General features: G+C 40.2%; 4 protein-coding genes across 4 annotated transcripts; 2 read left to right on the plus strand and 2 right to left on the minus strand.

Annotated features, from left to right (window-relative positions):
* The first annotated feature begins 479 nt into the window (after window positions 1–479).
* LOC124256499 lies at window positions 480–30,355 on the plus strand. Its single transcript, XM_046690491.1, is given in 12 exon segments — window positions 480–740; window positions 3,405–3,719; window positions 6,959–7,066; window positions 7,068–7,169; window positions 8,670–8,845; window positions 11,721–11,777; window positions 12,717–12,838; window positions 13,842–13,978; window positions 16,479–16,646; window positions 24,443–24,552; window positions 26,470–26,653; window positions 29,664–30,355. Coding segments are annotated over 11 exon segments (1,551 nt in total). The 5' UTR covers window positions 480–740; window positions 3,405–3,416; the 3' UTR covers window positions 29,748–30,355.
* A 7,684-nt stretch (window positions 30,356–38,039) lies between these two features.
* On the minus strand, window positions 38,040–62,429 carry LOC124256509 (reticulophagy regulator 3-like). Its single transcript, XM_046690501.1, has 9 exons — window positions 62,186–62,429; window positions 61,900–62,006; window positions 60,165–60,195; window positions 58,333–58,459; window positions 55,721–55,741; window positions 52,076–52,160; window positions 50,819–50,947; window positions 49,044–49,211; window positions 38,040–46,940 (listed from the first exon to the last, which is right to left on the minus strand). Exons 1-9 carry the CDS (start codon window positions 62,356–62,358, stop codon window positions 46,381–46,383), a joined length of 1,401 nt encoding a protein of 466 aa, XP_046546457.1. The 5' UTR covers window positions 62,359–62,429; the 3' UTR covers window positions 38,040–46,380.
* Window positions 62,430–65,483: 3,054 nt separating this feature from the next.
* On the plus strand, window positions 65,484–90,047 carry LOC124256519 (tubulin gamma-1 chain-like). The gene is given in 15 exon segments (XM_046690511.1): window positions 65,484–65,576; window positions 70,512–70,562; window positions 73,169–73,230; window positions 76,950–77,117; window positions 78,678–78,746; window positions 79,875–79,954; window positions 80,968–81,094; window positions 84,034–84,120; window positions 85,269–85,418; window positions 87,447–87,605; window positions 88,246–88,324; window positions 88,356–88,429; window positions 89,005–89,095; window positions 89,098–89,195; window positions 90,024–90,047. Coding segments are annotated over 15 exon segments (1,368 nt in total). The 5' UTR covers window positions 65,484–65,527.
* Window positions 90,048–110,405: 20,358 nt separating this feature from the next.
* LOC124256530 (fibrinogen-like protein 1) lies at window positions 110,406–133,612 on the minus strand. The gene is made up of 4 exons (XM_046690519.1): window positions 133,537–133,612; window positions 113,192–113,510; window positions 111,645–111,744; window positions 110,406–111,220 (listed from the first exon to the last, which is right to left on the minus strand). Exons 2-4 carry the CDS (start codon window positions 113,507–113,509, stop codon window positions 110,565–110,567), a joined length of 1,074 nt encoding a protein of 357 aa, XP_046546475.1. The 5' UTR covers window position 113,510; window positions 133,537–133,612; the 3' UTR covers window positions 110,406–110,564.
* Window positions 133,613–144,179: the final 10,567 nt, after the last annotated feature.

A 144,179-nucleotide genomic window follows, 5' to 3' on the forward strand; every position in this document is an offset into this window, starting at 1 on the left:
AATCTGGAGTTATGTTCTGCTAATATTCACATTTAATACGTGAGTAATGAGTGAAAAAAAAAAAAAATACAATCTTAAATTCTCAATAATTTCTGGTTGTACTGTATGTAATACATTGAGAGAATGTTAAGTTATATTCATGTGCACTAAACATTTTGTTCAGGCTCAGAAATCCGTTGCTGTTTACGCATATTGGTTTTATGGGATACATTGATAATTTAAACTATATCGGAGTACAGTTTCAAATCGCTGTGCTGACGAGGTTGGATCTTTTATTTCTGCGTAGCCTCAATTACTGTAAATCTATAACTTGATTTAGTCACAATATGGCTGAAATGCTGCCAATGTCACTTAAAATCTTAGCTCAATCACTCATTTCTGTGTAGCGGTTAACATTGTGTTCTTTTGTCGGTGTGTTATGTCCCCTTGCACGAGAACTTACTTCATTTGTAACTTTGACTTCCAGTCTAATTGATCATATTTGTAAACACGAAAAATATTCAACAGTGTTAAGTATGTTAGTTTAAGTAGCAAATTGTATAAGAAACAAAATATGTTAGACCCAACACCAAACAAACAATTTCAGTGATGCCAGAATATGTCTCCGCATGTTGTAGCAGAATTGTGCCGGCACCATTTGGGCGTGTGCAGACAAGTTCATCTAACATGTGCTGACACGGAAGTCAGCGTTGTAAACAAACCGAATCAGCGAAATTTGGACCTGAGTGGACGGCAGTCATGTAAGTTGGCAGTTTTCAGTTTCGAAAATTAGATCAACTACGTTGCTCGAACACTGTCAGCACCATTTATTTCCTGCATATGAGGTGTCTGTAGGCCATTGTTGGTCAGCAGAGCTGATAAGTTGCCTTAAATAATTAGTGAAATAAGTGGGTCTAACAAATGCATGTCTAGAAAACATTATTTTCATGTCCTTACGTCCGACATTTTATGAAAACATAATGACAACCCACGGATCAATGACTGTCGGTAGTGATGTATTCATCATATTCATTATTCGAACGCCTATACAATGCCGTCCGGTAATTCTGCGCACCTAAGCACATCGATCGCAACACGGCAACTAACATCTCTTATTTTTTGTGGTTTACGTGACTAAGCATGCTGGTATGCATCATATTTACCTAGAAATATAATTTTTATTGACGACTACAAGATTCTAACGTTGCATTATGCCATACGGTTGACCTCACCGGCGTTCTGACCACATCTCTTGCTGTCCGGTAATTCAGCGCTGCAACTGATGCGCCTAATATCCAGCTGGAAATCTGAAGTATGGAAGCTTATTAGGGCCAGATTATTTTCAAAAATCACTTCATCAATGTAAGGAAGAATGTTTCATATTAAATCCAATTATGAATAATGAAGGAAAAGGTTTAAAAGTTTGAAGAAAAGGAATTTTCATAAAACTGTCAATTTATCTGTCAATTACTGTTATTTACTTACCTTTAGTGATTAAAAGCCAGTTCCTTGTAGAAATGTCTCGATTTCAAGCGTAAAGGTGGTAGCAGACGATGCTTACCTTCGATACGGAAGTACGCTATTGCAGCTGCGCAGAATTACCGGACGCGTGGAATTATCGGACTCGATTGTGTATGCGTGTGATGGTTATGAGTTAATTTGAAATAATATCACAAATTAGAAATGAGTGAATAACACATGGATATAGAGCAGACACATGGATATAGAGCAGTCACATGGATATATACAAGTATGTTTATGTCTCTTAAGGATTAGGGCTGCAACGATTCTATTCGAATTATCGAAAATCGAATCTCACACCTTAGTTTCGATTTTCGATAACCATTATCACTAATTCGATTCGATATTTGAGTGCTGTTATGTGTTTAAACATCATATTTTATTTGTTTGAAAAAGGTTACATCATTTTCATTCCTGATTTCTTCGTCAAATCTTGGAAAAAGGTTTTCAGTTTGATATGTTTTGTTTAATAAACTGAGTTAAACGAAATCTGATGTTTTTACTTGCATGAAGAATTTAATCGAAAATGATCAAATTGAGGGTCCAATATCGAAAATCGAATCGAATCGAGGTCTGGGTGACTCTTTGCAGCCCTAGTAAGGATTGGTAGATGTTAGTCGTGGATGGTGTTAACTCTACAATATTAAAGCTATATGTGCTTGCGTGTGGTTTGACGCCGTACTCAGCAATATTCCAGCTATATGGCAGCGGTCTGTAAATAATCGAGTCTGGACCAGACAATCCAGTGTTTGACATCATGAGCATCAATGAGTCAAAGATTTTAGTTATATCAACATCACTTGTACACAATTGGGATCAATCATCAATGAAATAAGCAACCCGAACCTCTCAGTCCTGTTAATCAGCTTGTACTACAAACGTGGGTTACTGCATGAAGATCAATACTGACCCATTGTTAATTGTGTTTATCTGCAGTCTAACCCAGGTCTTCACATGTCTTCACTTTGTTTATAGTCTGTTTGCAGTGAAAACGTACAGATGAATTTCACTTTAAACAAAAAAGTAAATCGATTAAAGTGAAAATAAGATTGCGAATCCTCATAATTTTACCTTGCCAATTGAACATTTAAATCTCAGAATTTTATTCAACTTAGGATAAAAGTTGTTTAAGAAACGATCTTGGTTTCAAACCGCTATTATTGGTTTGTATTACAAGGGGGTATGCACATTAGATGAAACACCTAGAACAAGTATGGTTGGCCTAAGTTAACGCTCATCACGTACCGCACGTGCATTTGTTTCACTGTTCCAACTACTACGCTTACCCCCTTGTAATACAAACCAATAATAGCGATTTGAATCTATGATTATTTGTTAAACAACTTTTATCCTAAGATGAATAAAATTCTGAGATTTATTTGTTCAATTGGCAAGGTAAAATTAAGAGTATTCGCAATCTTAATTTCACTTTATTTGATTTATTTTTTTGTTTAAAGCGAAATTCATCGGTACGTTTTCACTGCAAACAGACTATAGTCCAGGAGCCTCATATTTCCTGTAAGGACTGTTCAAATGAGAAATTGGAGTGAACTCAATCCATAAATTTTGGGGTTACGGTAAAACTTGTTTCTCTTGTTTGTGTAGCGGAAATGATCATCAGAAGGAACTGACATGCCAAATCTAAATGAGGACAACCTTCCACCCCTCATGTTGTCAACTGCTGTCTGTGCCTGTTACATTAAATGTCCTCAGTATGAGCAGTAGAACGGAAAAGGGCAACTGTCATCTATCATGAATAACATCTGTGAGTGGTGTGGATATTACTATTATTATTTCCAATTCTCTTTCACCTATAGGTTTATTGTTTCAAAATCAAATCGAGCTCATCTGTGAAAATAAGAAAAATATTATTTTAAATATTGAATTTTTCGGGGTGATTTCAGTGTCGAGGCAAGATGGCAGATGGACCAAGTGCAGCAAAAAAGGCTAAAAAAGATCTACCAAAATGTCCATATGGATCTCGTTGCTACAGGAAAAATCCCCAGCATTTTCTCGACATGGATCACGCCAAAGATGGAGTGAAGGACACGAAACCAACATTACCAGACTCGACGTCGCTGCCTCCATGTCAGTATGGAGCCAAGTGCTACCGCAAGAACCTGCTTCATTTTGCAGAGTTTTCTCATCCGACGAGTGTTGGTGCAGCTGCTGCTGCTGACAGTGGGAGCGACACGGATGTAATGGACTCTGATGAGGATGTGAGTTGTTGCTGTTTTGTTTCATTGCTGTCACTGTACACACTGTCTAAATCCTTTGTATTATATCTGTATGCTCAGGGGTGGAAATAACTTTAAAATTACTAGTGTACTCCGGAACAGTGGCACATGTGAAATCACTTGCCCTGATAATTTGTCCACTATACCGTCCGTTTTCTTGTTGATTTTTTAAAATAAACAACATAAATAACATTGGAAAGTCAACTGGACATCGGTACAGTGTGATAAACAAATTTGCTTGCCCGACAGAAAAAAACACTGGACTCGGACGTCAGGCAATGGGTTATTTCCACCCCTGATGCTGACATGATACATATCCTGGTAGTTAGTCTCCCAGTTACCAGGGAATAGATACGATGGGGTCAAGAATGTAATCTTAAGTCTTGATTGTTTTGGGCTCCTTATGGAGCTAAATGACATATTTCTTTGTGGGTATATATTTATATATAAGATAACTTCCGGAACTAAATGTCGGCCTCATACCCAATGCTTGTTTCTTGTTTAACGCTGCATGCAGCAATATTCTAGCTACATGGCGACGGTCTGTATATTTCCAAGCCTGAACCAAATGATCCAGTGATCAACGTCATGAGCATAGATCTATACAATTGGGATACGATGACATGAGTTAACCAAGTCAGCGAGCCTGACTACCTGATCCCGTTAGTCGCCTCTTACAAGTATGGATTGCTGAAGACCAATTTTAATTATCCCCCGCAACACGTTTTGCGGGGGTATTATTTTGACTCTGTGAGCAGAACTTAGAACTGTTAAATATTTCTTTACCAAACTTTGCACATAGATATGTCTGGATCGTGAACTGGTGCCTTTTGGTAGTTTTGGATTTCTGAATAAAATATTTTTTGCGTTTCCATGGCAACAAGTTTAACTTCGACTGAAATTAGTGGTAGTGCTCTTTTCGAGAGCAGAACTTTAAAACACTTCTATACTCCACTTTGTGGGTATCCAACAACCTAAGGACATTAATCAACAGTACCATTCTATTCCAGTATGAATCTTACGGAGGTACTCCAAACTATACAAGACTAGCTGAAAATTTTACCATTGATGGGGATATTGATGACTTTTTGTTGGAATCTTCATGGTTGATAATGATTCAGGGGTGGAAATAACTTTAAAATTGCTAGTGTACTCCGGTACAGTGGCACATGTAACATCACTTGCCCTGATCATTTGTCCACTATACCGGCCGTTTTCTTATTGATTTTTTAAATAAACAGCATTATTATCACTGGAAAGTCAACTGGACATCGGTACAGCATGATATACAAATTTGATTGCCTGACAGAAAAAAGCACTGGACTCAGACGTCGGGCAATGGGTTATTTCCACCTCTGTGATTGCTATAATTTATTAACATATCCATGGAAATCAGTATTATCTGAAGTGAATTTGCAAAAAACAAACATAATTGTGTTTAGAAATGGTGGCAAAATCTCGAAAATGAATCCTGGACATTTGAAGATAAACCTTTAAAATGTACGACATATTACAAATATCTTGGAGTTCTGTTTCGAAGAACTGCCCGAGTATCTCCGATCAAGCTGGAAAAGCCGTCATTCCCATCTACAGTCTCTTCAGACAATACTCATCAATATCATTTGAGTCTGCATGTCACATATTTGACAGCAAAATTAAACCAATACTGCTCTATGCATCTGAGATATGGGAATAAAATGTCAAGAAAGTATAGAAAAGACACAAGCTACTTATTTAAAAAGGTTTCGGAACGTTGGAAAATTTGCATCAAATAAAGCAATTCCGAGAGAAACTGGACGATACCCAATATACATATGTACACAACTAAAAGCAGTCAAATACATTATCTGACTACTATGAATGAACGAACGCTGATATCATCACCAATCCCATTTAATGCTGAAAAACTTAGAAGGAAAAAGGAAAAGGAAATTGGACATCGGAAATAAGGAGTCTGCTATTTTCTTGTGGTTTGTTACAGGTATGGTTTTCCCAGGATGTCAGAATTGAAAATAGTTTTATTTATCAACTGAAGCAACGTTTAACTGATATATATGATCAAACATGGCATGATGAAATTTCAAACTCAACATATCTAGCTCATTTCAAGACTTTGACAGGGCTCCAGATAAGGGCCGTATCGACGTATGTACGGATAAAAAATATGCACGATATGATAGGAAATAATTTTGAAAACGTAGCAGATACGCACCACAGCAATGGTGTACGAATCATTCACAGACATATTTATATGAAAAAGAATTGTTTTATTGTTTATTGGCCTGTTTACACAAGAGTAGCAATGTTGTGGTTCATATACCAAACGAAACACAAGAATACTGATTACTAATTTCCATTCAGTACTCTAAATGTACTCTTAAGTTTTTCCAGTACTCCTATATTGAAAAAATAAGGAGTACATACTCCTGATGTTGAAAAATTATCTGGAGCCCTGCTTGGACATGTCCCCTCTACAGCCAAATTCTATGTAAACCATGTTGAAGATAAAAACCTCTGACAAGTACTATGTAAATTTAGAATATCTCTACATGATTTTAAAGTAAATACTGCAAGGCAGAGTAAAAATGTTGAAAATGTTATATTATTTGTACAAATTATAATGATTACTGCTTCGAGGATGAATTTCATGTCTTGTTCGCTTGTTCAAAGTATTCCAATTTATGAATGAAGCTGCCATGTCCGTATCAAATCAAGAATATGTACACAATGACAAACCTGTTAAACTAAAAAAATGTAAATACCCTTAAATCTGTTGCATTATTCCTGAAACATGTTTTTCGTTTTAGATCCGTGACATGATTACATAAATATATACTCTCAGATAACTGTACTCTAGGCCATGTGGCCATACTACTGAATAAATGATTGATTGATTGTGTATATTCAACAGTTGTCATATTGTATGATAAACAAGCAGGGGGGATGTTTTAAGTCTGGTTTGAATGACATAATGATAAAAGTAGCCATCAAGTCAAATTACACTGTTCTTTCATGATAAAAACAAATTAGATATCACCAGTACCAGACTTGCCTTGTATCATGTCTTAAATGCAACAGTGGACGCCACGTAGATTTTGAATGCACATCCATGTCAAACTTGCTACTGTAGAGTGACAAACAGAGATATAGAGAATCCAATATTTCAACAGTAGTTGACAAAAGGTAAAACTCTTAAAGAAATGGTTGTGATGATTTTACAGGACAAAAAGCCTGCACCGAAGAAAGGTGGGAAGGATATATTGAATCGTGGGATGTCCCTGGTGAAGAGCTTCTCCCAGATGACCGAGGATGAGCGAAAGGAGCTCATCAAAAAAGGCATTTGAGGCCAAGCAGCAGCTGCAGAAGGAACTGGAACAGACCAAGAAGAAGGTCGAGGAGAAGGAGAAGGAGGTGAAGAGTCTGCAGGACCAGGTGAGTGGGTGGGGGTGATGTGATAGATGGGGGATGGGGTGATGGAGAGGGAGGGAATAATGTGATGGAGGGAGAGGGTGTGGGGATTTTTCGGAGGGGAAAACTCTGCAGGACCAGGTGAGTGGGTGGGGCCGATGTGTTAGGCGGGGGATGGTGTGATGAAGAGGGGGAGGGAGATGGTGTGATGGAGGGGGAGGGGAGAGGAGTGGGGATTTTGGTGAGGATGAAGACTCTGCAGGACCAGGTGAGTAGGTGGGGATAATGTGATGGGAGCGTGATGGTGAGTATGTGCCTTAGTTGTTTGGTGTATCATGTTGCCAGGTGTGGGGATTTTGGTGAGGGTGAAGATGGTGAGTATGTGCCTTAGTTGTTTGGTGTATCATATGTTGCCAGGTGAGGGTACCTGTCTGACAGATCTGTGTTGTGTTGCCAGGTGAGGGTACCTGTCTGACAGATGTGTGTTGTGTTGCCAGGTGAGCGTACCTGTTTGACAGATGTGTGTTGTGTTGCCAGGTGAGGGTACCTGTCTGACAGATGTGTGTTGTGTTGCCAGGTGAGGGTACCTGTCTGACAGATGTGTGTTGTGTTGCCAGGTGAGGGTACCTGTTTGACAGATGTGTGTTGTGTTGCCAGGTGAGGGTACCTGTTTGACAGATGTGTGTTGTGTTGCCAGGTGAGGGTACCTGTCTGACAGATGTGTGTTGTGTTGCCAGGTGAGGGTACCTGTCAGATGTGTGTTGTGTTGCCAGAGATGTGTGTTGTGTTGCCAGGTGAGGGTACCTGTCTGACAGATCTGTGTTGGCAGTGCCAGGTGAGGTACCTGTCTGACAGATTGTGTTGCCAGGTGAGGGTACCTGTCTGTGTTGCCAGTTGTGTTGCCAGGTGAGGGTACCTGTCTGACAGGTGTGTGTTGTGTTGCCAGGTGAGGGTACCTGTCTGACAGATGTGTTGTGTTGCCAGGTGAGGGTACCTGTCTGACAGATGTGTGTTGTGTTGCCAGGTGAGGGTACCTGTCTGACAGATGTGTGTTGTACCTGTCAGACAGATGTGTGTTTGCCAGGTGAGGGTACCTGTCTGACAGATGTGTGTTGTGTTGCCAGGTGAGGGTACCTGTTGATAGTTGTGTGTTGTGTTGCCAGGTGAGGGTACCTGTCTGACAGATGTGTGTTGTGTTGCCAGGTGAGGGTACCTGTCTGACAGATGTGTGTTGTGTTGCCAGGTTGAAAGTACCTGTCTGACAGATGTGTGTTGTGTTGCCAGGTGAGTGTACCTGTCTGACAGATGTGTGTTGTGTTGCCAGGTGAGGGTACCTGTCTGACAGATGTGTGTTGTGTTGCCAGGTGAGGGTACCTGTCTGACAGATGTGTGTTGTGTTGCCAGGTGAGGGTACCTGTCTGACAGATGTGTGTTGTGTTGCCAGGTGAGGGTACCTGTCTGACAGATGTGTGTTGTGTTGCCAGGTGAGGGTACCTGTCTGACAGATGTGTGTTGTGTTGCCAGGTGAGCACAGGGTTGCTGCTGGTGGACGGGGAGAAGGAAGCTATGAAGGGGGACAAGACGGTGTTCTTCCCCCTGGCTGCTGAGCGTGCATACAAGGAAGGTTCAGCAGCTCAGACCCACTTCCGTCTGGCCGAGTCTCAGTTCTACAGGCTCCTCACATCAACCTACACCACAAAGTAAGGAACCAACTACAGTCAACTAACTCAAACGAACTACTAAACTTGACTCATTATGAGCGTAGTTGGTAGTCACGGCTAAAAAACCCTGTTTGTTATATCTGTCAGTTTGTTATAAACGTAGATTAGATATTCAGTGATGTAGCTTACTGTGCCTGATGATCAGTGCAGGGTTATGCAGAAACGGTGGGTCAAGACGAATGAACAATTGACAAAAATAGTTTACCCAGGGATTTACAGGACGCGAATTCCTGCGTCCTATACGCATAAAAATTGACAATGGACGCAACGAAATTTATTTGTGCATCCACAGGGACAAAGAAAAAGTCCAAATAATTTTGTAAAAAGTTCCAATCAAGTAACAATAAGTTATCACTGAGTTTGCTACTAGCTGGGATATGGTATCATTTGCAATTTCATTACTGTAATAATTAATGTGATGATCATGATACACAATACAATAACAGTATTAATAATAATATTTAAGGGTCTGGGACCCCCATTTTGTTGTCCAGAACCCCTGATTATAAGCATGAGTCCGAGGCACCATCAAATACAGGACTGGAGGTAAATCCCTGGTTTTCCCTTATATAGTGGGAATAAAATTTTCGCGTCCTTTGCTGGGACTTAAACCACGGACCTCGTCAACATGACCAAAGAGATTAACAAGCAAACTGACAAGACATAGTGTAATCATGATCCAAGATAAGGATGCCATCTTGGGTTTGACTCTGTAATACAAAGGAAATCTGTGTTGTGGAAACAATTGTTGAGCATCTTTATTTACAGAATGAAGGGCCTGTTTGGGTTGTGACAAGATATATCCCATGTCTCATCAGAAGGGACCAGCTTCTTCCCCAGCCCCAACAATCTGCAGTAGTGCGGGGTCCTAAGGCTCTTTAGTTTCTGTAGCTTTATACTGACCCGTTGGTTGGTGCTGAACCAGGATGAGGAGTGGTGCAGGGGTGGAAATAATCCATTGCCCGACGTCCGAGTCCAGTGTATTTTTTGTCGGGCAAGCAAATTTGTATATCACACTGTACTGGTGTCCAGTTGACTTTCCAATGTTAATTATGTTGTTAATTTAAAAATCAGTATAGTGGACAAATTATCAGGGCAAGTGACTTTACATGTGCCACTGTACTGGAGTACACTATCAATTTTAAGAGTATTTCCACCCCTGTGGTGGGGTAACCCAGTGGTTAAAGTGTTTGCTTGTCATGCTGAAGCCCATTTCTGGTGTTCCTCGCTGTGATATTGTGGAATATTGCTAAAAGTGATGTAAAACAATGCTCACGCACACATTTAAACAGATCACTTACAGTTGGGAATGTTATGAACACAAGACTAAGAAGACTTCAAGGATTTGCTAAAATCTTATGGATAGCTATTACAAAATTACTTTTGGGAGTTGGAGAATGATGGCAGAGATTCCTATAGTATAAGGGTGAAGGGTCTTCATGAAAGGAAGGTTCGTGAAGGTGCTTGAATTAGGAGGAGGGTCTAGATAAATAGTGAGATTGATGACGGAAAGATGGTTGAAGGGAGTTTGAGATGAATAAGTTGGCCTTGATGAAGGAAAGATTTGAGAAAGGGTTTTGAATTTAGTAGGAAGGTCTGATGAAGGGTAGCTGGTTTAAGACATGAGGGAGTGGTTTGTAATTGCAGGCAGATTACTGAGGGAAGGTTAATAGAAGGGGGGGGATGGGGGTGGGGGTGTTGAAGTGAGAAAGTGGGTCTTAATTAAGGTAAGATGTTTACTGAAGGTTGAGGAAGTAAGGAAGTGAGTGTTGATGAAGGGAAGATGTTTACTGAAGGTTGAGGAGGTGAGGAAGTGGGTGTTGATGAAGGGAAGATTTTTACTGAAGGTTGAGGAGGTAAGGAAGTGGGTGTTGATGAAGAAAAGATGTTTACTGAAGGTTGAGGAGGTAAGGAAGTGGGTGTTGATGAAGGGAAGATGTTTACTGAAGGTTGAGGAGGTAAGGAAGTGGGTGTTGATGAAGGGATGATGTTTACTGAAGGTTGAGGAGGTAAGGAAGTGGGTGTTGATGAAGGGAAGATGTTTACTGAAGGTTGAGGTGGTAAGGAAGTGGGTGTTGATGAAGGGAAGATGTTTACTGAAGGTTGAGGAGGTAAGGAAGTGGGTGTTGATGAAGGGAAGATGTTTACTGAAATTTGAGGTGGTAAGGAAGTGGGTGTTGATGAAGGGAAGATGTTTACTGAAGGTTGAGGAGGTAAGGAAGTGGGTGTTGATGAAGGGAAGATGTTTACTGAAGGTTGAGGAGGTAAGGAAGTGGGTGTTGATGAAGGGAAGATGTTTATTGAAGGTTGAGGAAGTAAGGAAGTGGGTGTTGATGAAGGGAAGATGTTTACTGAAGGTTGAGGAGGTAAGGAAGTGGGTGTTGATGAAGGGAAGATGTTTACTGAAGGTTGAGGAAGTAAGGAAGTGGGTGTTGATGAAGGGAAGATGTTTACTGAAGGTTGAGGAGGTAAGGAAATGGGTGTTGATGAAGGGAAGATGTTTACTGAAGGTTGAGGAAGTGGGTGTTGATGAAGGGAAGATGTTTACTGAAGGTTGAGGAGGATAGGAAGTGGGTGTTGATGAAGGGAAGATGTTTACTGAAGGTTGAGGAGGTAAGGAAGTGGGTGTTGATGAAGGGAAGATGTTTACTGAAGGTTGAGGAGGTAAGGAAGTGGGTGTTGGTGAAGGGAAGATGTTTACTGAAGGTTGAGGAGGTGAGGAAGTGGGTGTTGATGAAGGGAAGATGTTTACTGAAGTTTGAGGAAGTGGGTCTTGATGAAAGGAGTTGAAATAGATTAATGACAAGTCGCAGAAGCTGATATTTTGAGTTTCATTATTAAATTTTTCTTTCAGCGTCCGAGTTGCAAAAGTGGAGTATGTTGTCAACCCACCTTTGGTAACACGTTTTAAGTAAGTTCTCATTCCTAATTTATTCTGTAAACAACTGCCCCAGTTTCTGAGATCAATGTTCATGATCTCAATCACTGGATTGTTTGATCCAGACTCTATTATTTACAAACAGACATCACATAGCTGAAATATTGTTGAGTGTGGTGTTCAACGACAAAACAAAAATAAACATTCGCAGATGCTGAGATCTTCTTGCCCATTTTTTACAGTTAAACGCTTAAACTAGACTCATCCTCTCAAGCTATGCTTCAAATTAAATAAGTTTATCATCAAAACTTGTGTTCCACTGGAGATATTGCTTGTGTGAGATCAAATGATATCTCCAAGCAGATATAATTTTTGATAGTTGATTTTGTACAATGCATTGACATCATCAATTGCATGAGATCACAATGCTTTGACATCATCAATTGCATGACGCACAATGCTATGACATCAAAAACCTATGACATCACTTTGCTATGATGGCATAAACTTAATGACATCACAATACTATGACATTGCTGCACTGCAAGTCTAATGGCAGTACCACGGTCAACAATGTACATTCTTCATTGGAAACTAATGAAGAACGATTTTTGATGATAAATAGAATTTCATCCTTGTGTCTTCTGATATCAAATATATCAACACACGTTGATAAAAGTGAAAATATCCTCAACAAGCCTCGGATATATGTAACTTTATCAACTCATGTTGATATAATTGATATCAGTAGACACTTGGGTGAGATTCTCTATATCTGCTCGGATAAAATTTAAGACCTGACATTTCTAAACAGATTTGCAGTGTTCATATTGACGAGCTGAAGATTAATTTTTCATTTTATGTTGACTTATGATAGTGGTGTTTTAAAGAAACTAATACCTATGACATATCCTTGAACAAAAAGTACTTATACAGTACAGTATATGACAACTCAGTGCTTGTTCCTCACAGGGATGCTCGGGAACATCTGAAGAAGACACGAGGCGAAGATCACTCCTACCCTGTCCTTGCCTTCCATGGCACCGTGGAAAAAAACATTACACCTATCTGTGAGACTGGCTTCAGGGTGCCAGGTACTGTTGTTTAGTCCATTCTGCATTGTGCTGTTTCCTTGATTGGAACTGTCAAACAGTTGTATTAGGTGCATTTGATTGCGATATACGAGAAAAAAGCAAACATGATAACAAATATTTTGCAATGCCCTAGACTACTCGCAATCAGTTGGACGGTAACAACTACATACAGTTGCTGTTTTGGGGATATGGACTTGTGCCACGTTTAGGGTTCTTGGTACATTGCTGTATTTTGAATTTGTTTAGGGTTCATTTTTGTATGTAGAAAAGTACCTGGGGTACATATCTGTAGTACCTGCACCGACAAGAACCCCTACAGCATTAGTGTGACTCGTGGGGGTGGTGGGGTGGTGTTTAGGGTTAGGGTAGCGTAGTGGTTAATGTGTTTGCTTGTCATGCCGAAGGCCCGGGTTCAATTCCCAACATGGGTACATGTGAAGCCCATTTCTGGTGTCCCTGACTGTGATATTGCTGGAATATTGCTAAAAGCGGTGTAAAACTGAACTCACTCATTCAGACAGAAAGGACTTATCACAGTTATTTATAATGATAAAAAAGGAACAGTTGGCTTCCCTACACCACACAACTGTGAAGATTCATCCCAATAATGTAATAAATATAAATATTAATAATATGATAAAAACAATTACAGTAATTATTATAATAATTAACAATTTGTAAGGCTCTGTAGTAGAGATGGCTAAAATCATCGATAACCTGAAATATAGTTAATAAGAAAAGTTATTAATGTCACCGCTCACAAGTGATGTGAAATATATTCGTTTCTTTCAGACTTTTTTGGCATTTTTGCTCAAAGTTATGTTTCTATTTTTTTTATCGATAATCGATTGTAATTTAGTTCACAATTATCAGTCTTTATGAGCTATATCAATGCTATACTCAATAGGCTGTCATTACGCCATACACACTTTAAGCCTTAGACCATTGTAATAATTGGTTTATTGTATTTGTAATTTAATTTGTTTGATTATCATTTGAACAGGAACAGCAGGCTTCTCCCATCGGACAGACACGGGGTGGTATGGGAAAGGGGTGTACTTCAGTGAGTACCCCAGCTACTCAATGGGCTATATTCAGGGAGCAACCAAGCTACTGCTGTGTCAGGTGCTACCAGGGAAGGTGAGTACAGGGCTACATTCAGAGAGCTACTGCTGTGTCAGGTGCTACCAGGGAAGGTGAGTACAGGGCTACATTCAGAGAGCTACTGCTGTGTCAGGTGCTACCAGGGAAGGTGAGTACAGGGCTGCATTCAGGGAGCTACTGCTGTGTCAGGTGCTACCTGGGGAAGGTGAGTACAGGGCTGCATTCAGGGAGCTACTGCTGTGTCAGGTGCTACTGGGCAAGGTGAGTACAGGGCTACATTCAGGGAGCTACTGCTGTGTCAGGTGCTACCTGGGCAAGGTGAGTACAGGTGCCAAGGAACATTCAGGGCTGCATTCAGGAGCTACTGCTGTGTCAGGTGCTACCAGGGAAGGTGAGTACAGGGCTGCATTCAGAGAGCTACTGCTGTGTCAGGTGCTACCAGGGAAGGTGAGTACAGGGCTACATTCAGAGAGCTACTGCTGTGTCAGGTGCTACCAGGAAGGTGAGTACAGGGCCACATTCAGAGAGCTACTGATGTGTCAGGTGCTACCAGGGGTAAGGTGAGAGCTACTGCTGTAGTACCAGGCCACATTCAGAGAGCTACTGATGTGTCAGGTGCTACCTGGGCAAGGTGAGTACAGGGCTGCATTCAGAGAGCTACTGCTGTGTCAGGTGCTACTGGGCAAGGTGAGTACAGGGCTGCATTCAGAGAGCTACTGCTGTGTCAGGTGCTACCAGGGAAGTTGAGTAAAAGGCCACATTCAGGGAGCTACTGATGTGTCAGGTGCTACTGGGCAAGGTGAGTACAGGGCTGCATTCAGAGAGCTACTGCTGTGTTGAAGTGGGAAGTTAATTGAAGAGCTCCATTCTCAAACTGGTGAGTAGTAGTAACTCAGCCCAAACGTTCGGTACACTAAAGTGTAAACTTGTACGGCCTGGACAGGTATTCCTCCACATAAACTAACATAAAAAAAGCAATTTATGACTTTGCTGGTTGTGTGAAGCCTGTGAGCTTACACATAATAAGAAATAGGGTTAGACTGTAATCGGGGAAAGTTTATGAAAGACAAATTTGGTAAAGTTGACTGAAACTTTTGTGTCTTTCTCAGGACGAGGTGTGAAACCGCTGTATCTCTGTTACATTCATGGCCAATAGTATTAGTCCACTTAAACCATGGAAGTAATAACGATATAAACCATGGAATTCACAATGATATAAACCATGGAATTCACGGTGATATAAACCATGGAATTCACGATAATATAAACCATGGAATTCACGATGATAAAAACCATGGAATACAGCTGATGTTTAAAACCATGGAATTCACGACTATATAAACCATGGAATTCACGACTATATAAACCATGGAATTCACGATGATGTAAACCATGGAATTCACGATGATATAAACCATGGAATTCACGATGATATAGACCATGGAATTCACAATGATATAAACCATGGAATTCACGACTATATAAACCATGGAATTCACGACTATATAAACCATGGAATTCACGATGATGTAAACCATGGAATTCACGACTATATAAAACCATGGAATTCACTTAATTAATATAAAACCGACTATATTAATTATATAAACTATGGAATTCACGACTATATAAACCATGGAATTCACGATGATGTAAACCATGGAATTATAACCATGGAATTAATGATGATAAACCATGGAATTCACGACTATATAAACCATGGAATTCACGATGATATAAACCATGGAATTCACGTCTATATAAACCATGGAATTCATGATGATATAAACAATGGAATTCACGTCTATATAAACCATGGAATTCATGATGATATAAACAATGGAATTCACGTCTATATAAACCATGGAATTCATGATGATATAAACCATGGAATTCGCGATGATGTAAACCATGGAATTCACGACTATATAAACCATGGAATTTATTATGATATAAACCATGGAATTCACGATGTAAACCATGGAATTCACGACTATATAAACCATGGAATTTATGATGATATAAACCATGGAATTCGCGATATAAACCATGGAATTCACGATGATATAAACCATGGAGTTCACGACTATATAAACCATGGAATTTATGATGATATAAACCATGGAATTCACGATGATATAAAACCATGGAGCTCCCGACTATATAAATCATGGAATTTATGATGATATAAACCATGGAGTTCACGAATATATAAACCATGGAATTTATGATGATATAAACCATGATGATATAAAACCATGGAATTCACGATGTAAAACCATGGAATTCTCGACTATATAAACCATGGAATTTATGATGTAAACCATGGAATTCACGACTATATAAACCATGGAATTTATGATGATATAAACCATGGAATTCACGATATAAACCATGGAATTCACGATGATATAAACCATGGAGTTCACGACTATATAAACCATGGAATTCACGACTAAATAAACCATGGAATTCATGATATAAACCATGAAATTAACGACAATATGTACCATGGAATTCATGACGATTGTTGCAGGTCTTTAAGTGTACAAAGCTTATCCATGGAGCTGCTCTGAAAACGGGTAATGACTCTCACACTTCGCCGGATGGGAAGGAACTCGTCATCTTCAACAGTCACCACATCCTCCCATGCTACATTGTGCACTACGAGACCAGCTCAGGGGACTTCACCTACACGAAAGGAGTAAGTAGAGGCATATATTGGGACTTTGTTTTTTTCAATGCTGCACTTAGCAATATTCCAGCTATATGATGGCAGTCTGTAAATAATTGAACCTGGACCAGACATCATGAGTGTCGATCTGTGCAATTGAAATACGATGACATGTGTCAACAAGGTCAGCAAGCAACCCTGTTAGTCACCTCTTACAACGAGAATGGTTTGCTCAACACCAATACTACCTGGATCTTCATGGGTCAGGAAATAGTTAAAACACTGAAATATTCTGTGTTATTTAATCTGAATTCCTGAGGTGTACAGGTCACTATTTCCTGTGTTTGATCATTTATTTTAAACACACACATTGTCAACACTTCATGGGGTTGTGGGGTGGTGGGGTAGCCTAGTGGTTAAAGCGTTGGCTCATCACGCCGAAGACCCGGGTTCGAATCCCCACATGGGTACAATGTGTGAAGCCCATTTCTGGTGTCCCCCGCCATGAGTGTTGCTGGAATATTGCTAAAAGCGGCGTAAAACCAAACTCAGTCAGTCAGTCAGTCAGTCAGTCAGTCAGTCATGGGGCTGTATGCTCTTCTTCCTCCATGACTGGAAGATTGGGGCTGGGAGTAGCCTAGTGATTAAAGCGTTCGCTCGTCATGCTGAAGACCCGGGTTCAATGCCCCTCATGGGTACAATGTGTGAAGCTCATTTCTGGTGTCACCCCTGTGATATTGCTGGAATATTGCTAAAGCAGCGTAAAAAACTCACTCACTCACTCACTGAAAGATCTATGCATTTTGGACACATTCATTGATTCCCAAGTCATCTCTTTCAGCAAGACCGCCTCCGTGGTGTAGTGGTTAGAGCGCGTGCTGCCCAGAGAGCAGAAGGTCGCGGGTTCGATCCCCGACCGCGTCATACCAAAAGACGTTAAAATATGGTACTTGTTGGTCCCTGCCTGGCGCTCGGCATTAATGGGTACAACAAGGACTGGTCGGCTCAGAGTCAGTATACTGTGTCTGAGTGGGGTATTCATGCTTCACTGCGGCATGGCATCTCAGTGAGCTAGCACTATAAAACCAGCTTAAGTCTGGGCTAGTACAAGCAGCTGCACATACACATACACACGCATGCACGTCGTCATATGAGCGAAATATTCTCAAGCACGACGTTAAACCCAATTTCACCTCACCTCACCTCTTTCAGCAAGCATTGGAAGCTGGGAAACAGTTGTAACATGCATTGTCACAGACTCAGTGTATCAACAGCAAATAAAATACAAATCTTGTTTTACACATCTCACAAGGAATTTCCCTTCTCCAACTGAAACCTGAGTAAAATAGAACTGACATGGACTTGCTGACAATATTTGTTATGGCACAGAACCTTACTAAAGCTTTTAAAGGCCTCAATAAAATTAGAATCAACCATTCCAACATCCATACTCCAGTAGGACTCAATCGATAGTATTCACGTCTGTCATCACTTTTTTTCAAATCTCTCTCTTGCAATTAAATAATATTGTTTTCATGATTGCCCATTAATTGGCACAAGTGTTAAAACTTCACTCCACCCCACTCAAAACATGTATGGCTCCTAACAGTTTTTCAATACTTATAAACAGAGGAATCATTTGGCTTGTGAGCAGCACACATTTCAAACTTAACCTATAATTCATAAACTGTCATTCTTGCATCTACATGGGTGGAGATTCTCTGCATCTACATGGGTGGAGATTCTCTACATCTATATGGGTGGAGATTCTCTGCATCTACATGGGTGGAGATTCTCTGCATCTACATGGGTGGAGATTCTCTACATCTATATGGGTGGAGATTCTCTGCATCTACATGGGTGGAGATTCTCTACATCTACATGGGTGGAGATTCTCTTCATCTATATGGGTGGAGATTCTCTATATGGGTGGAGATTCTCTATATGGGTGGAGATTCTTTGCATCTACATGGGTGGAGATTCTCTGCAACTACATGGGTGGAGATTCTCTATTCTCTATCTACATGGGTGGAGATTCTCTGCATCTATATGGGTGGAGATTCTCTGCATCTACATGGGTGGAGATTCTCTGCATCTACATGGGTGGAGATTCTCTACATCTACATGGGTGGAGATTCTCTGCATCTACATGGGTGGAGATTCTCTGCATCTATATGGGTGGAGATTCTCTACATCTACATGGGTGGAGATTCTCTGCATCTATATGGGTGGAGATTCTCTGCATCTACATGGGTGGAGATTCTCTGCATCTATATGGGTGGAGATTCTCTGCATCTACATGGGTGGAGATTCTCTGCATCTATATGGGTGGAGATTCTCTGCATCTACATGGGTGGAGATTCTCTACATCTACATGGGTGGAGATTCTCTGCATCTACATGGGTGGAGATTCTCTGCATCTACATGGGTGGAGATTCTCTTCATCTATATGGGTGGAGATTCTCTACATCTACATGGGTGGAGATTCTCTGCATCTATATGGGTGGAGATTCTCTACATGGGTGAAGATTCTCTGCATCTACATGGGTGGAGATTCTCTGCATCTACATGGGTGAGATTCTCTACATCTACATGGGTGGAGATTCTCTACATCTACATGGGTGGAGATTCTCTTCATCTATATGGGTGGAGATTCTGCATCTATATGGGTGGAGATTCTCTGCATCTACATGGGTGGAGATTCTCTGCATCTATATGGGTGGAGATTCTCTACATCTACATGGGTGGAGATTCTCTGCATCTATATGGGTGGAGATTCTCTACATCTACATGGGTGGAGATTCTCTGCATCTACATGGGTGGAGATTCTCTACATCTACATGGGTGGAGATTCTCTGCATCTACATGGGTGGAGATTCTCTGCATCTATATGGGTGGAGATTCTCTAAATCTACATGGGTGGAGATTCTCTGCATCTATATGGGTGGAGATTCTCTACATGGGTGGAGATTCTGTGCATCTATATGGGTGGAGATTCTCTGCATCTATATGGGTGGAGATTCTCTGCATCTACATGGGTGGAGATTCTCTACATCTACATGGGTGGAGATTCTCTTCATCTATATGGGTGGAGATTCTCTATATGGGTGGAGATTCTCTGCATCTACATGGGTGGAGATTCTCTGCATCTATATGGGTGGAGATTCTCTGCATCTACATGGGTGGAGATTCTCTGCATCTATATGGGTGGAGATTCTTCATCTACATGGGTGGAGATTCTCTGCATCTACATGGGTGGAGATTCTCTACATCTACATGGGTGGAGATTCTCTGCATCTACATGGGTGGAGATTCTCTGCATCTATATGGGTGGAGATTCTCTGCATCTACATGGGTGGAGATTCTCTGCATCTATATGGGTGGAGATTCTCTGCATCTACATGGGTGGAGATTCTGTGCATCTATATGGGTGGAGATTCTCTGCATCTACATGGGTGGAGATTCTCTGCATCTATATGGGTGGAGATTCTCTGCATCTACATGGGTGGAGATTTTCTGCATCTACATGGGTGGAGATTCTCTATATGGGTGAAGATTCTCTGCATCTACATGGGTGAAGATTCTCTTCATCTATATGGGTGGAGATTCTCTACATCTACATGGGTGGAGATTCTCTGCATCTATATGGGTGGAGATTCTCTATATGGGTGAAGATTCTCTGCATCTACATGGGTGGAGATTCTCTGCATCTACATGGGTGGAGATTCTCTACATCTACATGGGTGAAGATTCTCTTCATCTATATGGGTGGAGATTATCTATATGGGTGAAGATTCTGTGCATCTACATGGGTGGAGATTCTCTGCATCTACATGGGTGGAGATTCTCTTCATCTATATGGGTGAAGATTCTGGTGAAGATTCTCTACATCTACATGGGTGGAGATTCTCTGCATCTACATGGGTGGAGATTCTCTGCATCTACACATGGGTGGAGATTCTCTGCATCTACATGGGTGGAGATTCTCTGCATCTACATGGGTGGAGATTCTCTACATCTACATGGGTGGAGATTCTCTACATCTACATGGGTGGAGATTCTCCACATCTTCATGGGTGAAGATTCTCTACATCTACATGGGTGAAGATTCTCTTCTTCTATATGGGTGGAGATTCTCTATATATGGGTGAAGATTCTCTGCATCTACATGGGTGGAGATTCTCTGCATCTATATAGGTGGAGATTCTCTATATGGGTGAAGATTCTCTACATCTACATGGGTGGAGATTTTCTGCATATACATGGGTGGAGATTCTCTACATCTACATGGGTGAAGATTCTCTTCATCTATATGGGTGGAGATTCTCTACATGGGTGGAGATTCTCTGCATCTACATGGGTGGAGATTCTCTGCATCTACATGGGTGGAGATTCTGTGCATCTATATGGGTGGAGATTCTCTTCATCTATATGGGTGGAGATTCTCTACATGGGTGAAGATTCTCTGCATCTACATGGGTGGAGATTCTCTTCATCTATATAGGTGAAGATTCTGGTGAAGATTCTCTACATCTACATGGGTGGAGATTCTCTTCATCTATATGGGTGGAGATTCTCTGCATCTACATGGGTGGAGATTCTCTGCATCTACATGGGTGGAGATTCTCTGCATCTACATGGGTGGAGATTCTCTACATCTACATGGGTGGAGATTCTCTGCATCTACATGGGTGAAGATTCTCTACATCTTCATGGGTGAAGATTCTCTACATCTACATGGGTGGAGATTCTCTTCATCTATATGGGTGGAGATTCTCTATATGGGTGAAGATTCTCTGCATCTACATGGGTGGAGATTCTCTGCATCTATATGGGTGGAGATTCTCTGCATCTACATGGGTGGAGATTCTTTGCATCTACATGGGTGGAGATTCTCTGCATCTACATGGGTGGAGATTCTCTACATCTACATGGGTGGAGATTCTCCACATCTACATGGGTGAAGATTCTCCACATCTACATGGGTGAAGATTCTCTACATCTACATGGGTGAAGATTCTCTTCATCTTTATGGGTGGAGAGTCTGTCTATATATATGTCTATGTGGGTCAAGATTCTATATGGGTGGAGATTCTCTACATCTACATGGGTGGAGATTCTCTGCATCTATATGGGTGGAGATTCTCTACATGGGTGGAGATTCTCTGCATCTACATGGGTGGAGATTCTCTGCATCTATATGGGTGGAGATTCTCTAAATCTACATGGGTGGAGATTCTCTGCATCTATATGGGTGGAGATTCTCTACATGGGTGGAGATTCTCTGCATCTATATGGGTGGAGATTCTCTGCATCTATATGGGTGGAGATTCTCTGCATCTACATGGGTGGAGATTCTCTGCATCTATATGGGTGGAGATTCTCTATATGGGTGAAGATTCTCTGCATCTACATGGGTGGAGATTCTCTGCATCTACATGGGTGGAGATTCTCTACATCTACATGGGTGAAGATTCTCTTCATCTATATGGGTGGAGATTATCTATATGGGTGAAGATTCTGTGCATCTACATGGGTGGAGATTCTCTGCATCTACATGGGTGGAGATTCTCTTCATCTATATGGGTGAAGATTCTGGTGAAGATTCTCTACATCTACATGGGTGGAGATTCTCTTCATCTATATGGGTGGAGATTCTCTGCATCTACATGGGTGGAGTTTCTTTGCATCTACATGGGTGGAGATTCTCTGCATCTACATGGGTGGAGATTCTCTACATGTACATGGGTGGAGATTCTCTACATCTACATGGGTGGAGATTCTCCACATCTTCATGGGTGAAGATTCTCTACATCTACATGGGTGAAGATTTTCTTCTTCTATATGGGTGGAGATTCTCTATATGGGTGAAGATTCTCTGCATCTACATGGGTGGAGATTCTCTGCATCTATATAGGTGGAGATTCTCTATATGGGTGAAGATTCTCTACATCTACATGGGTGGAGATTTTCTGCATATACATGGGTGGAGATTCTCTACATCTACATGGGTGAAGATTCTCTTCATCTATATGGGTGGAGATTCTCTACATGGGTGGAGATTCTCTGCATCTACATGGGTGGAGATTCTCTGCATCTACATGGGTGGAGATTCTGTGCATCTATATGGGTGGAGATTCTCTTCATCTATATGGGTGGAGATTCTCTACATGGGTGAAGATTCTCTGCATCTACATGGGTGGAGATTTCTCATCATATATAGGTGGAAGATTCTGGTGAAGATTCTCTACATCTACATGGGTGGAGATTCTCTTCATCTATATGGGTGGAGATTCTCTGCATCTGCATGGGTGGAGATTCTTTGCATCTACATGGGTGGAGATTCTCTGCATCTACATGGGTGGAGATTCTCTACATCTACATGGGTGGAGATTCTCTGCATCTACATGGGTGAAGATTCTCTACATCTTCATGGGTGAAGATTCTCTACATCTACATGGATGGAGATTCTCTTCATCTATATGGGTGGAGATTCTCTATATGGGTGAAGATTCTCTGCATCTACATGGGTGGAGATTCTCTTCATCTATATAGGTGGAGATTCTCTGCATCTACATGGGTGGAGATTCTTTGCATCTACATGGGTGGAGATTCTGTGCATCTACATGGGTGGAGATTCTCTACATCTACATGGGTGGAGATTCTCCACATCTACATGGGTGAAGATTCTCCACATCTACATGGGTGAAGATTCTCTACATCTACATGGGTGAAGATTCTCTTCATCTTTATGGGTGGAGAGTCTGTCTATATATATGTCTATGTGGGTCAAGATTCTATATGGGTGGAGATTCTCTACATCTACATGGGTGGAGATTCTCTGCATCTATATGGGTGGAGATTCTCTACATGGGTGGAGATTCTCTGCATCTACATGGGTGGAAATTCTCTACATCTACATGGGTGGAGATTCTCTGCATCTACATGGGTGGAGATTCTCTACATCTATATGGGTGGAGATTCTCTAAATCTACATGGGTGGAGATTCTCTTCTTCTATATGGGTGGAGATTCTCTATATGGGTGAAGATTCTCTGCATCTACATGGGTGGAGATTCTCTGCATCTATATAGGTGGAGATTCTCTATATGGGTGAAGATTCTCTACATCTACATGGGTGGAGATTTTCTGCATATACATGGGTGGAGATTCTCTACATCTACATGGGTGAAGATTCTCTGCATCTACATGGGTGGAGATTCTCTTCATCTATATAGGTGAAGATTCTGGTGAAGATTCTCTACATCTAGATGGGTGGAGATTCTCTTCATCTATATGGGTGGAGATTCTCTGCATCTACATGGGTGGAGATTCTTTGCATCTACATGGGTGGAGATTCTCTGCATCTACATGGGTGGAGATTCTCTACATCTACATGGGTGGAGATTCTCTGCATCTACATGGGTGGAGATTCTCTACATCTACATGGGTGAAGATTCTCTACATCTACATGGGTGAAGATTCTCTTCATCTATATGGGTGGAGATTCTCTATATGGGTGAAGATTCTCTGCATCTACATGGGTGGAGATTCTCTTCATCTATATGGGTGGAGATTCTCTGCATCTACATGGGTGGAGATTCTTTGCATCTACATGGGTGGAGATTCTGTGCATCTACATGGGTGGAGATTCTCTACATCTACATGGGTGGAGATTCTCCACATCTACATGGGTGAAGATTCTCCACATCTACATGGGTGAAGATTCTCTACATCTACATGGGTTGAGAGTCTGTCTATATATATATGTCTATGTGGGTCAAGATTCTCTGCATGTGTTTAGGTCTAGCTTCTCTGTGTTTTCAGGGGTCGTCCACTGTCACCGGTGACGCAGAAGAAGAAGAAGAAGAAGAAGAAGATGAAGAAGAAGATGTCACAGAGAAGTATTATAAAGCATCTGGAATGAAAGCATCAAGGTATTCCAGACCCAAATTCCCTTGGCTAATTTGCATTTCTGAATTAACCTTTAGGCAAAGGTCTGATACTGCATGAATGCAATCTGACAGATCCCCTGCATAGAGCATGATGACTTGGTTTGAATACAGAAATATTACTTAAACCCTATTTAATTGCTTTAATTCAATTAGTTTCAATGTTCACACTTCAATGGGAATCACAGTAGAGAGAACTACACTCACATGCCAAAAGTTTGTCAACTTTATCAAAATGGCGCCGTCTCCTAAGTGCTAAGTCCAATTTTAAATATTAATATCTTACCTTACAGTAGTCCAATAAAGTTAATACTTGGTGATGTGACCCTTTGATATTAGAACTTGTCGACAGCGACGTGGAAGAGAAGAATAAAGCGAATGGATGTATGCAATCGGCAGTTTTTCCCAAGCAGTCGTAAGCCACTCCTTGAGGTCATCAGTGGTCCTCACGTTTGCAATGGGTTTTTTCACAGTGTTCTCCAGGACAAGCCACACATTTTCAATTGGATTTAAATCTGGACTTTAATGGGGAAAATGGGCAATTTCCTTTGTTCGCTTCCAGGTTTCTGTAGCAGCAGAGTGGTGAATTGTGGCATTGTCATCCATGAACATCCATTGTTTATTGGTGAAGTGTTTGGTTATCACTGGCCACAAACACCTGTCAAGTCCGTCAATATACTTCTGACTGTTCATGTTGCCAGCCACAAACTTTAAAGCACCGGTCCCATAGTACGTTATGCAGCCCCACATCATTAACTTTAAAGTGTGACCAGGTTTGTCTGCTAAGTAACCAAGGTACTGGCCAAGCCTGCTTTCAGACTTTTTTCTCCAGACTTTGATTTTCCATCTGGCTTGATAACTATTGTCATTTCATCACTGAATATTACTTTTCGCCAGTGGTGGTCAACATTCCAGTGTAATTTTCCTCTACAGCATTGGAGACGCTTTTTCCGATTTACCTCACAAATTCCTAGCTTTAACAAACAATCCTCCGATCATAGCCCAAACGGTGTAATTCACGCTGAATGGATCTAGTTGAAGCAGGTACAGGTACTGAAGTATTATATTCACTAGTAATGTCAGACAAACGTTTACGCCTTCCTTTCTTAACAATCCTTGATAATGTTGTCTGGCCACAAATCCCAATGACTTTCAGTCTTCCGCTTCGAGCAGAGTTATTTATATTTTCACTGTCATGATATAAATATATATCCAACACTGACTGTTTTAATCCATCTCAGTTAGCGATACGATGCTTGTTTTCACACAGATTGACAGATTTTTATCCCTATGACCCATTGTGCCTACCGCGATCAGACGTCTAAAGCAGACGACAAAAATCACTTCCGCCTAGCACGTCTAAAAATAACATGGGTTGCGTTTGCATGATAAGTTCTAGTGCCTTACGTTTCCAGCTCGCTCAATGCGACTCGCTTGAAATACCGAAACATCACACGTTATTGAGGCCAAGTTGAGAAAGTTGACAAACTTTTGGCATGTGTCGCATCCATTCCTTCTTAATAAAAACTCAAAACACATATGTATCATGAATACACAGTTACATTTAGAAAGTGGTCAAATGTAACAAATGTTTGGGATTACACTTTCTCAGTAAAGTACCGATTCTAGTACATTTTGTACATATACATTATTACATGCCCCTCACCTCGCCTCACAAGTCCAAATATGACACACCACTGTCCCTCTACATATACAATGTTAACACTTTGAATTTTGGTACACAACAAATAGCACTGCCACATTACAAAATATATTAACCACGCAATCACAAATCTGCCCTACACCAATATGAAGCAGTAAATGTCATCTGAGTGTTTTATTCAATAGTTAAGATTGTCCTCAGCCTGGCTGATATGATCAAACTCTTCCGGTTTTTTCCAGTCGTTTCAAATCCCACAACATCCTGATATCCGGCACCTTGTGTGACACCCAGGCTAACATACGCGCTCTGGTAGCCAAACATAAAGCTGGCTTGGGCTCCATCGGAAACATGACGCTACTTGTGGCTGGAGAAACAGAGTTCTCTGCCAAGACCACTAAAGTGAAGAAGGCAGAGTCAAAGAAGGTGAGTACTGCAGGTTGTCATGGTTACTGAAATACAGTGCACCCTGGTTTTGTAATGCCTGTGATTATAGCAAGATAACTTTTTAGAACAGATTTCCACTCATTGAAATTCCCTGGATGTAAGTCAAAACTTGCTGTGATGCCAACCTTTTTTCAAGACAACTGTCCCAATTCTCTTGTTATAATGCAAGTTTTTGTGCGGTATCAGCTGCTGTGACTAGCTAAATAATGAATAATTTTTTTTTTTTAATTCCAAAATTATGAGACAAATCATCAGAGTTGTTATGTCGATTTCATGGGATTGTTCAAAATTTTGTTTTGTTGCAGTTATAAGATTTTGTGTCAGTAAGATATTCATCGGTCTCAAAATGAAATCAAACAGACTGTAGAAGCTGGTATGATGATGAGGAACTCTTTATTTTATATACTGAGTCAAAAAAGAAACTTCACAAAATGTAATTTGAAAAATAATGAATAATTGGTCTCTGATGATACATCTATGTATCCGAAATGGGATCCCTATCTTTCGACTCTAGAAAAGCGTTAGCAAAACCCACTCAAGCCCATCCATTCGGTGCGTGCAAATGATGTTAGTGCCAAATCCGGTTTTGCATGTGCAGTCGATCACGTGATCTTTGCATCGAAGTTTGCTTCATATACATGTTTGCTTTGGCCTCAAGAATTGAAAAACACTTTTAAACCACAGTTCTAATGGTACTTTGAAATCCCACGATTGTCAAATGTGCAATGTGAGCGTGCGTTGGCATGTTGCAAGCAGGAAGATCAGTTATTGATGTCGCCAAAGGCAATGGAATGCAGCCGCCATACTATGTATGACTTGGCGAGGTTGTCTACAACAAACTGGCACCACTTCTGATCGCCAAGATGGGTGCCGTCCACGTGTGGCGCCGCGAGCAGAAGACCATCAAATCTTTCTGCATCACCTATGTGACAGATTTCTGCCGCCACACGAACCAGGGCTGAGATGTTTAGAGGTCGACTGTCTTCACAGACCATTCGAAATCAGTTGTGGGCTGCCAATCTCCATTCCCTCGGCGCCCATATCGTGGGCTAATATTGGCCGTTTCATCAACGTCAACGTCTGCTGTGGGCCCAGCGTCACCTCCGATGGACCCAGAGAGACTGGAATCGAGTCATCTTTAGCGATGAATCAGGTTTACCCTCAGATTCGCTGGACGGCAGGCATAGAGTCTGGAGACGGCGCCGCGGAACGGTATGCCCAATGTTGTGTACAGGAAGTCGACAGATTTGGGGAAATTGCATGGTGTGGGGTGCTTTCTGTGGGAACAACCGTTCCGACTTCTGGTCATCTGTGGAAACCTCACAGCTGCTGCTTACGCAGCGACCAGGTGCTCACCCTGAACTCGTTCCTTTCATGGCTGCTCATGGCCCAGATCTACAGTTCCAGCATGATAATGCTCTCGGCGCGCGATACTGCGATGTTGACCCACGAAATTTCCTTCGAGGTCCTGACCTTAATCCAATGGAGAGCACGCTTTGGATGCACTTGGGAGAAGGCCGTGGCCTTAGGAACCAACCTCAGAATTTGCAGGTACTTGGCTGCCTTGCAAGAGCAATGGCGAGAATCCCCACCACGTGTTCACAAGCATCAGGCAGTCGATGAGGAGACGGTGTTTGGCAGTGGTGAATACAACGATATTGAACTGAGACATTTCGCGATTTTTATTCTTGTGACTTGACATTCTGTATGCCCATGTTTAAGAACGGCATTGTAGCCTAATGGAACTGATTATGGCACTGTCAGTGTATCGAAAGTACATCACACAGATCTCAGCAATGAAAAAATAACAATTTAGCCATCTTACCATCTCTTTGTTCTTTTTATAGTGCCCTGAAGAAAGAAAGTGAAGTTTCTTTTGACTCAGTATAGATAGACAACTTCTTTATTGCATGGATGTGACATTTTGGTGTAGATGCTAACACCGCTATCAAGCAAGTGGTGCACAACTTTATGCACAAGGAGAATATATACACGAAGGGTATTTGGGTTTATACAATTGAAGAGGTTGATGTACGTTGTGATGACATTATAGACGCTAGTTGTGATAATAGATAATGGTATGAGTGAGTGAGTTTAGTTTTTACCGCTTTTAGCAATATTTTAGCAATATTCCAGCAATATCACGTGCCCATGTGAGGGACACCACCCAATGGGTACTTCAACATTTGCCCATTGTTGGAATATTGGTCTTCGGCATGTCAGTCTTAGTGACTACGAACATTAACCACTAGGCTAATCCACCGCCCGGGTGATGGTATGAAGCCAGATGGACAAAGGGTAGGGAAGTGTTATTCTTGATTGGCCTTGATTAGATGACGGTAAGATGTAGGGATGTAGTAACCTTGTCTTCATTGTTGGGTTGAGTCATTTGATGTTTATTGCCTCTAAGATTTTTCTTATCTCGTTGTCTGACCGGTGTGCTTCTAGGGTGTTGATGTTGGTCCACAGAATGGTATGATTTGGATGGGCTTGGGTGTAGTCAGAAATGGCTGATTTGGAGTCTTTTATTGCACAGATGTCGTTGATTCTCGTGTTTAGGGTCGGGACGTTTCACCCACGTATGAGTCACGACATTCGCATTGAGTGTGTAGACAACGCCGGAAGGGTCTTCTTTGTTGCTTGTTGGGGCGGTGGGTTAGCCTAGTGGTTAAAGTGTTCACTCGTCATGTGACTTGCCGACTGCAGCCACAAACACAAGATTGTTTCAGTGAGGTTTTATAAGAATTATGGATTACAATTACATGTGAGTGAGTGAGTTCTGGTGTCCCTGCCATGATATTGCTGGAATATTGCTAAAAGTGGTGTAAAACCATACTCACTCACTGCCACACTCACTTCAAGGAACTGGTCGTTGTACCGCATAAAGGCTGCAGAGATTATTTTTCACACCCGTGGATGAAAAAGAAATCTTAATTCAGGTTTGTGTTACTGTGTTTGTATGTAACATATTTCTCTGTATGTGTTGCAGGTTCCCATTGTGAAGGAAGAGTATTTGTATGACTGCATCATAAAGAAGAAACTGCTGGATGTCAAAGATTACGCTTTTGATTAAACAGCCGATGTCTGCAGGTACTGTCCTGTGCAGGAACTGCTTTATTAACACTCTGTGTGACCTTACTCCAACAAGCAGCAATGCAGCCGGCAATCATAGACCAACACAAACATACATTTGTCAAAATAATTTTCTGATGAGGGAGTATCGTGCAAATATTCCAAGAATGGACTGTCGTATTCCTCTAATAAGTGACCGCGCGCTTATTAATTCAGAAACTCTCAAGACCCAGTGCTTAATGTTTCAATGGAATAAATATAGATTCTCCATTGGTATATTATTTGAAACACCATTGTAAACATGTGGCACACCTGGTGCTTATTTCTTGAACACGCTTATTGGAGGCTGGCGCTTATTAGAGACTTGGCTTATTAGGGGAAATATGGTATGTCAGTTTTTGTAAGGCACTGAATACAACCTGAAACTGCCACTCAATACGTTTCATGTTTCATGTGGAGAATGTATTTAAGTCAGTAGTGTTGTGTCAGTTTTGTGATTAACAGATATCAAACCAAGCCTATTTAGTTTCTTGTTTTCTGGATTTAAAATTCTATTTTTATTCAGAACGGGTACAATCATGCTGAAATGAACTCTGAATGTTTTCTTCAGATGCATCCTTTCATCATGACAACCATAAGGCATTATTGTGTTGGTTTGGCATAACAGGGAGTTTACATGTGCATGTTTACTCATACCCAGATGTGATCCTTGTCTAGGTCTGTCTGGTAGGTACTTTGTAGCATTTACGGTAACCTTATATGGCCATTAGTTGTTGAAGATGTGTAGTTTGCTGTGTAGTGTTATATTGTAGAAATCTGAGTGGTGTTGGGTTCCAACATTTGTTTGTTTTGTTTTCAGGTCGGTCGTCCCTTGTGCTTGTAAGATCTAACACCTCATTTCATGTTTTCCTCCTCCATCAAGCAGATGTGCAGAGATTCCAATGAAATACTGTTCCATGTAATTTTACTCACGTTCTCACTCACTGTTACTTTTGTTGTAGAAGTAATTAAGAAGAGTAATGCCTGTACCATATTGTGTATTCATTTAGTGGTTAAAGCTCACACGCCAAGACCCGGTTCGATTCCCCACATGGGCACAATGTGTTAAGCCCATTTCTGGTGTCCCCCGCCGTGATATTGCTGGAATATTGCTAAAAGCGGCGTAAAACTAAACTCAGTCAGTCAGTCATTTATCTCACAGGTGGGTAGGACGGGTTGTTGTTGTACGACACACTGCACTACGAATGTCGTAAGTTTATGTTAAGGTATGGGACTTAAGATCACCTTAAGGCTTAGACTGCTTTGCACAATGGCACACCCAGGTCCCAAGCAACCTATGCTGGTAGGAATGGGTGCCAGAGATGGTCAAGCTTGGTGACTTGGCTGAGGGGCTGTCATCGTACCTACGTGTGGATCTGGGCCTTGTTTCACAAAGCTATGGTAGCGCTACGACTGCGTAAATCTGTGTTACAGTATAGAAGATACGACAGTCATAGCGCTATGATAGCTTTGTGAAATGGGGCCCTTGGGTATAATTGGTCTTCAGCAACTCAAGCTTGTTGCAAGACACATCTAAAGGAGTTTGGTGGTCAGGGCCCTGTTTCACAAAGCGATCGTACCGCTAAGGTGATCGTACTTTAACATAGAATTATGACAGTCGTAGGGCTACAATTGCTTTGTGAAACGGGACCCAGAAATGCTGAATTGGTAGATACATGTCATTGTATCCTAATTATGTAGATCATTTCTCCAATAAACTGTTTAGACTCTTTTACTCTGAAGTAGGAAGCACACAACTGCAGGATGAGATGGTTTCAGTGTAACATATCTGATGTTCATTAAATTGGTTGCTTACACCACAAGAGTTTGGCAATAAGAATGTAAGCCAGCAGTAAAACAACAGTGCTGTTTAGGTGAGGTTATATCTATAGTAAACTATGCTGATAACAATCTCAAAGACCCACTTAATTTAAATGTTATAACTTCTGTTTGTTATATGCATTTTGACTAAAATATACGAACCGCCTCCGTGGTGTAGTGGTTAGAGCGTCCGCCCGGAGAGCGGAAGGTCGCGGGTTCAATCCCCGACCGCGTTATACCAAAAAGGTTAAAATATGGTACTTGTTGGTCCCTGCCTGGCGATCGGCGTTAATGGGTACAACAAGGACTGGTCGGCTCGGAGTCAGTATAATGTGTCTGAGTGGGATATTCATGCTTCACTGCGGCATGGTATCTCAGTGGGCTAGCACTATAAAACCAGTCTGGGCTAGTACAAGCAGCCGCACATACACATACACACGCATGCACGTCGCCATATGAGCGAAATATTCTCAAGCATGACGATAAACCCAATTTCACCTCACCTCACCTAAAATATACAGCAGTTTGTTTTGCCTGTCAATTCGTTGCATGTGTGTGTGTTCATTATAAGCATTGTTTATGTATGTGTTAATTACACATGAGAAATGGCAACAAATTGGCACTAATCTTGTCCTTGTCAAGCTGTCCAGTTGTTAGGTATCATAAGGACTACACATTTCACATTTCTAAGGGTTTGACCATAAGATATTGGTTTTATTATAAGGACTAGTGGGCTAAAATGTTTATATCTGTTGCTGGTATATATAAGCTGATATCTGTACACCATTTACTGAACAGGACAAGTTTAATAGTTAATGAGAGTTAAGCCTGTATAGTTCATGAGGGACTTTGAACCACATCTTTAAAGGATGAATGAAGTGATTTCTTGGATTTTATTGATAAATTCAATCATGACTTGTTTTGGGTGGCAATAGTGTTTACACTTTTATAATAATAATAATATAATATTGTTTATAGAGCCTGTATATCAAAAAATTGGATTTTTATTGCTTTTTGCTGTTTTGGGTGGCAATATTTACACTTTTATAATAATAATATAATAATATTGTTTATAGAATAATAACATTGTTTTTAATAGGTTTTTAATATATATCCAAAGATGGTTCAGATGAATCAGCTTCTACATATTTTGGGGGTTGAATTGTAGAACATGACGCTGTCATTATTCATATACATCATTTTAGTAATTTATACATTATTCATATACATCATTTTAATAATTTATACAATCTACTTTGTTAAATGTTTAAGTTGAAAACTGTATTGTGACTTTATCATCGTACTTAATCAGCTGATTTCCTCTCTGTATTTCATTTCTTGATGCGGGAAAACAAATTCCATCTGTGCCATCATCTTGGGTTTAAATCCCAAGTCACCTTGATTATATTTCATGGTTTCTCTGTGCCATACTCATCATGTGGTCACTACAATCTGTACACTAAAACCAAAGTGCTGTCCCAAATAGGACAGGTTACATTTGACCACGTTCTGAAAGGCATTTGCATTCGAAATTGAGTTTGTAAGGACTTGTAGCTGAATTGTTTTATAAAGCAGACATCTGCTTGGGTCAAGACTCCACCATCATTAAGGCGGTTATAGTTTGTTCAGGCTTCACAAGGTATTTCTTTGGAAATGCTGTCAGATATTCATGTTGGGAAGTTTCTCATTCAAGTTAAATTTTTCGAGATGAAGTGCGTTAGTGTTGTAGGGGTGGATTTCATGTACAACTGTCTACTTGTAACATAGTATACTATGTCTTTTTTCATTAAACCTTTTAGATATGGAGTTTATTTTGTTATTATTTCAACTGACTTTCAAACCGAAACAGACCTGCTATGGTCTGCTTGCCCTATTTTCTGGAGTGAGTGAGTGAGTATAATTTTACGCCACTTTAAGCAATATTCCAGCAATATCGCGGCAGGGGACACCGGAAATGGGCTTCACACATTGTACCCCTGTGGGGAATTGAACCTGGGTCCTTAGCTTGACGATGGACACTTTAACCACTAGGCTACCTGTAGTTTATGGACACTTAAGACTTTACTAGCAACGGTATAAGGGAGACAACTCCGTAAGCCTCGTCACTGTGACAGAAGTTACCAACCAGAGTGACGTCCCTTGGGGGCCCCCCTGCATGTAACCCCTTGGAATAAACATGTCTGCTGTCACGTCAATGTACATTGTTCTGTCATCGACTATGGTCGATTATGGTGAAGACACGACACTACCCCACAGCCCCTATTTTCTGGAATATTTGCAACATTGAACAGTCACAATAAAAAAGCAAACATGAACTACAGACAAATCCATGCAACAGCATGAATATTTCAGAATAGGCCCCGGATGGTATGATGGTGACCAGAATTCTGTAGGAAATAGGTATCTCTCACACTTACCATTGGCCTGTTCTGCTTGGAGGTGACCGCCTCCGTGGTGTAGTGGTTAGAGCCTTCGCCCGGAGAGCGGAAGGTCGCGGGGTCGATCCCCGACCGCGTCATACCAAAAGACGGTAAAATATGGTACTTGTTGGGTACCTGTCTGGTGCTCAGCATTAATGGGTACAACAAGGACTGGTCAGCTCGGAGTCAGTATAATGTGTCTGAGTGGGGTATTCATGCTTCACTGCAGCATGGTATCTCAGTGGGCTAGCACTATAAAACCAGCTTCAGTCTTGGCTGGTACAAACAGCCGCACATACGCATATGAGTGAAATATTCTCAAGCACGACGTTAAACCCAATTTCACCTCACCTCACCTCTGCTTGGAGGTTTCACATGAGATGTTGAAAACACAGTAGCCCTGTTTACATTGCATGTTTTCAGCAACCCATGCTTGTTGTAAGAGGCGAGTAACAGGATTGGGTGGTCAAGCTTGCTCACTTGGTTGACACATCATTGTATCCAAATTGTGTAGATAGATGCTCATGATGTTGATCACTGGATTGTCTGGTTCAAAGCTGATTATCTACAGACCACGGCCATATAGCTGGAGTATTGCCGAGTGTGGCGTAAAATTAAACTCACTCACTCATACAGCTGGAAAATAGCAGAGTATGGCTTTAAACAATTAGCAAACAGAAATAGTTCAGTTACACATTAGCTGCCGACAAACACCATGTTGATTGCATGTCACCATATCCTAATAGCGACCCGTGAAGATCCGGGTTAGAATTGATCTTCAGTAACCCATGCTTGTCGTAAGAGGTGACTAACGGGATCAGTTGGTCAGGCTCGCTGACTTGGTTGACACATGTCATCGTATCCCAGTTGCATAGATCGATGCTCATGCTGTTGATCACTGGATTGTCTGGTCCAGACTCGATTATTTACAGACTGCCGCCATATAGCTGGAATATTGCTGAGTGCTGCGTAAACTAAACTCACTCACTCATATCCTAATAGCATAGGATCATGATATCAACTGGATTGCCTGACCATGATTTGGCCATCTACAGGCAACCATGATATAGCTGGAATACTGCTGACTGAAGCAACAGAGCTGTAGCTGGATCAGTCACAGGCTGTCAGAGAAGGCACCTCTCAATGTACCAATCCCCATTTATACCTTTGTTTTGTTTGCTCAATGGACAGACTGACTGACTGAGTTTGGTTTTTACACGCTTTTAGCAATATTCCAGCAACATCACGGCGGGGGACACCAGAAATGGGCTTCGTACATTGTTGTACATTTGTGGGGATTCGAACCCGGGTCTTCAGCGTGACAAGCCAACGCTTTAACCACTAGGCTACCCCACCGCCCCTTGTTCAATGGAGCACACACTGAGCATCAGACCACAACATCAGGAATGATGACATACAATCAAGCTAACCATTGAGCCACTTCCTTGCCTCTTTGACAAGCATAAGCTGTTTGACCTGTAATCTGCCCTGGAGTCCTAAACCTGTTGAGGAGGAGCCTAGTGGTTAAATCGTTTGCTCATCACGCCAAAGACCCAGGTTCGATTCCCCACATGGGTAGAATGTGTGAAGCCCATTTCTGGTGTCCCCAACCATGACATTGCTGGAATATTGCTAAAAGCGGCATAAGACCATACTCGCTCACTAAACTTGTGGAGATCGGGTTCAGCAATTCATACTTGTCATGGTGCCTAAGAAAGGTGAAGGTCAGGTTAGGCTTGGTCTTCAGGAATCCATGTTTGTTGTAAGAGATGATTATCAGGATCGGATGGTCAGGCTTGCTGACTCTGTTGATGTATGACATCAAAGACAAATGTGCTTGATGTCAAATAGCAGATTGTCTAGTCCAGATTTGAGCATTTACAGACTGCTTACATATAGCTTGAATATTGCTGAGTGTGGCATTAATTAACACACAGAATCCCCGCCAGAGTCACTGCACGATCAAACAAAACAAATATGGCGGTGGGGTACCGGGTAGCCAAGTGGTTAAAGCGTTCCCTCGTCACGCTGAAGGACCCGGGGAAGGTTTGGCCTGTAACACTGAGTTCGATTCCTCACATGGGCACAATGTGTGAAGCCCATTTCTGGTGTCCCCTGCAGTGATATTGCTGGAATGTTGCTAAAAGCGACATAAAAATAAACTCACTCACTCACTCACTCACACTCCAACAAAAAATTATGGCAATATAACAAAGTGATGGTATTGAAATCCATTTATTTCCCACTCTGAAATAACAAGCTCCTACGTTGTGAAAATTTCACAACAATATACAGAGGCATAAATGCAAAATGAAGAGCATTTCCAGATGAAATCAACATCAACATCATACTCATAAAAAATCACCACTTCAAATGAAAACCAGAGATACAATATCATTTCCATAACAAACACAGAGTTCACTTGAGCGTTGCTCACTGCCCTTCCTTCCAATCATCAAAGGCTGGACAACTTTCGTGTTTCTCCCACACTATTCCAGTCAACTGATCTCATGACAATATTCAGAACTAACAGTGTAGTTTGTGTAATAAGTATTCCCAGTTGCTCCCTTCCACTAATCAATTACATGACAACATACTAAAGTGGCATTTGGTTAGCGTTCTATTATCCCCAGTTATTCCAACCATAGAAACGATCTGTTCTTAAAAGTGTTCTTTTTATTTTTATTCAATGACGATCCTCATCCTGATTTCTTGCAAAGTGATAGTTGGTTCAGTTGTTTTATTTGTACCGGTTTATTAACATTTTTTCAGTTTCTTTGAAAGTTTAAGATCATCCCATAAATGGTATAAATTATGAGTGGGTTTAGTTTTATGCCACATTTAGCACTTCGCAATATCATGGCTGGGGACACCAAAAATGGGCTTCACACACTGCACACGTGTTGGGAATCGAACCCAGGTGTTCGTCGTCATGGGTGAACGCTTTAACCACTAGGCTACCCCACCACACCTGTATAAATTATGAACCTATCATCTAAGTATTTACCTTCAAGCTATCACAGCCATACTCCATTTCCAAAGAACTGAGAAGATTGTTGAAGAATGTTTACCTGAAAACTGATATACAGAAATAGGGAGTAAAAATTATACTTTTGCCGAGATTATTGCATTTTGAGGGTGATGTTTTGTGTGAGGAATGAAAGGACAATATTTGTATATCATTAGCTGCTCTTGGTTATGCTCGTCTTGTATAATGGAGGTTCTAAAAGCATGTTTTCAAGTAAAGGACATTTTCAAGAAAAAACTTGTCAGATGCAGGCTCCATCAGCAAAAGCACTAATGTTGTGTCTTGAGAACTGAACACATCTTATGATGAGACATTCAACATATACTGATGGCAATAAATAAGGTAACATGATAACAAAGCAAGTGTTTCATAAACTGTACACACTGAAGTTACAGGTACTATAGAGAGTGAGTTTAGTTTTACACCACACTCAGCAATATTCCAGCTTTATGGCGGCAGTCTGTAAATAATTGAGTCTGGACCAGACAATCCAATGATCAACAGCATGAGCATCTATCTACACAATTGGGATAGGATGACATGTGTCAACCAAATCAGCGAGTCTGACCACCTGATCCCATTAGTCGCCTTTCACGACAAGCATGGGTAACTGAGGATCAATTCTAACCTGGATCTTCACAGGTCCACAGGTACAGAAAAGAAGTTAACATCTTATTTTCAAATACTACTGTAGCTAAGGTGTTGTGGCTAGGAATTGCACAATGTGGCCTTCCAATTGTGGGTGATCTTTAACTTGCTTTAAGTAGGATATTAACAGAAACTGGTGAACACATCCCATGTCCACAAGTCCTGCCCAAAACATATTCTTCTGGTGTATCCATTGAAAGTTAATCAGATGTCTTGTAGTTTGTTTCAAGATAATTAAGATATAATAAAATATGAATAAATTAAATTCTCCTGCATCACTATTTAAAAGAAAATGTAAAATCTTATTGTCATGAAAATATGGAACACAAAGCAGTAGCATCCAGCAACATTGCCTGTGGCACCTTATTTTATTCCTTCAGTATATTAATGCAGATCTCAAACTGGCAAAGGCGCCATGCATGACAGTGAGGTTGAAGCAGTAGAACAGCCTTTAATACTTAATCTGAAACTATTTAATGAAGTGTACTTTTGTCAATGTGTGAGCTTCTGGGAGGAATACCTGTTGACAAAGGTCGTGTTTGTATATGACACGGAGGCAACCTTTGGCACTGCAAAACAAGGATCAGAATCAAGATGAATGGGGATTGAAGCCAACATACAGGGCATGTACTTCTAATTGTATCAACCAACAGATCAAGGCTGCCAGTGCCTCAGAGAATATAGGGGCCTAAGTGTCTAACAGCTGGCATGAATCGAAATCGCTTATCAAAACAAGCAATCCCCTCAACTGCACTTGAATTCAGGTTTGTTGTTGATAAAACAATAATCACAAATATCATCAGTTTATGAAAGCCTATTTAAAAATCAACTGTGTTTTACCAAGGTATCAGAAAACATGTTTCTTTCTTCTGATGTTAGCTTCCACTCTGTGACATTGTTGACAAGTGTTTTTTTAGTCAAGTGTATGTACAAAACTAGTCATACAACCAAATGAATGATGAAATATGTGCACTTCAAATACAGTTATACTCCCAATTCTTTTATCAAACTGATGTTGCATGGGTTAGAAACTGGTTACCATAGTTACATGTATATTACCGAGGCAAACATGTCCACTAGCCTATTAATAAAATCAAGTTTTCACTCATGCCTTTCAAGCTGACTTTTCAAAAACAGGATTAACACACATCGATCAGATGAGATTTTACACAATCAGCATCCATATTCTGAAAATATTATTTTTATATATTATTCTAACAATTAAGGAAAGACAACATTTTCAGAGTTGTTCTAAGAGTTCAATTGACTTGCTCAAGTACTTTTACATATTTGAGTAGAATCATCACTGTATTGTATTTCAAACAACTGAGCTGTCAGTGACTGAGAAGCAACACTATTTTCACACGACCCCAACTCCATGTTCTATTTGAAATAAAAACAGCAATCTGATTGGATATAATGTTTTCATCACAAGGGACACAACTCACGTCCTTACATGTGGCTGCATCACGATCAAGTCATGGTAAATGATCTTGAAAAGGCAAGGGTTGTAGACAATCTCAGTTTGACAAGATTAGTTAATTTCAGTCATAGAGTCGCATAATACCCCTTCTGGCACACATTTATTTCTTTAGAAAAATAGATGTGACCTAATTTGTCAGAACTAACACCACATCTTTCCATTTGTCATTATTAATGACAGTAGCTGTAATTTGTATCTGTAAATCGTATAAACTGAAAACAGGAAAATATTGACCATTGCAACAATGACAGCGAAAGTTTCACATCTTAACAACATAGAAAATATGACATTGCTGAACATGTGGAAATGTATACAACAAAACGTTTATTTACAGAACAAGGACAAGATAGATTTATTTCTTGTGTAGCAAACTGAGGCTGACAAAACTTGAAGAATGATAAACTAGCCATGGAATGATGTCATTCTTAGTCATGTTAATAATAACACTGTATATTCAGGTACACGAGCAGGTGGCCTGCTATATCACTTATCGCTGAGAATATCTCAATCACAGATATTTTATAACTTGAATAATTCCGTTTCCATTATCAAACATTTATACATAATTATATACACATTGTGACATTACACTTATCCTTTCAAATTATAACACAATTTTCTGTTAAGCTTTTGTTTCCAAAAGAAAGAAAATAATAAAAAGTATTCTAGTATTGGACAAAACATTCTGGATATTACATAAATTCTTTCACAATTACATGACATTTCTACGATGCCTGAAAAATATTAAAAGAAATCTACTGTTTGACAAAACTAATTTATATTACAATTTACAATCATTTCATCGTATTCAGATCATAAGACAAAGTTTTGACATGTTTGTGTTTCAAAAAAGAGGGACAATAGATAAAAAAAGACAACAATTTAATTATGTAACAGAAATATTACTATGTACAGTACTGCCGTATTGACATCGTAAAGCTCCAAGATCATTCTCAAAGCAGGCAAAGGGTTGGCATCTTCGGCCTCTTTGGCATTGAGGATAATCGACTACTAATTGAATAAAACCTTTGTCATACTTCATTCAATATTTCTCCAAATCTACCTGATGTTGAACTTGAAAGAAACCACATGAGTCAGAAAGCATGATTATGAAGAAATATTTTGAATATTATCACCAGCTTCAACAAAGCAAGAAGATACCCTTGAATTTTCCTGAACAAATTGATGACCCTAAAATAGTTTAAATGTTAAAAAATGTGGATGTCATCACAATATTTATAATTTGTATATAAACAACTTTGCATCGAAATTTCTAATGTTAAATTGATATGAAGGTCTTACGCATCCACTGTCAGTTTGTTAGACCATCTCTCTAAGCTACCAAAAACTAACCATTTTTCATGAACAGAATCTGAAGAATGTGCTTAAAATTAAATTCTGAAACTATACGTTACTAGTGATGGCATTTTGGCATACAGGGTAAATTAGTAAATCCTGAACTTTGACACTTTGGTAAAGCATTTGAAACTGCATAGAAAAAAACTGAGCAATATATTTAGGGGCATGGAATAAGGCAGTTTACAATTAGCATAGAATCCCTCATGATTCTAGAAACTAACTATAGTCCCTACATTAATTTAAATTTTAATTTACTTGTTTTATTTAACTCCCTTGTTTTAAATATACATTAAAGCACTTCAGCTGGATTTATTTCATCACACTAACACTTTGCTATGTGCTGCGTTGTAGATACTAGTTTAAACATGTAGCCATGGTAACAGGCCAGACTACTGAACAGATTTAACTCTTTAATTATTAACAATAAATACAGTCATGGTAACAAAGTCACCTGTTTGCATTTACTTTGCTTGAAGTGAATGGATAGCATGGGTAGCGAAAGGTTGGCATATGATCATGGTGTATCGTTCAGTTAGAAAGTTACATCTTATCCAGGGGTAAAGACAGTATTTTAAATAAAAAGAATATTTGTTTCCAGTGATGGGTCCAAATAGAATGAGTATTTTTATTTTACAGGTAAGCCAGTTAGATATTGAATGACAGCCCAAAGGACATAGATTGCAGACATAGAGAATCTTACCCATCTTCTGAGGTAAAATATATCAAGGCAAGTTGATAAAACTTAATTGTCGGAGGTTTCCCCAGGACACTTTCTATTTTATCAAGGTGTCGTGAAATATTTCAACTTGGAAGTCACAATGTGAGGGTCTATTTATCATCCAAAAATCAGGCTTCAAGTTTTTGTATATAAACATTAGTATTCTTTTCCTTGAGTGTACATAGTACAGATTATGTGTTACAGAGATTACTGATGTCATTTGATTGTGACATCATAGTAACTGATGATGTCACAATGGGCTGCCAAGCACTGGGATACAAATCTTTGCAGCATATCTCTCACTAAGTGATGTCTTTTGTGGATGCAAGTTTTGGAAAATAAATTAACAATTTTGACAAAAACCTACACATGGATCTGGAGCTGACAGACCAAGGATCCTTAACAATCTGGGATTCATTCCAAATATCAGCAGATCCTGGTCATACCCTCAACGCTTCTTAGGATGAAGACCCTTTTGTTAAAACCAGTAACATCTTAGTTATTTATTGTATACCTGATACATATAATCAACAATAAGTTAATTAATGCATGTGTATCTTGGAATAAATAGATAAGCATAAATGAGCACGTCACTATAAGCACTTATGTTGACAGATCTTCACTTGAAATAATCAGATAAAGTCTGATGGAAGATCTGAACGGAGTTTTACAGTAAAAACCTGTAAATTCAAAGCACTAAGGTGATGTAGTGAAATACTACAATGATATGTACAAATTAATGCACTGTGAATTCTTATCAGAATATATCTAGATAATGTGGTGTCTTTTAACCAATCAAAGTCTCTAATTCATGTTTCTCGGCAACAAATGTGACCTATAACCGTGCATCATGAATTCATTAATAATACAAGCACTTGACTAGTATTGCAAAAGCTGCCGAGACAAAATATTCTACAAATACATACCTGGTGAAAGCTTACTGTGCTGATATAACAATATATTCCAAACATTTCTACAAATCAAACGAAAAAGTAAAATATCTACCAATTTTGACGAGAAAAATTAAAAATGTGACTCGAATCTTTTCTACAGTGAAGTGCAAACTGTGCATTAAAACTCTTCACAGGGATGAAATATCTACATTTTACAAAACAAATATCTTAACATACAGTGTTATTTTTCCATGTTTTAATGTTTCTGCCTGATGTCCTAATATTTCTATAATGAGGTGATCTTCAATATATGTCAGTATGTCTCAAATTTATTTGAAATGAAAAATTCCAACATGTCTCAGTAAAATTAAGAAATAAAAGAAGTACTGGAATTATTCAGTCATGATAGTTTGATGTCTATTTTTGTCATAAGGTACAAATTGATGCCTTTGCACTTATTTCTTAAATTTCTTAGTTTGACCACACCCAAAATAATCCAACAGAAAAATATAATAGTGATATGTCACAAGGGCAATAGTTCAGCCATATCTTGAAGAAAAATATATAAAATATAGATATGAATATGTATCCATTTGTTATCCCTGATCTATTGGCTTGATTTGAAAATCTAAACAAAGACTGAAATGAATAGTTACCAACCAACCATCATGGCTGCTAAACAAAGATTGGGGTGTGTGATGTTCCAATTGCTTGTTTATTTTCTTGAGGATATTGACAACTTATGCCACATTGTCTTTAATTTCTTTAAAACTGGATTTTTTTGTTTTAAATCAGAAACATCAAACATTTTGAGACATTCTACTGTATGCAAATCATCTACAAAGGACAAATTGTTCTCTGTCCCTAGCAAATGTTTGTTAGCCCATGGACAGTAACTATCTTCCATTATAAACAGCTTCAACTTTGCATTTTACCTTCAAAACTAACCCAAGAAACTTCGTACCATAAAAAATAATGTCATCCAATTAGATTCTTTGAGATATACAACCCATGAATACACAACTTGGAGAGCAATCACATTTTCTTGTCTAATGCCTTGTGGTACCAAACTTACAGTTTTGGTACTTCTGTGGACGGCTTGCGTATTGGTTAACAGCCCTGCAATTTGTATGTACGATCATAAGTGACATAAGTGCATAATCTGGAGAGCGAGTGACTGTTATTCACCCAACGGCATAAAAACCATGAAGGTCACATTCCACAAACTGGTCATTCCACTAAGATGTTTCCATACTTTCAACATTAACTTGTGACAGTCATTAAGATAAGATGGGAATGTGGAACCAAAGCAAGGGCCACAGTTCAAAAGGGATATTAACCTAATGGTTTGAGTCCATTATGAGTACAAATATTACAATCGTTGTAGTACTAAGATTGTGTTATGGAGTGTGCCATCCGATTCCACTTCGGTCACCTCTTACAATGATGGCTACAGGTGATGTATACTAAAGTTTTAGATAATTTATGCTAACACTCTTCCATGTTGACATACTTTGTTAAATAAATCATCTTTTCTCTAAATGTTAACTCAATATTTTGTTACATATAACAACACAATAAGAACTTGATTTAAAAACGTGCAGAAATGAAATGTGATCAACAAAATTAACAAAAACAATAAGAATCCTGAATTACACTACCGAACACACAGCTTTGAGTACAGTTTCATATATTTACATTCAACTAAACATTTCAAACTGAAGATATCCCGTTAAATGACCAAACCTCAATCACTACAAGGAAAACACAAATTGCAAATACTAATTACTTATTACATGTAATTATATGCTTAAAGGCACAATGTCACAACCATAGGCGGATCGGGAGTGGGGGATTCAAACCCCCACCCCAGTCCCCTTTCTCACAAAGCTGTACCCAACCCTGGCCACACCACACTTCTCTAAAAATACATAATGCATTTCTCTCAATAATACTAACTATCAGCCCCCAGCGAAGCTACCATATAATTTATTCAAAGAAAAATGTATTTAGATTACAATATTAAATTAAAAAGTTCGAATGAATAAATGCAATGTTGCATTAAATTGACTCTTGCACCCTCTACCGGCCAGACATTATTTCAAGTGAGCCCCGTTGAACCCCAAACATTATTTCAAGTAAGCCACGTTGAACCCCGGAAATGTCCCGTGGAGCTCTCCTTAAGAATATCCTATGCACATCTTGTGATGGAAACCAATTCGGTAAACACCGCGTGTGACAGTTGAGTGCTAAAGTGAGTGCATATGCCCAGACATATAAACTATAGGCCAAAATATTGTCAAAATGTGTGACACTGTGCCTTTAAAATGAATAATTAAGAAATGAATATACATGTAACTTGATAATGTTAGTCATAGATTAGAGGAAATGTATACATACATCATGAATGAACTCCTATATACATGTAGGAAATATACATAGCACTTTGAAATGATCTGATATGGATTTTATTACCATCAAGGATGACGACAGATGATCCAACCAACAGTTGGGGACCCAGAAAGCAGTTTTCTTTGGACATTACTCAGGTTTATCATGGCATGTCAACTTAAAATAGGAGTGAGTGAGTGAGTTTAGTTTTGTGCTGCTTTTTCTAATATTCCAGCAATATTACGGCGGGGGACACCAGAAATGGGCTTCACACATTGTACCCATGTGGGGAATCGAACTCAGGTCTTCGTGCGAGCGAGCGAACGCTTTCACCACTAGGTAATGCCACCGCCCTCTTAAGATCGGAGGAAAGCTAAGGTTCTAGGTGGCAGGTTGAGTAATGTTTAAACTGAACCACTGAAATATGAGTTGACAAGGGGAGGAAGTCTTTGTTAGAGGCGGAATAATGTTTTAGTAAAACATTCAGTTATTCCATGGAAGGATGAACCAACCCAAATTTTGAGACCATTATTTTCAGGTTTCTTATGAACAGTTAGGGTGTGAAACCTGATACAAAATCTCTTGGTATTAGCTTTCACTGAATCATGTCATCTGTGGTCTGAACTGCAGTTGATGACAATGTGGGCCCTGACTTGGCATTGTTATCGAACATTTTTTACAAAGAAAACAAAACTTTGAAAAATCAGATACCGAGGAAACTCTGTTTACAGCATCATCATCCTTGATGAGGGTGTCAAACCAACATTAACTTATTCACATCCCAGAATGCACCAGTGGTAGCCATATGAGCGACCTTGAGATCTAATACGTCATGTAAAGAGGCTACACGTCAAATCCAACTTGGAGTAACAAAACCATGTTGATAACTTAGTATCAATAACAGCATCTACACATTCATCATCATAATTTGGACAGAACTTGTTATTCAAATAAATATCTTGATGATATCAACGGGAAACTCATGGCATAATTCAGCCAAATAAAAAAATGCAGATCCTCCTAGTATATATAGAATTACTCAGTTGTACAGTCATAATCAGATTTTTTTCACAAACTAAAACTATCATAGGTCATGGGTTCCTGAATTTCTGTCCATATTACTAAATTTGTATACAGTCACCATAAATATTAAAAGAAGATTATCTAGATTTTCTATTGCCTGACCAGGTGATTTCAAATACTGACTGTGCTAGAGTTCATGGTAGATATATGTGACATGTTGCTATAGTCACCATGATTGGTGAATAATAATTATTATATTTATGAATTAGATTTACACATAAGTATATGGTTTAAATGCAGTTTCTCATTGATCATCTTTATTAGATTGTAGTGTAATATCCTGTTGGAATCATGATCCAAACATCAGGATAACTCTGCCAGAAATGGTCACTGTCATCAGCTATTGCCATGGTAACCTTTCCAAAAACATACGGCAAAGTATGACAACATCTGCTGACATGAACATGATGAAGCATGCAATGAAACAGTCTAGTTCTTTTAGTAACGAAATAAATAATTTGTGAAAATCCTAAAAGAAACTATTTCAAAACCTCAAAACCAATGATTCTTCCAGATTCAGATGACCACACGCCTACAGAACATCACACAGCTGTCATATAGTTGTCAAACCCCATTTCTTGTCATTAATCACATAACAACTCCCAAGGAAAGCAGAATCCGTATCATAACCACATGAACACTTAGAAAAAATGTCTTCACTGTTTAGATACAAAAATATAACCTATAAATTCTCATCAAGCTTTTAGTATCAAAACGAAACCAATACAAACTCACAACCCCCTGAGTAGCCTCATTTCTTGGGCTTATTCCCTGGTTCAAAATCGTCCAAAAAATCAAATTCTTTTTCAATGTCTGCTTCAATCTGTCTTCCAAATTCTTCTTCCTCATCTTCATCTTCTTCCTCCTCATCTTCCTCCTCGAGCGTTGTATCCTGTGGTAACACATCCATTGCCTCCCCAATGTCTGTTCGTGTGTAGGTGATCTGGGCATCCGTGCCAGGCAGACGACCATAGGAGGAAGTGCTGGAGTCCTCTCCCCTTCTGGACACACTGTGGAGAGCGTTCTCTACCATGGAAGACAGGGTTTGGCTGACAACAGAGCTGGCGAGCACACTGAAGGGAGCGCTGAGGAGGCCTTCCGATGTTGGTGTGTGTTCCAGTACGGAAGAGTCAACTTCAGAGATGTCCGGAAAGTTGATGTCCTCGTCGGAGTCTGAGTCATCACCGAAGTGGGAAGGGTTGAAGGGCATGCTGCGGTCCTGGCCATTGTTGGGCATGAATTCATCGTCAGTTTGATCAAGGTCATCGAATGAAGGCATGCGTTCTAGACCTGGCTCAAAGTCTTCTTCTTCTGAAAATTAAATGATTTATCATCAGACCATGTTTTGATTTGATTTTGATACCTGCCTGCTTCATAACCAAACATTCAGCTTCACATCACTTTATTGTCCAATGAAGAAAATCATTATGTGCATTGTCTGGTTTTATTACTTGATTAGTCTAACATCTAGTCACTGAAATGAACATATGTTATAGAAAAAACTGTTCGAAAATTACAAGGGACCGTTCATCATATATGGCTGGGGGGATGATGATGATATTTATGGAGAAGCACGTACAATGTGAATAACCCCCTAAAATTTGTGTACAAAGTAAGTGCCCCCCACAACACACACTCCAGCCCCCATGCATTTCAAGTACAAAATCAATGACCCTCCTCCCCCCCACACACTTCCCCTAATTTTTAAGCATAATTATTATTTGATTTTTATGGATCAAGTTTCATATATATCTAACTAGCCACAATGATTTTAAATCTGTAAGACAAATGTGGTATTGCAGAACATTGTTGTAATACAGATTTTAGTGACAGTCTCACCACTCACAACACATGTATCTAATTTCATTATATTTTGAGTGACTGAGTGAGTATGGTTTTATGCCGAATTTAGCAATATTGCAACAATATCATGGCCGGGGATACCAGAAAAGAGTTTCACACATTGTGCCCATGAGGGGAATCAAACCCAGGTCTTCAGTGTGATGAGCAACGCCTTAACCACTACCCCACCAGCCCCATTACATTTTTAACAAATAGACCAAGTAATGACAATAAATTGTATTTCTAATATGGCTGCTGTAGTGGCCATATTGAAATTCAGATTCAAAATGGGTGTCATCATTTAGTGGGAACAGGCAGCTTCAGTATGAGCTGCATTGGTTCAGTGGTTTCTGAGGAGATGATGTTAACGACTCTTAACTCACAATCTGTGTGACTAAGGTTTAAATAAATACAGCATTCAAGGCCACAGTAGAGCTGTAGACCTGGGGACATTTTAAAACATGCCACATAAGTGACATACTGTAAAACGAGAAAATTTTGCGAGCAGGATATTTTTACGAACTTTGCGCTTGTCCTGACCTCGCTAAAGTTTTAAGACGCAGAAACGGCAACGAATTTGCGTGTTTTTTTAAAAGTTTATTCCATATTCCGTCTTGTCCTTTAAGTTCTTTGTCACGCTGTTAGCGTAGAACTGAGCTTTCACGGCTGTCTCGCCGGTGCAGCCTGCCGGAACGAACTTGACCAGGAAGTTACGTGGTTTTAACAAGTTGAGGAATAACTCACGTCGGTGCGCAGTGAAAACATCAAAGATGACAAGTGATTTCTGGCGTAGTGGCAGTTTGAGTTGTTGTTTTTGCGTGGATGGGTGCCTCTCGTAAAAATAACACGTCGCAGAACCGGATGAGGTATCAAGGTCGCAAAATTTTAAAGGTGGGAAATTTTCTCGTTTTACAGTATATAGCCCGATGCAATTCACTTTTCTTACTTTTAAAACAGATAAGTGACAAATATACGTTTGATACAATTCCCCTTTCCGACATTTACAACAATTTTCCAGTATTTTATATTTTGGGTCAATGTATGACTTGCCTTTGCATGTGTTTGTGATAGTGTTGGGAAAGGCTATGCACCTACACCTGGTATCATCACTGTATGGTAGTGATTTATGAAGGAGTGAGTGAGTTTAGTTTTACACCGCTTTTAGCAATATTCCAGCAATATTCCAGCAATATCACAGCGGGGGACGCCAGAAATGGGCTTCACACATTGTGCCCATGTAGGGAATCGAACCCGGGTCTTCGGTGTGATGTGCGAACGCTTTAGCCACTATTCTACCCCACTGACCCACATTCTGCATTGAAAAACTAATGAAGAGTCATATTTTATGATAAATAGAATCTCACCCTCGTGTCTACTGATATCAATTATATCGATTATATCGGAGTGACTAGCGAATGCCTTAACCACTAGACTACCCCACTGCCCCAGTGATTTATGAACACATTCATTAGTGTCAACATAGCTTCACTACCATGGAGCCAAGCCACAACAACTGAAGTTCATCTTGGACATGTATTTCTCAATATTGCAGAGAAACTATACAGGACCTACCATTGTCACTGTTGTCCATGGAAGGTTCTTTAGACAGCTGGGGTGTAGGTATGGCTGATGGCCCTCCCTCATCTTCGCTGTCTGTGATGGCGCGGGCCAGCAGCGCCGTGGTTGTCGGGTCCGTCGGTGGACAGAACTCATCGTAGTCATCCTCAACAGTGGCATTCATTCAGGGAGCCAACTGAAGCTCCACTGGTCACTGGGAGGAGAATGTTTAGTTTATGTAAGCACAACAGTTACATTTAATTCACCAAATCTGTTTGCATGTTGTTTACAATATTGCAGCTATTTTACGGCTGTAAATGTTCGAGTGATTGATATTATGAGCTTAATCTCTTTATGAGGGACTAGGGATGTCACGATACATAAGTTTCATGAATCGATACATATCACGATACCCATGTCACGATTCGATACGTAACACGATACCCATGTCACGATTCGAATCGATCACATACCCATGTATCACGCGATACCCATGTCACGATTCGATACGTATCACGATACCTATTTTCGTGGTATTATTGCGTAAATTTAGGTACATTTTGAACATTAATATTTCATATTTTATTGTCCATGAAAAGATCAACATTTTTGATTCTCAGAGATTAAAAAGTTCTAATTTCCCATCTTTGTGCATGAAAAATAATCCTTTATAACTCTCATAACATCAATAACAATTGCAAAATGAAAATGAAACAAACATATTTAAACTGATACTTTCAAAACTAAATATTGATACAGTTTTGAATGTATCGATAATTGTATCGTCTTAGAAAAAGTATCAATGTATCGATGTATCATGGCATCCCTATGAAGGACACATGATAAACCAAGTCATAGAGTGGGTTTACATGATCCAGTGCTGGGAGCTATGCTTATTTCATTAAAGGCACAATTTCACACATTTTCGACAATATTTTGGCCTATATTATACATAGTGGGGCACATGCACACACTATAGGTTCCTACTGATGCAATAAAAAACTAATTACGACTTGCCTGAAATCGATAATTGAAACTTTGAGGTGAACAGCTTCCAGACAGCCATATATGGAACATAAACATTTGCTTCGTACATCGAACATTGTCACACGCAGTGTTGTGGGTGTTTACCGAATTGGTTTCCATCACAAGTTGTGTGTAGGATATTCATAAAGAGCACTCCAAGGGACATAACTCTATGGGGTTCGCTTGAAATAATGTTCAGCCGGTAGAGGGTGCAAGAGTCGATTTATTGCAACATTGCATTAATTCATTTGAACTTTTCAATTTAATATTGTAATCAAAATAAGTAATTAATCAAAATAAATTATAGTTAGTATACTCAGAGAAATGCATTATTTCTTTTTAGAGAAGTGTGGTGTGAAATAGTGCCTTTAAGAACCAAACCCCAGAATTAACTTCAAAGGACCTTCATGTGTGTTACTTGAAAGATGAATTGGTCTTCAGCAACCTTTGCTTGTTGCAAGAGGTGACGAAAAAGACCAATTGTTCAGGCTTGCTGACTAGGTTTATGCAGTCATTATATCCTGATTGCATAGATCAATGCATTTGAGGCCAATCACTAGATTGTCAAGTCCAGATTCAATTATTTACCGTATTCCATTATATAACTGGAACATTGTTGAGAGTAGCTTAAACACCAAACAAACAAACACAACTTTTGCAACCATATCATATTTTATACCATTTTTTTTATTTTAACAAAAAAATTGTAAACCCAGAAAATAATCATTATTCTTGCCACATTACATGATTTTGCTTGAGCATACCTTTGGGTGACCTTGACATCTTTATTTTGAGATTATATTCCAGCCACATGAACGCTGGCTCCAGTTTGAGATACGCCTTCTTCAACACGTTGTGGTAGACGATGCAAGGCCACAGCATCCCACTCATCACTGGAACAAACCACACCTCCATTATCACATCACGATTCACTGAGTGACCCTCATTACTATATCTCTCAGAATACCTGGAATGTTCTCAACATTTCCCATCTGATAACTCTGTATACAACTAGTGTGTGCATTATCTCATATCAATGAAACAGCAACAAACTTGGATACTTTGCATCCCTTGCGACAGTCCAATTACTATTTTGCTTGAAGGTGTTGATTTTGCGCTAATCAGACATGATTTTTATGACAATACTTTACCTGCCCTTTTCAGATCATGTCTTTGATTGGCATTCTAGAAGTTGAGTAGATGAAGAATGAGAACTATTTTTATGGATATACAACTTGTTTATTCTGTATAGGCAATGTTTTGACTCTAATGCCGTTGACAAGCACTTGCCTGCACTTAGTTGTATGTCCATAAAGATAGTCCTTATTCTTTTCAGATTAGTTTCTAATATTTAAAAGAAATTAAATTGTATCGAAAAAATTATAGTGTTTATTTCAACAGTCAGTTTTTAACATTGAATGTGACATGTGACACCATTTTCATTGAACTTTCATAAAGTTTATTTTATGACTTTTCTTGCCTCACTTACTCACACATGCATATAAAGCAGTTTATGTGTTTCATGTCTGATAAAATCAAAATTTCTTTAGTTAGGTTGAGGCTAACAGGCCTACAAGTTTCTCCTCTAACAATGTCATCTTTTCAGAGATTTGACAGTGTAAGTAAATATTAATCGTTCTTATTGTCAGATCTGTAAATTAGATAACAATAACAACATTGTAGGTAATTTGACTTGACATGAATTATGAAGTGTGCCTGTTCAAAAAGTTGCTTTGAGCCTTAAATATTACATTACATGGAGCATTGTAAAGGAGACACTTATTTCACTGATATCTGTACCTGTACAAAGTCAGAGGCACTAATGCTTAGTTTAATAACACTGAATTGACGCAGAGTTAAAATTCAATATTAAAAGGTCATTAAAGAAAATAAGACCTTTGAAGAAAACCCTAATTTAGAACAAAACAACCATTTTGTCATTTCACAGGTAGAAACCCCTCCTCAAAGCGTATCACCCTGTAATGTACTACTATACATACTATTGTTAAGATTCTACTCACCTAGGATATACGAAAGCATTATTCCCGGGATGTAGCGACCAATCACCATTAGGATGAGGCAAATTATCATACACACTATCGAAAACTGAAATGACAAAAAATATCCAATTACCACAAAGAGGCAGTCATAGCACATTGTAGACATAACCATTACTCCATTACCATGTCATTAGCTCTAAAACATGTTAATCTACAGTTTGCCTCTGTCACATGGTGTGAAGTTATTATATACTGTAAACTTTCCTCCACACTCGGAAACTGTCCAGTCCAGACTCAGAATAATCTGAATCTCTGTTAATAATGCGAAAACATATTTATGGTCCTGGGGGTTCTTTGTTAACTTAGTGACAATTTCTGAATTGAGTTCTAAATGCACACTCAGCAGTTTTCTAGCTACAACAGTCTGTAAATAATCGAATCTGGACAAAACAATCCAGTGATCAACTGCATGAGCATTGATCTACACAACTGAGATAGATGACATGTGTCAACCAAGTCACTGAGCCTAACCCCCGATTCCTGTTAGTCACCTCTTACGACAAGCACAGGTTGCTCAACACAAATTCTAACACGAATCTTTACGGTATATACATGATGGAGGTCTGTTCATGAGTGAGTGAGTGAGTTTAGTTTTACGCCGCACTCAGCAATATTCCAGCTATATGGTGGCGGTCTGTAAATAATCAAGTCTGGACCAGACAATCCAGTGATCAACAGCATGAGCATCAATCTGGGCAATTGGGAACCGATGACATGTGTCAACCAAGTCAGCGAGCCTGACCACCCGATCCCGTTAGTCGCCTTTTACGACAAGCATAGTCGCCTTTTATGACAAGAATGGGTTGCTGAAGACCTATTCTACCCCGGATCTTCACGGGTCAGGTCTGTTCATGATAGTGTCCTCATAAGAACATAGGTGTGACATACATCAACCAAGGTAGTCAGTCTGACTGTTATCATCAGACTCAGGCATCTGAATTGTGTACTCTGTCTTCTGGACAAAAATATCGAGGAACTAAGGACCAATTTCTGACGTAAATCACATTCCTTAATTTGAAATAACTTTTCACATATGACACTCACACAGTTGTAAAGCTGTCCTTATAATGAGCTACCATCAAAAGTACAGCACCCTCTAACACGTAGCAGCGTCATAATCTTCACTGGTTTAACTGACCCATCTCTAACTCTCCCAACACTTGGCAACCTTACAATCTTCCCCTGTTGACCCAAAACATCCACAGGGGCGGTGGGGTAGCCTAATGGTTAAAGCGTTGGCTCGTCACGCCGAAGACCCTGGTTTGAATCCCCACATGGGTACAATGTGTGAAGCCCATTTCTGGTGTCCCCTGCCGTGATGTTGCTGGAATATTGCTAAAAGCAGTGTAAAACCAAACTCAGTCAGTCAGTCAGTCAGTAAAACATCCCCAATACTCAATCAAAACACGTAGCAGCGTTACAATCGTCACTGGTTTAACTGACCCATCTCCAACTCTCCCAACACTTGGCAACCTTACAATCTTCCCCTGTTGACCTAAAACATCCCCAATACTCAATCAAAACACGTAGCAGCGTTACAATCTTCACTGGTTTAACTGACCCATCTCCAACTCTCCCAACACTTGGCAACCTTACAATCTTCCCCTGTTGACCTAAAACATCCCCAATACTCAATCAAAACACTTAGCAGCGTTACAATCTTCACTGGTTTAACTGACCCATCTCTAACTCTCCCAACACTTGGCAACCTTACAATCTTCCCCTGTTGACCTAAAACATCCCCAATACTCAATCAAAACACGTAGCAGCGTTACAATCTTCACTGGTTTAACTGACCCATCTCCAACTCTCCCAACACTTGGCAACCTTACAATCTTCCCCTGTTGACCTAAAACATCCCCAATACTCAATCAAAACACGTAGCAGCGTTACAATCTTCACTGGTTTAACTGACCCATCTCCAACTCTCCCAACACTTGGCAACCTTACAATCTTCCCCTGTTGACCTAAAACATCCCCAATACTCAATCAAAAACACTTAGCAGCGTTACAATCGTCACTGGTTTAACTGACCCATCTCTAACTCTCCCAACACTTGGCAACCTTACAATCTTCCCCTGTTGACCTAAAACATCCCCAATACTCAATCAAAACACGTAGCAGCGTTACAATCGTCACTGGTTTAACTGACCCATCTCTAACTCTCCCAACACTTGGCAACCTTACAATCTTCCCCTGTTGACCTAAAACATCCCCAATACTCAATCAAAACACGTAGCAGCGTTACAATCGTCACTGGTTTAACTGACCCATCTCTAACTCTCCCAACACTTGGCAACCTTACAATCTTCCCCTGTTGACCTAAAACATCCCAATACTCAATCAAAACACTTAGCAGCGTTACAATCTTCACTGGTTTAACTGACCCATCTCCAACTCTCCCAACACTTGGCAACCTTACAATCTTCCCCTGTTGACCTAAAACATCCCCAATACTCAATCCAAACACTTAGCAGCGTTACAATCGTCACTGGTTTAACTGACCCATCTCCAACTCTCCCAACACTTGGCAACCTTACAATCTTTCCGGCATGTGAGTGAGTGAGTATGGTTTATGCCGTTTTAGCAATATTTCAGCAATATTTCAGCAATATGGCAGTGGACACCAGGATTGTGCTTCACGCATTCTACCCAAGTGGGGAATCAAACATTGGTCTTTGGCGTTACAAACAGTAGGCTACACACCCCCACCCTGCCCAATGATGACGATAAAGATGAAGATGAAGAAGAAGTAGATGATGATAGAAATAGTCCAATATTAAAGTGTAGTAATCCATACAAAAGCATACAAGGCTTAGAGAAGCTATCCACATTGTGTTGGTCTGAATAAGCTGTAATCTGGTTTAAACATATTTTTATTCATAAAAATGAATTGGGGTTGGTGACCAAGCTTTACAGCTTATATTCACACCGCTCCCACACAACATATATAATACAAAATTTAGATGAAGCATGTGTCATCATCGATATTGACTATCATATGAATAATATATGTATACATATAACATCAAGTACAAATACAACTATCATCTAAGTAAACACAAATAGAGAGTTACAGTTTAGTGTGTCTGACAAGCCATTTGTAAAAATATAGAACAATTATGAGAAGGTTATTGGTATGTTAAGTTAATTATTTTTCTGTGAAAATTTAAAGCGTTGTGTCTTGATAATAAAATTGTGGACAGATTCAACTATTTTCTGGTTTTCACAGTGAGTAAGTTCTTTGTTTCCGTTCATAATGGTATCCAGGTTATAACCGGTAGTATGAAAATACCAATTAGTTCTTATCTGAACATAGTTACTGCAAGTCAAAAAAAGCTGTAAACTGAAGAGACAGTCAGTGCCAGAGATCGTCTCAAGCCAAAGAAAGAATTTGCTGCACTCAAGTTTGGAAGAACTACTAGTGCCAAACTGCCCTTGTCATTTCATCTAGTAAACAATGTCAGAGAAAGAAAAGACCATGCATAACAGTTTCCTTTACAGGTATAGCGACAGATAATACAGATGTGTTTGGTAGTGGAATGAGAGTGATGTTGCGGGGAGAGACGTGCAGCGATGAAAATGATTAACTGTTCCAGTCCTTACCAGTACACCCATGCAACATGTCTGCATAAAAACATGAACCATTGTGAAAATAAATGTGCATTTGGCTGTTACTATCAGGTTATGCAGTGTGCATTTGAACAAAATAGTGTACATCCAAGAAATTGTGTACCGTATATGACCGTCTATAAGACGACCCCATGGATAAGACGACCCCCAAACTTGACCCTTAAAATCAGTGTCAAAATGGTATGTTTCGTGCATAAGTCGATCCCCCGCGATGGGGTCCTAATTGCGGCAAACACAGACCACAGACAACTGGCAGTTACCAATAATTATAACTTTGGTCCACATTATTCAAAGAAATATTGCGTCTACTCACGGATCGAAACGAAGTGTAGTTGACAGAAAATGCATAATATATTTTGTTTCTCTAAATATCATATTTATTGTAGCAACAAACTGGCTTGCTTATTTTACCCCATTCAACAATCACGAACTGATTACCGCCTTGTTTTCCATTGACTGCTAGTTTACAGTAACATCGGTAAAAATGTGTGAATTTAAATGGCTTCCGTATTTTACCCCATTCCATGTGCGTACAACTTCTGCTTACCACGTTCATGAGGGTCCGTATAACCTTAGTGTTGATTATATATATTTTACATAAAAACTGTGATTAAAATTACACAATGCTAGGTTATATTTCTTTGGGTTAAATAATAGTACTCTGTATTATATTTTACTGACGACTGCGTCAGAATTCGTCCCGTTATATTATTGTGCATGTTTGAACTTGTTCGCTGCTGATTGCCATTTCCGGCTCAAATACACATGGTAATCTTAATCTTAATTAATTTATAGAGCAAAAACTGTAATTAAAATTACACAATGCTAGGTTATATTTCTTTGGGTTAAATAATAGTACTCTGTATTATATTTTACTGATGACTGCGTCAGAATTCGTCCCGTTATATTATTGTGCATGTTTTAACTTGATCGCCGGGAAACATGTGCACAGCTGATTGCTTTTTCCGGCTCAGATACACACGGTAATCTTAATCCCTGCAAATAATACAATGCCCACCAAAAACAACTTAGAACTTAAAAGGTAAATAATCTTGTCTAGTGATGTTTAATTGCAAATTTGACGTCTCTACTGACAAAGTCGTCTTCTGTTGTTTGTTCATGCGAAGTGATACGATGTTGTTTTCTTACCCCTGGAAAAAAGTTTGACGAAAGCGTAACTCATGGATAAGACGACCCCCTTCTAGAGACTGCTTTTTATGGTCCTCAAAATTCAGCTTATAGACGGTCATATACGGTATACATTCAATCAAGAATTAAAAATGACTGTGCTGTAGTCTGGCACAAGCTTTAGAAATACTGAAATAATCATCTATTTAAACAGAATCAGATGCACTTTTATTTAACATGTTTAAATTATTGCCATGACAACCACTGGCAAAAACAAAAACAAAACCACTTCATGGCACCACTTTATTTATTCTCAGATTTAATCACACAGCGCCACTCAAAGCTGGTGATGAAAACTGGGAAATATTAAAGGAACACTTGAATTTCCCTGTTTTCCTTTCTTAGTTTCTCTCAGCACATATGACCATTCTGACCATCTGCTGACACATAAGCGGTTGTCTTTATTTCTTTGGCTTGAAAAATGTGGAATAAATACAATAAATCTAATTCAATGACATATTGAGTGAGTGAGTATGAGTTTACGCTGCTTATAGCATTATACCAGCAATATCACGACGGGGACACCAGAAATTGGCTTCACATATTGTACCCATGTGGGGAATTGAACACGGGCCCCTCGGCAAGGCGAGCGAACGCTTTAACCACTGGGCTACCCCACCGCCCCTCAATGACAGATTGATTACTAACCAGTACCCTGATACCCTGGCATGGCATGCAGAGAGACAGGACCATGCATTATTTAGTGACTCCTCTTGAAGAAACAGATTCCACTTTATCATCCAAAACTGTGTTCCACTGGAGATATTGCTTGTGTGAGATCAAACGATATCACCTAGGAGATGTCGTTTTGTCAGTAGATTTTGTATAATGCCCTGACATCATCAATTACATGACTCACAATGCTATGACATGGAAAACTTGATGACGTCACAAAGCTATGACATCACTGCACTGCAAGTCTAATGGCAGTATCGTGCTCAGAGATGTACATTCTTCATTGAAAACTAATGAAGAGTGATTTTTTTATGATAAATAGAATCTCACCCTCGTGTCTACTGATATCAATTATATCAACACTCGTTGACAAAAGTAAAAATATCCTCCGGAAGCCTCTGGTATTTGTAACTTTATCAACTCGTGTTGCTATAATTGATATCATTATCAATAGACACTTGGGTGAGATTCTCTATTTATTGTCACTAACTGTCCCTATGTGTTGTAATACAGTGAAAGAACTCTAATCACTGCAAAGAACTTAGAAATTGTGTCTGAATACAACCATTTTGCCACCTAGAATGTCAGCTACTACCTTTGCATTCTTTACAAATATCACAAAATTTCTTCCCCACCTCTAACACTTTCACAGGCACCATTCTTTGTGTCGTATGAGTTTTTACAAAATATACAACTTCAACTTTTAGTATTAACAAACTTACCATTCTTGGGTTGTTCCTACGAAACAAGCGTAACTCATGGAGTGTGTTGAGAATGTTGTGAAGAACTTCAGCTGCATGATGGGAAATCTCGAGCACATTTAGCAGACGAGGATGGACAGGGGTCCAGCTGAAAGAAAATGTTCACACAGTCACAAACAGACTGGTTTCAATAAATTGAAACGTCAACAAATACATACAATCAGGGATTTACGGTACGTGAATTCCTGCGTCCTATACGCATAAAAATTGACAATGGATGCAACAAAATTTATTAGCTCGAGTCTCGGGGATGCAGAAAAAAAGTCAAAATACTTTTTGTAAAATTTTGATCAAGTAATGAGTGAGTGAGTTATTATTTAACGACACATCGGCAATATTTCAGCCATATCATTGGACGATTTTCAATCAACTAATCATAATCATGGTAATAATAAGTTATCACTGAGTCTGCTACTAACTGAGTTATGGTATCATTTGCAATTAATTACTGTAACAATGTGATGATCATGATACACAATACAATAACAGTAACTGAATTATAACAATATTACAACATTGTATGAACAATAATATTTAAGTATCTGGACCCCCACTTTTAGTCCAGGACCCCTGAAAATTAAGAGTATGAGTCCCAGGGACCCTCAAATATAGGACTCAAGGTAAATCCCTGATACATTCATTGGACGATTCTTTGGAAGACTTGGTTAACCTCAGGGACAGAATTAAAGATGCTTTTTCCTGGGCTTAGAATGGCTACTTAAGGGTATTAACATGATTAACACGTTGACTGTCTATCACGAGTATACTCGTAGTATCAATTCTGGCGGAATTTGCCACTACGAGTCTCGTAGCTACATCAGTGGTATTTTAAAACAAGTTTCACATGTTGGCAAAATAGGCGCAAGAAACAAACGTCTCCTGGTCTTATTTGTTACCGCCAGAAGACAATTGCTTCTGTGCCTGTTTTGCCAACATGTGAAACTTGTTTTAAAATACCACTGATATAGCTATGAGATAGCTCGTAGTGGAAAACTGGGCCAGACATTGATACTATGAGTATATTCGTGGTGGCAGTCAACATGTTAAAGTGTACCATAAAGATCAATATTCCTAAAAGATGAAGAGTGTAAAAAAAGCAGTGGTTGACATCATGAAGACCAATCTGTACAACTGGGATACAGTGAAACGCATCACCCAAGTCAAAGTGCCTGGCTACCTAATCATGTTGGTTGCTTCTTATGACAAGAGACCACCTCTGTGGTGTAGTGGTTAGAGCGTCCGCCCGGAGAGCGGAAGGTCGCGGGTTCGATCCCCGGCCACGTCATACCAAAAGACGTTAAAATATGGTACTTGTTGGTCCCTGCCTGGCGCTCGGCATTAATGGGTACAACAAGGACTGGTCGGCTCGGAGTCAGTATAATGTGTCTGAGTGGGATATATTTATGCTTCACTGCGGCATGGTATCTCAGTGGGCTAGCACTATAAAACCAGCTTAAGTCTGGGCTAGTACAAGCAGCCGCACTTACACATACACACACATGCACGTCGTCATATGAGCAAAATATTCTCAAGCACGACGTTAAACCCAATTTCACCTCAGCTCACCTCACCTCTTATGACAAGTCACAGGGTGCTGAAGATCAATTCTAACCCAGATCTTCACAGGTTGAAATTCTCTTATGAATGTTTTGTTCGCCACTGCCAGGTGTGACTTTAAATCACTCACTCACTCAGTATACTGATTCATTTCACAATAGTTTAACACAGTCCTTCCGAAATGTAAAGAAACGTGATTAACATAAGACCCCTGAAGTCTTGTCTATTTTACTCACCCATCTATATCATCAGGCACAGGCGGCGGAACTGCAAGATAACAATCACACATGTATACAAGCTGCATGTTGCTGATGTTGTTGTCAATTGCATCTGTTTACCCAAATAAGTATGGAACATGTGACTACAGTAACAATATACAATACCTTTGCAGTACTTTCTGTGGGTCACATAAACATTTGCAAACAATTGACTCTATTTGTTTCAATCCACTCTTAAGAAAAATATGTAAACAATAAAAACATGATTAAATAAAGGTCTTTGTGTGAAACTGTAACAATGCTGCTTTAAATATCTGCTGCCTGTTATCTCATGTTTAGTGACATAAGTTGATAAGCAGACAAAAAGTGAAGAGATTCCTCTGTCTAGTAATACATTCAAACATACTTAATATATATATTGTCGGTACCTTCTTTGAATTGCATTTAGAAGTTGGTGTGCTGAACAATGGGGAGAGTTCTACGGATCAATGTACTCTCCAGCAATCACACCCACTACAAGATCAGGACACTACTAGAAGCTGTAACGTATGTTATATTTGGGATTACACTTTCTTAGTAAAGTATAGATTCTAGTACTTTTGTTGGGTTGAGTCCCTTGCGGGATTCAAACTTGTTTTATTTTTAGGACTTGAATTCTGCAAAAAAAATCACAGAGTTGGTCTGATGTTTTGATTGTGATCAGTGTTTCATTGAGTATTATATGTTTAGTAGTTTTTGAGTTAGATTGCAATTCATGGGTCCGATTTTGAGTCAAATGGACTATAGTCTGTACCTATTTCCTTAATTAGCATATGAAGCTTCTACTGTATTTGAAAATATGCAGTTGAAAAGCATCTTGTTAAACTGTTTAGTTTAGGTTTGGCATTGATCTACGTAACTGGGTCACGATGACACCTGACCACCAAGTCTTGCTTACAAAAGCTATGAACTATGCATGACATACAGTTTCTAAAACCTGACATGTTTTTGCATTATTGACAGAAATTGCTGTTAGTGCTAGAGACATCTGAGCTGAAGAGTAAACAAAACGATGGGGTTACACAACTGACACTAATCTGCTCGCAACTTGTTTAGTGGTACTCACTGTTTGTAACAAATTAAAGTTCACACATCACATATGTACCAAACACCAACTGGTAGTTCCGCAAAATGCCTACCTACTGTATTTAGAAATGAAATGTAATCAAAACCCTATTTTTATCATATTCATAGAGATATGCTGTACTTTTATCTGTGCTGCTACATCAAATTGTATGGGTATTACTGTCATTTTGAAAAGAAACTTTTTAAAATGTTTAAAACAAGTGAATTTGTCAAATATTTATATACCCCCATCCTGATTCACTATGATCACTGCAGTTCATACATCTCCCCGAACCCTTGAACCCCCTTCAGAACGCATTCATTTATGAATTCACAATCTCACATCAGACCAGCAACTGAACATAGCTTGTTAAAGATTTCATATGTGACACAATACCCTCATATTTCTTTCTGCTCCAAAATTGTATGTCAACATGCATTGGAAATATCTTTCATTGATAACATTATTGTTTACAAATAACATTGAGACAACACAACCGTGTCACCGGATAAACAGTGTTATCTGAGGAAGGCAAATACGGGCCTTTTCTCACAGCTGACACAGAACTGTCACAGCCGAGAGGTCATGCACCAAGTAATCAGATTCACCTGACACTTTTATCACGTTTATCAAAATCAAGTCCCTTACCTCTTATTTCAGGCCAGATTTTCTTCTTCCATGTATCCACAAAGAAAAGAATTAAAGTTGCACTTGATATAAGAAAATATGAACTCATGGAAGTTGCTGCCAAATACCTGAAAACAAACGAGGTGAATCTTACTTTCTTTGACATGGCCTACTTCTGACTGAACTCCGTCATAATCAAAACAATCAAAATTGGCATTTGTAAAGCATCTCCTGACACGGGCGATATCATATTATGGGATTTTATAACTGCATAAATCCAGAAAACTGTGCATGAATAAATACAGACCAAAACAAGAGATGTACGCAGATGAACATGACTGCACTTCTGTGAGGGTACTCCCAAACCAAGAGGCTTTGTATTCGCATAACGATCGGTTCGATCGGGCTTAGAAGACTTATAATGTCTTCCTCGAGTCCTTTAACGCCTCCATAGCCTCCCGAATAACTTCTACTGTCCATTTTGAGGCGCAAATATTCAAATTATGCGTCTGTCAGAAACATTCGTTCAGCAAGTGCTCGTAGTATTTTTGTTTTGGTATGACGTCATGAGAATATACGGATTTTGTGAAAGTCATGCTTATTTTTTTCGTTTAAGATAGCCGCTGTCCCTTATTCTCCATCATACGAGGAAAAAATGCAAGTTATTATATATGACAGTTCTATTATGAATGTAAAAGAATTGTAATCACGTCACCGCGGGAACAACACTATATATAAAAGTTAAACTCTGTGCCGAAATCGGATTTCCGTTTATTATAGATGCGTAAATGGACTTTTATGATTACGTGTACTACAGTATAACAGCAGATATATGTTTATATTACTGCTGAATAGTATAAGTTAACATTTTATCATTAGATCTTTTGGGGGCATTACATTTTTAATTGGGTATAACAGCTTCAGATATGTCAGTAACTGCCGAACTTAGCTTTTTTACTATGGTTTACATATGGGAGAACACAAATTCTTTGAAATGCAGATGAAATCACAGAAAGAAAAAATCTCTCACACCTGGAATCTAGACTTATCAAAGTAATTTAGAGTATTTGGATATATCAGGGTGTGTAAGATAGATTAGTGGCTATGTATAAGGTGTAAGTAGCGTTACCTTCAATATAATTTGTTTTTAATTTGTATCAGTTAGTGAGTGAGTGAGTTTGGTTTTACGCCGCTTAAAGCAATATTCCAGCAATATCACGGCGGGGGACACCAGAAAAGGGATTCACACATTTTACCCATGAGGGGAATCGAACCCGGGTCTTCAGCGTGACGAGCGAAAGCTTTAACCACAAGGCTAACTCATCGCCCTTTATCAGCCAGTGAAGAGCCTGTGGATATTTGCTATATATATTGGGTGCTATATATACTGGGTGGTCCAACGCACAATGACGCAATATTTCTAAGCTGGAGAGATATACCGTGACAATTCTCTAGGGAGCACTGACGGTTACCGGCGATAATTGGATTATCAGTCCATGTTGATTGGATTACACATCCTACAGATAGATGCTAATACGGCAAACTAAACAATAACGATTCAGAACTTTCGGCCAATTCGGCCAATGTACACTTATCAGAGGGGTACAAAAAGGGGGTACAAATAAAATGCGAAACGTGGGGACAAAACACTTATTTGCGATGGCTGAGTGGGTTAGATCGCTGACTTTATGTGCTGGCGATTTGGTGCCTGACTCTGTATTAGAATCTGTTCTTTACTGAGTGAAGTGTAATCACTGATATAACATGCGACACATTAGGGAACACGAGGGTGTAATCACAGACATAACATGCGAAACATATGCTCCGAATATCATTATTGTAAAGAACTTGACACCCAAGAAGTTATGATATCTCAATGTGGTATTTACAAACTGCAGATTGACTGAAGACAGACTCTTGGAATTCAACTGAACAGTGTTCCAGCTGTATGACGCGCGGTGGGATAGCCTAGTTGTTTAAGCGTTCGCTCGTCACGCCGAAGACCTGGGTTCGATTCCCCACATGGGTACAATGTGTGAAGCCCATTTCTGGTGTCCTCTGCCGTGATATTGCTGGAATGTTGGTAAAAGCGGCGTAAAAGCATACTCACTCACTCAAGCAGTATGACGTTGGTCTGTAAATGAGTGCGTGAGTTTTGTTTTACGCCGCACTCAGCTTTTATTCCAGCTATATGGCGGTGGTCTGTAAATAATCGAGTCTGGACCAGACAATCTAGTGATCAGCATGGGCATCGATCTACGCAATTGGGAACCGAGTGTCAACCAAGCCAGCGAGCCTGACCACCCGATCCCGTTAGTCGCCTCTTACGACAAGCATGGGTTGCTGAAGAACAATATTCTAACCCGGACCTTCACGGGTTGGTCTGTAAATAATCGTGTGTTGATCAGACAATCCAGTGATACATGAGTATCGATCTACTCGACAGTACGCCATGCCTTCGGCTGTTCTGCCAGCGTACACTTGGCCTCTGGGTGTGTTGCCTTGAACGTTTTGTGGTTCTTTTTTTCTAAAGCCACAGTCAACAACACGGAAAAGAAGAAAACAAAGAAAGGGAGATTCTCTCACCAATTCATACCAAACGATGGGCAGCAGAATGATGAAAACCAAAATCAAAGTTGTCGGCAACAAGACTATTCAAAACGACCACAAGAGTTGACGGTATACATTTTAGCGCTGCAGTCAAATGCAGAAAAAATATTGGCACATTTATTTATTTCTATTCGAGAAGGTCCTTTCGTGAAACAGGGACACTTGAGAGTGAATGAGTGACTATTATTTTAAGCCGCATCAACAATTTTGCAGCTGTTCACGCCTATCCAGTTATAAAATATGGGGGTAGTCTAGTGGTTAAAGCTTTAGCTCGTCACACCGAAGACCCTGGTTCGATTCCGCACATGGGTAAAATGCATGGTGTCCCCCGTCGTGATATTGATGTAATATTGCCAAAAGCGGCGTAAAACCATACTCATTCACTCACTATAAAAGAATGGGGTTTTTACCAAATTTTACGTATGGAAATGTTGAAGACCCAGTTCACGTTTTACTTTCATGTCCATTGTTTCAAGTGTTACGAGAAATAGTTTTAAATGTAATATATCATTTTCGATTCAAACTTTATTTAGAAAGCCAACCTGACAAACTGTCCTGAAATGCATCCTTTATTACGTAGTGTGCTTTGTAAAATGATCGGATGTAAACATTTTGAAAACAAAACAAAACGTATTGTACAGAAAATATTTTATTATCAATTTTAATCTTTTATCAGTATTTGAAAATAAATGTGTTACTCTTTTCGTACAGCTTATATAAATGGCCGTTATTCCCCATATCTCATGATGACATCACGTCAAACAAGGAAGATACAAAGAGCTTAATTGAGATCACCGTTAATTGCATGAACTAATGCAGGTAATGCATTTCCAAACAATGTGTTGCGTTCATCTTCACGATTAATATACGTAAAGCCATATCCACTTTACATTTTCAAAATCTTATATAGTAAGCCGAAGTTAAGTTGTAAGTTGTTACTGATAATGGTTTGTTTTTCGTATCATTTACATTTCATCTTTTATAAGCACCGTTCAAATTACCGCCATTTTCAACTCCGCGGAAGTCGTCGAAAGCAATCATGCCTCGAGAAATTATAACTCTACAGCTGGGACAGTGTGGAAATCAAGGTATATTTACCACGTGTTTATTAGTGGAAAAGTGCTTACTGCTATTTCGTGGCATAACTACCCGTACATCTGAATTACATGATCTTTGCACTGGGCTTCGCTGTGCAGAGTTGCATCCCTTAGTAGTGCCAAGATGCGATGTCCGTGGGTTCGAATTCGGGTTTCACCCTGATTATCATTCCTGATTTCTGATAAGTATATTTGTGCATCTGGGTTTCACTGACTGTGACAGATATCTTGGATAAAGTTGACAGTCAAGACATATTATGCGCAAGGCAGTTAATTCCGTATCGATCACTAACAAAAGAACGACTGCATGCGCCAGTGAAAAAATGCCTCAAGTGCCTAAGGGAAATATCTGTCTGAGCCATGTTTCATGTTACACCAAATAAGAAATAGATAAGATCCTGATTTATTATAGAAAATCTAATTAGGAAACTGACAAAGAAACCCTCCACCTTTACGGCAGTTGCGAATTGTTTCCGGGTATTCTGGATCACGCTACAAAACAAGGCTGGGTTTAGTAATTAATGCATGTTTGGGGCAACAACGTGCTGTGTCAAACAGTAACAGGTTTTTAATTGAACAGATGCATGAAAAATATTGATAATGATGTCTTGATTACGATACCAAACATAACAGTTGATAACAGCATCTTCTAGGTAAATACCGTATTTCCTCTAATAAGCGCCCCAGGTGATTATTTTTTCAACGGACCTCAAGACCCGGCGCTTATTAGGGGCCCGGTGCTAATTAAAATACCCTGTATTTTTAAAAGCGAAGGAAAAAAGGAAGTTATGATTTAAGGGACCATTCCTTAATATATTTATTTTTAGACCAAGGGAGAATTCATTTGCGAAAAAAAGGCAAAGGTCTATACCCGGCGCTTATTAGAGACCCGGTGCTTATTTCTTAAAGCACTGCTTATCCCCGGCAGTTTTTAGAGTCCCGGCGCTTAATAGAGGAAATACGGTAGTTTTAAATCTTGCTGCTCATTACAACACATACATATATTCCAGTATCAGGATTCCAGGTACCAATGTGAGCTGAAAAATATTCTCTTGGGGTTTACACATATATGTAGGTTAAGGAGCTGATCGCTCCTGTATTGAAATTCAATCATATTCAGAAGTTGAAGCATACTACGGGGTCGTGCTGTTTGTGGCTGACGAATTAGGTAAAATTCACTGTATGATGATCTGTTGTGAATCTAATGTATTTTTTCAATATATTGATGTGTCATTGACATGCGACTTTAAAGGAAGATTTTCTTTTCAGAAATTGAAATTTCATGTATGCTAATCAAATTAATCTCTTTAGTCATCAACATATATTGTGAAAAGGGTTGTCAGGACATTTACTCTAAGGCACTATCTATTTTAGTAATAAATTCCAAGGTTAACCTTTGACATCACCAGATTCTTGCCATGCACCATAGCCGTTACAGTCCTGTCACTCATGAAAAAGTAAGATTCTTTATGGATAACAACTTCTTTTATTATATATGATGCGGTGTTTTGGTATGGATTCATATACCGTTGTCAAGCAACAGTGAAGTACTACAGCACAGAACAGACACTCATGGGCAGATAACATCTACACTGCTGAGGAGTAGCCAGTGGGAGACTACTTAGAAACCCATGGGGTTTTGGAGATTTGCACCCTGGCCTTTAACTTAAAAATTACAACTATCAACATAAAAAAAATCCATTTTTCAGAAACTTTAACTTCTCATTCAGTCATTATGAGATATGTACAACTCCTTACATCATCTGTCACTGAAAGTAAAGTGGATACAGAGGTGTTGTAAGCTTACGGAATATCAAAGCAAATAAGGAACATAAATAATTAGACGTGATTGTTAACTCCTAATGAAGTGCAGTTAATACTAATACAGCTAATTAAGATAAGGTTTGAACTGATCCGGTAAAATCCTCATAGAAAATTTCCACCTTTCATTGAAAAATAATAGTGTCTATTCACTATAGTCTGATGATCCGAACTGCCTTAGATGTAGTCCCACAAATTGTTTAAAACTCCCAAAATATGGAATATATGTATAAATATTTTGTTAGCGAATGAAAAAGACATCGCATTGCTATTAAGTTGGATTGTTAGTATAGGACAAGTGTTAAAATTGTCAGTATAGGATGAGTGATTTTTATGAAATCATTTCCATTATATTTAAAGTTGGTTTTTGATTAGGTATGACATAAGGCAGAACATACCTGCTTAGTAAAGGTTTAGTTTCAATGACATAATACTTAGGTGAGTAAAATGACTGAAATACGCATTAAATATTTTTGAAAGCATTGGGTAACGGAAAATGAAATACCCACTCAACATTTGATTTTACCCACCAACAAGAAATACAGTGGGTACAGTACCCACATGAGCTGAAATCTTTTATCTGAAATACCAGCTGATCAAGAGTTATCAGTTGACTGATTGCAGGGGTTCATGACAAGGCAATGTAGCCTTTCAGTTTCTTTGACTCTTGTTTACATGTACATTGTAGTGTTGGGAATTAGTTAAAATCTCATAATTGATGATTGGTTCATTACAACCGATCAATCATCGAAAATAATTGGTTAGGGTCATTTATGAAATTTTCCTGGTTATTTTGGTTCATGAACAAAAAAAATAAGGAAAAAACCATGTAGTTCTTTGTTTGTTTTTTTGGCAAAATTTCACATCTTTAAAGGATGACTAGTATGTTAGGAACATAAATTTCTTGGAGTCTTTAAGATAAGTTCAATCATGACTTGGAACAAACTTGTAGTGCTTATGAAATGTAACAGACAAAACCACCTTGTGAAAAATATTGTTAATGAAAACAAGTGTTCCATTTCATAAGCACTACAAGCTTGTTCCAAGTCATGATTTAAAGACTCCCTGGTCATCCTTTAAAGATATGAAATTTGCAAATGCATTGTGTGCAATTTGCAAAAATTGAAAGAACTACATGTTTTGTCTTTATTTTTTTGTGTGCATTAACAAACATAACAGAAAACTTTGATAAATGACGCTAACCAATTGTTTTCGATGATTGATCGGTTGCAATGAACCAATTACCAATTATGGGATTTTAACCAATTCCCAACACTAACATATTTTTTTAAAACATATTTCTGTAATTTAGTACCCATGAAGACCGCCTCCGTGGTGTAGTGGTTAGAGCGTCCGCCCGGAGAGCGGAAGGTTGCGGGTTCGATCCCCGACCGCGTCATACCAAAAGACGTTAAAATATGGTACTTGTTGGTCCCTGCCTGGCGCTCTCGGCATTAATGGGTACAACAAGGACTGGTCGGCTCAGAGTCAGTATAATGTGTCTGAGTGGGGTATTCATGCTTCACTGCGGCATGGTATCTCAGTGGGCTAGCACTATAAAACCAGCTTCAGTCTGGGCTAGTACAAGCAGCCGCACATACACATACACACACATGCACGTCGTCATATGAGCGAAATATTCTCAAGCACGACGTTAAACCCAATTTCACCTCACCTCACCCATGAAACCATAGCAACACAGAGACGCAGCTGATCCCTGTTTACAAGAGCTGCCGTAGCTGAGATGTGTCTATAAATAGCAATGTTTCGGGGCCATAGCTTAGGAGAAGTTTAGAAGAAAAAATGAGCTGACATACTTATGCTTATATTAGTTATAATGTTAGATTTATTGTTGATTTATTTCTAAAAAAATTGACTTGCACCTGGTGCAAGTTTGACTAATAACTAGGTTGCACTTTGTAATATCTGGTTGCACCAGTGCAAGTAACAAAGCACTAAATCGAGCCATGCATAACCATGTTTATTTATCAGCATCATGCTTACACTTCTTATAAAAGCAGTATCAGCAAGTGTCCAGTGTCTGGGCTGAGTGTAATATCATGGTCCCTCCCATGTGTGGTACCAATGAGGTTCCTGGTGAAACCCCTTTCTAACTGGCGTGCTGGTCTGGTTGTGGGGAATTAGCTCAGCAAAGAGTCTGAAGTCACAAGAAGCTAATTACAATTTCATTATCAAGAACAGGATAACATGGTGTGGCCTCAGAGAATCAGTAATCGTGAACTAAATATCGATCAATTATCAATACATATATTGGAGAAGTAACTTTGAGCAAAATTTCCCAAAAGTCCGTAGGAAAGCAACATTATGCTTGGGTAGCTAACGATAACAGCATTCTGAACATAATTTCAAAGACTTAAGTTTGTGCATTGTGTGTCTAAATTATAACTTTATTTCATAAAAATGTATTATCGTTAATGATAGTTTCCAGCTACAATATTTCCAATTATTAGGGGCGACTATTAAGGGGGAAACAACTATTGCAATAGCGATAGTCTATTGTGACATACTAGTCTATTGTGACCAGGGGTGTGGGTATAGTGGTTAAATAGCAATCATGCTGAAGACCCGGTTTTTTCGAAATGTGTGAAGCCCATTGTCTCATTTGAATATTCAACGCGGCCAAACTGAACTCACTCATAGTATTAGACTAACTATTGAAATAAAATACTTGAATTGTCTCATTTGAAATCATTTCCCAAATGAATGTATAGTTCATATGAAATAAAAACAAGCTGACATAGTTTGTCTCTTTTACTAACTGAGAAGAAACTTGAAATCCAGATCAAGATTGTTAAAGAAGTAACAGGATGGATAACTCTAAATCAAAGTGAACGAATCTGGTACTTCCTGTATATTGCGCTGTGCATTTATCAACGGAAGTCAATTACTAAACTATCAATATTCACACATACTATCGATAGTTTTTCATTTCTACCATCGATTAATTGCTATTGGAGGTTCAACAATTGCAATCCATCAATAGTTTGATGCATCATTACAGACCTACCAATTATTGATCTCATCAGCCATCCCTGCCTCTTAGTCATTGAGATTGTTGTCATGTTTGCTTTTCTGTCTTTCCAGTTGGGCTGGAGTTTTGGAAGCAGCTGTGTGCAGAACATGGGATAAGTCCAGGTAAAGGAGAATGATTTTTATTTCTTGTTGATAGAGGGGCTGTGGGGTTGCCTAGCGTTTAAAGCGTTTGCTCGTTAACCCGAAGACACGGGTTCGATTCCCCACATGGGTACAATATGTGAAGCCCATTTCTGGTGTCCCCTGTCGTGATATTGCTGGAATATTGCTAACAGTGGTGTAAAACTAAACTAACTCACTCACTGCTTGAGTTTGGGTGGTATTTATCAAAAGAGGATCAAACCAGCCAGGGCCCGCGTTTCATCAAGCAGGATATCCAACAACATCGATTTGACTGTCGTAAGTCTATGTTACAGTATAGGAGGTACGACAGTCGTAGCGCTACGATAGCTTTGTGAAACGGGGCCCTGGATATTAGCCGACACTCTTATATGTAAAATGTTTGACAATAATTTGGTCACTGGTGATTGTTATGATAAATTAACATGTCAACATGGTAAAAAAATTGTCAATGCTTTTTATATTATATCGCTGAATAATACATTGGCTGCTGGTTTGTAATTGTATTTGTGACCCAATATTTGTGATATGTATCATATGCCCCTCATAGTGGATTTAATGCAGCTTTTGATGGTTAGCAGGATTTCTAGTTTTGTAGTTTTTGATATACAACATACAGATATTGCTGAAAGTTTGGTTAAACAGCAGATGTTTGTTAAACATTCAACTTCAGTGACTGGTCATTGAATGTATTTAGAAGGGACGCAACAAATACCCTATGAGGCGAATATGATACACAGGGTTTTATGCTCAAATTAGAGAATGGACGCAGAAAACCCCAACTACAGCACCCACAGAGATGCACAAAAATATGTACAGCTCATCAAGAGAAGTTATCTGTGTCTGATATTTCACCCATCAGTCAGGACTAGTGTTGGGAATTGGTTAAAACCTCATAATTGATGATTGTTTCATTACAACCGATCAATCATCAAAAATAATTGGTTAGCTGCCATTTATGACATTTTCCAGTTTTTGTTTTTTGTTAATGAAAAAAAAACATAATGAAAAAACATATAGTTCTTTTGGGGTTTTTTGGTGGCAAATTTCACATCTTGAAAGGATTACTACTTAACTAGTATGTTAGGAACATAATATTCAATGAGTCTTTAAGATAAATTTAATCATGACTTGGAACAAGCTTGTAGTGGTTATGAAATGTAACTTACAAAACCAACCTTTGTGAAAAATATTGTTTATGCAAAAGTGTTCTAGAATTGTTTGTGTTCGATTATGAGAAAACATGATCGCATTGCTTGGTCGCCTAGTCACTGCGACCAATCTTCGATTATTTCAATTAATCGGACCACCACTAGTCAGGACCACTGTCTACATGATCACTGATTCATTCCAGGCTCTGAAGTAATTATCTGAACATACACAACACTACACAACACCATGTCAATACTTCCCAGGTCCCTTATATTACCAGCAAGGACCTGTAGAATGTACTGACACACTCTCTTGTAAGTCAAGGTAAAATCCTTTGATACATGTCACAGGGCTCCAGATAAGGGCCGTATCAGCATATGTACGGATAAAAAAATATGCACGATACGGTAGGGAAATAATTTAGAAAAACGTAGCAGATACTCACCACGGCAATAATGTGCGGTCTTTGAATCATTTACAGGCGATTTATCTGAAAAAGTATTGTTTTATTGTTTATTGACATGTTTACACAAGAGTAGCAATGTTGTGGTGCATATATGAAACGAAACACAAGATTACTGATATTCCATTAATTTCCATTCAGTACTCTAAATGTACTCTTAAGGTTTTCCAGTACTCCTGTATTGAACAAGTAAGGAGTGCATGTGACAAATAGTCTGTGATGTTGAAAAATTATCTGAGCCCTGCATGTCACAAATAGTCTGTGAGGAATATGAAAACTGGGTACAGAGCACAATAGCAAGTCAGCAGTTGATGTATCATTCAGTATATTCTGTGAGACAAGAACCAAATAGATTATCTGACATGTTCTGTCCATGTTAACTGTTAATTCATCAGGACAACACCGAATGAGCTCATTACTGTCAAAATAAATAGATAAGAACAGTGTTTGCCATGACGCAGAAAACCTGCGTATTTGATGCACAAATTATCTCAAATACGCAGTGATTTTAGACGCTTGCATCATTGTTTGGTCTTGGAGATTCAAACATTTTAGGTGCATATTATCAATGATTATGATTAACGTGTGATGTTTTTACATTGCTGGGGTAGCCAAGTGGGTAAAGCGGTCGCTCGTCACACCGAAGGCCCGGGTTCGATTCCCCACATGGGTACAGTGTGTGAAGCCCATTTCTGGTGTTTCCCGCCGTGATATTGCTGAAATATTGCAAAAAGCGGCGTAAATTTAAACTCACTCACCCACTCATTTTTATATTGCTCGGGGGTAACAATATGGGTACAATGTGTGAACCCCATTTCTGGTGTCCCCTTCCATGATATTGCTGGAGTACTGCTAAAAGAGGCGTAAAACTAAATTTACCAACTCATTTCTGGTGTCCTTCCCCATAGTATTGCTGGAATATTGCTAGAACCAGCATAAAACTGAACTCACTCACTTATACTGCATGTTTCAGAGGGTATTCTTGAGGAGTATGCCACGGAAGGAACAGACCGAAAGGATGTGTTCTTTTACCAGGTAGAATCAATGTTATTTTCCAGACAGGGAACTCCCTGTCTCCTGTGATACAAGCAGGAACATTTTCTATGCAGATTTCATTACATTACGGGTTAGTTTTGTGATTCTTGCCCTAACAGTACAGGGATTGAAACAGTGCTTCATTCTGTGTGCCATGGCATGGTAAATATTGAAATATTGAGTAAAATTATTTCAATAATACTCTGCACCATGATTTAGTTTATTTGAAATGTGATAAATTTGACCAGCTCAAATGATTCAAGATCTATTTCCCCCCAGTGGGTACCTCGTTAGGATGAGAAAGCCACAATAATTAGGTGCCCCTATTGGCTCGCAAGAGTTTGTATACTCCCCAGGGAGTTGAGATTGATAATACAATGTGCCGTTGAGAATAAACATTGACATCCAATGATCGAGGGAAAAAAGTACCAGCGCCTTGAGCATGCACTAAAGTACTGTCGGAAATAGAATTTGTTTTGTTTTTTCACATTTATCTCTACAATGTATGTAGTTAATATGTGAAAGTGTAAAATATCTGTTAAACTAAGTTCGGCTCGATGACAGTCTCATTGGGAGGGAGATAGGAAACGTAAAAGAAGGATTTTGCTGAGGAGAGATTAGTGCAGAAATGAGCAATGCGTTTTTTTTCTAAGTCCAATGCAACTTATTCAGAACAGACCATGGCTTTATGCAAATTAGTGTGTGATGATATTGTATTACAAAGGACACTTTTTAAATGATCATTTTGAAATTAGATTTAGCTTCATTATAAACGATAGCAGACTTAAAAAATAATAACTTTAATACTGAAACTATTAAGGATGTAGCTACCTTGGCGTCTCACTATCACTATAAAAAGATACAGGTAGGAGGTGCCGTCTCAAAAGCAAAACCAGGACGGGTGTTGCAGACGGTGGTTGGGGTCGGGCTGGGTAACTGCGATATTAGTTGAGATAAGATAATCAATAGAGACATAATACACATGAAAAAACATAAAATATCTTTGAGATGACCCCTTGTGCCTGTGGGCAGCATGTGCATTTCATGCCATGTGAGTCGACGGTCCGTCGTCATACCTAGCTGAGCGACCTAATTGCCATCTATAGTCTGATCTATTGTTTTCAGCAGGTATTCGTATTTTTTCTAATTTTTGCCCGATTTTACGAGTAAACATGCATCCCACTCAACGCCCAGTAGGCCGATGTGGGTTATTTCGACATATGCTATTTGCAATTGTGTAAATTTTAGTGATACAGAGCAATAGCCTAAAAACAGTTTTTTGTTCTATTTCTGACAGTACTTTAGTTCAGTGCTTCAGCCAGGCAGGCGCCATTGCACCATTCACACTAAAAAATATGCAATGGCACTTGTGTTCAATGCTAGAGCGCCCATTGGCGCAACATTTTATATAATCCACAGGTCTTCTATACCATGGTTACCATGAATGGCAAAAGTCTCAACTGCATTGGCACTCATTTTAGTAGTTAAGGTGCCAACTGGCAACACTCAAAAAAATTCTGGCTGAAGCACTGCTAGTTGCCTGGATATGTGCGCTATATAAATATCCTAAATAAAATAATATATTTCGGCACCCCATCAAAATGTTTATTGGTGCCACTCTCAGTCTCACAGCTTAACATGGGTGTGGCCATTTTGAATGCTTTTGTGCATGACACTAACAGGAAATACTGTTTAGGATGATAACATTGTTTCTGAGTCCGGAACAAATAAAGCTGAACTGTTCTTGTTTCACCCACACTTATATTAATAGTTATCTGCTTCCTGGTATGTTCATTCACCTGTTGAAGTGGTAAGATTACACTCAGAAAACGTTGTATTCCTCAAAATAATGAAGTTAACATCCATCAATTCTCGCCTTTATGTACAATAGTAGTTTTATTATTAATGGACGAGAAGCGTACAAATATTTCAAGCAAAGGGTTTACATAGTATTTAGGGTTAATAAATTGTTTCCTTAAATCAGAAAAGGCAAAACATGATATTTAATTTCAGCTAGTTTTCAGCTAGACTGATATTGAACTGAAGGCAATATCTGCACCCACACCACTCTGGATTGTGTCGCTCCAGTTGGATCTACCCGTGAAGATCCGGGTTATAATTGGCCTTCAGTAACCCATGCTTGTCGTAAGAGGTGACTAACGGGATCAGGTGGTCAGGCTTGCTGGCTTGTTTGATACATGTCATCATATCCCAATTGTGTAAAACTAGAGGTGTGACGATACAGAGATATCACGATACGATACGTATTGCGACATCTTGGAACGATACGATTCCATTCGATGCATATCACGATATGCTATCTTTAGTTATTTTCTTTCAAAATGTATATTTTGATTGCAATTAACAGTGTAAATTTTGACATAACCGCCAATTTCTGGTGAAAATTAATAATTTTAAGGTCAACGATACATATCACGATAAGGAAAAAGTATTGATATATTTATCGTCAGATAAAGTATCACGATTATCGATACTACGATATATCGTCACAGCTCTATGTAGAACAATGCTCTTTATTTTGATCACTGGATTGTCTGGTCATTATTTACAGACTACCAACCCATTTAGATCATTACCTGATGGCAAACACATCTAAGTGTTGACACCACTTGTTTCAACGGCATAGAGTAAATTTATGTTAGATATACATGTACTTTGGTCTGTAAAATGTTGAATAAAAAGTTGAATACGCCATTTACTTTGGATATTGACAAATGCCATCTTTGGATGTTGAAATCAGGTACACTTTGTTTAGTTCAATTTGGCTACATTTACATAGAAAAACAAGAAAAAATAACACTTGATGGGTATATGTGTAATAATATTGATGAGGCCACTTACATAGTGCAGAACTCCAAGGCCCATTTACATAGTGCGGAACTCCATGGCCCACTTACATAGTGCGGAACTCCATGGCCCACTTACATAGTGCGGAACTCCATGGCCCACTTACATAGTGCGGAACTCCATGGCCCACTTACATAGTGCGGAACTCCATGGCCCACTTACATAGTGCGGAGCTCCATGGCCCACTTACATAGTGCGGAACTCCATGGCCCACACATACGGAACTCCATGGCCCACTTACATAGTGCGGAACTCCATGGCCCACATTTTACATAGTGCGGATCTCCATGGCCCACTTACATAGTGCCAAGCTCCATGGCCCACTTTACATAGTGCACGGAGCTCCATGGCCCACTTACATAGTGCGGAACTCCATGGCCCACACATTACATAGAACTCCATGGCCCACTTACATAGTCGCGGAGCTCCATGGCCCACTTACATAGCTCCATGGCCCAATTTACATAGTGCGGAACTCCATGGCCCTTACATAGTGCGGAGCTCCATGGCCCACTTACATAGTGCGGAACTCCATGGCCCACTTACATAGTGCGGAACTCCATGGCCCACTTACATAGTGCGGAACTCCATGGCCCACTTACATAGTGCGGAACTCCATGGCCCACTTACATAGTGCGGAGCTCCATGGCCCACTGGCATGCACATACAACATGATGGACATGTTACCCCGGATAAACCAAGCTCCCTGTGAGACGCTAGAAGGTAAATTGTCACGTGACTTATCCCATCTGGTACCCATTTTCTGCTGGGTGAACAGAGGCAGTTTTAAACAAATTCACTTGCCTCAGGTGAGACCACATGTGTAACAGTCCAGCATCATTTCTGTGTAGGCTGACGACGAACACTACATTCCACGATCAGTGTTACTGGACACTGAGCCCAGGGTGATCAATTCAATCCTCAGCTCACCATACGCCAAGCTGTACAACCCCGAGAACGTGTACCTGTCAAAACACGGGGGTGGTGCGGGAAACAACTGGGCCAGTGGCTACACACAGGTAAGTTCAACCTTGAAAACACATCCTCTTAGTAAACTTCCTTTTTGTAAGCATTTCTAGTAACAGTCCACATATAAAGCATTAATATACAGTCGAGCATCGATGTGTCAAACTCTGATAACTCGATATCTCGGTTGTCTCGATATAACATCTTGGTCCCGGCAAAATCCTTCATAATTTATCATTATTCAAGCTCTTTTAACTCGATACGGATGTCTCGATATTTCGGATATCTCGATATAATTTCATGGTCCCAACAAGCAAAATTACCCTTTTAACTCGATATTTGCAAAGAAACTCGATTTTCACCTACCTATCATAGGCAAGTATCCCTCTGAACCGAGGTTGTTTCCACACGTTTACTCACGATGCGGCATGAATCAAAGGGATGCGGTTGTCTAAACTAATTAGGGCTAATTGAGTTGAAGGTGTCACTTGTTTGTTATTTAATTAGGATTAATTAAGAAGGAATTAATCAGGAAGTACTCACTGTTATGAATAAACACTACTGATTACGGATTATAGTTTCGAATCCAAACATACTGAGAAGCGTTTTGTGTCCTTTCATAATGATATACCGGTAGGTGATGATATGCCCTGGTCGGATGTCTCAATGTTCGGATAACTCGATATTTCCCATGAATATCGACACAACGGTGCTCGACTGTAATTATTTCTTGTCCCTGGAATCCTGTATGGCAATGGCCAAATTAAACCCTTTCACTTAGAGGGTGCCCAAATATATTCTCTTCAGACAGAGTCACCTCTGCTGATTTATTTTGTTTATGTGTTGCAAATACAAGGATGTGATTTGCTATCCCTACCTCCGTACCCTTTAAATTCGATTTGATATTTCTTCCCATAATTTTAAGGGCGTGGGGTAGCCTAATGGTTAAAGCGTTTGCTCGTCATGCTGAAGACCCAGGTTTGATTCCTCACATGGGTACAATGTGTGAAGCCCATTTCTGGTGTCCCCCGCTGTTGTATTGTTGGAATATTGCTAAAAGTGGCGTAAACACAAGCTCACTCACTCCTAAAATTTTCAAAAGTGGTTGTAAACACAAGCTCACTCACTCCTAAAATTTTCAATGGTTTTAACTGAGGTTGTTGACACACACACTCACACATCATTTCATTGATACGGACCCTTGAAGATCTGGGTTAGAATTGGTGCATGTGAATGGAGCTCACAGACACAGATCAGGCATAAACAAAATGTGGCACAGCTACTTCGATAGCCAACATACGTAGGCACCCTAATGTTTATGAGACCCTTGCAGATCTGGGTTAGAAGTGATCCTCAGTAACGTTTGGTGACTTATGGGAGTGGGTGGCCAGGCTCGCTGACTTGGTAGACACATGTCACCATATCCCAATTGTGTAGATCGATGCTCATGCTGTTGATCACAGGATTGTCTGGTCCAGTCTCGATTATTTACAGACCAGTGCCATATAGCTGGAATATTGCTGAGTGCGGCGTCAAACAGCAATCAATCTATCAATCAATCAAATCATAGATACAGCATAGCATGTTTTTTAAGTGTCTGTGATTGTTTTAAGGCTGAAGGACTGTATGAGGATGTGTTTGACATCATAGACAGAGAAGCTGATGGAAGTGACAGTTTGGAGGTATGAAACATGTTTCGTTACCAGTCTTCATGAATTAATCTTAGAAATGCACTTTCATAAAAGATTCCTGTATTAACTGGTTCTGGAAATCAAGATAGTTCTCTCTAAATACAGATCAATATTACTGAATGTGAGACTTAATCTTGCCATTTGGAGCAGACTGTAAATTTTGAACATTATTTATCGATTTAAGAAAATATCCTGAATGGGAAGTGCTTAACTTCTAACAAAGAGAAAATTGTTAATAGATTATTCTCGTGAACATTTTGAAGGGAACTAACTGTGTGTACAATATTTCGTCAGTGCTGAAAATACCATTGTCTTTACCAGTTCAGTTCATGATGAATTATTGAATGTGCAGAGCTTTGATCAATTTTGTTACTAACTTTAGTGCATGTGTGGACAAGTTTCAAACCAAAATGTCGAAGTGAAAATCTGCACCATGATACTCTTAATGTTAATCTTCTGTTGTTATTCCCTTTGATGCATACCCCCATGTTGTCTTACTTAATCCCTGTTACATGTATACAAGTCAGTTCTGTGCAGTAGTACTTCACTCTTGCTTGACAACGGTATAAGAAACTATAACAAAATGTCGCTTCAAATTATGATAGTTTCTTTAAGTGGCATTTAGAAGCTGGTATGATAAGGAGGAACAATGTTTTATGGATAGACAGCTTCTTTATTGTTATCAAGCAAATGTATCATTGCATGATAACGGTGTTAGGATCTACACCGAAACGTCGGATCTGTTGCAGTGAAGAAGTTGTCTATCCATGAAAAGTGTTCCTCGTAATATAATAGTTGTTGTCATCCATAAAGTATTGTACTTTTCTTGTTACTCTTTGGCACATGAATTTACTCTTTTTACCAAGTGATTACTCCATAGCCCTCGAGTAGGGTGTGTGAGGTGGGGTAGCCTAGTGGTTATAGTGTCCGCTCGTCACGCCAAAGACCTGGGTTCGATTCCCCACATGGGTACAATGTGTGAACCCCATTTCTGGTGTCCCCTGCTGTGATAATGCTGGAATATTGCTAAAAGCGCATAAAACTAAACTCACTCACTCACTAAAGCGGCACCTCTGCATGATAGATGATGTTATATGACCTGTTGTGTGTCTGTTCCAGGGGTTTGTACTGAGTCACTCCATTGCTGGAGGAACAGGGTCTGGAATGGGATCCTACCTGTTGGAGAGGCTTAACGACAGGTGTGTACAGAAATATCACTTCAGAACCAACAGTTCATTGCCAATCACTTTAGTATTGAACAGAGATGTTAAATTGTATTTTCATCTTCACTTGTCAAGCATACATGTTGCAAAATGGAAGACAGGTTGCCTTTAGTCTTGAAGCACATTTACTAATGGACTACTTAAAACTGGTATCATAACTCCAGGTGATCTGGGTTAGAACTGGTCTTCAGCAAATGGGATTCGGTGGTCAGGCTTGCTGATCTGGTCATTGTATAGATTGATGCTCCTGATGTTGATCACTGGATTGCCTTTTTCAGATCTGATTATTTACAGACCGCCACCATTGAGCTGGAATACTGCTGACTGCGGAGTTAAACAACAAACAAACAAAGACAACTCCAGACAAACTCAGAATAAGAACATCATGAATGTTGGAGATTTGGTTTTTACCGCTTTAAGCAATATTCCAGCAACACACACCAGAAACACAAATTGTAAATTCGAACATGAAAGCCTAACCAACTACCCCACAAACACAGAAAGAACTACTGTGACGAATCATTTTCCAAAGCAGGGCTATGTTGTGGAACAATCTTCCAAACAACATCCCGGACATAAGTGAACTAGGCTAGTTCAAGTGAATGCTAAGAACACAGCTTTTGACCGAGCCCTTTACCTGAGTTTTTTTTTACAAATACTTCATGCAATATTATTGCAAATCCTATCACAATACATGCTTTCGCATCGCAATATATCGCAATATGAAAATTCTATGCAATACCCACACCTAATTTACAGAGAACACTGGCAAGGGATATTGATGACCGTGTCTTTTTGTTATTATTATAATAAAGGTTGGGGAGGACTAGATGGCTCTGTTGCATTATTTATTAGCCAATTAACTTTGGTAATACAGAAGAATTTGTCCTTAATATTTTTTAGTATTAAATTGTTCATTTGACATAAACTGATGTTAGAAGTTGAATCATAGTGTTAAAAAAAATGAAAAATGAAAGATTTCCTTTCAGATTTCCAAAGAAGCTTATCCAGACGTACTCAGTGTTCCCGAACGTGGACGAGATCTCTGATGTTGTGGTTCAGCCATACAACTCCATACTGACGCTCAAGAGGCTGATACAGAATGCAGACTGTGTGGTACGCTCACTCGTGCTTGGCTATATACAGTCTGGGTGTCTTAGTAACCAGAGGTTATACAGAATGCAGACTGCGTGGTACGCTCACTACTAGTGCTTGGCTATACAGACTGGGTGTCTTAGTAACCAGAGGTTATACAGAATGCAGACTGCATGCGGGTACGCTCACTACTAGTGCTTGGCTATACAGACTGGGTGTCTTAGTAACCAGAGGTTATGCAGAAAGCAGACTGTGTGTTACGCTCTCTACTAGTGCTTGGCTATACAGACTGGGTGTCTTAGTAACCAGAGGTTATACAGAAAGCAGACTGTGTGTTACGTTCACTACTAGTGCTTGGCTATACAGACTGGGTGTCTTAGTAACCAGAGGTTATACAGAATGCAGACTGCGTGGTACGCTCACTACTAGTGCTTGGCTATACAGACTGGGTGTCTTAGTAACCAGAGGTTATACAGAATGCAGACTGCGTGGTACGCTCACTACTAGTGCTTGGCTATACAGACTGGGTGTCTTAGTAACCAGAGGTTATACAGAATGCAGACTGCGTGGTATGCTCACTACTAGTGCTTGGCTATACAGACTGGGTGTCTTAGTAACCAGAGGTTATACAGAATGCAGACTGCGTGGTACGCTCACTACTAGTGCTTGGCTATACAGACTGGGTGTCTTAGTAACCAGAGGTTATACAGAATGCAGACTCTCTGCGGGTGGTACGCTCACTACTAGTGCTTGGCTATACAGACTGGGTGTCTTAGTAACCAGAGGTTATACAGAATGCAGACTGCATGGTACGCTCACTACTAGTGCTTGGCTATACAGACTGGGTGTCTTAGTAACCAGAGGTTATACAGAATGCAGACTGCGTGGTACGCTCACTACTAGTGCTTGGCTATACAGACTGGGTGTCTTAGTAACCAGAGGTTATACAGAATGCAGACTGTGTGGTACGCTCACTACTAGTGCTTGGCTATACAGACTGGGTGTCTTAGTAACCAGAGGTTATATAGAATGCAGACTGCATGGTAGAGGTTATACAGAACTACTAGTGCTTAGTGCTTGGCTATACAGACTGGGTGTTTTAGTAACCAGAGGTTATACAGAATGCAGACTGTGTGGTACGCCACTACTAGTGCTTGGCTATACAGACTGGGTGTCTTAGTAACCAGAGGTTATACAGAATGCAGACTGTGTGTGGTACGCTCACTACTAGTGCTTGGCTATACAGACTGGGTGTCTTAGTAACCAGAGGTTATACAGAATGCAGACTGTGTGGTACGCTCACTACTAGTGCTTGGCTATACAGACTGGGTGTCTTAGTAACCAGAGGTTATGCAGAATGCAGACTGCATGGTGCGCCACTACTAGTGCTTGGCTATACAGACTGGGTGTCTTAGTAACCAGAGGTTATATAGAATGCAGACTGCATGGTACGCTCACTATTAGTGCTTGGCTATGCAGACTGGGTGTTTTAGTAACCAGAGGTTATACAGAATGCAGACTGTGTGGTACGCTCACTACTAGTGCTTGGCTATACAGACTGGGTGTCTTAGTAACCAGAGGTTATACAGAATGCAGACTGTGTGGTACGCTCACTACTAGTGCTTGGCTATACAGACTGGGTGTCTTAGTAACCAGAGGTTATATAGAATGCAGACTGCATGGTACGCTCACTACCAGTGCTTGACTATACAGACTGGGTGTTTTAGTAACCAGAGGTTATACAGAATGCAGACTGCGTGGACACGGCACGCTCTACTACTAGTGTTTGGCTATACAGACTGGGTGTCTTAGTAACCAGAGGTTATACAGAATGCAGACTGCGGGTGGTGCCACTACTAGTGCTTGGCTATACAGACTGGGTGTCTGAGTAATCAGAGGTTATACAGAATGCAGACTGCGTGAATGCACTCACTACTAGTGCTTGGCTATACAGACTGGGTGTCTTAGTAACCAGAGGTTATACAGAATGCAGACTGCGTGGTACGCTCACTACTAGTGCTTGGCTATACAGACTGGGTGTCTTAGTAATCAGAGGTTATACAGAATGCAGACTGCGTGGTACGCTCACTACTAGTGCTTGGCTATACAGACTGGGTGTCTTAGTAACCAGAGGTTATACAGAATGCAGACTACGCTTACTACTGGTACTTGGCTATACTACTAGTGCTTGGCTATACAGACTGGGTGTCTTAGTAATCAGAGGTTATACAGAATGCAGACTATGGTACGCTCACTACTAGTGCTTGGCTATACAGACTGGGTGTCTTAGTAACCAGAGGTTATACAGAATGCAGACTACATGGTACGCTCTCTACTAGTGCTTGGCTATGCAGACTGGGTGTCTTAGTCTGGGTCCTAGGAACCACAGCCTGCTTACTGACACTGAGTAACATGGTGATTCCATGGTAGAGTGTGCCCCAAGTGTAGGAGAATACTGTACGTGGTTTTTTGTGGTCAAGGGGCTGTGGGGTAGCCGAGAGGTTAAAACGTTGGCTTGTCACATTGAAGACCCGGGTTTGATTCCCCACACGGATACAATGTGTTAAGCACATTTCTGGTGTCCCCTGCTGTGATATTGATGGAATATTGCTAAAAGTGGGATAAAACCATGCTCACTCACTCACTCACTCACTCACTCACTCACTCACTCACTCACTCACTCACTCACTCACTCACTCACTCACTCACTCACTCACTCACTCACTCACTCACTCACTCACTCACTCACTCACTCACTCACTCACTCACTCACTCACTCTCGTTTGAATTGTTAAAGAGTCAAATATTTTGTCGCCTGTACTTTGTAATATTTAATTATCATTTCACATGTACTGCTTACTTGTGGCCTGTTCGTGAAATTGTGCAAACAGTTCCAATCAGTACAATGTGCAACATTTGTTTGTTTTGTTTCTTTATAAGTGTTTCTTGTTTGCCACCAGGTGGTGCTGGACAACACGGCTCTCAACCGTATCGCTGCTGACAGGCTTCACATAGACACTCCCTCCCTGGCACAGATCAACCAGCTGGTGAGGAGATGGGATGCATTTGTATAACCTGCTTTTTTATTTTCAAGATATTCAGTGTCTGGCTTTAAATAGTATTGTCCTAACGAGAAGTTGTTACAAGAAGAGAACAAAATTTGGAACACCAACAAACAAGACATGAGTTTTGGCATTTAGTCATTTGTGGATCACCTAAGAAACAAAACATATTCAGAAAATCAGGCATGCAGTCACTGAGATAAGGACAAACCCTATGGATGAAGAGACCGCCTCCGTGGTGTAGTGGTTAGAGCGTCTGCCCCGGAGAGCGGAAGGTCGCGTGTTCGATCCCCGACCGCGTCATACCAAAAGACGTTAAAATATGGTACTTGTTGGTCCCTGCCTGGCGCTCGGCATTAATGGGTACAACAAGGACTGGTCGGCTCGGAGTCAGTATAATGTGTCTGAGTGGGGTATTCATGCTTCAATGTGGCATGGTATCTCAGTGGGCTAGCACTATAAAACCAGTTTCAGTCTGGGCTAGTACAAGCAGCCGCACATACACACGCATGCAAGTCGTCATATGAGCGAAATATTCTCAAGCACGACGTTAAATCCAGTTTCACCTCACCTCACCTATGGATGAAGAACTTTTTTATTCAGGTGATGCAACGTTTCAATACAGATTCTTGTATCGTTGTCAAGCAGGTATGTGCTTAACAAATACCTGCTTGACAATGAAAACATCACATCACCTGAATAAAGAAGTTGTTCGTCCATAAAGTTTGTCCTTACCTGACTCTCCAACTTCTGAAAATGCCACTCAAAGAAATCATAGAGTGTTCTTTATGTTGAAGGTATTATCTATGTCAGTGTATGAAATAAGTCAGAAACCCTTGGCTTCAAAATGTGACCAGCCCAAATGGACTTTAACCAGACCAGGCACCAAGATATGGTGAATTTAATGGGACATCTAAAAATTTTACCAGACCATCGGGCTGGCTTGCTGTAGATTTTGACCATCCGTCAGAAATCTAGCCCCTGGTCGGACTCTCGGGTGGTCTGTCTTTGTATCAATAAACATTTCTTGATTTCATTAGAGGTCATTTCTTATCATTTGGATGATGGTTGAGAAACATTATTCATCGTTTTTCCACTGAAATCAGTTCTTGTAATGATCTCATTTATAACAGGTATCAACTGTGATGTCAACAAGTACAGCCACACTGCGTTACCCTGGTTACATGAACAATGATCTAATTGGCCTGATAGCTTCTCTCATCCCCACACCCAGACTCCACTTCCTGATGACTGGGTACACGCCCCTCACAACCGACTCACAGGTGAGTCTCTCCCCTCTCATCCCCACACCCAGACTCCACTTCCTGATGACTAGGTACACACTCCTCACAACTGACTCACAGGTGAGTCTATCCCCTCTCATCCCCACCCCCAGACTCCACTTCCTGATGACTGTGTACATGCCCCTCACAACCGACTCACAGGTGAGTCTCTCCCCTCTCATCCCCACCCCCAGACTCCACTTCCTGATGACTGGGTACACGCCCCTCACAACCGACTCACAGGTGAGTCTCTCCCCTCTTATCCCCACTCCCAGACTCCACTTCCTGATGACTGGGTACACGCCCCTCACAACCGACTCACAGGTGAGTCTCTCCCCTCTCATCCCCACCCCCAGACTCCACTTCCTGATGTCTGGGTACCACCCCTCACTACTGACTCACAGGTGAGTCTCTCCCCTCTCATCCCCACCCCCAGACTCCACTTCCTGATCTCTGGGTACACGCCCCTCACAACCGACTCACAGGTTAGTCTCTCCCCTCTCATCCCCACTCCCCAGACTCCACTTCCTGATGACTGGGTACCGCTCCTCACAACCGACTCACAGGTGAGTCTCTCTCCCCCTCATCCCCACCCCAGACTCCACTTCCTGATGACTGGGTACCGCCCTCACAACCGACTCACAGGTGAGTCTCTCCCCTCTCATCCCCACTCCCAGACTCCACTTCCTGATGACTGGGTACACGCCCCTCACAACCGACTCACAGGTGAGTCTCTCCCTCTCATCCCCACACCCAGACTCCACTTCCTGATGACTGGGTACACGCCACAACAACCGACTCACAGGTGAGTCTCCCCCTCTTATCCCCACACCCAGACTCCACTTCCTGATGACTGGATACACGCCCCTCACAACCGACTCACAGGTGAGTCTCTCCCCTCTCATCCCCACTCCCAGACTCCACTTCCTGATGTCTGGGTACCCACCCCTCACTACTGACTCACAGGTGAGTCTCTCCCTCTCATCCCCACCCCCAGACTCCACTTCCTGATCTCTGGGTACACCCTCACAACCCACTCACAGACTCATCACCACTCCCAGGTCCTGAGTCTCCCCTCTCATCCCCACTCCCAGACTCCACTTCCTGATGACTGGGTACACGCCCCTCACAACCGACTCACAGGTGAGTCTCTCCCCTCTCATCCCCACCCCCAGACTCCACTTCCTGATGACTGGGTACACGCCCCTCACAACCGACTCACAGGTGAGTCTCTCCCCTCTCATCCCCACTCCCAGACTCCACTTCCTGATGACTGGGTACACACCCCTCACAACCGACTCACAGGTGAGTCTCTCCCTCTCATCCCAGACCCAGACTCCACTTCCTGATGACTGGGTACACGCCCTCACAACCGACTCACAGGTGAGTCTCTCCCCTCTCATCCCCACACCCAGACTCCACTTCCTGATGACTGGGTACACTTCCACAACCGACTCACAGGTGAGTCTCTCCCCTCTCATCCCCACACCCAGACTCCACTTCCTGATGACTGGGTACACGCCCCTCACAACTGACTCACAGGTGAGTCTCTCCCCTCTTATCCTCACCCCCAGACTCCACTTCCTGATGACTGTTTACAACGCCCCTCAAACCCACTCACAGGTGAGTCTCTCTCCTCTCATCCCTCACTCCCCAGACTCCACTGTCTGATGACTGAGTACACCCCTCACAACTGACTCACAGCGTAAAACCATACTCACTCACTCACTCACTCACAACCAACTAATAGGTGAGACCCTCCCCTCTCATCCCCACCCCCAGACTCCACTTCCTGATGACTGGGTACACGCCCCTCACAACCAACTAATAGGTGAGACCCTCCCTCCTCTCGGTGTTAACCAGTTCAGGGGTACTGTAAAAAGGTTGAAATTCTACTTCACTGTTACTTCAGGCTTTAAAATGTTGCTTAAAGATAATCTTCCAGATGTGTACAGATAATTTTGCCATATTTTTAATAAATTTCTGTGATGTGAATACATTCCTGACTGTCTGCTGACTGTGGTTCAGGTGGCAAATGTGAGGAAGACCACGGTGTTGGATGTGATGAGACGGTTGCTGCAGCCCAAGAACATGATGGTGTCGACGCCGGTGGGAGCACATCGCCAGGCCAGTCACTGCTACATCTCCATCCTCAACATCATACAGGGGGAGGTGGACCCAACACAGGTGAGTCACATACAGGTGAACCCCACACAGGTGAAAATCATACGGGTGGACCCCACACAGGTAAGTCACATACAAGTGGACTCTGCACAGATGAGATTCATACATGTAGACCCAACACAGGTGAGATTCATACATGTAGACCCAGACCCAACACAGGTGAGAGAGTCACATGCAGGTGGACCTTGCACACAGGTGAGGCACATGGAAGAACCCTACACACAGGTGAGATTCATACACACAGGTGAGTCACATACAGGTGGACCCTACACATTTGAGATTCATATAGATGTCTTCATACCTACACAGGTGAGTCACATCACATACAGGTGGACCCTACACAGATTTGAGATTCATACAGGTGGACCCTACACACAGATCATACATATCTATACAGGTGGACACATACAGGTGGACTGCACACAGGTAAGACTCATACATGTAGACCCTACACACGTGATCACATACAGGTGGACCCCACACAGGTGATACGCCTACAGAGATAGGTGGACAATACAGAGGTGAGTCACATACAAGCAGGTGGACCCTGCACAGGTGAGGCACATATTGTTCTTAGTTCTTTCAATTTATTGACAATATTGATGCATTTCCTCTCTCACACTGTCATGTCTGATCTGTGCAGGTACACAAGAGTCTCCAGAGGATCCGAGAACGGAAGCTGGCCCAGTTTATCCCCTGGGGTCCGGCCAGTATCCAGGTGTGTGCGCTGTCGTGCACATAAACCTTAATCAGTGAAGTCTCCCTACATCCAGACTGCACATCGTGTCAGCGGCCTCATGATGGCCAACCACACAAGCATCTCTCATGTAAGTCAATCACTACATGGACCCCTTGTGTGCAACAATGGTCACACATTGACAGTCAGAAAGGGATAGTCATGGCCACTAGTTCTTTAGTCCTAGATTGGTGAAAAAATTTGTTCTATTCTTCCAAAATCTTGTTAGTTTGCATGAATCACTCACCCAATATCAGCTGCTCGCAAGTTGTCTTTTAATATTGGTGTTGTCCCAGATAAGTGGTTCAACATGGATGTTGTTAAACCCACAAAATGGTGCGTCTTCTTGATGCCTCATTGATGTCCATTTGATTAATATTTAGGGGATGTAGTGAAATACTTACATTTAACTCAAAATATAAGAATGAAAAGAAATGGTTGGCTTTTGCAACCGTCAGTTTTATTCCCTAAGGAGTGATAATAAATGATAAGTGGTGGATTTAAGTGGACATAATGTTTTCTTGATTTAGGTTTTTATTACTTTCTCAAGGTAAGGCTGCACAGTCTTCAATACAAGAAACAGGTTAAGTGAGATGAAATGTAAACATTAAACACAATGCTAATAAATACATGATAGGTTAAAATTTTGTTGATTTGCTCTTGCAGTTGTTTGATCGAACCCTCCGCCAGTTTGACAAACTGAGGAAGAGGGAGGCTTTCATGGAACAGTATAAGAAGGAGCCGATATTCAAGGACAACTTGACGAGTTTGATAACTCTCGAGAAGTTCTTCAGGAGCTGGTTGATGAGTACCAGGCTGCCACAAGACTTGACTATCTCGACTGGGGCACGCGACAGGTAGGCGGACAACTCCCATCATCTTGGGGCCATGTCCTCACTCCTCCGTGTAAGATGTGACTGACTCATGGTCAAGTGGATGGTATGTCCGCCTTGAGAACAGAAGGTTGAGAGTTTTATTCCCAGTCACCTCATACCAAACGGTGTGAAATGGTTGCTGTCCTGATTACCTTCCTGTGGGGCGGTGGGGTAGCCTAGTGGCTAAAGTGTTGGCTCGTCACGCCGAAGGCCCAGGTTTGATTCCCCACATGGGTACAATGTGTGAAGCCCATTTCTGGTGTTCCCCTGCTGTGATATAGCTTGAATATTGCTAAACGCAGCATAAAACCATACTCACTCACTCACTCACTGTTACCTTCCCTGCATTCAGTATATAAGGGGACATACACTCTTAGGGCATCTTTGTTCGACTGTGACAGGGTATCTCCATGGGTTAGCAGTGTGAGAGCTGCGTAGGGCTAGTAGAAGCAGCCACATGCACACACATACAGGAATTTGCACATGCATGCACGTGGATATATAAATATAAGTACACTAATTTTGAAATCAATGTTAACCTCCATTTCACCTCCCCTCATAGTATGTGATAGGGGATGTACCAATCACTATAGTATTTGTGCTTTAAAACTTATCTGGGTTAGACTTGTTCTTTAGCAACCCATGCTTGTCGTAAGAGGTGACTAATTGGATCGGTGGGTCAGGTTCACTGAGATGGTTGACACATGTCGCATAGGTTGTTTGCGCAGAAAGGCATGAAAGCAGTGATGGACAAAGCACTGTCTAGAGTTAAGCCTGACATTTTCTCAACCACCCCATGTTTTATTGCAGGGAGCAGCTGCAGAGCAAATGTAATGACCAGAATCTGATGTGGAGCCAGCTGTCTCACAGGATGTGGTCGCTCTAGTCCAGGGATCAGAGAGCCGAGATATCAAGCTTTGATGCGACTTAAATCCTTTCAAAGTTGTTACACTTGCCAGCATCATAGTCTTCATCAGAAAGACTGCCATGTCTTAACTGAAGAGTTCCAGGAATGGTTGTTATGGCGATCTATATGCTCAGTTCCAAGGAATGGGTTGTCAAGGTGGTCACAACACAGAAGTCCCAGGAATGGTTGTCACAGTGATCTACATGCAATACTCGTAGAAACCACTATCAATCTGTAATGAGTTTTGATTAGATATAAGTTTACATGTTTGTAACCTGACTAACTGAACTCACACAGATAACATCCTGGGCCCCGTCCCTGAAAAACGATCGTATCACTAAGGTGAACTATACTCACATGCATTAACATTGACCTAGGACCATCGTAGAGCTAAGATCTTTTTGTGGAACAGGCCCCTGGTCTGTCATGTTGGTCTGTGATTTATGTCTGGTCTCTGTGGCAGAAACGTACAATCCCAGTAATAATAAATGCATATTTATAATGCACCTATGCCACACCCTAAGGCATGCTCAAAGTGCTACAGAATATTTACACTATTATTACCCCGGATAACTCAAGCTGTCTGCGAGGCACTAGAAGGTTATGGTCATGTGACTTATCCCACCGGGTACCCATTTTCTTTTGAACACAGGCAATTTTGAACAAACTTACTTGCCTAAGGTGAGACCACATGTATCACATGTGCTTTTTTGTGGGGCAGGACTGAAGTCAAGCTGCCAAACACGGTCACCCATCCAAGGACTCTCTGCACACAGCGTTGCTTAACTTTAACTGATTTGTGACCTGAGCTCTATGCACAGGACCACACACAATACCAGGTGATGTCGGTGCTTTTCCGTATATTTTGTATATTACGATGACATGGATGTGATGTTGATATTTTCCCTGGTTGAGTTTATTTGATATCATAAGTGTTGAATGTGACAGTGAGTTGCTCTGAGGACAAACAGTGTATCTTGGTGTTAAACTCCTGTCAAGATGTATATTTTTGAAATGATTGTCCACGATACATAACTGTTATGCATTTAAGGTCACATATTTACAGTTATATGATATTTACAAGTGTCAGGCAACTATGTTCTTGTTTTGTGCTCATTGTTCATTGAGAAATGTTACACATTTGTCGGAAGACTTTGTTATTGTTCCTCATATATGCCTTGACACATAGTCACATACAGTGTCTCTCTGCCATGTAATACAGTGTTCTCTGCCATGTAATACAGTGTCTCTTTGTCTATACCAAAATATGTTGTAAATGTTATTGTTGTAATTGTGTCTCTGCCTAATCATCCTGAAAGATGGTAAAAGATGTTTGTTAACGTGTTTCTCTGCATCAAACCAAAAGATGTTAAAATGTGGTTCTTGTTTATTCCCTGCTTGAAATGACACATTGTACCCACATAGGGAATTGAGCTATTGTGAAAAATGGAATCGGTCTCTGGCGTGATGAGCGAAAGCTTTAACCAGTAGACCACCCCACTGGCCAGTTGTTTAAATGCTGCATTGTGCCGAGTTGAGTTATCTTGGCACACCTGGAACCTATGATTGTTAGACTGAATCTTCGTTCTCCTTGATGATGTTTCTTGGTTTAAAAACACCCTGTTCCTGCTTGGGGTAAAAGCCTTCATCACTTCAGGTTTCTTGGGTGGTCAGGCTCGCTGACTTGGTTGACACATGCCATCGGTTCCAAATTGCACAGATTGATGCTCATGCTGTTGATCACTGCATTGTCTGGTCCAGACTTGATTGTTTACAGACCGCCGCCATATAGCTGGAATATTGCTGAGTGCCACTTTAAACAACAAACCAACTTTGTTCTGAAACAGAACACTTTTGATCACATTCTTTGCACACAAATGTTATAGCTATGTACATATTTCTCCAGTAGTAAAACCCTGGGGCTTAATGGTCATATCGAGATGTGATAACTATACACAAATGTATATTTCACGGTTTGGTGCTTCCATCTTGTTATGCATACATGTAAATAGGATCTGTATATATTGTTTGGACAGGAATCATGAATTGAAATAAAGCCTTTTCTTATTTCTTCCTGAAGTTTTATATTCCCAAATCTTCATTGTCTTGCACATGACACAACCTGCTGAGGTAGGAAAGTTTACACAGTGACACAGTGGTCAGATGCAACATGGTATATTGTGTTTTACACTTTCTGGGTCAAGTACAGATGTCAGTACATTCTCCGGCACAGCGATGACTAACATAACATCACTGCCGCAGGCTAATTTGCATATCACGTGACCGAACTTTTCTCTTGTTTGTAATCAAACGCACATATTCATAATAAGAAGAGACTGGACCCAAGTAAGCTTTTCGGCGCTCTCTTCATAACGTCTTATATTGTTACATATATATTCTTCCACAACTGCAACAGTAATGTCTATGACAGTGGATATTTAGATATCAAACTGGCTGCATCGTTTGCTCTCCATCAACTTCAATGACAGGACGTAGATCCGTACAACCTATGTAAACAAAGGATCGCTACGCAAATCAAAATAATGTTACACGTTTTTGGATATTTTCTCAGTGAAACCAAACCATTCTTTTAAAGATGATTACTTAGATGTGTAGACTTGTCAAAAATAAGAGCTAAGAAATCTGTACATTATATTGAATGGCCATTAGATGTGACGAATCGTCACATTTCTCTGGCCTGTGGCAGAGGTACTATGCTGGCTTGCCGCACGGAAATCTGGGTAGGAGAGTGATGTCAGTACCGCTGAGGGTTCAGTGCCATCCAGGATTCGAACCCACATTCTCAGAGTGAGGCACCTCATTGTCAGCACACACACAGTGTGTGGTTTGAATTCTGGATGGAACTCAACAATGTTTCCCTGTACTTCACTGAGACACTGCAATCCCAAATACAACATGTTGTGAGACTGGAAAGGTGGAGGGTATGTGCAAGATCAGCATACACTGCCCAACATTGGATTTCAAGTTGTTGAAACGAGGGTGTGGACTGATGCAAGTTTGTTATTAATTTTTCCTTATCCTGACTCATGCTGTATGCTCAAATCATGAGTCAGGATGAGTATAAAATATCAGTATGATTTGAACATATATGAAGGATATATAAAATATCAGTTTTATCATAAAATTATATATTTTTCCTTATCCTGACTCATGATTTGAGCATATAGCATGAGTCAGGATAAGTATAAAATATCCGTTTTATCATAAAAATTATATATTTTTCCTTATCCTGACTCATTATTTGAGCATATAGCATGAGCCAGGATAAGTATAAAATATCAGTTTATCATAAAAATTACATTTTTTACTTTTCATAAATTGAAATGAAGGGACGGGACTTCCCACTGTCTTGCTGATTAATCTCATCATGAGATCAGTTCAGGAGTCATATTCGAATCCCCACATGGGTACAATGTGTGAAAGCCATTTCTGGTGTTCCCCGCCGTGATGTTGCTGGAATATTGCTAAAAGCCGCGAAAAACCAAACTCAGTCAGTCAGTCAGTCAGTCAGTCATATAGGCTACAGAAGTCAAGATCGGGTACAGGAATACTCCTGTCGCCTATAATGACGGTTCATGGCCGGGAAGGCTAAGATCGCGACGTTTCTCGGTTGAATGAGGGTAGAGTCTCCTGCAGCTACCGGAGTCATGATAGTCTTCAGGGGTCATACAGATGTCATGATAGTCTTAAGGGGTCACAATCAAGTACAGATGTCATGATAGTCTTCAGGGGTCACAATCAAGTACAGATGTCATGATAGTCTTCAGGGGTCACAATCAAGTACAGATGTCATGATAGTCTTCAGGGGTCACAATCAAGTACAGATGTCATGATAGGCTACAGGGGTCAGGACATGGGGACATGGCAGAATACAAGAGTCATGACACAGTTCAGAAGTCATGTCAGAACACGAGTGGAGTCATAGTAGATTCCACCTGGAAATCATCATCTTGGTGGTAAACATGATCGTAGATTTTCTAAATCACTTTACTATGATTTTATGAACCTTGAAAATATACGGGAACACACCTACAATATACACATATTGTGAAGTGCATACGATTTTAGACGAACACCATCCATGTTCTACTAATTTGTGATAGTTATTGTAACCTTAGAAGCAAATATATACCGTATATGATATACATGTAGTTACAAAACAACCTTCAAAACAGAAATTTGACCAGCTATTGTCAACTGTTAGCCGTTTATAAATGGAAAATATAGCTTTGTTCATTTATCGTGCACTGATGAAGATAAACCTGCTGTTGAACACAATTGACGCTTTTACTAAGTCCTGTTGGCTTCAGTTCTGTATAAATAGTTCTATTCTGTTCAAACAGAAGCGAGAAAACCCATTCCACATCCTCAGGAAATCTCTGCTAAAAGCAGTGCTGATTGTACGATTGTAACAATATCTTAGAATATATTTGTGTCAGCAGTATTACAGCTGTAAGATGTTCGTTTGTAAACAAATCGAGTCAGGACCAGACAACCCAGCGATAGTCACAATGCGATACAATGACAGAGCATGTGTTTTTGAATCTCTATGAAATAGTGATGATACCAGACGAAAAGGTGAGCGTATCCTGCCCCACTAGTGGCACCCGTCATAAACATATGCTACTGGCAAACAAGGATAAGTTGGACCGGCGCAGAGAACGCGTTTACGAGAAGTAGGGTGCACGGCAATGAGCAAACCCATTTGGTTTGTGAAAGGTACAGAAGATGTAGGCTAGTGCACGTGCATTACATGACGATGAAATTGATTCCGCGCGTATCTGCACACGCCCTGCTCATAAGACTCTCACGTCGGTGAAGCAAGTCGCACTACACTTGATCGCGGACAACCTGGGGCACCTTCGCTAACAATGGCAAGCGCCAGTGGGCGGCACTCATACATGCTAATACGGGTCAATGGTCAAGTCGGTGCTCAACTTATCCTTGTTTGCTAGTAAGTCTAGTCAATTGTTCACCTGAAATAATTCGGGAACGTATGGTATAAGTCAAAATAGGGAATTGCACCTGACACTTTTGTCACTGATGCATCAATTTTGGAAATTTCCTCCATATGTGGAGGCCTTTACTGAGGCCTTGCATGTTGTAACCTTGATCAAACAACTTCTGAGCAAGAGTGACATGACGCTCTTTGAAATCCTGATAAAACGAGCACGTTCGGTTGTACCTCAAACGTTGTGAAATGTAAACACCAAAAGTTGTAGTTTTTGGAATATTGCTCGACGTGAAAGAAGTAAGTTGACTATTGAAAGTTGAAATCATCCCTTTTGTCATACAGCCTTTTGGAGAGTTTTTTGCCACTCTAAATCTTTATGCATAGATCTAAATATGAAACAGTTGAGGCGGTTTCACTTGTCTCCTTAATTTCAAGTTCAGGAGGGTAAATCAGTGGAAGGCAATTGGCTATTTGATGGTAATTGAACGATATTAAATCATTGATGTATCGGAAGCTAAAGTTAAACGTCTTAGCCAAATTACCTTTTTTTGATTTTGCCTTCCCAAGCAGAAATTCTGCTTCATATGCATAAAGAAACAGGCTAGCTATTCTCGAAACGTTCGTAGCCCTACGAACTTCTTAAGCCCATTCTTAACACATTGGCTACGATCAAAGTTAAGAATTCTTAAGGCTACGAACGTTTCGAGAATAAGGAGGGGAGCACAAATGGTGCTTATGGGGATGCCAACTTCTTGGCGAAATGTTTTACCCCGAAACTTCAGAAAGATGTTTTATCAATGAGAAATTGTCCAGAACCTCTGAAGATAGACATGTAGGTATATATTTGTTCACGTTTGTTTACAAAAGCCCCATGGATCAAGGAATTAAGGTTTTCCTTAAGTTTGTTACCCGTGATAGTGGTATACAATGTTGAAAAATCACATGTTTTGACAGAACTGAACTCGGTCCGTTTCTGAGATTCTAAAATGTAAGCAAACCCTTTGAGGTTTTGAGAATCGACATGGTATTAATTCCGCTTGTCTCAAAAACTGCTGTGAATATCTCATGTATTTTTATCCTTTCCTACAGTATCTTACATCACTTGCTGGATAAAGATGTTAGTAGCTGGACCGAAACGTCGCTCATTTTAAATAAAACTAAGTCGGATATCCATAAAACTCTTCCAGTTCTTCATCTTTGTAAACAGGTCAAGAATATAAGGGCATTAACTTTAGTAATACTTTTTGCATGTGGCTTACACATTGTGAGCACTCTACAACACGTTCTAAGGTAACAGACCTATGTGCCTATAATTTGTGACCCACTCGTGTTACTCCGGACAAGCTGAGGGTGCGGAAAGGGGCGAGTGGTGACGAATGATGCGCCTATGCGAAAGCATGCGTCCAAACTGAGCACAGATTTCCAGGCACTCATGTCTGTGGTAGAGTCCAGATATGCCTGCTGTGTATTCCCTATTTTATCTGGGTAGTCAACAGTTGTGCAATTCCTTATTCTTATAAGAGGTATCTCAACCAATTTTAAAACACTTAATTGAATACCTGATTGAATATTTTTACAATATAACGTTTTTCTTGTATATTCGGTTTAAAAGAATGTGTCGAAAAGATTCCAAATACCCTATGTATCCATGAACTGATAATGAAACAACCCGAAATTTGAGAATTCATGTGTTGATGGTTTGTGAGGAAATGAACCGTCTTTATTCATTGCTTGGAATATACGTGCTGGGATAATGCTTTTGATACATGCCATCATTCTTGCTTTTGTTAGTTTTTTTGGGGAAAGGCAAATTGCTATAAACCCATGATTTCTCTAATGAATTAAAAGATGATATGAATGTTCCCACTGTATACTGATAGTTTGTTTTGTGGATTTCTTGACGATAAACCATGTTCCAAACAATGCCATTGTTTTGATAAATTGGTGTAACATTGTGATATGAATATATATGTGTTTATGGGAGTTAAAAAAGTCATGTGTTGCGATTCTTTTTCCCTTGTGTATAAGTGCTGGAAGGAGAACCAAAGGTGGTTCTCTTATTAGCACTTTCATCTATGCAATCACTGTGGATTTTCCACAGTATTCAGTTCCAAGACACTTGACAGTGTACCCTCGTTAATCTCATTTAATCGTCTTAAAGCCATGGTCTTGAGTCGGTAATGGAACTGAACGCAGAATATGTTTTCCAACTCTCAAACTACCCTTATGCTTCCCAGTAAAAGTGGAAGGATTGGATAATATATATACCCATTGGCGTACTGAAAATCTCACGAACACGTACAAAATGTTTGTGACTTGTAAGTCACTTCAAAACACTCTTCAAAATATTTACGTCGGTTTTGAAGATGATCCCCAAACACTAGGTGTGTTCTTTCTTTAATTGCACCGATCTCATTTTTTTGTTTAACACCATTATGCCGGATTAAAGATCTCTCCATATATATCAAATATTTTCATAGCTCCACGTGTTTGAGCAAGACAACGATGACTAGAGCTTCAGATAAGGTGCATATTTGCGTAAAACGTATCCCCATTTCGCAATCCATGATAATTGCTTAAAATCGAAAGAACGTTAGTATAAAACAACCCAATTATCGTAATTAGCCTTGTCCACTTTCGTGCATGTATGTCTTACCAGATCTTTATTTACTGACACATAAATTATACACTGACTTTACTGCAAAAAACAAAGATATATTGGGCTCAAGAGAGTAAAATATACTGAGTGCTGAAACAGATCAATACTCGGTGTGAATAACATGTGATGATGACTGACTGACTGAGTTTGGTTTTACGCCGCTTTTAGCAATATTCCAGCAATATCACGGCGGGGACACCAGAAATGGGCTTCACTCATTGTACCCATGTGGGGATTCGAACCCGGGTCTTCGGCGTGACGAGCCAACGCTTTAACAACTAGACTACCCCACCGCCCCTGTGGTGATGAGGAGCGTGAAGATGTCATGTGACCGTGTAAAGGTATCCGCCCTCTATATACACATGGATGGAGAGTACCATAACGATTTCAGTATACTCCCCAATGACGTAACTCCAACTACCTAAAGTTGGAAAAACGAGTGATCTTACATTTAACACAATACGAGTGTCGGATGCGAAATTTGACGCATGTTATGGGGGTTGTGACCGATGAAATTCCCTTTTTTGACAAGCATATATTCCTCATGACACATGGGGCAGACTATGCTGGCAATGTTGGGAAAGCCTGGTCTGGTCTTTTTAAGAGAGGGTGAATGAGTATGGTTTTACGCCGCTTTTTGCAACATTCCAGCAATATTACGGCCGGGGACACCAAAAATGGGCTTCACACGTTGTACCCATGTGGGGACTCGAACCCGGGTCATCGCAGTAAGGAGCGAACGCTTTAACCACTAGGCTATCCTACTGCCCCTGGTGAGCTAGCACTATAAAACCAGCTTAAGTCTGGGCTAGTACAAGCAGCCACACATACACACGCATGCACGTCGTCATATGAGCGAAACTCCATTTGACCTCACACCACCTGAGTCAGCTGATATTAGTTGTGAAATCAAATGTCAAGTCTTGTCAGAAGTGTTGTATATTTCATGCAGGTGTTCACCAGAACTGTCACGCGATGTCGTAGCAATGAATTTGGCCAATCGGGACGCATTTCCGGTGCACGTTTTTTTTCATGCGCGTTATATATGACTCAGTGGATGGAAGCAGACGTGACTTAATTTATCAAATGTCCCGGTACATGTCATATTATTTCCGACAAGTTGTTTAGAAATTTAAAATCGAGATTACATTGAACTCAGAACGCGAATACTAAAGTTTCTATTATTTATGCGCTATGGTGAGCGCTGCCTTTCAAATTTGAGCATGTGACGTGCTTTATGAAGATTCAACACCACTTCATGCCCTGCAGTATTTTGACAATTTGGAGAGAACGTTGAAAAAATCCAAACAAGGTAAGTGCATCCATATAACAATGTTTTTGTAAACATTCACAAATATATATATTCACAAACTCTCCAGAAGATATATTTAGGGTGACCGTTGTCAGAACCACTTCGGATTTGAAACCATCTATCATTACCATATCAGTAATACATTTTCTTCTATTGAAAGTATTTGGTATTTTCTTTTACAGTAGTTCACTGAGTATAATCAAAGATTCACGCCATTTCATATGGTCGTTTTATTTCTTAATGACAACCAGTGAAAACCTTTAACAACTCATGGTTACATTGCTTTGCTTTCACGTATTTTGTATATGGTATTTTAGGGCGGGGAACATTTTATTAACTTCATCAATGTATTCTTGTCTTACATTGAATTAGGGCTGTGGGTTAGCCTCGTGGTTACGCCGACGACCCAGGTTCGATTCCTCATATGGGTACAATGTATGAAGCCTGTTTCTGGTGTCCCCCCGCCGTGGTATTGCTGGAATATTGCTAAAATCTATAGTCACTCACTCATTCTGGTGTCCCCCGCCATGATATTGCCGGAATAGTGTTAGGAGCGGAGTAAAACTAAACTCACTCACTCACTACTTTGAATTAAGTTTATTATTCTTTTTAATTGTTAATGATTAAATGATGGATGTTGTTCATCCCATGTAGTGCCACTGAGGACGATGCTATCAGAGTGACAGTTGACCAATGATGTAATGTAGGGCGGTCATGTTGAGTGTTGGCAGAGTGTTTCGCTTCTTTTGAAAGTGGGCTTCAATGGTTAGGTGAAGTTTTAGTGTCATTGTATGGGATTTAGAAATTATCCATGTAAAGTGGGAAATTATGGATATTAAGTTACTTGATATGAGAAGAACTATGTCGGATAATATTCTTACTCTTCCATTAGGTGGAATGGTAAGAAATAGAATTATTCTCCGAAACCTCGTGTTCCTCATTAAAGAGGATCCACACACTAGGAAGAATCAGGACTAAGGGCTGGCCACAGCATAATGTTGACACCGCTCTGCTGTAGGAAGTCCCGTGTAGCTCTGGCAGTATGGGCCCGGGCGTTATCATGCTGGAAAATGTTGTTCCGGTGACGTGCGAAATGTGGTATGACGTGGGGTCTAGGAGCTTGGTCGATGTAGCGCACCGCAGTGATGCTGCCTTCTCTCCCTGGACCAAGGTTCTGGAACACCACGGGACCCACTCTCTGGTTCAGGCATATTCCACCCCATACAATGATGCATGCACCTCCCCATGAGTCTCTTTCCATAACACATTGGTCTGAGTACCGCTGGCCACGTCGTCGCCTTATTCTTGCTCTGCCATCTGCAGTTGAAACACAGTATCGTATCTCATCTGTTAACAGAACAGTTCTCCATTAGCTGTATCGCCAGTTTTGGTGTTGTAGGGCAAACTGTAGACGTTCACAACGATGACGAGGGGTGAGGATAGGTCCACGGTAAGGTCTATGGCAATGGAGTGTTCCCACTGTCTGGCGTGCTGTTTCGGATGCCTGCATGAAGGGATTCTGTACATGCTGTCGCACAACATGGCGGTCTTGTGGTCACCCTTGGTCTGCAAGTACGGGCTCGATCATTTGTGTTGTTGGTGGCCCAGAAACGTTGCTGCAGCCTGTAGATGGTCCGAACGTTGACCTGGAAGTGATTGGCAACAGCTTGTGCAGTGTGGCCAGCTTCAAGTCTTCCTAGCGCCTGGTTCCTCTGAGCTGTCGTGAGTCGCGGCATCCTGATACCTTTGTAAGGTGAATGTTTCAACCAGGTTTGGGGGTGCATTTTATAGGGCTGGTCCTTGTGAACAGCACGTGCAGCATGAGTTGCATGAAAAACATGGAGAACACTGTACCATCTCCGAGATGAGGTTGCGTTTTTAGACCATTTCCTGGGCCCACTTGCACAAAACGATTGTATCTCTACACTAGTCGTAACTCTGATAGTGAGGTAATTGTAGGGTCACCCGCCTCTTGCACAAAGCGATCGTAAGCCTACAATAGTTGTAAGTTGCAATTGAAACCTACAATAGCCCACTACCTATTGTAAGTGCCTACAATCGATAGTAAAAATGGCTTCGTACATGGCTGCCGAGGAAGTCTCAGAAAAATAAATGTATTTTTAGAGATAGAACATCACATTTGGAGTTTTGACGGAAGGTTAACTCATTTCAAGGTATAGGTTGCCTCGGCATGCCATATTCTCACTTTTGGAGAAAGTTCGGACACACATCGAACATGGAACCATGGAGACTATATAACGTTGTAGAATTCCCCTGATGGAACCAAGCGTTCACATGCCATTTACCCTGAAACTCAGTTGCTGGTTACCTGAGTAAATGAGGTTTTTTAATGGAAATAGGTGATCTACATGGCGTTCGCGAGTCCACTGTGTCTCGCGCCGTCCATCGGACAATCCGTGCCATAAACAACTTTTTGGACATAAAGTTCAATCCTGACGCAAATAAAGTTAGAATGCAAGACTTCTACAAAATAGCTGAATTCCCCCGCGTTATTGGGGCAATTGATGGTACACTTATTCCCATTAAACGACCACCTGCAGACGAAGAAGTGGCCTACGTTTGTCCGAAAGGCTTCCACGCTATAAATGTTCAAGCCGTATGTGACGCCAACTTGAGGTAACTTTAATTTCAGAGTAGCTTCCCTTGTATCTAAATATAGAATAAGGGAGTTAATGTTGTAACGATTTGATCACATAACACTGAAATGTTACGATATAAAAGAATTGTAAAAACCAGTTTCGTTATTATGAGATATATGGGAAAGAATAAAGTTTCATATATACAAAAAAATAAGTAAGAATAATAAAGTCAAAGCGAAAACGGCTGTAGGTGAATATTGGTACCTAATACGTACTCGTCTCCACCCCGAATTCGTACCCAAAACGAACTCGTACCCAAATAAACAATAATTCTTTATTCCTTTGTATTAAAGATGTATTCAAATTTAAGCACATAATGTAGATAGATAAATAAATAACACACATACACACGTGTAAAATCACATCAGATAATTATCAAATATTGATAACAAAGCACATTGGAGCTGGTGATTTTGCAATAATTTCAAAGAGATATCAAAATACTTTTTATTTTCAAGCAGTTGTTCAAACTAGTGGTCCCTTAAATGAAAATAAAGTCAACTGAAACGAAAATAATAATTAATGTTTATATAAGCTTCGGTTTATTCCCCCTTTTCTTATCAATGTATACTTTTTTTATTGTGATTTTGATTTAGTGATATGCAATATTATCAAAACTATCAAATGTATGAATTTAATGTCTCAAATACGATAAAAAAATGAAAACAATGAATAAAAGTTTTTAACTTTCATAATAGTTTGCTGATATTCCCAGACTAGAAAGTGGCCACGAATTCACTCTTCAATTTGGTTACGAATCCACTGAAGGGACATAGCTCTAATTTTTTGTCTATGTTGCTATGGACAATCTTATCTTCAGCACAGAAGAGTACGATTGTAACTTACAATCGCAATTGTAAAATGAGATGAGTTACAACTGTGCTATAATCGCTTTTGTGCAAGAGTTGTGAGAGTTACGATCGCGATTGTAATTTCGATTGCAAATGCCTACAATTGATTGTAGCTACGATCGTTTTTGTGCAAGTGGGCCCAGGGTTCCATTCTGAGTTTGGGGAGGAATGTATTTGCTCAGGTAAAGTTGGAGATGTTGTCAAAAATATACAATCAAAACATTAAATGCGAAGGGAAATTCCAAACTGACGTTTCTTTTGCTGCTTAGTATATATTACAAGCAAAACATTGAGCATGGCTCACTAATACCCCCAACCCTGCATCCCCGACCTCTTGAATTCTACCTCTTAGCAGATGTCTGAAGTAAGTTCCTTTGGATCAAAACAAAATTCAAACCGTAGAAGACATGTGCAAAATTTGAAAATAATCAGATTTTTCTGCAACCTGTCGGACAAATGTAAAATGATGCACATGCAAAGTTTCAAAAAGTATAATGAATGATAGTTATCCTGCAAAAACGAACCCATCCCTGTACTGAGACCAAATCCGAATCGTTTCCATTGAAACAAAACACATGGTTGTAGAAATCTGAAAATACCTGATGCACATGCAAAGTTTCAAACAAATATAATGATTTAGTTTTTAATTCTGCTCCGCAAACGAACACATCCCTGTACTGAGTCAAACTCGTTTCCATGGAAAAGAAAAAAATCAGAAATCTGAAATCAGAAATATCAAAAGGCACTTCAGTACTTGGGGTATGCACATGCAAAGTTTCAAAAAGATATTATGAACAGTTTTTGAGTTCCGTTCTGCAAACCAGTTTCTTACACACAGACGGGCATACCGATCGCTATATTCCCCCACATTATATGCCACGAGAAAACAATGAATTACACCATCTTTGAATTGATGACGTCAAATGGTTATGGGTCACTTTGCCATGACATCTCTCTTGAAGAACAGCTTCCAATCCATCTCCACCCTTTCTTTCATAAACTAGCACAATCAAATGACTTGAGATTGTGACCTATGAGAACAACATTTTCAAAACCATTCAGAAAATCTATAAAATTTGACAATGCTTCACATTTCTGAACTGCATGTACAAGTATCCCATTGTTAAAGATATTACCATCATGAAATGTAATGTTGGTTACATCAGATGCAAACACAGAAATTTCTCTCTCGGGTAGTACATGTTTAAAAAGGTAGCATCATGAACATCAGAGTTGACAACAGCACTGATCTGACAAATTGAAGCACTTCATTTGCTGGAAACAAACCCGCCCCTGTACTGAGACCAAATCCGACTTGTTTCCATGGAAACAAAAACAACCCCATGGTATTAGAAACCTGAAAAATACCTGATGCACATGCAAAGTCTCAAAGAGATATTATGAACAGTTTATTAGTTTTGTTCTGCAAACCAGTTTATTACACACAGACGGACATACCGATCGCTATATTCCCCCGCATTATATGCCACGGGAAAACAATGAATGACATCATCTTTGAATTGATGACATGAAATGGTTATCTGTTTGGAGTAACAAGATATTCCCTAGACATGGTCACACTATTAGTTCTTCAGCATGGGGCTTGAGACTGCGTCTTTGGTGTTCCTCGGTCTTCTAGGACTTGGACATAAAGGATACTAAACGACCTTCCGTGTAATACCATTTTTATTAAACGAGTTAAAGATTTAGTATCAAAAGAGCGAAAGCGAATTTGATACTAAATCTTTCACGAGTTTAATAAAAATGGTATTTCACGGAAGCGAGTTAAGTATTCTGTTTATTTGTTTACTCTGCAACTTAAATTGATAGAAACTACCTACAGTGTGAAGACTCTGAGTCAAGCAAGATCAAATACCATTGTGACAGAGGTATTAGCATTGTGACGTCATATGTCTAGCGGTATTACACTAGTGTAATATTGCCGTAAAAATATTACACCGCAGTATCTTCCACAGTCGAGTACTAAGAACCTTTACTTAACCGGTGACTGGTGGAATTTTACAATTAACGTGTGATTAATGTTCAAGATAGCTTTGATGTTGCGACGGAACATCCCTGCGTCATGCATGCCAATAACGTTTCTGAAAGTATACGTCTTGCCATGTCAAGAAAGGTTCATTGTTATTACTGTCATCTTTTAAATCAGTTCAGGAAATTGTAGTGCAAATACTGCAATTATGGAATTTATACCCCAGTGTGTTTGGTGCGTGAACAAGCGACTCATACTTTGTGAGATATTGTGTAAAGCACGTGCTTTACATGTGCATTCCAGTACAAGGGTAGGAACGCCTGTTTCGACCACTTTTAAATATTGCCCATGGAATCAGGTGGTTCTTAATTATTGTTTATCTGTATAGAATTATGGTATACATAGCATTAAGATTCCAAATCAACATGGGCCATCTTCTATCATAATTAGTTGATCATTGTACGTTTCAGATTCATTTATAGAGATGATCTGATAATGTTAAGTTCTAGCTGATTGCAGTGAATAAATATTTTCATTTTCACCTGCGTTTACAATGGGTAAGTTTTTTAATTTTACTTCCAGCTGAGACACTCTAATTAATAACGAGTAAGTCATTTATTGTTTAAGCACTAATGAGTCTGTCTTAGACAATGCAGAATTATTTCCCAGACAAAATCCTACTTAGGTTATAGTTATCACACGGTTTTCAATTCCATATAGTATTGATAGCCAGTGTGACTAGTCTGTCCTTGTATAATGAAAGGCGTGCAATATGTGAATCCCGTTTCCATTAAACGTTGAGCTAATTTAGAGTTAGATTTCTTATGTTTAAGTTCCGGTTGAGAGGCAACACCTGTACATGTGTTATATGATTTAGTCTTCTGTTTTATATTCAGAGACACACGTTTTACTTGTAGTATAATGATTTCGTCTTCTAATGTTAAGCTATTTTAAGGAGTTAGTCTTTGAATATTTTAGCTTCTGCTAATAGAATGTATTATTTATTAACTGTCTCAGCCCAACTTGAGACACACTTCCATCAGGAGTTGATCCCTAACGTTTCAATTCCAGATATTCGATACTAAAGAGTTAAACTGTTACAACTACCCCTTATATCATAATGATTTAATCTTTTTATGTCTAGCTACTGTGGAGAGGCACCACCTCCTATTTGATAGACTTCAGTTTCAGCTGAGATTCTCCACATTCGAGTTAGACTTTTCATGTTTTAGTTCATGATGGGGTGCAAATCCTCCCATAATAATGAATTGATGCCTACCATTGCAGGGAGTTGTCGCACGTGGTCGACCACTCCCAGTCCTGTCTGACGTAATGCCTGTTTGTCTTAGTCGTTGCATCAGTCTGATGACAGTTGCTCGGGTGCAGCCGAAGGTTCTGGCAATGACGGTGTGGGTAGCTCCTTGTTGGCCCATTCCGACTTCTCTCGCTTTCGATTTGCCTCAAACGTGGTATATTTTTGTGCTCTTTTTACTACGGTGTGGCTCACGTGTAGGTTGTTTTATGCCGTCAGTATGGAGGTGCATTCCGTGTTACATCAGAAAAGGTTTTGGATTTTTTGCGGCGTTTAGGTGATTCGTTAACTTGTATCGCCGTTTGTTCCCGGAAAGGATGGATCTGTACGTGTGTTCCCGGAAAGGATGGGTCTGTACGTGTGTTCCCGGAAAGGATGGATCTGTACGTGTGTTCCCGGAAAGGATGGATCTGTACGTGTGTTCCAGGAAAGGATGGGTCTGTACGTGTGTTCCCGGAAAGGATGGATCTGTACGTGTGTTCCCGGAAAGGATGGATCTGTACGTGTGTTCCCGGAAAGGATGGATCTGTACGTGTGTTCCAGGAAAGGATGGGTCTGTACGTGTGTTCCCGGAAAGGATGGGTCTGTACGTGTGTTCCAGGAAAGGATGGGTCTGTACGTGTGTTCCCGGAAAGGATGGGTCTGTACGTGTGTTCCCGGAAAGGATGGATCTGTACGTGTGTTCCCGGAAAGGAAGGGTCTGTACGTGTGTTCCCGGAAAGAATGGATCTGTACGTGTGTTCCAAGAAAGGATGGGTCTGTACGTGTGTTCCCGGAAAGGATGGGTCTGTACGTGTGTTCCCGGAAATGATGGATCTGTACGTGTGTTCCCGGAAAGGATGGGTCTGTACGTGTGTTCCCGGAAATGATGGATCTGTACGTGTGTTCCAGGAAAGGATGGGTCTGTACGTGTGTTCCCGGAAATGATGGATCTGTACGTGTGTTCCAGGAAAGGATGGGTCTGTACGTGTGTTCCCGGAAAGGATGGATCTGTACGTGTGTGACATGGCTCAGTATGGTTTTATCACTTCATTTTTATTTTTGTGATTTCTTTGGTGAAAATTATGTAATATTTGGAGGTGTTGGAATGGTTATATGTCAATAATAGTAAATAATTAGGTAAAAACAAGACGTTGTATTACCTAAAGGAGGTGGTCCTGTCACTCTTGCAAACAGTTTCTCACCCTTTTTTGGCCGCAAAATTTCTGATTTACGTGGAAAACTTGGCTCATTCTGTGTTGACCTGTCCTGTAGTGAGTTTAAAGGTTGAACAGTTCAGCAACTTCCGGGAAGTAAGTCTTAACGAACTGCGCAAAATCATCAAGGACAGAAAACCAACCTGGTGTAACCTTGACTGTTGTCCAACCAAGTTACTTCTTCAAATCATTGATTACGTTCTGCCAGTTATAACCAAAATTGTCATCTGGAGTGGTTCCGGTAAGCTTCAAGATAGCTGTCATTAAGCCAACAATCAAGAAGCCTTCCCTTGATCCAGACATCTCCAGTTACATGCCAGTATCCAACTTATCTTTCCTGTCCAGTCTTGGAGAAAATTGTAAAAATCCAACTTTTGGAATATATGGAGACATTTTCCCTTGTTGATAAATATCAATATGAGTACAGGTCTAACCACATCACGTTAAGGCCCATAAGTGTGTCCTTGGCCAGATTAAGACGAGGGTTGACTCTGTGTGGCTGTAATGGTATGTTCAGACCTTTCCACCACATTTGATACGGTTGACCGCCACTATTGGTTCGCATGCACCAAGAGTATGGCGCGAGCAGGACAGCACTGTCATGGTCCACATCTTATCTGTCTGACAGAGTGCAAGCAGTCCATATTAATAATGTGCGATCCCACGATATGTCTCTGATCTGTGGAGTGCCACAGAGCTCGGTCTTAGGGCCAATATTATTTACAATGTATACGCGACCACTTGGACGTATAATCTCTCAACAGTATGTCCCATCATTTCTATGCTGATGACTCACAGCTAGTGGATCACTTTAACACAAACAAAGAAACCACAGTTGTTTCCAAGGTCGAGAGCAGCATCTCAACAATTCAACATTGAATGTCGTCGAAGATGTTGATGTTGAACGTTGACAAGACAGGAACACTCTTTATAAGACCACCTTCTAGACTGCAGAAATTTTATACCAAGCAGCCGCACATTGGTCAATCTGCGGTGGGGGCGGTTGGGTAGCCTAGTGGTTAAAGCGTTCGCTCGTCACGCCGAAGACCCGGGTTCGATTCCCCACATGGGTACATGTGAAGCCCATTTCTGGTGCCCCCCGCCGTGATATTGCTGGACTATTGCTAAAAGCGGCTTAAAACCATTCTTACTCACTCACTGAATTTGTAGTGGGTGTTTCATCATCACTCGAGAACTTGCAAGTTGGGTGTTCATATTGACTGCAATCTTTCTATGGAAACTCATGTTTCACAGTTGTGTAAATGCTGCTATTTCCATTTGAGAAACATTGGACCCATTCGCCATCTGTTGACACAAGATGCTACCGCGTGTCTCACAAGAACTTTAGTCCTCTCGCGGCTAGACATCGCTGCCCATATTATAACAAAAAGCAAACCATCCTGTCACATATCACACAAAATGGGACCTGCATATCCTCAAGATCTCATCATGCTGTACATTCCTTCCAGAACTCTCCGCTCCTGTGATCAGTTTCTTTAGTCCATGTCTACTTATAAACTCAAATCGTTTGGCGCCAAGTCCTTTCAGAGTGCAACTGCTATCCTCTGGAACTCTCTGCTTCTTGACCTAAAACTAGTACCAACTCTGCCGCTCTTAAAAAACAGACTCAAAACAAACTTCTTTCAACGCTATGTTTCATAAATCCTTGTATTTTCTTGTGCATGTGGATTGTGTCAGCGCTTTGAGCATTGCCCTTGTGTTGTGGAAGTCAGCGCTATACAAATACCTTTATTAGTATTATGTTTTACAGATTAAACTTAGTATGCAGCAGAGAGGGTTCGGGTGATCCTGGCACAGTCAGGCTGGTAAGGCTCATCATCAGTTCAGGGCCCTTGCCCCTCTACACGCAGCCCAGACAGCCAATGGGACTTCTCCCAGGAAACGCTGCCTAGTCTAACCCACCAAGAACCTTCCGGAGAATATGTAGACTCCCCAACAGGGGTCAGAAGGGCTGTGCTCCCGGTGGAGAACCCGGGCACTCTCCTGATCTTCTTGTTGTTGTTGTTGTTGTTGTTCTTCTTCTTCTTATTATTATTTATCGTTAGATAAGGACACTACCAGGAACATTGATTACCATTTTCCAGTTTCCAATTAGCACGGCAGAAGAGTCGTATGTAGACACCCTCCTTTATACAGATCAAAGCGACAAAATACTTTCCATGTGCAGGAGAAATCTCAGCGTTGAGCATGTATTCATTACTATCAAATAGTGTCATCTGTCATAAACACATGCAAAGGCAAATCAATTGCTCAACTAAAAACACGGGGACATGGTAAAATTCTAAATTAAGGATTACAGAACTTTCCTCATGTCATTTTGAGACCATGAATATTTGCTTTGTTTGTTGTTTAACACCATCCTCAGCAATATTCCAAGTACATGGCGGCTTGTAAGTACTCAGTCTGGAACAGATTGAATCCAGTGATTGACATCATGAGCATCGGTCTGCGCAATTAGTATACGATGGCATGTGTCTACCAAGTCAGCAGGCCTGATCACCCAATCTCATTAGTAGTTTCATATGACAATCATGGGTTGTAACCCGGATCTTCACGGGTAGAGGCTTTGAATATTGTAACCTTGATTGAGCAATAGCCTTTTGACGCTCTTTGAACTCTTGGTAGAAAGAGCATGCTTGATTGTACCTCATAAGCCGTGTAATGTAAATATCAAAGGCTGAACCTGCTGAAATGTTGCTGACATCAATTACAAATTGACAAAAGGACAGTTGAAGTCATTCCTCCTGTCATACAGTCTTGTGGCGAGCTAAACTACAGCTAGCAGCAAGTATGAATATCTGTGACCAAAGCACCTAGTAATGCCGTCTAAATAAGACAATATAGTGATTGATACTATGAGGAACGATCCACACTGTCAGGGTACCATGACATGCAATGAACGTAGTCACTGAGTTTGGTCACCTCATACGGTTAACATAGTTCTCCGGTTATCTCTTTTAACCGAGGAGGCACACAAGGCCCTGTCGTCTAAGGCGCCGCGATTGCTGTGCAGAGTTGCCTCCCTTAGACACGCCAAAAACTTATGATTGTGGGTTCGAATCCCGATTCTGTTTCTAGGTTTGTCATCACTATACCAAAGTGGGTAAGTTCTAGGAACTGCATTACATCGGGATTTACTCCCATCCGTAATTGTCAACCCGTTATACAACCGGAATGCTGTTCAAACCGACCTTAACCCTAACTCAGTCACTCTTAGCCAGAATCCCAACGAATGAAAATAATTATCTCCCTCTCTGATGAAAAACGACCATTAAACCAGAAGTAGCCTTTATGCAAGTTGGTGTCAGGTTTGACGTTTTATTATTTAGAGCACGTTATCATTTATTAATATTTCATCTGTCGGGTCTTTTATCAGTTATATGTAATATTGATTAAAATATCAAAACATGAATAATATTTTTTCAAGAATTTGCTCTGCTGTTGGCATCATACATTGACGTCTCTGCTCTACCAATTGTACCCTGTAGGCGAGAACTGCATCACTGCTAAACTCAGCGTCCTGACCTGTCCGTTGATTGGCCATAAAACTGTCCCGTTCTTCAAGGTCAGGGGAAAGTTAGTACAGTTAGGCGAGTACCACCACCCGACTCCTCTGTCCCGAGCACAAGTTCCACAATCCCGGTCACGCGTGCAGAACCTGGCAGGAGTGTCGTCCCCCAACATGAGACCATCCTCTGCTATATCGACAGCCGTGTAGGAGCTGTACTGGATTGGGTAACCCTCTGAGTCAGAGCCTAACCGGACGTTCCAGTAATAGATATTAGCTGGTGTGGGCTTCAGGTCTGTTTGGTTTTCATAGTATTGGAGATAGATGTGCAGGTTGTAACTGCCTTGACGTAAAACGTACCACAGCTGTTGAAGACCAAGGAAATAGTCGCATCGGACGTCCCCGAACTGGGAGCTGAAACCGGTCCAGTCCATGTTTGGCTCAAGGATGTTCCCCTCACAGACGCTGACGTCACTAAAGGGGTGGTTCCTCCTCAAGAAGTACATTTGACCCCATTCGAAGATACAGAAAGCTTCAAAGGTGTGCGGACATTTGATTGGTTGGATTGTGGACAGCCTGTTTCCAGTTTGACCAGAGTTCTTCCCCTCCTTGCAATCTAGAAACGATACGAAAGCAGTCACGTGGTCGTAGTGTACGTCATTCAACAAGGGCCCCAAGAGAAAAGATGTTGTTGAAACTACGGTTAGGTGTTGTAAGTGAGAGTATTGGAATTTCGGAAACCGTTACGCTAAATTCAGTTTGGTGAACTGGGCCCTGGATGTACATAAGTTAGGTTATACCCAGAGTTATACCCAGCAATGACAGTTAGACGGGGGTCTAGAAATGGAGCTAAGACAGAGGTATACCCAGAGATGACAGTAAGAATGGGACGAGAAATGGAATTAGGACTAGCAGGTATTTACAAGTATATGTTGGATAAGTAAAATATACTAAAATATACAGAAAGCGACCAAAAGATCAGTTCGTTACATCCGATTGTTCGTGTTCGCTATAAACGTAATCTACTGTATACACGTTACCTCGGACTATTCTCTGGCAATAGTAGCCTGCCCACCCAGGCAGACACACACAGGGTTGGGCGTAGATCCAGGTTCCCCCGTTATAACATGGACTGTGGTCCTGTAAAATACAAAATCTTTAATGTATTTCTTTTATGTTCTTGTCCATTATTTGGAATGTTACACGTGACCAAATTTTGATACTAACCATCATTGATGTCCAGGTTTGTACACAATATGCATACAAACCCTCTCAGTTTATTGGATGGATATATGATTTACTCCTAATACTTTTGCATTCAACCCGTTATGATCCGGGGCCCCGTTTCACAAAGATCTCGTAAGCGCCTCAGATCTCGTAACTTTTCTCGTAGCATTCGTACCAGTATATGAGGTACATATATGAGGTACACGAATGCTACGAGAAAATTTACGAGATCTTAGGCTTACAAGAGCTTTCTGAAACGGTGCCTGGGTTATTTGTCTTCCAACAACCCTTGCTTGTCATAAGAAGTTACTAATCAGATCGGGTGGTCAGGCACGCTGACTTGGTTAAAGCAGGTCATTGTATCCCTATTACGAAGATCGACGCTCATGATGTCAATCACTGGATTGTTTGGTGGAGACTCGATTATTTACAGATCGCCGTCATGTGGCTGGAATATTGCTGAGTGCGGCGTTTAACAACAAACAAAACTTTTCATTCAGGATGTTCTATTTTTATTGTGGACGATCTGTAAAGTCAGGACGATATGTGGGAATCTATTCATTTTCGTGAAAATTTCCGGTTCTGCATGTTGGACGTCAAGAATGAAACAGGGTTGATCAAATCCAGCTCAAACAGCGACTGAAATAACTTTTTTTCAGTTTTTAAAGAAATCGTCTACATGCTCATCTCCATGATCGCCAGCCATGTCTAAAACATATCGCCATATTACCATCATACGTCATTAGGGTACACGAGGTAGAAAGTGAGGTGATTTTCTCCGTTTTCAGATAACTCATGTTCATTTGGCCTTTCCTTTATGACACGTGAAGTTCCGGGTTAGAATTGGTCTTCAGCAACCCATGCTTGTCGTAAAAGAGGCCACTAACGGGATATGGTGGTCAGGCTTGCTGACTTGGTTGACACATGTCATCGCTTCCCAATTGCATAGATCGATGCTCATGATGTTGATCATTGGATTGTCTGGTCCAGACTGGATTAACTACAGACCGTCGCCATACAGCTGTACTATGGTGGCGTTAACCAACCAACCAACCAACAAATAAACTACTTTTTAAAGAGTATATGTTTTCTATGTTTTGTCCAGTTAGTGTATTAATGGTTTACAGGTTAGTGCGTGTTTGTGATGTTAAATTTCTTTTTGTAATGGTTTCTAAATTATCCTCTCTTTGTCATGGGGGTTTTTTTGTTCTTCCGGCTATTCTACTGCAGAATTCTATACCTGATGTGCCATGTGTGAAACCCATTTCTGGTTCTAGAAGCGGCGTAAACTTCACTCATTCACTCGGTCACTCACTCGACCACCCACCCACCTGCTCGCTCACTCACTCACTCACTGTACCTGAACATGTTTCTCCATGTATCTGCAGTCTGATTTCTGCACCAGCCCGACACATCCGCCGTTCCTGGTGTCCAAGAGCTCACATGTATTGTATCCTGGCCCTTCACAGATGTTCACAGATTGACAGTCATCTCTGTGCGCACACAAAGCTGAGCATTCTAAACCGGAACTGGTCGATATAGTAGCTATGGAGGCACTTCCTGTGACCATGCCACTGGTGCATCCTGGGTATGTGATGAATTGCTTCATGGAGACGTCTGCAGCGTTTGCAACGTGGACGGCGGCAAGAAGAATTATAGTCATCAGTACACACACCATCCTGGAATGGATGAAAAGGATCAACATGTATATCGTTATTTAAGTTTCCAACGTTTCTGTCGTTTTTTAGACATAATCAGGACATTTTCAATTTTTTCGCATTGATGACAAAATTATATCATTTACATTCACTATAATCACGCACCTTGCCACCATTTCAACGTGTACCAAGTGTGTTACATGGCACTACATACCTAGTTGGTATGATCCCCAGGCCAAGGAACTCCTGACTCCCCACAAGTGGTTAAACAAACTTAAAAAAGCCAAACAATATCATTACGTTAATAAATAGAGGTATATTTCTTTAGATATCAAATATGTGAACGGTAAAGCTTCCTCTCCTTATTCCTATCCCCACATAGGAACCCGATTTCTGGTGTCCTCAGCAGTGGTGTTGTTAAAAGCGGCGCGTCCCGTGAAGGTCCGGATTAGAATTGACCCACGCTTGTCGTAAGAGGCCACTAACGGGATCGGGTGGTCAGGCTTGCTGACTTGGTTAACACATGCCATCGTATCCCAGTTCCGTAGATCGATGCTCATGTTGTCGATCACTGGATTATCTGGTCCAAACTCGATTATATATGAATTATATCTGGTGCATATCCTGTGGATTTTGTTACAGGTGAACAGATGACTTGCCTTTGCGTGTGTTTGTGACGCGTGCCGCAGGTTTGGCATGATAAGCTCTGTTTTACAAACACTTGGTATCATTGCTGTTTGATAGCGATTCATAAACATATGTTAATGATACAATCGTAATCGTACAATGGACTCGGCTTTTAGCAGGGGGTTGTTATGATTATCAATATTGCCCATTCTTTTCACTCGATGACAATTTCTGAGGAAGTATAGGACGAAGAAATATGACAGACTTGCAACGTATGTAAACAGCTACCCGGGAAGATCCGGGTCAACATTAAACGATAAACCAATAACCAATGAAAACAGCTTGAGTGAGTGAGTTAGAATTTAACGTCACATCGGCAATATTTCAGCCATATCGTGACGAGAAATGTTTTACATAAACAATAAATTAAATTTGCTAAATAATCAGTCATCGAAGGACTGTAAAATAACTAGAATATCACAGATGGAGTCTAAAACTAGCATGAACATGTAAAACTATTTTATTTACGAAGACAATACAATATAAAAACGGAAGGGAGATCACCATACTAGGAACCATGGGGACTTATATTACTTTTGCTACCTGCATGGACCCTAGTTGGATTTACACCATCCCCTCAGCCATTGGCGACAGAAGAGAAATCTAGCCATAAATTAAAAGCACACATATTCTACGATTAAAAACGTTGCAAGCCTAAATTTACTTTGAAAGTTTTGGGGACTTACGTACCCTCTCAGGAGGACAATAATTTTACGCTACTTCAACCCCCTTTGAGGATACAGCCACTAACAATCTAAGTTGAAAATCTGAACTACCAATTATAAAACCTCATCTTTTTACGAAACATATATCAAAATTCATTTCACAAGTCTATCTCTTTTAAAAAATCATTGATTAAATAATAATTAACATTACTAAAAAGGTCCTTTACCTTTGCTTGAGAATCCAATCAGGTGATCGTGGAACGCTTTTACATTGACTATAATCCCGCACCTTGTCACCGCTTCAACGTGTTCCAAGTGGGTTACATGGCACCACATCCCTATTTAGTAGGATTGCCAGTGTGCTTTGGTTCTCATTAAACTAAAGTGTTTTATAGTACCAATTCTCAACAGATAAAAATAAAAATATCGGGAACATACCAAATAAGACACTACAGTTATGGAATTCAGCTAACACGAAAAGACAGGTCTGTCATTCCACGCCTTATTTACAGAAAGAAGACAAATAATTATCTCTCTAAGAGGAAATTGTATATGTTGTGCTTGTATTTCAGTAGTATTCCAACAGTACCAGACGTTGGTGCCTTTAGTTGTTGAGAAACTCTGGCATGCTCTTTCTACGCGGATTTTAAAAGAACGCCAGGCGATTCTTGGTCAAATATTGCTTCATCAAGGCTGCAACAGTTAATGCTAGAGCTTACGAAAGGTTTTAGGGTAGACATGTGGAGGACATTTCCAAATCTGACGATTCTCCGATCCTCATTATCTGAGGGGCTGTGGGGTAGCCTAGTGGTTAAAGCGTTCTCACGTCACGCCGAAGACCCGGGTTCGATTCCCCACATGGGTACAATGTGTGAAGCCCATTTCTGGTGTCTCCCGCCGTGATATTGCTGGAATATTGCTTAAAGCGGCGTAAAATCATACTCACTCACTCACTCACTCACCTCACTATCGGATATGTTTAATACAACTGGCACGTGTCTTACTCTCCAGCTGTGAGTGAGCCATATTTTACACCGCTTTTAGCAATATTTCAACAATATCACGGCGGGGGTCACCAGAAATGGGCTTCACACATTGTACCCATGTGCGGAATCGAACCCGGGTCTCCGGCGTGACGAGCGGACGCTTTCACCACTAGGCTATCCCACTGCCCCTATCCAGCTGAGACTGCGTTTAGCGCAGATTTCTTATTGCCTTGAAAGGTATTGTCGCTTTCAGTTTGAAAGCGAAACACTTGAATCATGTAAATACCGACTTTGTCAATCAAGGCCCTGTTTCACAAAGCTACCGTAGCTATACAACTTCCGTACCTCCTATACTGTAACGTAGACTTACGTAGCGATACGATAGCTTTGTGAAACGGGGGCCCAGCTGTACCATGGAAATATATGGTAGTGTTCATTCACCTAACCGTTGATTATAATTCTATAAACCGCAGCCGAGTTTAAGGTATGGGCACTCTTGTGTACATCAAATGAAACATACAATACTGACAGGGAAAAAAAGGACACGCTTGCAGTTTTAACTTAAATTGCAAACGTCCTGAAAACCATACGAGGTTGAAAAAAGTCGTATTCCCCTTGTCTGCTGCAGACTCGATTGTGAACAGAGCGGAATATTGCGGAGTGTAACATAACTCTCAAGTGAGTGAGTGAGTGAGAGCAGTTTTACGCTGCTTTTAGCAATAATGCAGCACACCAGAAATGGACTTCACACATTGTAACCATGTGAAAAAATCGAACCCAGGTCTTCGGCATGACGAGCAAACGCTTTAACCACTAGGCTACCCTGCCGCCATTTATAACCCTAAGGATTGACACTACTGTTATTACATGGTGTTTTATGACATAAGCTTTGTGTCAATATGATGCAAGGTACACACTTTACATTGAAAGATTCTACTTAACAAACCAATAGCAATTTCTGCAAAGTAATTACCATGACAGTACAGGATAGAGCAGCAGCACCATTACAAAGGCAGCATTAAATATACAACGACCACAATCTTTACCTAATGATTGCAAAGATTCAATATTTTTATCTTCCAATGAACCTTAACAGAAGCAAATTGTAATCAGTACAATGTTAACATTAACAATGAACTGCACCGCCATAGAACAGTTGTAATAACCTTAAAGTACTGAAGTGGATAGAGTGAAGTAATCGTAAACAGAGAGCGGTTATACACATGGTAACGTATATGATGATAGTTATTGACCAACAACCACTCTGCACGGTTTCGCCTTTGAGCCAATGCTACTTGTCGCGAATATCTATAATCCTTAATGACGTACACTAAGTCCCCCTGTACTCAGGACGGCGGCCGCTCTGCGTTCTAAATATTACCAGGACGCACAACGGTCGCCAAACCTATGTTTCTGTGTAACTGCTCTGGCGTCCCTTGTGCCTTCCTTGTACGACTTAAGCTGCCAATTTTTGACATTTTAGTGGCGTTCTTTGAGCGTCCTAGGCGTCCTCTCTGCCTTCCCTCTGCCTCCCCTCTGCCTTCTATGTACCATCATATGCAAATAACGGTGTCCGTTCAGCATTGCGGGGCGGTGGGGTAGTCTAGTGGTTAAAGCGTTGGCTCGTCACGCCGAAGATCCGGGTTCGAATCCCCACATGGGTACAACGTGTGAAGCCCATTTCTGGTGTCCCCCGCCGTGATGTTGCTGGAATATTGCTAAAAGCGGCGTAAAGCCAAACTCAGTCAGTCAGTTCAGCATTGCCTCTGCCTTCTCGCCGACCGTTGTGCCTTCCTTGTGCATGCATTGGCGTTCGCTCTGCCTTCTCTCTGCGTTCTTTGGCGACTGTTCGGCAACCGGCATACTCTAGGTATATAAGTACCTGGCTACGACAGTTTATCATTAGTTTCATACGAGCAGGCTAAGTGAAATCATCGTATAATGACTTCTGTAAGCATGAACACTGAACTGCGTTTGCAAATAGCTTGTTTGCAAGGCCAACAAGCATTGTTTTTCAACCAGATAGCCATAGCCATCATAAATAGAAGGATAAATAGACGTAGAAGAAGAGTGAGGAGTGAGTGAGTGAGTGAGTTAAGATTTAAAGTCACATCGGCAATATTTCAGCCATATCGTGACTAAAACTAGTTCTAAATTTATAATACATACATGTAATATATAAAAACTCTGCCAACGAAGGATAGTAAAACCACTAGATTATCACAGATTGAGTTAAAACTAGCTAGCATATATCTTTAAAAGTAGAAAATTATTTCTGGACAATACAATGTAAAATTGGGCTATAGATCGCCAACAACTGAAGGTAGATCACCATACTAGGACCCTAGTTGGATTTATATCACCCCTTCAGCCGCTGGCGATTGAAGTCAAATTTAGCCAAATTAAAATGACAAGAATACAACATTTAAAACAGCTGGTTATATTTAAATTTCCTTTGAATGTTTCGGGACTTACGTACCCTCTCAGGAGGACAATACTTTTACGCTACTTCAACCCCCTTTGTGGGTACAGCCACTAACAATCTCAGTTACTAATCTAAACTACCAATAAGAAAATATATATCTATTTACAAATCAGTTAACAAGTAAAATTTTTAAAAAAAGGCAATAATTAAATGAGAACTTATATTACTAAAATGATCCTTCATAGTTTGTGATTTGAAATAGATATCCCTTGTGATGGAATATTCAACACAGTCAAGCAGGACATGCTGGACCGTGATTCTTTCATCACAAGGGATACAAAACGGAGGATCCTCACCTTTTAATAGGTACTCATGAGTATATCTTGTGTGGCCAATGCGACATCGTCGCATGATGACCTCTTCAAATCTGGATTGACAACCCAAGTAGGTGTAACCAATATGGGGTTTTATTTCATGTAATTTATTAATACCCACTTGTGTGTGCCACTTCTTCTGCATCAGATCCCGGATGTAAGTTCTAATGCTAGCTTTGTAATCAGAGTACGGAATAAGAAGTGGTGTCACAGATTTGTCGAGTGCTGCCTTAGCAGCAAGATCAGCCAGTGTATTCCCAGAAATGGCAACGTGGCTGGGTAACCAACAAATGACGATGTCGCATTGGCCAGTAGCAAGCTCATTATACAATTCAATAATTTCTAATAAAAGTGGATGTTTACAAGAAAGATGTTTAATAGCCACGATTAACAGCTGAAGAGAGAAAGAGCCATTGGGATGGTGCAGATGGGGTCGACATACAATACTGCTGCCAACGCCCTCGGATGCCAAGGTATGCCGGTTATAAGACTTATTCAGCAGTACAGACAGACTGGGGTCTCCGTAAATAGACCAAGAAGTGGACGTCCACGCATCACAACGCCAGCTGAAATAGTTACCTCCGTCATTAAGGTAGGTAACGTTTCTTTTGGCGATGAGTGTATGTCAATGGTATTTACAGATGATGTGTAAGTTTCGAATTTACCAGCACACTTTATACTGAAGCCCCCAATATAGAAAATTTGCAACTCACAAGCAAATGTGACTATTATATATCTCAGTGAAGTTCGGGTTCCAGTATTTGATTCAGGATCCGAACCCAGTGAGGCACCAAATCGCCAGCCGTGGAATCCGCGGTTACCAGGTGGGCAAGGTCGCTGTATGCTGGCGAGTTAACATGCCTAATGTCCCTGAAGGTTGGCCGGCATACTTTGATGATTTGGCACAGCGAAATAGTTTTCTCAACTGACTCAGTATTTTGTTGATTTTTCTCTTCGATATTACGTAATGCCTGCAACAACTTATGTCGCTATTACGTCTTCATCTGTGTGGGAGGCTCAGAATTAATCAGTCAAGCTTTGTTGGTTCTAGGAGGGCTACGTCGATGCAAGAATTGGTCCAGACCCGATTAAAGTCATGTTCAGAAAGGAGGTGGGGAGATTTGTCAATGTCCACTTCTGCATTAGGGGAGAAGCTCAGCACCTCTAATTGTCATTCGAAAATGCTTTAAACGTACTGAGTGAGTGAATATGGTTTTGCGACGCATTTAGCAATATTCCAGCAACATCACGGCGGGGAACACCGGAAATGGGCTTCACACGTTGTACCCATATGGGGTATCGAGCATTGGTGTTTGGCGTGACGAACGAACGCTTTAACCACTAGGCTACCCCACAGCCCTTAGTGAGATGAAGATTTAACCCTGACACTACATCACAATGCCCCACAAATTACTGCGCAAAGATGACCGATTTAGATTTGTATGAAATTTGTGTGTTGGTTGATGAACGCCGGACAGCAATATATTTCAAGAAGAACTTTCCTTGCCTGTTCGGCCAAAGCTTTTTGAATGATATACCATGAACCTGAGCTTGACAGATGAATCCCAAGATACTTGTATGGATGGACAATGTCCAAGGTATTATTATTAAGAAAGAACTTTTCACGTTTCTTTAATCTGCCACCTTTTCTAAACACAATTATCTTACACTTGGTAACATTAATTTTAAGGTTTCATTGGTCATAATATGTAACTAACTTATCTAATCTCTTTTTGTAAACCACAGACTGAAAATAAAAAATTACAATATCGTCGGCAAAAAGGAGTATGAATAGTTCAATAACTTCTACATTGATACATCTATGATTATCTGATACTAGGCTTTCAGCAATATCATTCACGAAGAATGAAAATAGAAAAGGAGATAGTTGGCACCCTTGACGGACGCCATGAGAACAATCGAAGAAGGCTGTATAACCATCATTCATGGAAACACATGATTTAACAGAATCATACATGTTTTTAAGCAATCTAAATGTTTTGCCTTTAACGTTTCACATCCACAGTTTATAAAAAGGCTATTTAATGAGGAGATTATATACTTTAAGGTAAATGGAAAAATCATGGAGAGGTAAAGCTATTTAGATATATAATTAACATAAGAACGTTGGAAGACCTGCCATAAGCATTTAAAGATGAAATTTTACTTTAAGGTAAAAGAAACAAAACCATGGAAAAGCAAACGTCAATGCCACGAGACATGTTTTATTCAAATACGAAAACGCAAGCTATCTATATGCACGAACAAAACGTAATTGCAGTTGTTTAACCTTCATTCGTACTCAGAAGTAGTTCAAATTAGCATATTGTTTACAGTTTCAACATACTTAGTGAACACACTGTCGTGTGACTAGCTGCCATGTCTACTTCTTGATTGTCTCGTTTGTTGCCGCGCTACCGTCGCATGGCAACAGCGAACACATTTTACGTGAATCAAATCGTGTGGGTAGGCCAAGGAAATCGGTTTTGATGAATAATCCATGTGTAAACCCCAATCATGTTGCCTCTCAGACGCACAGACCAACAAACTGACCCACGCACGCACATATACGCACAAACACACACAAACAAACATACACACAAACACACCTACACGTAATTTCTTTAACATAACTCAACTTGAATAAGTCATCAAGAGGTAAAGTAATTGAATCATGTAAGAGTAAGGTGACTGCAACACAAATGTGCAGGGATAAAGTGTTTAAAATGCGTTGAGGGGTAAAGTGAGAGAGAGTGAGTGAGTTAATTTTTTTAGTCACATCGGCAGTATTTCAGCCATATCGTGACTAAAACAAGTTATACATTGATAAGAAATAAAGTGTCATAATTAGATATGTCGGCAAGGGACAGTAAAAAACAACTAGATTATCACAGAAAGCGTTAAAACTAGCTAGTATATAAAAAGGGTAAAAATAAATATTTTCGACAATATTATGTAAAACATTGGCTAATGATCGTCAACAACTGAAGGTAGATCGCCATACTGGTGACCATGGGGACTTACAGTAAGTTTGCTACCTGCATTAACCTTAACTAGATTTAAACTATCAGCCGCTGGCAATTGTACTAGAATTTAGTCGTCACTTAAAAGAACAATATACATCGATTAAAAACGTGGTAGATGCAAACACCTTGAGAGACATGGACTTACATACCCTCTCAGGGAGGCAATACTTTTACGGTACATCATCCCTGAGGGGTAAAGTGATTATGACATAATTCCTGAGGGTTAAAGGGATCATAGCATAATTCCCAAAGGGTAAAATGTTTCAAAACGATTCTAACAATTACGTAAGGGATACATTGGATATAAGACCATTATTTTAGGTGTAAATTGTACACACTTGCACTCAAACAACACAAACGCTGTACAATGAAGCTTGTATCATAAAAGCAACTAATTTTATAATTCAATACAAACTACAGCATATGAGCTGCAGTGGCAGTAAAGAGTAGAGTGGCAATACAATATGGCAGTGCAGTTACTATGGCAGTATTAAGTATAACAGCTGTGGTGATTAACAACCGTTATAACATTGACCAATCAGCAACAGTTGTCAATCTTCCAAACAAGGCCAAAGGCGTGATATCCAGAGTGAAATCTTTACACAACTGCTAGCCTTTATGTACTGTGAGATGATAGAGACATGTGTTTGTCCCTTACATAACATTAAAAAGCTTCTAGAAACTTTCATTCTATGCTAGATAGATCTCTACTGTCTAGAAGTTTCCAGATTAGCCCTGACCCATAAATATCCAAATTTAGCAACCTGCACACCCTCTTCTGAATCCTCACTGAAACAATGTAATTCAGTTGCAACGTTGTTTTACAATGAATTACTCTGCCATATACGATAAGCCAGAGCCCCCCTAGTCTGTTCATAAGTAGTGAGTGACCCCATACGCCTAGAAGCCGTCCTTTAATGCTGATGTACGTACGTCCAACTCCACGCGAGTCGATCTTTACATCGCACAGTGCAAGTTTCTAAAATATACTTTTGTGGGGGCTTTGTTTGTTATTTAACGCCGCATTTAAAATATTCTTTCTATATGTAATGCGATGATCCCTAAATAATTGCGTCTGTACCAGATCGGCTGAGGGAATAAGCATGGTTTGCTGAAGACAAATACTACCCCGGATCGTCACCGACGACAGGCAAGGGGTGCTGATCAATGAGGACTAATTCTATCCTGGATCTTTCCCCGAGGACAAGCATAGGTTGCTGAGGACCACTTCTATGAATGGGCTTCGCCGAGGTCATCCACGGGTAGCTCTAGTCCAATTGTATTCAGGATCTTTACTTGAGGACACACGTGGGTTGCTGAGGGACACTTGTATCAAGGGCCTTCATTGAGGACAAGCTGAGGACCAATTCTATCCTGGATCTTTCCTAGGACAAGCATGGATAATATTGTTATGGACCAATTCTATCTTGGAGTTTTATCGAGGACAAGCATGTGATGCAAAGGTCCAAGTTTAGCCCAGATCTTCACCGAGGACCAGCATGGGTTGCCCTGGACCAATTGTATCTTGGATCTTTGCCGAGGATACGCATGGGTTGCTGAGGGACACTTGTATCAAGGACCTTCATTGAGGACAAGCTGAGGACCAATTCTCTCCTGGATCTTTCCGAAGACAAGCATGGATTGCTATGGACCAATTCTATCTTGGATTTGGGGACCACTTCTGTCAAGGGGCTTCACGGATCTTTACCTAGGACACGTATGGGTTGTTGAGGACCTATTCTGTTCTGGCTTTTTTTTTGAAGACAAGCATGGATTACTAAGGACCAAGTTGAGCCCAGATCTTTACCGAGGACAAGCATGGGTTGCTGGGGACCACTTCTGTCAAGGGGCTTCACGGAGGACAAGCATGGGGGGCTCTAGACCAAGTTTATCCAGGATCTTTACCGAGGACACGAATGGGTTGCTGAGGACCAATTCTGTCCGGGATGTTTTCCGAGGACAGACACGGGGTGCTGAGGATCAATTCTAGGCCTGAGGCGTCACCGAGAACAAGTTTGGGTTGTTGAGGGTCATTTTCTTGCCCACGGAGTTTTGTAAGGTCCTGTATAGTCAATCGCGAGGTACGTTTTAATAAGAGACTGACACCACGAGAGATACAGAGCCCTGAACAAGGCAAAACAAAAACTCATTAGTATCATTGTTGGAAAATTTAAAAGAGAAATACTAACTACTATAAAGCTACAAAATACATAGCATTTTCAAATGCGAAGCCAGCAAAATTCTATGCGTTTTGGTCTTCCTTGCATACACTCTCCTCAAATGTTATTGATCCTTAAATATCTTCATAAAATCTAATGTACATTACAACTCAACTTTCAAAGTATGAATATTGGTATCGCTTATCAGTTTCTGAATGTATATGATCATTGTATTATTACATGTACTGTGCATTGTACAACTCAACATTTTAATTATTTAGGATCTATGTATCACAGATGAGCTGAGGTGAGGTGATGTGAGGTTTAATGGGGTTTAACGTCGTACTTCAGAATATTTCGCTCATTTGACAACGTGCATGCGTGTGTAAATGTGGTTGCCTGTACTAGCCCAGACTTAAGCTGGTTTTATAGTGCTAGCTCACTGAGATACCATGCCGCAGTTAAGCATGAATACCCAACTCAGACGATGTTTATACTGACACCTTGTTTTACCCATTAATGCCGAACGTCAGGCAGGGACCAACAAGTACCATATTTTTTAACGTCTTTTGGTATGACGCAGCCGGCGATCGAACCCGCGATCTTCCGCTCTCCGGGCGGACGCTCTAACCACTATACCATGGAGGCGGTATATCACATATCAACATCCATATGATGATCAGTACATTATGATATGTACTATGTAAATTACATCTCAACATTTGAATGTGCATGAATACTTCGAAATGTATAATGATGATTGTATGATGTATATAGGTTTTGGGAAATAAAAATACATTTGAAGAAAATAAATAAAAAAATAAAAAAAATGAAAAAAAGCCGGGTTAAAAAAAAGTTTGTTCCAAGCTTTTGTTGTATGTTGATAAACTGTGACCTGTTTCGAAAAAACGATTTCGGTTAGATATATTGTTTCCATAAATAGTTTGTTATTACTGAAATCAGAAAATTCAGAAAACAATTGAAAAATCTTTAAACTCCCCCGAAAATAACATTGTCTATTCGTGGGTACTATATACTACAAAACCAGCTTCAAACCACCGGATTCTTTCATATATTATTGTAGCTATTCTGTTACAACTTGTCAGATTGACGTTAGCGGTGGTAAAGACTTCGGTGCTCTTCACCTTCTTTGGAGTACTATAGTTATGGCTGCGGTGGTATAATCGATGGTAGTTTTACAGGTTTATACTTCAAGGACCGGTTTAATATTCCTGGCTAATATTTAAAAGCTGCTATGTTTACTTTCACTAGGCCGTATTTCACATCAAAACATGTCGCCATTGATTTCTCACTCTGGAAACGCCTTGTTTGATTCTCGATTATCTGCCGAAAGAGATTCAGTTGGTTGTGAAAGGCAAAAGAGTGTTAAACAGTATATACATGGATCACTTACGTGAGGGAGTGAGTGAGTGTAGTTTTACACCGCACTCAGCAATGAGTGAGTGACTTTAATTTTACGCCACACCCAGCAATATTCCAGCTATATGGCGGCGGTCTGTAAATAATGGAGTCTGGACCAGACAATCCAGTAATTAAAAGCAGGAGCATCGATCTATGCGGATACGATGACATGTGTCTACCAAGTCAGAGAGCCTGGCCACCATATCCCATTTGTCGCCTCTTACGACAAGCATGACTCTAGGTTACTGAACTTCGGTTCTAACCCGGATCTTCACGGGATTTAAGAAAATGATGAATATGTCTTGGTCATAGACCTTATTTACCCCGACCCCATTTCTAACACGGGCCTCCATGGATTGGATCAGTAAAATAATTGATGACACCAGATGTTCGAAGAAATGGTTAGCATGTCACTTGTAACGGGTACAATCCATGAAATCCTACTTCCGGTGTCCTGTGTAGTCGATGATCGCAGCGTAAAACCCAACACTCTCCTCATATTGCAATCCACTAACGTAACTCGGATCAATCCAAGCGAAACCATTTTCAAAACTATTTGAAGACAACTTTGGCTAAACTCGTTTTAACATGCTGAGGGGCGGTGGGGTAGCCAAGTTGCAAAAGCGTGCGCTCGTCACACCGAAGACCCGGGTTCGATTCCCCACATGGGTACAATGAGTGAAGCCTATTTCTGGTGTTGCCAGATATTATGAAAAATAGCTAATCTATAGTACCCCCATTTAGCTGGACGGCGGAATAGAAGGATCGTCGCGGATGTGTGCGGAATGGAGTTTACGAATAGTCTTCGGCATTTTTGCACGGAAAATTGGTTAAAATCCTACGGAAAATTGTAATTCAATACTCCTTCGGAATACATTCTGAACGTTTACAGAATATACGGAACAACTGCGGCAAAACTACGGTAGAACCTAGGATTAATTGCGGAATACCCCACGGAAGAAATGCGGAACAAGTAGGAATGTGTGCGGAATGCTACGGAAGACTTTCGGAGTGTTAGAGGAACACATACGGAAACCACGGAACATTGGGGGAATAGCTACGGCACTATAGTCCGTTTGGCTCAAAATCGGACTGAATTGCGATGAATTGCAATCTAACTCGAAAACTAATAAACATAAAATGCTCAATTAAACGCTGATCATAATCAAAACATCATACCCACGCTGTGATGTTTTTGCAGAATTTTAAATAAAAAACAGTTGTTTAACAATCTATCATTAAAATATTGACACAGTTCACTCTTTGTAACAAGGGAGGAGTGCAGAGAAAGGGCTAGCCAGGTGTTCGAAAACGAATGGAGACGGCACAGCAAAGGTTAATGAATAAATAACTTTGTCTGTGAACGTGCTTCTCGAACACCTGGCTGTCCCTTTCTCTGCACTCCTCCCTCATTACAAATAGTGAACTGGAAGTGAAGACATACTGGAAGCACAAGAAGCTCATCCAAATGGACTAAACTACAGAGAAGGCTGACTTGGAGTTGCCCCACCTGCTGTTGTTGTTTCACGAATACAACGAAGTACAACGTGACGTATTCATACACCGCAGAAGACGGCAAAGGCGAAGGGCATACACTCCAAACGCTTCTGGGTACGTCCATGGCTGAGGGTGGAACGCAGAATTGGTCTTGGGAACTATGACAATCTCATAAAAGAGCTCCGTTTCGAAGATAAGCAATCCTTCTTCAATTATCTCCGGTCCCCACCTAACCTCTTTGACGAGTTGCTCACGGTCTTGGCTCCCCGACTGACATCAACTCCAGAAGTGCACTCAGCGCTGGTCTAAAACTTGCTGTCCCCTTGCGTCACCTGGCTTCTGGCGACAAGTATCCAACTCTGGCCTACAACTTCAGGATATCTCGCCACACCATCGCAAGCTTCCTACCCGGGGTCTGTCAGGCTATCATTGATCAATGCAAAAACAAAGTCACACAGTGTCCACATACTGAGCAGGAATGGAGATCACTCAGCTGGGAGTTCCAGGATAAATGGAACCTACCTCATGCCATGGGAGCCCTGGATGGGAAGCACGTCGCCATTCGAAATCAAGTGAAAGCCTATGCCATAACTACAAAGGCTTCTTCTCCATCGTCCTGTTAGCACTGGTAGACGCCAACTACAGGTTCCTGTGGATAGATATGGATGGGATGGGTCACATGTCTGATGCCCAGATATTCAACGCCTCGGAGCTTAAAGAATACATCGAAGAGGAAACCATCAACTGCCCCAGACGTGGACCACTCCCATACGATGATGCTGACACGCCATACTTCCCTTCTGGGGGGAAGATGCTTTTGCCCTCAGAAAGTACCTCATGAAGCCACACTCCAGACGAGGCCTTACAGAGGAAGAATTGGTGTTCAACTACAGGATATCCAGAGCACGTAGAGTCGTTGAGAATGCCTTTGACATCTTGGCCAATCGCTGGCAATGCCTTCTGTCTACACGGCAACAAGGACCACAGTCGTAAGAAGTATGGTTGAAGCTACTGTCTGTCTTCACAACATCATGAGGACGAGGTACTCTGCCAACCAGGATGCACTTGTAGACAGAGAAGACGATGACCACAACATCATCCTTGGGCGGTGGCGTCAGACGGCCAATATGCATGATTTGGCCAATGTGATGGACACTGTAGAGGCCAAGAAACAGCGTGAGTATCTGAAACTCTGCTTCAACAGTGAAGTGGGACAAGTTGCTTGGCAACCATATGTCATCAGACAGGCTCAAGTGTAATTGTGCCGAGATGGATGGACGCTACTCACTTCATACGTAATATGGACTCTAGACTCTTGACGCAGTATCACCTCACTCAGCGGACTCTTTATGTATGTCATTGTAAATTATTGCGACATGAATTCGTGTTTTGTCATTTACTCATTCTTGCATTAAAATGTTGTTAAAATGTTTCCTTTGTCACGTTTTTCTTACAAGTTTTGAAGCTTGTGACTTATGTGTTGATAGCAGGACATCATCACCATTTAGTGCCGGACAAAAGAATTTAAACAAAATAAAAGAGAGTTTAATTTTGTGTGTAATGTGTAATGTTGTTCACTTTCTTTTGTTCGACAGTATTGATGACAATATGGTTTGGATGTAGTTGGAAAAGGGTATGCTACAGACATCACAATTCAGTACCGGACAAAAGGGTGTGAACACATTTAAGGGCTAAGAGATAATTTGATTTATACAACCCGACAAAAGCGTGAATCGCCATTGAAAATGTAATGAAACAGTTATAACAACGGGAATATAGTTATCATAATAATTTATAACTTTTCTGTAAAACAAGCCAAACCAATCAAAAGTTCATACATATTACTGGAACAAACAGCAAAATGATTTTTTCTATATCTTTAAGAAAATTATGCATGCGATTCAAAACTATCATCAGGTAGTATAGTATGCTCTGTGTATTGATGTTCACATCCTTTTGTTCGGCAGTATTGATACCAATTAACCCTCGTCCTGCGCCACACTGTACGTGTATCTCACAGCTGTTGCTGAACAGGTCGATCTTGCTGCTGCTGATGAGGAGACTGTCGATGATGGAGCTGTTGCTGTTGAAACTGCTGCTGCTGACGAAGCGGCTGCATGTGATGCTGTTGCTGCACTTGCTGAGGAGGTTGTGGCTGGGGGGTAGCCGTGACTTCAGCTCTGACCAAACAGTCGTTCATCAGTTGCTGAATCTTTATCTTGGCGTCCCGGTACACAGGTTTGGGCAGATTCTTTAGGATATCTCCCAACCAGCTTATGAATGTCGTCCTGTCTGACTGGTCGGCTGACAGAACCTCTTGTCTCTGCTTCACCAGCTGCTCCATTGACGATAGTATCCTATCAGCTCTATCGCAAAGGCTGGATTTACATGAATCGGATCCACCAGACTTGTGTTTCCCGCGGCTGCCCTGAGTTAATGTTGATGTGGATACCTGTGTCACAGGCCTTGTACAGACGGTGGTGGTGTTGGCATCTCCATGTCGAGCAGCAATCTTCGCTTTGAAGGACACAACGTTCCTCTTCTGCACCTCTACGATGTGTGGGCAGAGGAAGCTGAAGCTGTCATAAATCCACCTGTCCCTTTCAGACATCTGTATATCAGTTTGTCAAGATTTCCACCGTCGCAATTTCCCAAATCGAGTCCGGACACTTTGAAACCATTCATATTCGGTCTGCCCCATACGATTGGCCTGGCCTGACCATACTTTCGCTTTCTGGTGCTTGTCACTCCAGGATCGGAGTTTCTTGTTGTACAGACATTCGTTAACCCTGATGAAGTCCACCATGACCTCTTCTTCTTCATCTTTCAGCTTACTGTAAACTCTGGTTTCTTGCTAGGGGCAGTGGCGGCATCAGTTTCAACAACACCAGCAACATCTGATTCTGCATCAATGTCAAGTGCATCAGGGGCAGGTTCTGGAGCTTGTGAAGGTTCTGGTGGGGGTGACCTCCCTCTCTTGGTACCCTTTTTCTTGGCTCTTGGCATATTGACTTGCAGCAGAGTTGTTTCCTATGCCTTCCTATTCCGTGCCTTCTGTGTGTGAGCGAGAGTATTCCGTTTTCATCCGTGCGTGAACGCAATTAATCCGTGGCTGAATTACATCACATGGAAAGGGAAGGAAGGTTAGCAGAATACTCGCAGAAGACTTGCGGTATGTGCGTTCATATAAGGAATGAATACGAACAACTTGCGGAAAGGGCGGAATACTTACGGATTGACATTTGACTGCTGAACAGCGACGGAATTTTTTTCCGTGCAGGTGCTATTGAACATGTTCAAAAGCACGTTTGCAGAAAATTTCGGCCTGCCGGAACATTACGAAAGATGAGGAACACTTGCGTAATAACTGCCTTCCCTGGAGGAAAGCCGCGGAAGATGGGGGAATATTTTCGGACAATTTGCGGATGTGACCATTTTTGCTTCCGCAATTATGCCGCGGCCCAGTGAAATGGGGGTTTTAAGGACAACACAAATGCCCTGGGACTTGTCAAACTCCAAGAACCTTGAGTCCGTAACGTTAGGACTGTCTCATACCACTCGGGAGTGTCATGTTTATTGTTTCGGAAAAGTATTATTATAAAAGTATTGTTTTTCGTAAGGCAGTTCGATTTGGAACAGAATGAGCAAGACGCTATTTATGAAGGGCCGTTTTAACATTATTTTTTTATTTAATGTTATCAATACTTTATTCATTGATATCAGAAAAATGAAAGATCAAAAATTCAAAATTACAATACCCAAAAATAATTATTGATATCTCAAAAACAAATATGTGATAATAATCACAAATATGAAATATATTTCATATCAAGAAATGCCGATTAGATATTAAAATGGGCTCCTCATATTTATCGTCGTGAATGTAAGTCAATATTGGCCTAACTTATACGCACTAAATACGATCAACGAGCGGTTTAATATTTGGGCTGCTGTGTCTTTGACGGGTCATTTCCTAATCTGTCCGCCCTAATTAACAGCGTTCGGTTCTATTCCCCACATTGGTGAACCCTATTTCTGGTGTCCCTCACCATGATATTGTTAGAAAAACAGTTAAAAGCGGCGGGTTGATAATTTCAGGAAAACTTTACGTCGCCAGCAAGATTTTAACCCGCATGGTCAGCAATACAGGGCCACAAAAACAGTATTTAGCCGCGGCGACATTCAACTAATTATGTTGACTTAGATATGATACGTATGATCACAGTCAGTAGAAATAATGTTTATCAAAGGGCATATTTGTGACTAATGGAGCACGTTATCATATTCCAGGGTTGTCCATAACAGTCCCATCTACATGTATTATTTGGGTGATTGATAAATGTGGTTTGGTTGATCCTATGTGATCTGTATATTTGCCCTGACACGTGTATTTCAATCTCTTAACTCGAGTCACTATGTAATGGGACCCGTGAAGATCCGGGGTACAATAGGTCTTCAGCAACCCATGCTTGTCACAGAAGGCGACTATGCTTGTCGACTAACGGTATCGAGTGTTCAGGCTCGCTGACTTGGTTGACACATGTCAGCGGTTCCCAATTGCGCAGATCGATGTTCATGATGTTGATCACTGGATTGTCTGGTCCACACTCAGTTTTTACAGACCGCCGCTATATAGCTGGAATATTGCTGAGTGCGGCGTTAAACTAAACTCACTCACTCACTAAGTAATGTGCAAGAAGGACCGAATCAAACAGTGGTGCCATAGTGAAGCTTGGTTCGTAAATACCGATTTCCATCAAAATAATGTTGTTTCAACATTATAGCTGCTAATGATATTTGATCGATAGTTGGTCGGGATTTACATAGGTAATACACGAGGAGCGGGGTGTAACTGACCCATTCGAGGATGGATGAGTTAGAGAGTGAGTTTAGTTTTACGCCGCTTTTAGCAAATATTCCAGCAATATCACGGAGGGGGACACCGGAAAGTTTACAGATGTGTGGAATCGCACCCGGGTCTTCGACGAGCTAACGTTTTAACCACAAGGCTACCCCACCTTCCTCATTCGAGGGTGAAACAGGGCACGCGAAAGGTCTAACCAACACACTTGCATTATGAATTCCTCCATGGTACACGGGTGTTATTTATCATGTGAAATAACTACATTTTTTGCGGCCCTCGATCAAGTAAGTAATCAATCATCAAGGATTCGAACACCCTCAATGTTGTTTCTGATTTGTCGAGAGCGACCAGTATCTATAGAATTAAAAGATAGAGAGAATCTTTCCAGGCCGACATATCGGTATCCTTTGAAGTGATTAGTGGACTAAAACATTGGTTTGATGACATGGGGAACGTATCAACAAAATTAATATATGCTTATTCAAGTAAGTAAACTGAATATTACCTTTATTATCGTGTGAGTTCGTTTGAATTCCGTAGCAACAAAATTGTTCTGATTAATTGTTCAGTAAGTTATTGTTAATCAGTCGAGGTGTGAACGGGTATTCAAAACAAGAGTCTTCAGAAGATGCCAAATCCCCCAGGTCCCCACATATTTGAAAGAACAAATCATCTGACAGTTACTTGAAGTGCATTTTAATATTTTTCAGACTAAGTCCAAATCGTTTCCATTGAAATCATGAAAAATATAAGTGCCAAAATTCTGTAAATAGCAAAAGGCACTACTTCAAGATCTGTTTGATGTATCTGCCAAGTCTTACAGAAAGATATTGAACGGTTTTCGAGTTGTGCTCCGGAATCGAAGCCCACCCTCCCCTTTTGAGTCCGAAACGTTTCCATGGAAACCGAGAAAAATAGAAATGAAAAAATCTGTAAATAGCAAAATACACTACTTTAGTTTCTGTTTGATATATCTACCAAAGTTTGTTGAAAAATAGTGAACGGTTGTTTTTTTAGCTATGTTCCGGAAACAAAATGATTACTATTGTAATACAGAAATGAAATACCGTTCGGGGCGTGAAAAAGCACTCCTGTCGCACGAACGTCGAGTTTAGGTCCACTTGAACCTTACATATCGTTGATTGCCTTTTAACTTGAACTGTGACACTTCTAGAACGAAGAGTGCATCAAAATGTATACATCTAAGGCCGGTACAGTACACCATATCATCTTATTTTGCACTCTGAATACACCATATCATCTTATTTTGCACTCTGAATACACCATATCATCTTATTTTGCACTCTGAATACACCATATCATCTTATTTTGCACTCTGAATACACCATATCATCTTATTTTGCACTCTGACTACACCATATCATCTTATTTTGCACTCTGAATACACCATATCATCTTATTTTGCACTCTGAATACACCATATCATCTTATTTTGCACTCTGAATACACCATATCATCTTATTTTGCACTCTGAATACACCATATCATCTTATTTTGCACTCTGAATACAGAATATCATCTTATTTTGCACTCTGAATACACCATATCATCTTATTTTGCACTCTGAATACACCATATCATCTTATTTTGCACTCTGAATACACCATATCATCTTATTTTGCACTCTGAATACACCATATCATCTTATTTTGCACTCTGAATGCAGAATACCGTCTTATTTTTCATTCTGAATCTCATTCCCCACTCCCGATTACCGTTTATCTCAAATATCAAAAGAATTGAAAAGAAAAGTGATTTGAAGTTTTGTTTGAAAATGCATAATACTGTACACAACTAATATATTCTTTATACAACTGTAACAAATGAGGTTTTACTTGTACCACACTACTGTGTCCCGAAAACCGTTACATACATACCGCTTACAAAGAAAGTCATTCACTCATTATATATGAAAACTTACCTGTCACATCCCCGTAATGTCTGTCGGGTGAACCTATGTTACAGCGTTATGTCTAAAGTGGCTGTTTTACACGACCTTACACGGCTAGTGCTTCAGACTCGTGACGTGTGAAAAAATCGATTATACAACACCACCTTTGTCTTGTCACGTGAAACCAGACATCCAGCACCATTTAGGCTCTATCACGCGCACCGCCAATTCTACTCGCACACATAACTAAAAGGTATGTAATAAAAAACATGAAATGTACCCTCCACGCGGTTAAAGCTACAGCGTTGTGGTAAATGTGTTTGTAACTTTACTAAAGATGCCATGGTCTTTGAATAAGCTTGCCATTGATCAAAGCTGTAATATATAGGTTGTGTTAACGCTAATGGGTGACGGTTCAGCAAGACGCTTATTGTTTGCCCTAGCTACACGGAACGCAAGCTGTTCATTAAGAAATCGTCAGATTTGGAATGGTATAGCTGACAGAGCTTTATTATGAGGTCACGTCCGGTTGTTATGACCCGGATACATGCTACTCCGGATTTTAACTTGGGATTAATTCGTCATTGCTAGTCCACGGAATATCGATTAGGTGTTTTGAAGGTTACAATGTTTTTTTCTGTATCAAGAATAGACTGCTTATGGTATTTCTAATAGCTCTTTACAGGAGACAATAACAGTGAGAAAGCGTCCAACTGAAAGACGCGAAATGTCACACAGTTGCAAATGCGACACTTGTTATCACGAAAGGACAAAGGCATATGTTGTCCACGATCCACGATCTTGTTTGTATACACTCATAAAGTTGTGGAAACATTGATATATGTTCCAAACAAGTTATGAAAATATACTGTGGCTGGCCTGATTCTCTTCTTTGGTGTAAATACATATTGACATCATGTGTCCTTATTTGAGCTTTGTTGAAAATCTGGACGTAGAAATACTCAAAGCGATGTTGTAGACTATACAAGCTCTAGCTTGTTATTTCTCTCAGACGGAAAAGAATATACCACACTCAAACACGCTTTGATCAATAAATTGTTTGATGATGATGTGAATCATATCAAATACTTCACAAATAAAAAGTGTTGAGGCAGTGGATTATCGGAATATTTATCTTCAATATTGATTTACATTTACCGTTTTTGTTATAGCATTACTTTGGCGGCGCTCCCGTTATTTCCCGAATCTCGCTTTCTCTCAAAGCAAGATCCATCTCTTTTGAATATTATACATTGCTTCAAAATATTTGTTTTCAATTGTATCATTTTTCACATAACTCATGCACACTACAGAAGCGCTGGAGGGACATGAATAGAAGGAAGATTATTCCGTGCACATGGCATACTTAAGTGTATAGATGATGTAATATAATGTGCACGCGATATGTTATTGCGCACGCGTGAAATAAAAGGGACATGATTTTAGATTGTAATAATATTGTATTTCGTGCGTACGATATGAAGAGATCGGGTTTAAAGTGATATCATATCGTGTGTACGAAATATTAAACCGTGTGCATGGTGTAGCATTATGTACACACGATGTGTCACAATATGAGATTTCATCTCGGTTTACCTACCAGGAGATTACATCTCTCTTAGCCAAACGGCACAGTATAATCATCTCTGTACGGCATTTGATATGCTGACTGACTGAGTGAGTGAAACTTTTATGTCACATCGGTAATATCTTAGCCACATCGTGACGACAAAAAGTCATATGCTGAGAATAAATAGATTTATACTTTCTAAAATGCTGTCAGCAAAGGGCAGTTATAACTACTAGATTATCACAGATTAATTAAAACTAGTATGAGATCAGTTTAAAATTCTAAACAGTTATAACTACTAGATTATCACAGATTCTAGTATGAGATCAGTTTAAAATGCTAAAGCAGTTATATCTACTAGATTATCACAGATTAATTAAAACTAGTATGAGATCAGTTTAAAATGCTAAAGCAGTTATAACTACTAGATTATCACAGATTAATTAAAACTAGTATGAGATCAGTTTAAAATGCTAAAGCAGTTATAACTACTAGATTATCACAGATTAATTAAAACTATTATGAGATCAGTTTAAAATGCTAAAGCAGTTATAACTACTAGATTATCACAGATTAATTAAAACTACTATGAGATCAGTTTAAAATGCTAAATCAGTATTCAACCACTCATTATAAAATCAGGCTATAGGTCGCCAGCAACTGAAGGTAGATCACAATGCTAGGGACCATGGGGACTTACAGTACTTTTGCTACTTGCATGGACCCTAGCTGGATTTGTAACATCCCTTCAAATGTTAGCGATTGGAGTGAAAGGCTCACTAGTCACTAACACAACTGCGATAGTTTCGGGGGAAAATTATACTGACATCTTGGATGTATGTGACTTCATTGGGAAGCAGTTAGTGTTGTCTGTGCAGATCATGGTTATCGCTGGATGCATAACCTTTACAAGCTAATGGAGCTCATGTATGCGTGCACAGTGACATAGGGACTGAAATTCGAACAGTCGCCTATTTATAGAAATTCCTGCGCGAAACTACAGGTGATCGTCACTTGAGCTACTCCTTTGGAACAAGTCAGCAGAATTAAAGAATTGAGTGTTGATGGGGCATTCTGAGAAGACAGAACATATAGATTTGGATGAACGTGTTTGAAGAGATATACACTGACGGGAGATATGCTGGACAAAAGTTTGATCGAGTTCTGCTTTCTTCATATCCTGAAAATAAATATATGTGATATTCATTCTATTCATAATAATACCTTGTCTATCTTTTATCTGCCGAATTGGGTAATTATTGTAATGTGACAAAATCCATAAAGGTTACTGAATGAAAGTTTGGTAAGCTTATTTCTTCAGTCAGAGGCCACGGGCCCATATGACATACAAATAACAATAAGTATAAATAGGTATGTAACAAAACGTACATAGTTGACAGAACATACAGATGTAATACACATATAATAACAATTACATACATACATACATACATACATACATACATACATACATACATACATACATACATACATACATACATACATACATACATACATACATACATACATACATACATACATGCAAATTCTCTTGTCACAAAACCAACACACCGAGTAAAATAAATGAAACTGATCGTTGTGAGAAAGTCTAACATGCAGATTATGACAGCCCATCTATCTGTAACATCATTAATCGGTGTAATGGTCGTATCAACCATACCAGGGCAAAACCTAAAAGAAGGGAGGACGACACTGGACGCCAAACGTATATTAAGACCTTGTCAGCAACTTACAAGGACTATGTAATTTCAAATGTAACCAAACATTATAAGTAACATATAAACAGAACATGGAAAACGACTAGTGTATCAGACATCAGAAGCCAGAGACCAGAAACCGGTCCCATGCTATGTCCATTACCTAACTCGCCTGTAGATTGCGTAGCTCTCGTAACAGGAGAGAGATTGTGCGATCCAGACTCGATTATTTACAGACCGCCGCCTTATAGCTGAAATATTGCTGAATGCGGCGTAAAACTAAACTCACTCACTTAGGTAACGGGAGGGAAGGTCGAGGATGCTGCCACATGCATGTGCAACTGGACGCCTTGCTATTCCAGTCATGTCAACAAAACACATCTAAAGTTGTAGCGTAAGGTTTGATCCTGTACAGAATCTCAGAACTTTCTAGACTTGATCAGAATTCATGTCTCGAACAAAAACGCCTGAGATGGGACATTGTTTCCCGTTCAGTGTCTGACATCTCATCTGGAAGAACAAGGAACAACACAGTTTTCTTCTCCTATTCATATCCCGTTAATGCTTAAACCGTGCGCAGACTTTAGTATCTCGTGTGCACGACGTAAACCTATTATCCAGCGCTTCCGTATAATACACTTCATTGTTTTACACACGAAATATGCTATTTAAACGGATATTTTGTGCGCGTATGTCGTTTCGTGTTTTCGTATCGAACACCATTCGTGATTATCAGAATGAGTGAGTAGATAGATTTTATGATGAAGTTATGTATACATTACCACATAAACAGGGGAACCTAATATATGAGAGATGACTGCAGTAGAAACCCATAACATAGCATGCAGTTCACAAGTTTTGGAAGCCCACAATATCAGACGAGTACACTCTTAAAAAAAACCCAGAAACGCACAGGTGATTTTGAGAATTCGGAGGGTATTTATATAAGCTTATAGCCTGTTTACAAATCCGTTCATTTAATAATGAATAAATATTGTTTAAAACATTTTGAGAATATTGGTCTCATGTAGCTGCGGCAAAAACAAATATACTATATCTTTCCACAACGTCATCTTTGTGTGATTGTAATCAGCTTCAGCGCCCAAAAGCGGCAATTTTAACTTTTTCCCTTGTTTTAGAAGCGTTTGAAGAAATATTCGCTAAAACGTCACCAAGAAAACATGCAAAGCAAAATGCACGTGCAAGTAAGCGGAAAAGCATGCGGTATCGATCACTATAAAAAGGCAAACGTTTCCTCTGGAAAAGAGGACATCATCATGCACGACTGAGTGCCGCCAATCGGAACATCGCCATAGGCCGCCTTGAAGCTGGGGAGTCGCAGTCTGCAGTTGCCCGACATTTCAACGTTCATAAGAACACCATATATCTCGCCTTTGGGATCGTTTCCTGCAGACCAATTCCGCCCAAGATCCCCCGAGAAGCGGCATTCAGAAAGACTTTGTTTGAATATCCTGATGTTGAATTTTTATATTGCTGATTATTCAAATGGTAATAAACTTCTAAGTATTTTCAGAACAGACTTTAACTAATGGTTGACTGCACTAGTAACCTAAACAAAAGCAGAGGGCACAGTGAGGTGTCCCCGGTCTTCCCGATCACCAGATCTAAACCCGATAAACATGGATGAACTCGATCGACGTGTACGTCAACTGTACGTCAACGTCAAAACACGCCTCAAACTCCTCCACAACTGGCCATCGCGTTGTAGGAAGAGTGGGGAAAAATTCCGCAAGAGCGACTTCGTCGACTTATCCAGTCTGTGCCGAGACGGTGTGGAGCAGTAATTGCTGCCAATGGTGGCCATACAAAGTACTGGCTTTGACGGCATCTTGTGGACTCATCTAAACATAAACACAACACCAAAGGCTGATGTTGTGTTGGCGAACTCTTTGTCTATAGACGTGAGAATTTTCACCTATTTACAACTGAAATTACATGAAATAATTGCTCTTAAACTAACGCAATTTTGAAGAGTGTACAATACAGATTAAGTACGTTTGATTTTAATATTAAACGTACTAACATTGAAACGCTGCACCAGTATAAACGTGATAGAAACGAAGATTGAGTCACTTTGCCAAATCAGCTGTATTTGAATGCGATTTTATCGATACGAGGTAAAACTACACTTGCTCAAGCACTTAAAACAAGGGAGGTGAAAAAGAATGCGGATTATGTTTCGGAGTTAGCAAGCTAACGAAATGTTTAGATTTGGTTTAAGATGTAAATTAAAAGACCATTGAAAGAAATAATATTGTTAATATTGATTTCGAAGACATCAACGCAGTACAGAAAGGTAAAAACCAACCTCTTAAAGTTGGAAGCTTAATCTTTTTTTCATTTTTATATGGAATTTAAAAGTAAAATAGGGCACATGATAAGCGTTTGACTTCTTTGATTGACATTCTAGAAGTTGGGTAGATGAAGATATATATCCATAAAAATAGTCCTCATTCTTCACATGATAAGCGATTAAATATTAAATGAATCCTTGACGTTCTGTGAAACACATGTCCAAGCCGAGATGTGGCCAAGTTAACTTAGATCATGAATGTCTAAGTAGTAAAGATGCACATCTGATCACATAGAATTGACAATGAAATACTTCATGCACATAAAACTTACGGAAAACGTCCATGTCGAGGCGCTCTAACTTCACCATGTATCAAGTTACTTTTGCGCGATTAGAACAAATACCTTTCGCAGTTTCTAATTCACTCACTTAGAAATGTGACATTACTTGGTATATTTATATATGTTCCAGAGGAGTAGCAGCTCAAAAACATTTTACAAACCTTGATACCACTTGTGTTAACCCCTGTTTTTAAGTATTGGAAAGTATTGATCATCAGTGCAAAAGAATACCCAGTCTCGAAGGACAGAAGGGTTATATTCTTGTGGGATGTTTGGAGCAGTTACAAAATTACATATGTATGTCCAGATGATACAGAACATATGATTTATGCTTGCTTTAGTGTAGTATAATACACAGAATATTGTCTGCGAAGACATGAAAGGTGATATGGCATATTTATTCAGTTAGGAACAGTGTTTCATATATGTGTATAATATTGTTCATCCTATCCCATTTGCGAAGTTCGATGCTCATGCTATTGACCACCGGGTTGTCCGATTGGATTATTTACACACCGCCACGTTAAGCAACAAACAAACAATCCCATTTTATACGCCATATTTTATACACACAACATTGGACAGTTGACTGAAAGGCAAATAATCTTCCACTCACCTGACAGTTAGAACACTAGTATACGGATCCAGGCCGAACAACACACCATGTTTAAATTTGAATTAATTCATCACCGTAATACGTGAAGCTATCCTAAATATTAACATACACTGGCGTACATGTTTTTCTCTGTAAATGTGATATTGGTATGCAAATTAATTCATCGCTATATTACTTCACATCTATTCAAATATTAATGTGCAAATTTGTCTCTAAAGTGAATAAACCAATCTCTATACAACGTTACTTCATATAAAATATTAACACAGTTTTTCATACAAAGAATTACGCATGCCTATCACCTTGGATACATACCTTTGTCTGGTAGTATAAATACGCAGGTGTTTTAATTCTGTGTCTGTCTGTCCTAAGGGGGGCACAAGCCCATGTTACAGATATTGTGGTACAGATGCTTGTTGTATATGGAGAGCTAGAAATAATGGCTAACAATTACAATAAATGTGTTTATACAAGAATAAGAACAAAAAATTCAATGTGAAATTGTATTAGAAATTATATCTAAGAGGGACATCTTTGAGAACATTTGTCTTTTCTTGGCTGCTAAAAAAGAAAGTTACAGAGACTTCTCCAGACTACACCTTTTGAGAGAAATAATGCTCGCATCTTGTCCGAAGTTGGATATCCCAGTAATATTTTTGAAGAAGTGTATATGTTAAATTATGGTAAAATGGACACTTTAAACAAAAATGGTACTCGGATTCAATGTGTTGGACAAAGCAGGATGGACATAATCCTTCTGATCTAGGAATATTCCGCCTCCTGCCCGATTCAATTAATAAGTCATGATATGAACAACAAAATCGAATGCAGTTAGTAATATCAACTTTTACTGTTACAGTTTCGATGATTGTGAGTAACTGAACTGATTATTAAGAGTTCCATAGAAGTCCAACGTTACGAAAGCCTCTAAATCTGCACTCCAGCATTGCTGCTTTATCAATACACCTTTCCTTAAATTCAGGGATAAATAAAACACTATTTCCTCCACCTTGTTGTCGCCATACTTCACCAAAACCATAACTGAATGAGAATGATTTAACGTTTAAAGCCCCACAAGACTTGCCATTTTCAGCTTTTCGATATTGCAAATTATAAGAGTGCTTCAAAATCACATTAACCGTAACCATAATTTGATTATTTTGATATGGTGAAAAACTTACCTAGAATACCACGAGCTAACAACATTGGAGTACCTCTAATTGATAATAACATTAATTTACAAAATCTATCATGAATACGATGCGCATCGATCAGACGATGTGTGAAATCCCCAAACTTCGGAGCCGTAAGTAAGAACAGGAAGAACTTTTGTATCGAAAATATGCTCAGCAACGTCCTGCGGAAGAAGAGAGAATTTACCTAATTTTGACATTAATACCTGCAATACCTCCTAAGCCTGTTCGGACAGAGTTTTCTGGGTTACCACAACACATTCTGATAGTAAATGTAACCTTTTTAGCAAACCAACGGCACTTGTATCCATAACTGCAATGTCGTCAGCAAACAGGAGAATAAATATTTCCAAGAATGCCAATGTTACACCATGTTGTCCCTCATAAGACATATGCTCGACAAGATCATTGATGAAAAGAGGAAACAGCATCGGGGACATCTGACAGCCCTGTCTTACTCCCGTACTACACTGGAAAAGCTGGAGTAACCTCCAGTAAGAGATATACATGACTGGACACTTTGATAAATATTTCTAATATTTCTAATACACCTTACCTTTAACACCACCATTCCAGAGCTTAAAAAAACCTTTACGACAGACTGAATCAAAGGCAGCTTTCAGATCAATAAAGGCACAATAAAATCCACCACGCTTCTGCGACAAGTATTTCTAAATGGGAGTATCAATAATGAATATATTATCAGTTGTTTGAAAACCTTTACAATAACGCTCTCCTCCGCAGACCACACCAAAGAGCTTATTGCATATTATTTTAGCAAAGATCTTACCAGCGACACCAAGAAGAGTAATAGGCCTATGGTTACTAGCTTCATTTACAGCGCCCTTCTTGTAAACGGGAAGGATAACACTTGAAGTCCACTGTTCAGGGTAAATACCGGTGGATACTATGACACTATATAACTTAAATAGAATGTCAGTACATTCTAATGGAGAATGTTTAAATATTGGGAATACCATTAATATAAACCCTGGAGCTTTACCAGACTGCATTGAGTCAATGGCAGTCAACACTTCATTTAAAGTCCATCATCATCGCCATCAGCTGTGATGATGATAAAATCCTCGTCAATTAAATCAACAAAGCCATCGATAAATGTATAGAATTCAATAAAGTTTACATAGTTTTTGCTTTCCTGAAACAAACCTTTAAAGTGATTAATCCAGTCATTTATGCTTATAACTTTGGAAAAGGTCATTGATTTTCTTGACACAAAGAGACCAATATGTTCTACTCTTATGTTGCTTTAACGATTCACTGAGTATTTTCCATGAAAGTTTTTGAGAAAGCTTCGGCTTTCTGTTTACATAACAATTTATAGTGTCTCTACTCTGCAGCATCTGTCTGTCTGCGCTACTGTTCGAGGCGTGGAACACGCGCAACCGCCTCCCGAGTAATCTCTTTGAAACTATATATTGAGGAGAGCTGCACTACAGCAGGGAGAACTATTACTTCCCTCCTGTCTGTTAGACTAAACAAGGATTCACATCAATAATGCACGTATTAACATATGGAAAAGAATGACGAGTAACGAGTTTTATGGCTGTGAATTACTACCGACTCTAAACGGTAAAGATATTGATTTAAATTAAATCGCTACTTTACCAAAATTGCACAAGGTTTTGATAAACGGTATCCAACTGATGCCACCATTGCTGCGACTTAGACTGGTGCATGGTTGGCCATATAGATAAATGCTGCCATGTTTCTACTGTTACCCGACCAAGGGATTCATATATTAGCTTTTCAACATCCCGCAATTAAAACGTGTGCAATCGTACACCCAACCCACGTGAAAGAGTGCGTTGTAAGTATGGGCACCTCGATTTTTGTTGTCATGTCAGTATGTTTTATTACTCGTTCTCGTCTTGATGAATCTATCTATTGAAGCACTCGTAATATATTGTCCATTTGAATGACAACCCAAGCATGGTGTTTAATGATACCCTCGAAGGTTATTTGGTGAACGAATTCATGTAAACGTTCAAACGCCAAGGATAAGCAGATGACCCATAGATGTGATAAGCAGTTGACGAACTGCACTGCCAGCGTACGAGCAGGCTACGCAAAGGTTTGTTTCCTTTCATTTCTCAGTTTAGTTGTTTAATATAGACCACTTCAGTTCTAAAGGGAAGTGAGGTAGCCAGAGGTGAAGTTAACATTGACGAAACTAAAGAAATCAGAAACAAATCATTTAATTTATGAACAAGAATGTTACGAAACACATACAACTATCACAGATCTCTATTTACAGATGGGTCCAAGGATGGCGACGCAGTTGCTTGTGCCACAGTCGTTGGATCCAGAGCCATATCTTCAAGATTACCTAACGACAGTCCAATATTCACAGCAGAATCAAAAGCTATAACAACAGCTCTTAAATATATAAAATACAAAAAACAATTCGTACACTCTCTTTTCTGATCCCTACGGAAGCGTCCTAGTGCCACAGGCAGAATTTTTTTTATCTCCTAATTAGGTGATACTATCTCCTAATTAGGTGATACTATCTCCTAATTAGGACTAAATATATCCTAATTAGGACTTAGCTATCTCCTAATTAGGTGATACTATCTCCTAATTAGGACTTAATATCTCCTAATTAGGACATAGCTATCTCCTAATTAGGTGATACTATCTCCTAATTAGGACTTAGTATCTCCTAATTAGGACTTAGGGATCTTATAAATATGTATGAAAAAGTCAACCAGTAGTCATTCACTTCTTCTGTTTGGGTTTAGCATCTTGGATGAAGTCATGGATAAAAGCATATGCATTTGTTTCATGTTGGGCATGTAGTATTCAGAAATTGTGTCTTGTCTGGCCCATGTAAATGGCATCATTATCAGCATGAAGACTTTGAAAAGGAAATCAAAACGACTGAATCTGTTTAAGCGAAG

Source organism: Haliotis rubra, unplaced genomic scaffold (genome assembly GCF_003918875.1).
Source record: "Haliotis rubra isolate DU_JTF1 unplaced genomic scaffold, ASM391887v1 Scf1162, whole genome shotgun sequence".
NCBI lineage: Eukaryota > Metazoa > Mollusca > Gastropoda > Lepetellida > Haliotidae > Haliotis > Haliotis rubra.

Excerpts from the sequence above, each read along its gene's own strand:
- LOC124256509 (XM_046690501.1), bottom strand. The coding sequence starts at position 62,358 with ATGGACAGTAGAAGTTATTCGGGAGGCTATGGAGGCGTTAAAGGACTC. Across the intron at positions 62,007-62,185 it reads TGCGTACATCTCTTGTTTTG|GTATTTGGCAGCAACTTCCA; the intron begins GTCTGTATTTAT and ends GTTTGTTTTCAG. Across the intron at positions 46,941-49,043 it reads CATGGACAACAGTGACAATG|AAGAAGAAGACTTTGAGCCA; the intron begins GTAGGTCCTGTA and ends TTTAATTTTCAG.
- LOC124256530 (XM_046690519.1), bottom strand. The coding sequence starts at position 113,509 with ATGGTGTGTGTACTGATGACTATAATTCTTCTTGCCGCCGTCCACGTT. Across the intron at positions 111,745-113,191 it reads ACATGGAGAAACATGTTCAG|GACCACAGTCCATGTTATAA; the intron begins GTACAGTGAGTG and ends TGTATTTTACAG. Across the intron at positions 111,221-111,644 it reads TTGCCAGAGAATAGTCCGAG|ATTGCAAGGAGGGGAAGAAC; the intron begins GTAACGTGTATA and ends TATCGTTTCTAG.